The 144,179-nt window shown below is 44.5% G+C and overlaps 5 protein-coding genes, 1 non-coding gene and 1 pseudogene across 6 annotated transcripts; 4 read left to right on the top strand and 3 right to left on the bottom strand.

Annotated features, from left to right (window-relative positions):
- Positions 1-13,323: 13,323 nt before the first annotated feature.
- On the bottom strand, positions 13,324-18,605 carry LOC133117033 (omega-amidase NIT2-like; annotated as a pseudogene).
- Positions 18,606-33,606: 15,001 nt separating this feature from the next.
- Positions 33,607-59,953, bottom strand: wdr62 (WD repeat domain 62). The gene is given in 33 exon segments (XM_061226332.1): positions 33,607-35,068; positions 35,648-35,742; positions 35,922-36,701; positions 37,015-37,137; positions 37,867-37,927; positions 38,242-38,326; positions 38,441-38,552; positions 38,673-38,804; positions 39,368-39,489; positions 40,314-40,471; positions 41,633-41,935; positions 43,012-43,073; positions 43,728-43,867; positions 44,149-44,233; positions 44,236-44,255; positions 44,870-44,933; positions 45,045-45,156; positions 45,479-45,554; positions 45,930-46,051; positions 46,271-46,341; positions 46,833-46,958; positions 47,128-47,219; positions 47,781-47,944; positions 48,989-49,138; positions 50,064-50,256; positions 50,510-50,670; positions 51,385-51,567; positions 52,102-52,239; positions 53,417-53,587; positions 55,126-55,183; positions 56,408-56,470; positions 57,839-57,930; positions 59,467-59,953. Coding segments are annotated over 33 exon segments (4,692 nt in total). The 5' UTR covers positions 59,608-59,953; the 3' UTR covers positions 33,607-34,831.
- Positions 59,954-64,533: 4,580 nt separating this feature from the next.
- Positions 64,534-70,791, top strand: LOC133116726 (omega-amidase NIT2). Its single transcript, XM_061226623.1, has 10 exons — positions 64,534-64,711; positions 65,545-65,663; positions 66,070-66,190; positions 66,866-66,954; positions 67,569-67,662; positions 67,783-67,857; positions 68,656-68,734; positions 68,939-69,037; positions 69,229-69,284; positions 69,504-70,791. Exons 1-10 carry the CDS (start codon positions 64,684-64,686, stop codon positions 69,596-69,598), a joined length of 855 nt encoding a protein of 284 aa, XP_061082607.1. The 5' UTR covers positions 64,534-64,683; the 3' UTR covers positions 69,599-70,791.
- A 1,054-nt stretch (positions 70,792-71,845) lies between these two features.
- On the bottom strand, positions 71,846-88,173 carry chmp2ba (charged multivesicular body protein 2Ba). The gene is made up of 6 exons (XM_061226696.1): positions 87,969-88,173; positions 82,778-82,869; positions 77,750-77,944; positions 75,026-75,128; positions 74,453-74,559; positions 71,846-73,449 (listed from the first exon to the last, which is right to left on the bottom strand). Exons 1-6 carry the CDS (start codon positions 88,000-88,002, stop codon positions 73,336-73,338), a joined length of 645 nt encoding a protein of 214 aa, XP_061082680.1. The 5' UTR covers positions 88,003-88,173; the 3' UTR covers positions 71,846-73,335.
- Positions 88,174-105,601: 17,428 nt separating this feature from the next.
- Positions 105,602-110,315, top strand: vgll3 (vestigial-like family member 3). The gene is made up of 4 exons (XM_061227131.1): positions 105,602-106,060; positions 107,026-107,305; positions 108,447-108,890; positions 109,518-110,315. Exons 1-4 carry the CDS (start codon positions 105,935-105,937, stop codon positions 109,556-109,558), a joined length of 891 nt encoding a protein of 296 aa, XP_061083115.1. The 5' UTR covers positions 105,602-105,934; the 3' UTR covers positions 109,559-110,315.
- A 27,468-nt stretch (positions 110,316-137,783) lies between these two features.
- On the top strand, positions 137,784-140,889 carry LOC133116585 (translationally-controlled tumor protein homolog). The gene is made up of 6 exons (XM_061226308.1): positions 137,784-137,938; positions 138,553-138,626; positions 139,199-139,383; positions 139,787-139,895; positions 139,991-140,107; positions 140,425-140,889. The coding sequence occupies exons 1-6, from the start codon at positions 137,911-137,913 to the stop codon at positions 140,425-140,427; spliced, it is 516 nt and encodes a 171-aa protein (XP_061082292.1). The 5' UTR covers positions 137,784-137,910; the 3' UTR covers positions 140,428-140,889.
- LOC133117300 (small nucleolar RNA SNORA31) lies at positions 139,426-139,554 on the top strand. The gene has a single exon (XR_009706081.1). It is a non-coding gene; the product is annotated as a small nucleolar RNA SNORA31 (small nucleolar RNA).
- Positions 140,890-144,179: the final 3,290 nt, after the last annotated feature.

Genomic DNA, 144,179 nt, shown 5'->3' with positions numbered 1-144,179 from the left:
ATGGCGTCTGACTAAATTCCCAGGCTTAGGCTCGCTCATAACATTACATTACATTACAGTCATTTAGCAGATTCTCTTATCCAGAATGATGTACAATAAGGTGCAAATCAGAACCAGGGACAAGCGCGCTGAAGACCCTAGAGGAAAGTATCGTTGTTAGTACGAGTCTGTCTGTTAATTTGTTTCATTCTTGTAATTTATTATTTTTCATTATTATATCTGCTTTTCTGTTTATCATCCATTACTGTTAATTGCATTTTGTCATCCCGTTATGTCTGTGTCAGGATGTTTTCGAGCCATAGTCACTCCCTTGTCTGTGTGCTGCACCATTCGGGTGGTTACGCAGATTTCCGGGTTTTTTGACGATTCCTTAGTTCCTGCTTTTCTCGCTAGTAAAGGTTGTATAGCACTATACGTACTAATAGCTACTAATATAGATTTTGTACAGTGCTATTTATATTAACACATTTACTGTCTGTCTAACTAATCAACTAACAGTCACTTATTTTGAGAAATTTTGATTTATATACGTTACTAATTTACTAACGTTATCTCCCGTAAGTCTGCTCTGTAACTCCACCCCTCTGTTCTATCACTGATTACTTGCTTAGTGTCAGCGAAGTGTTTGCACCTGTCTCTCATTATCACTATGTCTCCTAACTCTATGCAAATGTCTATTCCCTAATCTGGAGCCGCCTGTATTACGTGTTGATCTCTGTGCTTCCAGTCCGTGTTTGTTTCCCCCTTGTTACTGTTTCATTACCCTATCATGCTCTTCACCAGTTTATTTGTTCAGCCCTCCTCACTCCCGTGCCCCGACTATATGTCACTTCCCTCATGTATTTAAACCCCAGTCTGCTTGATACTTTGTCAGAACATTTATCAATTTTCAGTTGCCAATTCCTTGTAAACCTGATTATTTGAGATTCATGAACGACACCCTTTGCCATTGACTCCGAGTTTGCTTTACCATCTCGATTCTGGCATTGTTTGAACTCTGATTACCTGGAAATTGGACTGAATAAAGACAACGTTTTTTCATACTCCCTGGTCTGCATCTGGGTCCTCTGAATGGTACTTCACAACCGTCCTGTCACAGAGTAACAGAGAGGGGGACCGGCAGAGTCACAACTGTTACCAAGTAGGCACAGCGGTTTGCATGATGGGATATGCTAATAATATTGGCCAGGACACTCCAACTTCACTGAATTGTAGGAAAAATGACTAGGCCACCAGGCAGGAGGGACTCTAACCAAATTTTCATGTCCCACAAGGTTTATGTGAAGCTGTCCGGTCATCTCATTATACTGCAATCATTCGCTATGCCTTTTCCATCCAAAAGTGAAAAGTGTTTGCGCAAGCACTTCAGTCCTTATGTTTCATTAAAACCCAAGGCGAGCTGATTGGCTAGGAGAAGGATTGAAACAGAAAGCTTTTTTTTTTTTGCTGTTGGAGGTAATAATGTAAGATGTGCTGCTTGGCTTCTTATGACAATAAGAGGATATTTACTGCTATAATTTATACTTGTGAATAATATTTGGCAAAGGAGAATGATAATATTGTTCTTCCTTTCAATTGTATTCATAGAAATCAATCACAGCTGCAGTGAATTCTGTCAAAGAAATTACATGGTTATTTTCATAAACCAATAAGTATCACTATGACCCAAAAGTAAATCTCCTCAACAAATGCGCAGCAGTTTCTGAATAATCACAGGAGCGTAATTTGTATGAATTTGGCCCAATTTCACAGTCAAGCTGCAACTGTCAAACCGAGGCGCTCAGTGCTGGGACGAATTGAGGCGCGTCCAAAGCAATTTCATCTTTTCAAGGACACAAAATGGCGGTGCACCTGCAGCACAGTGTACATGTAGCTTTTTTAAGAGGAAACAGTGAGCGTTTTAATTTCCCTGCAGAACCACTGCATAAGCGCCTAAGGGAACCGGCGTTTCCATCTGTCTGGGAAATTAAGTTACATTTCAATGGTATAGTACTTTTTCCAGCATCAAAGTGCTTTTACAATGAATGCCTCTTATTTACCCATTCACACATCCACACACACTTACAGGGCAGTAAAGGGCTACCAGCTTGTCGGGATTTTGGGTTTCGGGGACAGAGACACTCGTGTAGAAGTGCTACCCCCAATTCACCGTTTAACTTCTGGTTGGCACTGTAGAATAATGGTGGCTTGCCCTGCAATTGACCCTTATATTCCCCAGTGGGCCCTTTTACGGCAGAGCTGAAGGTACTTTTCATTACATTACATTACAGTCATTTAGCTGACGCTCTTATCCAGAGCAACGTACAATAAAGTGCTAATCAGAACCAGGGACAAGTGCGTTGAAGACCCTAGAGGAACGTACAGTTCCATTTCCTAGAGTCGCTTAACTTGCACTGCTTCAGGAAATGCAGCTGTATAAAGGGATTATATGGAAAATCAATGCAAGATTGGGATAAGCGCAGCTCCTAAAACAATTACCTTCCGTATTGTCATCTCTTCATTTACTACATTCACATTTTAGTCATTTAGCAGACACTTCTAATCCAAAGCAATTTACATACGTTTCTCAATAAGTAAAACACAGAAGTGAAAGTCTAAGGTGCAGTCTGAAATGGCACGTCTTCAGTCTGCAACAAAATATGGAGGGATTCTGCCATTCTGACAGTGGTAGGAAGGTCATTCCACCACTAAGGAACCAGGACAGAGACCAGGTGTGACTGTGCAGCCAGGATATAAGTTTGATATGGATATGGATATATGGAAATATGGATATAAGACTTTCCCTGCTTCCCCGATCTGAATGAAGTGTAAAATACATATGGAGGGAAGGCATGCTAAAAAAGTATCAACCACTTATGAAACAGCCCTCCAGCCTCCAGGGAATGAGAAGAACCCTGTGGTTTAAGAGTTTCTTTGAGTCTCTATCGTGGAGGCCATTATACATTATGGGCCAAAGCTAACTATTAAAGGGTAAGCACCAGAAATGTTCAAAAATACTACACCCACCAAATGGAAGAAATTTTGTGCATCCCATTTTATGATTCACATCGCAATTAAATTATATATCTCTCCTGGCCAGGGAACGCCTCGGGATCCCCCAGGAGGAGCTAGAATGCGTTGCTGGGGAGAGGGACGCCTGGAATACCCGGCTTTGCCTACTGCCCCCGCGACCCGACTCCGGATAAGCGGGTGATGATGGATGGATGGATGGATCGCAATTAAAATAATTATTTCACTGACATCAAGGCAAGAAATAAGCCCTTATGTTACCATTTTCACCCCGCCTCCTATTTTCAGCAAACTTCAGAATGAGCACAATACATAATTTTCCTGACAAAATATAAAGAGGGAATGGTTAATTTTAGGGAAAAAAGCCACTGTGTCTCAGTTTCAAATATATACGTTTCAAATACAGCAGCCAGCGAGACAGTCCATTGTCCTCAACACCTAAACATAATGATATCCGTGACATCATCTGCTGCTGATTGTCAGAGCAGGAATAATTGTAGGTAATCAAAAAAGGATCTGTACAATTTTTAAAGCAATGTTTTTTGGGGGGTTTTTTACCCAGAAAATCCGCTCCCTATTATCCGAAAGCTTTCCCATCCACCTTCCTTTCCCAGTTCATGAGCAGAATGAGATTAGTTTTCTGATAACGAGGCTCAATGACACATCCACCATTTCTGATCTGATAAAGGTGTTATGAAAGAGTGGTTTTCCCAGTGAATAAAGTTAAATACATGCACCAGTTCATATTAGCATATTGAAACAATCAGATCAGAGAGCTAGGTTAATTTGCATAATTCTGCATAAACAATGTCCTTCTGAAACGAATGAAACCATTATTACATTTGCAAAGCCTTTTCTAATATTGACTTCACCTATAATAGACTCCCTTATACAGTCACAGACAGATGATTATGTTATTTTTGTGCAGTGGCATTCAGGCTGTGGAAACAGATCTGGACAAAGTGACTGTAACGTCAGCCGTTGACTTTCCCTGGGCTTGCAAAAAGCGTTTTGAAACCGCGGAAGAGCAGTTTCCTTGCAGCCATGCGGTGAATTTGGAGCCAGAGACTGCGCAGTATTGAAAAGGAGGGGACCCTTATATGGTCATGATGGTCCGGGCACAGTGTGATTGACAGTCCAGAGCCATTACTAAGTGCTTGAGATAGTTCCCCTGAGATACCTCCCCTGCACATACCTGCAATTTGACCTTGACTTTCATCTCCTTGGCCGTCTCTCCCTGTTGTGCAGCCAGATGCCTAATTCTGCACAGCTAGCTGTAGTCTAAAATTAGCCTTTATCAAGCACACACACACACACACACACCCATGAACATAACATTATAAACACTTCACTGACCTAAAAGAGCAGCTTGGACATCCGCAGAACCCGGTGCAATGTCCATCTTTCCAACATGGCTTTGCTTCATGGCTGGGTTCTGCCAAACGCCCTTCCATCGAGCAGACATCCAGAGATCCACATCGGTCCTGCCCTGCCATTCTCAGGCATGTCTGTACACGCATCCAATAAAAAGTACAGCTGCTTTAATCAGAAATGAGATCACTGATGCATTTGGCACATGAGCCCAAGGGCCCCAGTGTCATCCCCTCATCACAGTGCAGCCATGACAGATCAGTTTCATTCAATTTTATTTGTAGAGCACCTTTCACACAAGACTGTCACAAAGACACTTTATAGAGTACCAGAAGAGCAAAAAGGGGGGGGACCACCCTGGGGGGGATTCCACAGTTTAGGAGCAGAAACACTAAAAGCAGCATCACCCATGTTTTTAGGCCAGGGCGGCCCGTAGCATAGTGGTTAAGGTGAATGACTGGGACACGCAAGGTCGGTGGTTCTAATCCCGGTGTAGCCACAATAAGATCCACAATAAGATCCGCACAGCCCTTGGGTTGGGCCCTTGAGCAAGGCCCTTAATCCTGCATTGCTCCAGGGGAGGATTGTCTCCTGCTTAGTCTAATCAACTGTTCATCGCTCTGGATAAGAGCGTCTGCCAAAAGCCAATAATGTAATAATGTAGTGGTAGCCCCTGGAACATCGAGGAGACTGTGGGGAACCGAAGAGTATGTGCTGGAATTTAGCGGGAGACACAACCAGTAATATAGGGGTGCTTTAATAAACTTTTAAAAACCATAGCATAGCTGTGCCGCTGCTGCCTCCATGTAGGGGAAACCCTGTAGGTTACTGAACATATCTTTTACCTGGTGAAATAGAAAGTAAGTACATTCAGTCTCTGGGTTCATTTGTCTAATGTGTATAGTTATAAACTTAAACATTCCAATTACCATGTAGACCCATACTGTGAACTACTTTACTATCCTGGGATGGAAATATTACCGTGTCAATTGCACTCCTATAAATTAAAAACTGCTACTGACCTCTAAAATACATGGAACTTGGCATCTTTCCCTGTGGAAATATGTCAACGGCCAAATCAGCCGTTTTCCCAGTAAAGTCACCCAGACAATACACAACTCAAGCAACCTTAAACAGAAACGAAGAGACAATGCCAAGTTCTAACGGTCCTAAACAGAACATACCTTATTTTCACCTTGAGGAGATACAGGCTTGTAGCTACTGCAAATGACGCGTTATATTCCCATGCATTGTCAAAGTCGCACTAAATGTCACCCGTGAATGATCAGTTATAAACCTCTGCTGTCAAAGTCAGAGTTCAGCACTGTGCCTTGTAATCGTCAAAATCTCCATCACTGTAGAACCAGTATGATTTATGATCAGCCCTGACTGTGATATTTGCATAGCTGGGTCGCTGGCCGAGATGTAATCACTTTGTCAGTAATGTATGCGACTGCGTAGGGCTGCTGGTTATCGTGACTTTGCGATCTTTACCTGAGGAAAATGCCGCAGATCATGAGCCCGACTCACTCACCTGACATTTTTATTTTATCAAAACTGCCAAACTTCCATCGCGTCCACAGTCTCCTGGGTGCCTACTGTCGGCACGGTGTGGAGAAAACAATGACAAATAAACATTTTGTCTCTCCTCCTGCACAATGATTTAGCGATTTTACACTCTGAAAGGTTCGTTTACGGCATAAATCCAATACAATCAGGCATTCATTAGGCACGCCGTGTGTACATATATAATGCATGCTCCCCTAGGTATTCTCTCAAAAACCTTTTAGCTGATGAAATTTTGTTTCATTGCCGCAGTGAAAACCCAATCACCAGCCCCATTGAACATGTATTTTTGAAAAAAAATAAAGAGCCCTTTGTATTCATTAGTACACTGCAGTCTGGTACTTCGTGTTTGCATAATGAATGGAGATATTAAACCTGGACACAGAAAATGACTTCCACATTCAAGTGCCAAGCCCCTTATTTGATTTTCATATCAGCCCGTAAGGATATGAAGCATTCCATCAAGCATTTTGTTTTTTCTGTTGTTGTTATTGTTGTTTTGTCATCTGTAAACCATTTAATCTCATGAAACAAAATATGTTGATGCTTTGAAGATCCCTGTAGCAGGATTTCACTGGACTGCTGCCAATGAAAAATTACACAATGGTTCCAAGCATTTCCCAAATTTGTTGGCAGTCTTACAATATGAAAACCAGATTCAATTGTCTCATTAAAAAAGTTAAAATAGGCAGTATCAACACAAATAATACAAGTAAGAGTTTGATAGGCCTACCCGATTTGACTCCATGACACACACAAACAGGTGTCCATTTTCCCTCCCAACACACCCACCAAAAATGTGGTGGTGATCAAAGCAACAGGAAAGGAGAAAAATGTGATGACCAAATATAAAGATATATTTCTGTACACATACCTGTATGTTACCTGCAGATGTCAGAGGTAGCGGGCAGAGTCAAGCTCAGGTGTGAGAGGTGAGTTTCCAGGGGAGCCAACTGTAACCCGGCTGCCAGTCATTTACCCGCAAAGACACCACCCTGTGGAAATTATCCTTGCCCTGTTTGTTTTGTTAAAATCTTTAGATGCAGTCGTTGGCCATGGAGTGCAGTACTACCTTACTGCATGATGAATTTCAGGGGAATTTTTGAAGGGCTGGGTGAGTGGATTTGAAACAAGGAGCCGCTGTGTGAAATGGATAATGATCGGAAGAGGTGGAATTGAAAATTGATTGAGTGACATTTGTTCGACACATATGCCCACTGCTGGATGTCAAATCTCGTAAAATCTTGTATCCTAGAAAGTGGAAGGAAAAAGATTCCGGTGTGAAAATACATTACATATTACAATTTAATAATTTTTTTGGAATAATGCACCCACTGTTTGCATTGGTTGGTACTTCCATTCAAAATAGCAGATTTTGAACCTCAATATCTCACCCGTTTCAAAACCAATCTCGATGCCATTTTGCAGGTCTACTACAATGGCAACAGGACTGAAAACTCAGATACCCTTAAAGAAATTGCATAAATCATTGACTTTTTGTGAAAAAAGTAATTCCAGACGGATCCAACACAAGACCACTGTGTGGGTAATTCAGAAATATATGTGCTTTTTCATGACAGTACCTTTTATAAAATTTAAATTAGACCACAAAATTCTTAATTTCATAGATTTAACATGGCGAGACACAATGGCAAGCACTCAAATTTGAGAAAACATGTTGAATACAGTAAAGAGAGTGTACGCCTGCTCGTACAAGGTATCAGCACAGATCTTTGACAACATGCTACAGCCCTGTAGTATGTATTCAGTTTGTGCAGAACAAGACTCATGTTTATGCCCAATTATTTGCATAGCATTAACAGGGCAGCATATTACTATTATTTTGATACATTCAATGGATACAACATTAATTGAATATATTACAAACATTATACCACAGTTGAAAGTGATTTGTGGGTGAAACTATCATTGAGTGACTGTGAATGCACAGTCGTTAGCCATGACTTTAATTGGTCAATTACTTTTTGACAAATATTAATAATTATGTATATGCTTCTACGATTTTATTGAGAACAACATACAGTCAATGTAGCTAGACCGGAGCACAGTTAACAAGCAATCTTACTGGTCTTTGGGTCAGTGCAGAATAGGGACAGGCATGTTACGTTATGCTTACATTTGGAATCGTGCACCTGGAATGCTTGGAGGTGAGAAATTTTATCTGGGAAATTTTTACTTTCTACATTGAACGGAACGCAACAGTGTTCCTCTACCGGGGGATGTTTTTTTAATGAGTATTTTATTTTTGTTTGTTTCAGATTTTTCCCTTTTTTCTCCCAATTTGGTAGGCAATTATACCCTTTCTATTCTATTCACCCGCAAAGGCCCCATTGGCAAGAAGATTCAGGATATTAGAGATTGATACAACTTCTACAAGCCGCATCTTCTCAAATTCCCACGACCGTGGCTCCGAAGCGAGTGATCCTACAGCCACTGCCAAGTCCCTCCCCCCTCCCTTGGAGCGGCGAGCCAATTATGCAGCTCCATGTGAGCCGGCCAAACGGCTTTGGCAGTGTGCCACTGCCACGAACTGATGCCTGCATCAAGGTCTGTCACTTTAGCCTTGCGCCTCCGCGGCGCACACCGGGGGGCGCTTTTAGTCTACCTCCCACACATCGCTGTGGAAAATTCTCACATTCCCTCAGAGCCCCGAGCGATCACAGTCTGTACATTAAATCTCATCACATTCACTGGTCTCCATTGATCTGAACAGTATCAGACCCAAGCCCTTCAGCTAGAAGCCCTTCAGCTGTGGGGTTGTTGTATAGGCCCTGCTGAAATCTGCACCAGAGGCAGAAGTAAAGTTTAGAAATGCGCATTTAGCACAGTTAGCATGCCGCACTGAACCAGTTAGCATGCCGCACTGAACCAGTTAGTGTGCCGCACTGAAGCACAATTAGCATGCAGCACTGAAGCAGAGTTAACAGGCTGCACTGAACCACAGTTAGCCCTGAAGCACAAAGTCCCCAGTAAATATAACCAGCCATAGTCCTGCTGATGATGCAGGCATGTTACCCCTTTCATGTTCGTCCCATTTCCATTCTTTCAGCTTGAAGGTCAAAGCATTGCAGAAGTTGTAAATAATTTAAAGTTTGCAAATGGGGAACAGACTTTTCCAGCAGCACATTATCTGGTGACCGACAGCGTTTCTCATGGAAAACACGCGCTTGGCCAGTGCTCACAGAACGGCAGCAGTGAGAGGAACACAGGCGAGTGAGTGGAGAGCTGGGAAGTGCACTGAACCGCCATCAGCTCTCATCCCCAGAGTTACAACAGAAACGGGAGTTAATAATAATTTGTTATTTAGCTGATGCTTTTATCCAAACCTACTTACAATTGCTTAGACTAAGCAGGGGACCATGCCCCCTGGAGCAGCTATGAGGATCTTATTGAGGTTACACCAGGGCTTGAACCACCGACCTTCCAGGCCCTAGTCATGTACCAGCCACAAGGCTACAGGCAGCCCAAATTGTGACAGGATGTGGAAGGAGTCACCGGTTAATTGACACATCTATCATCAGCTATAGACACACAAGGGAAAAGCTGAAACTCTGTGATCAGAGAAAGATACTTGTTAAAGGCAGCCAGACAGAAGGCTGCAGTGAAAACTGATTATTTTCTCATCCATTAGAAAACATGAGAAGGAGAACTTTTCCCAGCAGGAGCACACAGGAGCTGGAAACCTTCTCATAGCGAACGCAGACTCAACAACATTCAGGACAGACTCAGAGAAGGAACACTGTCTCTTAGCGAACGCAGACTCAACAACATTCAGGAAAGACTCAGAGAAGGACTGGGCTGTGGGCTATGACCACATGTCTCTCAAAGGCCCTAAAATGACAAAAATGGACAAAAGGTCTGCTGTGGGTAGAAGTAGAGGGCATTTATACTAAATCCTACACAAGCCAACTTTCTCTACAGATCCTTCAATGATGAACATCTGAAATATTTGCGCCCACGGTGGCTATATTGGTAACTGCAATCGGACTCGATAATAGGGGTATTACAGGTATGTAAATATTCATGAAGTTAGGATAGTCGGAAGTTCTTTCTTGAAAAGTTGATTAAGGATGCTTCAACATATCCAAAGTAAAGGGTTGGGTTAAGTTATCAAACACAACAACCAGCTACTTTTCTGGGTGGGTCTAAATGCGGCAAAATGACAAAATTGAATTGGGTCATAAATCAGCTACTGTTATTTGTAAGTATCAATTACTGTGTTTATCTTTACACTATGGGAAAGTGATTTCAGTTGACTCATTTACAAATAAAATCACGCTAAAACTGTTTTTATTTTTGGAGATATGACCGCCCAAATTTACAACGATTTACAGCTTTTCTTTAGAAGGTTATGGATCTCCAAATATCAATTTTTTGGCACAATCCATTTTTCATTGCGACACCCAGCAAACAAAAAAATGGCTCTACCGGGAAAACAAATGTATGCAGCTCAAGTTTTCAGGAATTCGATAGCTCATAATTGTCTACGCACAGAAAAATAAAAATCCTAAATGTGCTGTGGTGCAACTTCCTGGAGTCAGTGGGTCTCAGTGGGAAAAATCAAGAAAGATTTCACATTATTTTATCAAGAATGTTCAGACATAATTTAGTTGCCATCGGCTTTTAGATATGAGATGAGAAAGGGCATCTACAAAACCAGATTACTTTCAAAATTCCCACTGCGCAAATAAACAGTCTTCTGCAACACAGCGGATGGATTAGATGGTTTGTTATTAGTCCATTAGTTTTAGAGAGAATTGTTTATTCCCATTTATTTAACACACACACACACACACACACACACACCACAGTTTCATAACAGAACGTGGAACTGACAGGTATTTGGCTCAGGAAATATGTACAGATGAACATAAACCTCTTTGTTTGAGGTCTACTGATATAATAAAACTGGTTAAGTAAGCTCAATTGACCATGAATGAGGAATATCAATTTCCTTTAAATGTGTGAAATTCTCCAATTAACACCATTTGCTTTTGAGGTTCCACTATAAATTCAGGAAATTATGACCACAGTGTGAGAGAAGAAAGCTGTGGGAAATTTAACACATTATTAAACACTAGACACCTGAAGTACAATAATCTTGGCCACTCCGAACTGGGGGAATCTCTTCATTGGACTAGGGGACAGGAAATCAAAAGGTCCTTGGCCTAAAACCCCAACCTCCTGAAGCCTGGAGCATTCCAAAACATCTTACTTGTCGACTATTAAGTATATACAGTAACTTGAGTACACCGGGTGATGCAAATTTAAGTAGGTGAAATTCTGTCAAAATGTGGGGTACTTAAATTCCCTGGATGATATGCTTATTTCTGGGATGTCTTCTGAAGCAGACTTTTCAGTAAGCAAACCATAGTTTTTAGGAGGTCCCATTAATCAGAGATTAAGAGGCGGGGCCTTTTTACTACAAGAGCGGGACATCTTGTGACACTTCTGAAGTACCTTTGAAAAATAATATGGATTACATACACTCAATGAGCACTTTATTAGATATTTGACTTTTTTTAGACTTGATGTGTTGTGTGTTCAGAAATGCTCTTCTCCATACCACTGTTGTAATGTGTGGTTATTTGTGGTTACTGTCACCTTCCTGTCAGCTTCGACCAGTCTGGCTCGGCTCCTCTGACCTCTCTCATCAACAAGGTGTTTCTGCCGGCAGAACTGCTGCTCACTGGATGTTTTTGGTTCTTCAAACCATTCTCTGCAAACTCAAGAGACTGTTGTGTGTGAAAATCAGAGGTAATCAGCAGTTTCTGAGATACTCAAACCACCCTGTCTAGCTCCAACAATCATTCCATGGTCAAAGTCACTTTGATCTAACATTTCTACCCCATTCTGACATTTGGTCTGAAAAACAGCTGAACCTCTTGACCACATCTGCATTCCTTTATGTATTTAGGTGCTGCCATATGATTGGCTAATTAAATATTTGCATTGACCAGCTTTACAGATTTACAAGTCTACCTAATAAAGTGGTCAGTGTATAACTGCCCAAACACATATTTAAATGCACTAAATAGTAGGCAGTATGTTTAGTAGACATTGCACACTTTGAGAACACTGAGTAGTTAAGAGGCCATTTCAGACACGACCCTGCAGTCAAATGCCTCAGTTTCTTTGCCTGCAGTGAAGTCCAAGGTGTTGTCCATTGGCTGTACAAAGCAGGTACTGTTCATGTTGCAATGCTTCCACCTAGTGTTAATTATGAGTACTACATCTGCACTGCATTTCATTAGGAACACTAAACTAATGCTGGGCAGGACCTCCCTTTGCCCACAAAACAGCCTCAATTCTTCGCAGTGTATATTCCAGTGTTCAGCCACAGCCTCATTACAAATGCAGTTTTATCTGTCCACCCACAGCTGGCTCTGCTCCAGGTTGAGTAATGAGGGTCGAACACAAACCTAGTCAGCTGTGTCTAAGCCCTGGTTCCCAGGATCTCCCACAGAGCCCCATGTGTTTAATGGGGTGTGCGGTGCATGCTGGGAGAGATCACCTGTTCCCATGGTAGGGGGTAAACGCAGCCGAAGCCGTTGGAGTGTGCAAGTAAGCAGAAATCGCCACACTACTGGTGCGGGTCTCACTGCTCCGAGGTGAATAACTGGACGTTCCCATCGCATCCAGTACTCAGTGTTTACCCATCTACAATCTCCCCATGCTCAGCAATGTCACTCTCCAACTCATCTCCTTCCACTGGCTGCCCATATCAGCTCATATCAAAACCTTTGCCTATAGGGCAGCTAAAATGACAGCTCAGTCATCCCTTCAAAAAACTATCAAAAATTATCAAACCCAACAACCCAACAACAGGCACAGGACTGATCTGGTCCTGGCCTAAAACCAAAAAGCCAGACCAATAATAAAGATAGAATCTACAGCTAGACCCTAACATGGTGTAGCCTATGCTGTGTAGGTGCAGAAGTGTGTATAAATGCTACACTACCTAGACAGCATCCCTCTGACCGTAGACTTGTATCATACAGGATCAGCGAACATTGCCTCCAGGCCTCCTGCCTGCCTCCCACTGTTTTTTATTCTTCGTTTAATTATTCGTTTTGGTGGTAAAGGGCGAGTACAAGAAATTGAAAAGAAAAAAACATCAACCGAAGAAAACAATAGGAAAAACACGTTCCACGCGACAGCGAGATGACACAACATCGATTAAGTCCAGAGGTGGAGCAGGTTGGCAGAAAGGTGTTCCCAAAGCCATTCGTGCAAACCGTATCACGAAAAAAATATCTGTACTAAGAGACAGAGGCGTGTTTGTTCAACACAGCAGGACACATGCAAACTGAGTATTTTTTTGGACACAGTGGTTTTCAAACAGATCTCTTCAGAAATGTATCCATTCTGTTTTTATTTTTGTGCAAGCATTGCAAATGCGATCACACACCAGCTTCAGACAGTTTGATTTAGACAAGGAAACAATTCTGTTCAGACCTAATGCAGATTCATCACCTTTGGGCCGAGTGTGCTATTAGTTGAAATTAAAGTTTTCCATTCAGCACACAACAATTTTCAGGAGAATTATCCTAAAATTGGAGCAGGGTAGAGCCATGTGACCAGTTGCAGATTTAACACCATTAACAAACAAACAAAGAAACCTGCCCCCTGTCAGGGGGCAGTCCAGGAGACCCAGTCCTGCAGGAGAAGTGCATTCTGGGAATATTTTTGATGGCCTTCCCCTCCGAGCCACACCTGTTGCTCAGGTACGCTCGGGTGCGGCTCTACCCCTCCTGCGTTGCGTTCACAGAGTACAGGTCACTGCGTCGCTGCGAGGAGATGGGGAACTGCTGACGCATGTCCGACAGGTACTGCAGGTCTGGCACACAGGAACATTCCAGAAACGCGGTTACAACACAATCATCTGCAGTGACATTCCCACACAAGATGATTTATACACAATCTGTGCAGTGACTGTCTTTCATTATAAGTGGTCAAAAGTGTGTACTTTGTCAAAAGTGGTCAAACGTGTGTACTTTGTCAAAAGTGGTCAAACGTGTGTACTTTGTCAAAAGTGGTCAAATATTTGTACTCGGACAGTGCGGAGCATGAACTGCTGTACTCACCGATATCAGCATACACGACTGTCTCCTCTGAGCCAGCCTGGGAGACCACTTCCCCCCTGCCAATACAGACCAGTTACACACACTACGGCGTTACACACTCAGAGGAGCAAAGTAAATTGTATAATGATCATGTGTCATAGAGCAACATTGCTATTATAGGCCAGTGTGCAGTGTATAAAGCATTATCTACACATGGGACCTGCTAATTTCCTTGAGTGACAGATTGACGGACAGATGGACGGACACTGACCAGGGACTGACCACACTACTGTGTCCCCAGGCCACGTAAGAGGCTGTTTCGTCTCGAGCTGGACAAGCCGTGGCCACATACACCTGGTTATCCACTGCCCTGCAGGAGAGAGAGAGAAAGAGAGAGAGGGCACGTCATTCTCACACACATCTGAGACCAGATCACATGCTCATTTTCTATTGACCTGCATACACAAATACTCATTTTAATCATATCAACAGAACATACAGCGTTGTACATTATATACAGTATTTGATGCTGTTTCTGTGTTTGTGAAATGAATAGTAGGACACTGACCTCCCCCTCTGCAGCAGCTCCCAGAAGATCGGTCCTGTGGTCATGTTGAAGATTCCGGGATAAACCAACAGCTGACACCCTGAAGAAGAGGGGGGTGAGAATAAAGAAGAATACCCGGCTTAAATCATTCTATACGGATGTCTACTTACCTCTTCAAAATTTATAAATGGGAAAATTATAAACTGTCCTTTTGATGCAATACACCGGCAGTATAAGAACCTACTTTCAGGATGACAAATCTAATTGTACCATATTTTCACTGGACTAGAACTGCCATCATCAACATTGACTTGCCGTGTCAATTTACTCCATAAAGGCTATGTCCTGTTTACTGTTGGCTGTGTGCTTGATATGCCGTTTCTCTGTTGAATCGATTTTCTGTCCTCGGTGGTGGTTTATTGGTCCCGAATAAGGAGCTCACCTTTCCTTGCGTAGATCTGTGCCAGCTCAGAAAAACAAATGTCATAGCAGATCCCTACTCCCACTTTACAGAAAGCTGCAGAGAACCAGATTGAAATCAAGCCATTATTCATCAATAATGCCACACTGTCATTTGACTAATCTATCACTGTCCCTTACTCTGCCTATGCAAATTTACAACAATGTTACTACAAATCTACCACACTGTTACTTTACAAATTTACTGTTTTTTGCCCCAGAACTGCTGCTGACTGGAAGTTTTTGTTTATCGCAACATTCTCTGCAAACTCAGAGAACTCAGAAAATCACTGGAGATCAGCAATTTCAGAGATATTCAAACCACCCTGTCTAGCACAAAAAATACTGTCATTACTCTACATATATGCAGCCAATTTTACATAATGAACTGCATTTAATGACTGATACCCAACTACTGAATTCCATAGACTGTAGACTGAAAGACGGACAGACAGAGCGAAGGATGCTCACGTGTGTCAAACACAGAAAAGTTGCTTCCTGGGCTGAGTGTCTCTGACTCCTGGGTGCAGATTTTTCCGGGAATGTCGATGTCATACAGATGGATCTGCACACGAATGCAAGGGGACAAAACCAAGCCATGACTGTATGGTATGAATATTAAACATTGCTGTCCATATGCACTGTATAGTAATAAATATTACACTGTTGTATGTTTCTGCCATATGTTCATACAGGTACAGCCTATTTGAAATGTAAATTGTACTCGTGCAAAATTTGAGAGCTAATTTTCAGAGTGAGGTTCGGCGCTAACATTCCTGTGTTTCAGAAGCAGAGTGCCGTCTGGTCCAAACACTGGACACGTGCTATACAGCTTCTCTCCGTCCCTCTCTCCCATGGTCCCTACCACACACATGCACACACACACATACGCACACCACACACACACAGACACGCAGAGATGTTTGCACAGAGAATGACACACATTGTGTATATTTCACATGGGACCCAATGTCAGAGCTCCTGAAACACAACACCATAAGCTTGCAGTTTCACCTCTGAGTCATACCGTGGTGTCATGGCGATGTGCTGTAACATACAGGTACACACTCAGGTGTCTCACCTCCCACCAGGTACACTGCGCTCTCCTTGGCTGCTTCAGACAGGACCTGGGAGGACTCCCCCGGGATCTTCTCTACATCCTCTGGGTAAGAGCTTGGCCCCTACGGGGGAGTTGAAACACTCCTGTAGTCACGATCGAGCACAAACTTCCTCCTGTCTCGCCACTGATGCACAGGTGTACTTGAAAGGGGGATCTAACTGTTAATCCCTTTCATGAATTTCTAATCCTTAAAGTGAACGAGAGAGATAGAGAGTGGTCACTGTGTGGAATAGCTTGCCAGGATTTGTAGTGGAGGCACTATGCTAAGCTGTGTTATGTTATAAGGTTCATTACTCAACACACTGGACACGCTGGATAACATTGGATGATATTCCCATTTTCTTGTAGACACAAGATGTTATATTTTTAGCAGTCACACAGTAATGTGGCATGATGGTGTGCAGTTCCTTGAGTGTAGATAAGAACTGTGACAGTGACTTTAAGGCAACAGGTTCCTCCCTGAACCTCATGAGGACACCTATAAGTGAATATCGGGTCCCTGTAGCAAGTGGCAGTTCAGCGATATTCCTTTGCAGACTGCTCCACAGTCAAACATTTTCTGGGATGAAATATGCCATGATGTGAAAGATACCACTCCTTGCCGTCACAGCAATTGAGTTGGTCAGGTGCCACCACTTCACCATAGCATTTGCCTTTTATATCAGCTAAATATTACGTGTATTCCTCCTGATACTCTTTGTTCTTTTGAAACTTCCTTTTCAGGCTCCAGATATGTTGTTCAACAATGTTGCCTTGTTGGGCATAATGATGTCACTCGTCTTTCAGGGTAGGTCCATACAGTAGTGACCTTCCAGAAGTTTAACTGAACTAGGGCTGAGCGATATAGCCATCGTGGTACATATAATTTTTTTTTTTGCGCAATTGGGAGGTGGCAGTATGTTTTGTTCTTTCTTTAATCCTTCTTCTTCTCGTCTTTATTCATACTTGATACGGTAACACATCTCCAAACTTCAGTGTATCTACCACATGGAAACAACATGGCCCTGTTGCTGTCATATCAACATTAAAAAGTGATTCCCCCCACCCCCCCCAGAAATTATGGTTATACTGGGCAACAAACAGATATCCTGTTAGTGGTGATGATTCCCTCCAGGCTCCGTTCACGACCCACCCCATCAAGGGCCTCACAGTGTAAGTTCCATCGCCTTGGCTGCCTAACCTCCGAGGTCTCCATGAACTTTGAGGTGTTCAGGCTGATCATCGACATCGACATTTTTGTTAAAAACCTCTAGCAATTCCCAGAGGTCTTCATTCAATCTGGACGCCTCGAGGCCTGTGACAATGTGGCTACTGACTGACTTCTCCTGGCCCACAGTCCGCAGCAGTATACAAATCCATGTTCCTCTTAGGTTCAGGGACTTCATGAGATGTTGAGTGCAGAAGGTGGCTGAACTTCCAGGGTCCAAGAAGGCATATGTCTGCAATACTTTTTGTCTTCAGTTTGAATATGAAGGACCGTCCGGGGGTTTGTCTACACACATTGCAGGATAGCCAACTCCTGCAGTTGCTTTCTTTAAGCTTCCAAAACAGATCCCCTTATCCCTTAGAAAACGAATCTTCTCCCTGTGGTCCTTTTCCTTCAGAAGTGAACAGATGTGAACAAGTAAAATGATCCTCCCTGCAAAATATGCAGGTGACTGGTGTTTTGTCAACAGGTAAGTGTGTGGTTTTACCTTTTAAGCCTGCTGAAATTTAAGCTTCTTTTCTTCCGGGGTGTTGACTGCTGAAACTGTAGTCATGAAGCTCTATCCTATGCTCTTCATGTGCCTTCCTTGATGTTGCTCCTTGATAGCTCCTTTTCCAGTGGTACCACTCATATTAGACATAAGATTCAGCTCCTCCAAATTTTCCATCACTGTGCAGCACACTTAGGAAAAGAGAATAGGACTGCAGGCCAGTCTAATGTCTTTCTAATGTCTAATGTCTAATGCCTCTCTATGTAAGCTTCAGCAATTCCTTGAGTGTAGGTAAGAACTGTGTGCTCTCATTCCCGTGCATTCCAACTTCCTGTTACCGTGAGTATTTCTAAGCACCTGTGAATGTGTGACTGCCCCCTAGAGCACAAGATAGGTAACACCAAACATATACAAAAACATATTTACAACAAAAACAAATGGCTCTTACATTCCTGTAAGGGTGTAACAATGAGCTCTGCATCCTAAAACCACGAAATGCTAATACACCCAGGGAAAGTGTTTGTTTGTGCATGGCAGTACCCCCTCGCACAGTTATCCCTGCTTGTGTGTGTGACTGCAGGTGTAGACGGAGAGGTTACTCTGTTGGGAGAGAAGTTACACGCAGGCAGAACCACCATTTTGGCTCCCTGACCGGCTGCCTCCTTCACTAGTTTCCACACTCTGCTGAAGTTGTCCATCTTGACCTTCGATACGTCCATCTGAACCACAGCCAGGCGGAACTCCTGCATCACAAAGCAGGACAGTCACCATGGCAACTCTATCACAAAGAGGGCGACATGCCTCAGGAAGTAAGAGCAGTCGTCTGGCAGTCGGAGGGTTGCCGGTTCGATCCCCCGCCCGGACGGTGTCGAAGTGTCCCTGAGCAAGACACCGAACCCCCAAATGCTCCTGACGAGCTGGTCGGGGCCTTGCATGGCAGCCAATCGCCGTCGGTATGTGAGTGTGTGTATGAATGGGTGAATGGAGAAGCATCAATTGTACAGCGCTTTGGATAAAGGCACTATATAAATGCCTGCCATTTACCATTTACAAAGCAGGACAGTCACCATGGCAATTCTATCATAAAGCAGGACAGTCACCATGGTGAAAGAATCTGCACACACCAGCCTCATTCCCTTCCAAACATGATGCAGTTTTAGGACAGTGATGCCAAACCAGTTCAGGCTCAGTGTGATGTTCTAGATGAGACTGATGTGTTCAGGTTGCCATTTAAAGTTGCCCAGACAATCTGTCTCTGTCACAAATCATAAGATTTTGTCTGTCGCTCCAGTAACAGAAAAGGCCGAAACCACCATTTTGGCTCCCTGACCGGCTGCCTCCTTCACTAGTTTCCACACTCTGCTGAAGTTGTCCATCTTGACCTTCGATACGTCCATCTGAACCACAGCCAGGCGGAACTCCTGCATCACAAAGCAGGACAGTCACCATGGCAACTCTATCACAAAGAGGGCGACATGCCTCAGGAAGTAAGAGCAGTCGTCTGGCAGTCGGAGGGTTGCCGGTTCGATCCCCCGCCCGGACGGTGTCGAAGTGTCCCTGAGCAAGACACCGAACCCCCAAATGCTCCTGACGAGCTGGTCGGGGCCTTGCATGGCAGCCAATCGCCGTCGGTATGTGAGTGTGTGTATGAATGGGTGAATGGAGAAGCATCAATTGTACAGCGCTTTGGATAAAGGCACTATATAAATGCCTGCCATTTACCATTTACAAAGCAGGACAGTCACCATGGCAATTCTATCATAAAGCAGGACAGTCACCATGGTGAAAGAATCTGCACACACCAGCCTCATTCCCTTCCAAACATGATGCAGTTTTAGGACAGTGATGCCAAACCAGTTCAGGCTCAGTGTGATGTTCTAGATGAGACTGATGTGTTCAGGTTGCCATTTAAAGTTGCCCAGACAATCTGTCTCTGTCACAAATCATAAGATTTTGTCTGTCGCTCCAGTAACAGAAAAGGCCGAAAATACTGTAGCTCTTTAAAGGCGATGGACGATGGTGAAATATGAAGGGAGGAACTGATTTATAAATGGGTGTGATTTTAATGTTAATGTATGCTAGAGTGAGGGATTGCACAATCCTGTCTCAGGGTCAGTGCCCAGGTTAAACAGTGACCACCACAAACGTATGAGTCCATAAGAACTGTAGGACTGCTTCTGGAACGCTAAACGCTATTTTGTTTTCATTAACAGTTGACCGTGCCGTACTCTGACCATACTGTTAATTTGTGCAAGTGAACAATTCTCAGATAATTGCTAGAGTCCCAGAACACACAAGAAGTCAGCTAGGTTCATTACCCACAATCTGTGGCGTCTCGTGAGCCAAATTGGTGGGGCACCGAACTTTCTGAGCTCGCCCTGTATTCTTTAAGTCATTTATTATTTGATTCTGTCCTTGGACTCCAGAGAGAGCAGACGTGTCTCTGTGTGCTCCAGCACTTTTTATGCACCGACTGCCTCTGCATGGCTCGGAAAATTTAAGAACTGGAATGCAGGATCTCAACACTTAACAAAATAAAGGAAAGTGAAGAGCTTATTGACTCTTTGTTACAAATAACAAATGCTGAGGTAGCCTCTTCCACACAGTTGGCCAATGCCACTGTTCCATCAGCTCCAGCAGACCCATGGCTCAAACTTGGTGCTAAACCCAAGACCATGGTCTGCTCCAGTCCCAGGACCTCCAACATGGAACCATGGACTGATGTCCAGGGGAAAAAGCTGAGGAATCAGCATCCTTCTCCCCCCAGAACCCTACCGGCACAGCCTCTCCAGCTGAATAACACATTTTCGGCGGTAACAAACTTTCCCCCTCTCCTGCAACCATGCCCAGAGTGGGATCAACAAACATTCCTCTGCCCCTCCAGTCTCCCCTCTCCCCATTGCCCACCTCCCGCTCATCTGATCCAGTCCCTGGCCTGGAGAGACCATCACTGTCCCAGTGGACCCCACGCACCCAGACCAACCCCATCTCTCCTGTCCCTCAGGTGGCTGACAGCCTCAAGTCAAAACTTCCGGAGATTAATGTTTTACTAGAAGCTTGGCCATCTCCCATCTGGGTGGCCCATCATACCAGCGCATCATCCACGAGGACTGCAATCTGATATCCTCAGGGTCCCTGCCGTGACACTGGCACCCCACCCTACATATCCTCTACCAGGCATGGACCCCAATCCAGGAACAACTGTCTCCCTCCACCCTCTCTCTCCCCCTCTGGCTTCAATGTCAGTGCCTGTTGTTATCACATGCACAATACACAGAACAGCACATCCCACACGCACTGCTAATCTCTCCAACCTGAGACCTTTCTCTCCACGGTCTGTTTCAGGCCATATTAGTGTGGCATCATTTAATGTAAGGTCACAGATAAGAGTTTTTTCATGAATAATATTATCTCTGATAAGAATTTGTATTGTATCTTGTTGAGACCTGGCTTAACAATGACAGTGTGGCAACACTCATCAAAGCTTGTCCCACAAACTATAACTTCTTCCAGTAGGTAAGACAAGGTAGAAGAGGGGGTGGACTAGCTGCTATTTTCTCCCATCAGTTTAGCTGTACTGAGATTGATTTAGGTACATTTTCACGTTTTGAATATCTTGCCTTTGTGCTCAAGGCTGACCCAGTCGTGCTTATTTTAACATTATATAGGCCACCTAAGCAATCCTCAGCATTTCTTCCTGAGTTCCTGAGCTTATGTCCATTGTGCTCACTAATTATGAGTGAATCATTTTAAATGGGGACATGAATATTCATATTAATAATAGTGCTGACTCCAAGGCTATGGAATTTATGAATCTATTAGACAATTTATAACTAATTCAACATGTCACCGAAGCCACCCATCAGCATGGTAATATACTTGATTTGGTAGTTTCACAAGTAATATGCGTCAACAATGTTTCAGTGTCCGACATTACTGTTTCTGAAAAATAAATAACAATTAAAAAGTGATATTTCTCTTACCTATATCCGGAGAACTGCTTGATAAATGAATTGGTTGATGCCTTGAATAGCAATTTAAGTAACATGTTGAACAAAGTCGCCCACGTCAGGGCTAAAAAGAAGCTCAGTGATATAGTGACACCATGGAGAAATAACACAATCCGTGAGCTGAAGCGATTATGTAGATGAGCTGAAAGAAAATGGAGAACAACCAAACTAGATATTCATCGCAGCATCCTCAAGGAATGCATTACTAACTTTAATAATGGTGTATGCACTGAAAGAAGAGCCCATTTTTCAAGGATCATTGCAGAGAATGGCAGCAACTCTAGGGTACTGCTTTCAAATATTGATTGAATATAGATTTCTTAAAATAATAAAGTAACAACAATTAGAGCTGGTATTGTTAGAAACACTGCCCTGTAACAAGTTTGCCACGATTAGAAGCTTTACAAGTATTTCTGAGGCAGAGCTCTGAAATTGTAGCACAGAGTAAACCTTCAACATGTCATCTTCCTACCACATTTAAAAAAAAACTGTTCTTAAGATAGTCAAAACATCTCTGGAGACTGGAAATTTTCCCAAGGCTTTTAAAACTGTAGTTGTGAAACCTCTTTTGAAGAAATCAAATTTAGATTATAGTGTCCTAAGCAATTACAGACCTATAACCAACTTACTGTTCATGGGCAAGATACTTGAAAAGGTAGTTTTTAATCAACTTACCATCTCTCTGAATGAAAACAGTACATTTGAGAAGTTCCAGTCAGGTTTTAGATCTAATCACAGTACAGAGACTGCTCTAAGATAATTTTAATGATTAATGATCTTAGTGCTGATGCTAACAAGGTTTCAGTTCTAATTCTTTTAGATTTGAGTGCAGCTTTCGACACAATTGACGACAATATTCTAATCAATAACCTTGAAAACTGGGTTGGTCTCTCCAGATGCGCTCTTAACTGGTTCAAAACATATATTACAGGGAGACAATTTTATATTAATCTTGGAAATCACATGTCAGACAAATATGTTCCCTGACTACCGGTCTGTCTACAATTAATCAATGGATGAACAACAATTTAAATGAAGTTAAATGAAGATAAGACAGAAATACTTGTAGTTGGCCCCAACACCAGAAGTAACAAGCCTATGTGTAATCTTAGACACTGATCTAGGCTTTAAACCACACAACCTTTTAACAAGGTGACCAAGACTGCTTTCTTCCACCTGAGAAACATTGCCAAGGTACGGCCATCTACATTTTTTTTTTTTTACATTTTAGTCAATTGGCAGACGCTTTTAATCCAAAGCAATTTACAAGTGCATAGGTTCTTCCACAAGTTAAAGCAACACATCCATAACTAGTAAAATACACATGAAGTGCTGTTCTAAACATACAGTCATCATAAGTGCAATTCTATTTTTTTTTTTGGGTTAGACAAGAGGGATAGGGATAGGGATATCGGAAAGGGGGGTGGGGGGATCAGGAGGTAGGACTAAGGTACAGTTTGAAAATGTGTGTTTTTAGTCTGCGTCAAAATATGGGGAGGGATTCTGCTGTCCTGACAGTGGTAGGCAAGTCATTCCACCACTGAGGAACCAGAATGGAAAACAGGTGTGAACGTGCAGCTCGACCACCAGGTGCTCGTAATGAGGGAACCATAAGGCAACCAGAGCTGGCAGAGTGGTCTAGCTGGGGAGTAGGGAATGATTAAGGATTGGATGAATCGGATGAATCGGATGAATCGGATGCGTGCAGCAATAGGAAGCCAGTGGAGGCCAATACGGAGTGGGGTGACATGGGTATTGGGGGGAAGGAAAGAAAGAGTTGGGTGTCATCGGCGTAAGAATGGTAGGAAAAGCCATGGAAGAGATAACAGAACCAAGAGACATGGTGTATAGAGAGAAGAGGAGAGGACCAAGAACTGAGCCCTGCAGGACTCCAGTCTGTAGGGGGTGAGGGTCAGAGACTGAGCCCCTCAAAATCACCTGGTAGGAACAACCAGAGAGGTAGGAGGAAAACCATGCCAGTGCAGATCCTGTGACACCCATACCAGACAGCGATGAGAGCAGAATCTCATGGTTGACTGTATCAAAGGCGGCCTACAGCTCGCGGAAGATGAGGACAGAGGAGAGGGATTTGGCTTTAGCAGTGTGGAGTGCCTCAGTGACCGCGAGCGGGGCGGTCTCAGTAGAGTGGCCACTCTTGAAGCCAGACTGGTTGGGATCGTGGAGATTGTTCTGGAGAAGATAACTGGACAGTTGGGAGCAGACCGCCCGTTTTAGCGAGAAAGGGAAGAAGAGAGACCGGTAGTTGTTCAGAGCAGAGGGGTCAAGAGTAGGTTCTTTGAGCAGGGGAGTGACTCTGGCCCTCTTCAGGGAAGAGGGCATGGTGCCGGAAGAGAGGGAGGTGTTGATTAGGAGAGAAAAGGGAAAATGTCATTAGAGATAGATTGTAGAAGGGGAGAGGGGATGGGGTCATGAGGACAGGTGGTCGGGCGGTGGGATGTAAGGAGTTTCAAAGTGTCACAGTCAGAGAGGGGAGAAAAGGAGCATAGGGATTTGGGGAAGGTAGGAGGGTCAGCCGGGGGAGAGGGTGGGGAGAAGAAATTGCGAATGGCATCGACCTTCTTTTCAAAAAAGGAGACAAATTCATCAGGTGTGAGTGATGAGGGAGGTGGGGGGGGGGCGGAACCAGAAGAGAGGAGAAGATTGAAAACAGTTTGCAGGGATTAGAGGCGGCCGCGTAAATTTTAGAGTGAAAGAAGGAAGATTTTGCTAGAGAGACAGAGGAATAGAAAGATGATAGGAGGGCATGGAAGGAAGCTATATCACTGGGGAGACAGGACCTGTTCCATTTTCTCTGTGCTGCCTGCAGTTTGGTTTGGACAGCTCGTAGAGCATCAGAAAGCCAAGGACTGGGGGAGGAGGCCCGGGCTAATTTGGTGGTGAGGGGACACAGAGAGTCAAAGGAAGATGAGAGGGAGGACATGAGGGATGTAGCAGCATTGTCGGGAGACAGTCGAGAGAAAGACTCCGCAGATGGTAGGGAGGAGAGGATTGTAGACGAGAGGGCGGAGGTAGACAGGTGGCGTAGGTTCCGCCGACAGGTGACAGTGGATGGTGGGAGAGATGGATGGGTGTTAGAGGAGAGTGGAAGAGAAAAAGAGATAAAGGAGTGGTCAGATATATGGAATGGTGAGCTCCTTGTGAAGATCAGGTCAAGAAGGTTGCCTGCTTTGTGGGTGAGAGGGGAAGGTGTGAGGGTAAGGTCAAAAAAAGAAAGGAGGGAGAGAAAGGTAGACTGTGTGGACTCTGAGTTGAGGTTGAAGTCACCCAGGAGGATCAGGGGAGTGCCATTTACTGGTGAGGAGCTAAGGAGGATGTCCATCTCATCCAAGAAGCTCCCCAGAGGACCCAGGGCGCGATAAACAACAATAATAAAGAGTTTGCATGGGAAAGTAACAGAAACCGCATGAAATTCAAAAGTGGAGAAGGAGAAGGATGAGGAGAAAACACTAGATCTCCATGAGGATGAGATTAGGTCAGGATTCTGAGAAGTTAGTCCATGCTTTTAATTCAAGTAGGCCGGACTTATTCTAATGCTCTTTTCACTGGTCTTCCAAAAAAATAAATTGAAAGACTATAATTAATTCAAAACTGCTTAACAAAAACAAGGAAGCGAGAGCATATTACTCCTGTTTTGGCAGTACTGCACTGAGTTTTAATGGCATTTGGCAGATGCTCTTATCCAGAGCGACAATTTCAACTGCTACCTGCACAGCAAAGATAAGGACCAGGGCCTATTTTTTTATTTATTTTAAATTTAACAAACAAACAACCCAAAAGTGTGAACAAACCCCTTAACTAGCCAAACACTGCTTACCTAGCCAAACTAACGAATACTGATACACAGAAAGTAAATCACAGAAAGACAACAATTAAGGTTCACAGGGAGGTAGGGAGGGACGGGGAGAGATGCTGCTTGAAGAGGTGCGTCTTCAGTTTGCGGTTGAAGATGGGAAGAGATTCTACAGCTCTGACCTCAACGGGGAGTTTGTTCCACCACCGTGGAGCCAGAACAGACAGTAGTCGTGAGCGTGAGGTGGAGGTTCGGAGAGGGGGAGGTGCCAAGCGGCCGGTGGAGGCTGAACGAAGAGGTCTGGCAGGGGTGTAGGGTCTGATGATTTTTTGTATATTTGTATATTTGTACAGTGTTTATTATTTTAACCACAGTTGTTTAAAAGTTATTTGTGTTGTCTCTGTAATTCTTTTTAATTGTAATTGTAAATGTGCGTAACAAGCGTAATCAATCGGAAATTAACACCCAGCTTCTTCACATCGTGTTATATGATACATTTAGAATTACAATTTAGAAAAATAAATTTGAATCACTAAGCAGTGGTGGAGACCCACCCCAAATCCCCTAATTTTCCTTGAGTATCAATACAACGATTAATTCACAATACAGTTTAGTAGCATGTTCCTTATGTATATGAACATTTAATCAACAACAGAAAATTGCCTGCAATGCGTAGATTGTAAACACAGGTTTTCATATTGCGGATTATTATGAAAGCTAACGCGGTAGATAATAGATTGGCGTATCACGTGTAGGCTAGGCTACTTTGTCATTTTAACGGACAAATTGAATGAATTGATACATTTAATTTATGATGTCATACCAAGTAGATGTGTGTTACTTGACAATTGATCAGTCCTATCCTATCGTGACGCCACTGAACAGCTATTCTATTGCCATTTCAGAAAGGACCACTACATCCTCGAGATGCGTGGAACACTTATTTTAAGCCATGCGTTTCAAAGCAAACGGTCCGTTATAATTTTCAGAATTTCCCTATTACTTCGCTATGCAGTAGTGTATCGGTTTAGCTACATTGCTGGACATTTTTATGTAATCGAAAGTCTGAACTGTAGATATCGACCTAGAAGTGTAGCATGGTACGGACGCAACATCCATTATTTGAACAAAAGTTATCTAAAATTATAAGATTGTTTTATTAGGAGTTTGACCAATAGAAATGATAAATATGATTTGAATAAAATGATATTCACTTACTCGACATTGCTTTCGCTAAAGTGGCCACCGCACTTGCAGTCGTACGAATCAAATTGCAGTGCAATTACTCCCGTCAACTCCAGTCAGGCTACTGGAAGACTCAAATGCACTGAAAGACTAATGAAAACAATTTACAGAAAGAAGGGCGTAGTTTAAATTCCCTAAGTGATAGGATAAGGTCTGAAGGTCCCAGGCATTTGGCACCTATAATAGAATCCAAGCTGTTTTCCTGCTGCATTACTTTCCCATTAAAACAAATTGGGCCTCATTTGGTAGATAGTAGTTACAGTGATTTGGTAGAGCGCAGACTCTTATGAAAGGGTGTTTTTATGCAATTGGTTTCACCGTGTAGTAATTACAGCACTTTGTATATGTAGTCCCCCATTTCAATGTTTGAGACAAATTAACATAATGTAAAATAAGAGTCATGTTTTGTATTTGGTTGCATATCCTTTGCATGCCATGACTTCCAGATGTCTTATTTTTATGTCCTACAAGCAATCCTAAACCTCTTTGCATTTGAATGGATCTCTATTGGAATTGGGGGGTGGGACTAGATTCAGCTGTAAATTATGCTGATACAGTATGGAACACATTTGTAGGCTAAATGGTTTTAAGTCCTCAAGGGTCCAAGGTATCAATTAACCACTGTGCAGTCAGCCACCAAAGTTAGGGTTTGAAACATATTTATAGAAATACTGAATGCACTATTATTAATGTGAAACTTAAATTTATAAACTTATATGTGAATGGAAACATTTTTCCATCTTTTCAGAAAGTTTTTTCATTGCAATATCTGGATTATGTGTAAAAGCTATCAATATCCAAATGCAATGTAGGTCCACGTGTCTTTTTCAAAGATGTCTTTAAATTGTAGCTTAGGCAATTGACAAGATAAGCTATTTCACCCATGTTACTCATGCACATGTTTTTACAGCATATTGCTTTGTTTGAACCCCAAGATGAGAGTGTATGACAGTAGGCTATTGTACACTGTTGCTGCAGTTTTATTGTGATCCATGACCCACTCAGCAAAAATATAAGGCCGTGTTATCTCATAAAAGATATAGCCTCTCACTGATCGTCGATGACTTTGTAGTATCCTCCTCCCATACGGCCAATAATCTTAGGGTGACCCTTAATAATCACCTCACCCTCGCTCCACATACAGTTGTGTTCAAGAAAATAGCAGCACAACATCAGTAACCTGATGAACCACTGTTATTAGTAGTAGTGACATTTCTGCATGGCAAATACTTTACTTGTAGTGTAATAGAAAAGCAACAGATCCAACTGTCATGACATGCACGCAGCTTGTTCTGAGTAATTGACTCATTAATTGAAAGGGGTGTGTTCAAAATAATAGCAGTGTGGAGTTTAATTAGAGAATTCATTCATTCTGTGAAAAAACAGGTGTCCCAGTCATGTAGTGTAGTGGTTAAGGTACATGACTGGAACACGCAAGGTCGGTGGTTTGACCCCCGGGGTAGCCACAAGATCCAGACAGCTGTATGGCCCTTCAGCAAGGCCCTTAACCCTGCATTGCTCCAGGGGAGGATTGTCTGCTTAGTCTAATCAACTGTACGTTGCTCTGGATAAGAGCGTCTGCCAAATGGCATCAATGTAATGTAATGTAACGTAAAGAAAAATGGGCTCTTCCAAACATTGTTCGGAGGAACGCCATTTTATTCAAAAGTTGATTGGAGAGGGGAAAACATATAAAGAAGTGCAGCAAATTATAGGATACTCAGCTAAAATGATCTCAAATGCTTTAAAATGGCAACAAAAAACCCGGAAAAAGCAGAAGAAAATGAAGAAAACAACTGTTAAAACAAATCGAAGAATAGTCAGAATGGCAAAGATTCAGCCATTCATCAGCTCCAGAAAGATCAAAGATGATCTACAATTACCTGTAAGTGCTGTTACAGTCAGAAGACATTTGATCAAAGCTAAGCTATCAGCAAGAACCCCCTGTAAGGCACCATTGTTGAAAAAATGGCATGTGCAGAATCGGTTAAAATTTGCGAAGATTGGCCCAAAGAAAAATGGCGTAACATTCTGTGGACTGATGAGAGTAAAATTGTTATTTTCAGGTCTAGTGGTCATCGACAGTATGTCAGATGACCCCCGGGTACTGAATTCAAGCCACAGTGCACTGTGAAGACAGTGAAGCATGGTGGCGCAAAAATCATGGATTGGGGATGTTTTTCATACTACAGTGTTGGGTTTGTATACCAGGGATTATGGATCAGTTTGAATACATCAAAATACATGAAGAGATTATGTTGCCGTATGCCGAAGAGGAAATGCCCCTGAAAAGGGTGTTTCAACAAGACAACGACCCCCAAGACAACGACCCCAAACATATGAGTAAGCAAGCAACATCTTGGTTCCAGACAAAAAGGATTGTGGTAATGGGGTGGCCAGTTCAATCCCTCGACCTCCACCCCATTGAAAACTTGTGGGGTGACATTAAAAATGCAATTTCTGAAGCAAAACCCAAAAATTCGCTGGAACTGTGGAAGGTAGTTCATTCATCCAGGGCTGTTTCTACATGCCAGAAGTCGGTTGACTTGATGCAACGCAGATGTGCAGCAGTTATGCAACAATGGTTATGCAACTAAATATTAGTTCAGTAATTTAAATGAGGTTAAATCTTGAACAATTTCTTCAGTTCATACAATTTGAAGAGTTTGAAGAGAAACATGTCAACACTGTTTCCACTACATTTGAAATATTGAACTAAAAGCTATTTGCACTTTATTCACTTTTTTAACACACTGCTATTTATTTGAACACAACTGTATATCCTCCAATGCCAAAACCTGTAGGTTCTTCCTCTATAATATACGGCGTATCCGTCATCTCCTGACGGAGAGAGGCACCCAGCTCCTAGTCCAGGTGCTTGTTATCTCCCATCTGGATTACTGTAACTTCCTCCTGGCCGGTCTCCCAGCTTGTGCCATCAAGCCCTCCAGCTGGTCTAGAATGCTGCAGTCTGCCTGACCACCAGGTCAGCTCATGTCACCCCACTCCTCATTATCCTCCACTGGCTGCCTATTGCCCCATGTATCTGCTTAAATGTGCTAGTGTTGGCATTCCAGGCTACTAAGGGGACTGCCCCACTTTACATCCCATCTTTAATTGCTCCATACACCCCAGCAAGACCACTCTGCCAGCTCTGGTTGCCTTGTGGTTCCCTCATTACGAACACCAGGTGGTCAAGCTGCACGTTCACGCCTGTTTTCCATTCTGGTTCCTCAGTGGTGGAATGACTTGCCTACCACTGTCAGGACAGCAGAATCCCTCCCCATATTTCAATGCAGACTAAAAACACCTTTTCCTTGGACAGCCTGTTCCTTCTCTGAGTCTGTCCTGAATCTTGTTGAGTCTGCGTTAGCTAAGAAGGTTGGTGGTAAGATCCGCACAGCTGCTGGTCCCTTGAGCAAGGCCCTTAACACCGCATTGCTCTGGGGGGATTATCAACAGTAAATCGATTTGGATGTGTCAGCTAAATAACACATTATTATTAACTCCAGTTTCTGTCATATGTAAGGGTAATTTTCTTAATTGATTCTTAATTGACAATGTGTGTTAACATAAAGACAATCATATGATTACAAATAACCTTTAAGTGATAACCCTTATTACTATGAGACCAATTTCTGAATTAAGTGCTCACTAGGAGTCTTTCTCTGTCTCTCTCCCAGCAGACAGACAGCCTCCCAGCCTTTGACCTTAATGTCTCTGCTTCTCAGCTAGCACATACTGGTCTTACAGCAAGGTCAACAAGGGGTATTCAGAAGACAAAATACTGATAAATGTTCATGGCCAGCTTCATGTCTTTTTGTTTTGGTAAAGCCCCCCCTTCTGGAAGTGTGTATGAGAGTCTTACTATGTCTGATTCAAATCAGAAAGCCGGTAAGCTTTCTCACTTTCTGTCATTTCTTTGCAAATAAATACAAAAGTTAATTATTATTAATTGTTCCCCATTTGCATACTTTAAATTATTTTGACTTCCGCAACGTCTTTGCCCTTCAAGCTGAAAGAATGGAAATGGGATGAACATGAAAGGGGTAACATAGCTGCATCGTCAGCAGGACAATGGCTGGTTATATTTACTGGGGACTTTGTGCTTCAGGGCAGCATGCTAACTCTGCTTCAGTGCGCCAGGTTAGCTGTGGTCCAGTGCTGCATGCTAACTGTGCTTCAGTGCAGTGTGCTAACTGTGGTTCATTGTGGCTTTATTACCTCATTAGGAGAGCTCCCTTCCTCACCCAAAGTGCATATCACCCCAGTGTAATCTCCCAGGGACAGAGCGATGGGAATCCAGTGCAAACAGGGCTATCAGAGCCACAGTCCACACTTGGGTATGATTGTGTGATGCCATTAAAAGCTCCCAGTGTGATATACAAGAGGAGTTCTGGATACCACTCCCCAAACCATTATTCGTTCTCCATGGCAACACTACGTGTGTTTATGTGTGAGCGTATTTGAAATGCTGAGAGCAGTATCAGTGCAGCAGGTTTCAATGGCTGAGCGTGTACATTGCCACTAATTTTGAGCTCACGAGACACCACTGAGCATTCTATTGGCTCTTCAGAAACAAGCAGTGGCCTACATCCTCAAGGTAGATGGAACTTATTTTAAATCATGCGTTTTAATTCAAATTAACTCAATGCGGAAAGAAGGGTGTGGTGTGAGAAGTGATAGGGACATTTATAGCAGAAGGTCTGGAGGTCGTCCTCTAGGAAAAAAAACTTGATCCATGCATTTCCTGCATTTTTACGATATTTGGCATAAATTGAGTTGTGGCACCTCTAATATTTGAAGCTTATAGCAGTCCAAGTAGTTTTCCTGCTGCATTATTTCCCCACTAAAACAAATTGGGCCTTGTAGCAAAAATTAATTTGCTACGATAACTTGACCTTTGACCTTAGAGTCGAACAAAAAGTTGGGGTTTGAAACGTATACAAACATTGAATACACTCTTAACTTGAAACTTAAATTGATAAACAGGAAAGATCTTCATTGCATACCACTGTATATGTGAATGAAAACATTTTCAGAAAGTGTTTTTAATGCAATATATGGATTATGTTGAAAAACTATCCATATCTAGATCCAAATGTCTGCTTAACCCTCCTGTTGTGTTCCGATCGAATATGACCAATTTAAACGCTTTCTCTCGGTAAAATGTAGTTAGTTAATAAAATAAAATAAAATGTGATAATTTTCATATATTTATTTAACTTTTGTACACCTGTGGTGTAATAACCAATAACCAATGTTATTTTGTGCAACTATTACATTAAAAAAAAGAAAAAAGTTTCAAAAAATGTTTTTCAACAATGTCCTTAAACGTTACACAGAGTAGTCACATATACACAGTGTGATATATAGCATAATATATTTCATCTGAATATTTGTTAATAGTCAAAATAATCCATATATTGTATGGGTCAGGTCAATGAGGCCTACAGGTCATAAATAGCAAATAGAAGTTAAAAACTTGTAGAGTTCACTAGAAATGAAGTTGATAAAAAGATCTAATGCAACATTAGGTGATAATATATGTACTATTATGGATTTATAATCAGCTATAATTGGTTTGTGATTTTTGACCAAATGAATGAACATGAAACAAACACAACAATAAATAAATTGAAAAATAATTAAATGAATAAAACTAGTCTACTTAGGTACACCTCCCACACAAACGTCCCCCTCCATGGCTCTGGTTTGAACAGGACACAGCAGTCAGCAACCAAAGTCTGACAGTCAGTTCAATGTTCTTATTAACTTATATTAAAACTCACACAGGATTTTTATTTGTTTATTTTATTATTTGTCTTCCATTCTGGGTCCGGTATTTATCTTTGTACGTCCATCTCAAGGAGCCTCGTTTTTCCATTGAACACCTAAAGGGCTGGGCCAGTGAGGCTATTTTTATTTTATTATTTTACTCTTGGAAAACAAACCCCAAAGGGTTGCCTTTTAGAAGAGACCAGGATTATGCCTGTAGTCAAAAGGGTTCAAGAATAGTAATAATTTTATTTTGGGTATGTCATTTTTAAGTTTGTGTCAAGAAAAGGGCCAATACTTAAGGGGGTCAATGAAAAACAGGGAATTGATATGCAAATTTAATTGGTCACCTTTCAGTGGTATTTTTTTATTTATTTTCTTCTATGTTCAGTTTTTAAATGTAGTACTATGCAGTTACAAACACAGCCACGGATTGAAATTGGCAACTACAATGTGACAGATCACCGTCACATTTCCCAAGATGAGAATATTTTTGCATGAGAAGCCTATTAATGTCTGATGGCAGAGCCGAGACAGGACAGACATCGTTCAAAAGTAAAACTCTTGCACGTGCGGCCTAGTTTGATGGAACAGCGACGCTGCTCACCTTTGAAAGTATGGGCAAAAATTTAAGCACATATTCTCTGCCCTAAACGCACATTGTCAAGGTGATGGGAATGCTTAAATTCGGAAAATACGTGTCAAATTTAACAAGTTCTGAAAAGAAGTCAAAGCTGGAAAGGTCTGAAAATCTTTGGCATCATTTGCCAGTACACCACAGCTGTTGAAGGACAGTAAATGATAAGCCTAAAGTCTGGAAGAACAACTGCAAAAGCAGGACATCTGCCCTTTTCAAATAAATCATTGTGGACGTTTCGATTATTATTGAACTTAAACAGACATACATTGTGGTGCATATAAAATCATTTATTACAAAGAGAAATGTTTAAGAACACTGAAAAAAGAACAGACAATATGCATGTGTGTCTACCACAGGGCATGTGCAAATTATTGCCAAAATAAAAATATTTACAATAAATGTACAACTGCATTGGAACAGAATGACAAAAACGGAAAAGCAACAGACATTTTTAAACAAAAACAAGTGAGCAATCGCATGACCACCTGTCAGAACAGCCAGCGTGAAGGGAGAAAGGCTCTGTACAAGCAAGGCAAATTAAACACAAAAACATCTGAATTCATTCTGCACCTACCTTGGGCCAGCGATCTAGTCTGTCAAAACTCAAAACGCGAATTCAGAACTCATGCTTTTTTTTTTTTTTTCTCTCCGCTTGAAGATTTCCTGCCTGATCGGGGCTGAGAACACTAACCAACCCCACTATGGGCATCAGCTTTCGAGCCAGACGTACAACTGCTCTGCTACACACTCAGAAACGCTTCTGCATTTCTCTACCGGATCTCACACAATCCATACCCACACACAAAACAAAAAAACAAAAGTGCCTAAATAGGTAAACACTGATATAAAATAAAGCCACATGGTGATAGTTTGATGGGCGCCATGATAAAATGCAAAATTTGCACTGCACTTCGCATAGATAGATGCTTAATTTTCACACTGAATAAAATAAAGAAAAAATATAAACACTGAAGCCGGTCCACTCCTCATGCATGTGGCCTGATGCACTTAAGACTCCATGTAAGAGCGCTGTGCTGGAGAGGTCAGCTAGCAGTGATTCCCAACAAGGTTGTAGGCAGTTTCGCAACAGCTGGTAAGATCAGAATACATTCATTTTTAAAAATAAATTCTGTATTATAAAAGCATATAGTGTAAACAAACCTTAAAATGAGAATAAATTAAATTTAAAAAACAAACAGAAGGTGCATAAAATGGCTGACACAGGAGACCAACCGCAGTAAGAATCACAAATAGAACATGGTAGTGTGGGGCAAAGGAGCATGGGAAATGGCGCTGCTACAAACTGACCAGTCCTGACCAGTGCCCGAACACACAAAGCCCGAGAGTAGGAGTGCTGATCTAGGACCAGCATTAATCTTTCTGCTTAAAATGGACTCCATTTCACAAATACAGGCTCCTGGTTCCCCTAAACACAAGGTGGAAAGGGGGGGTTGTCAGTCAGGCGAACACAGCACATACAACGTCCGGGTCTCAGTTGCAGTCCAGCTTCTTTTCAGCGATGCGCAGCAGCATCTCGGAGTACTTCTCCAGCAGGGCCACGGTACGGTTGTCTTTGAGCTGCCGGCCGGGGGACTCCTCCGCGGATGGACAGGAAGTCCTCAGGGCAGAGGGGAGGGGGGGCAGGTCCCTCTTCACCGCTGCGAAGGCCTCGGTCAGGATGCTCCTCATCTGCAGCTGCTGCTCCGAGCTGTCCTCCGCTGAGCACAGCTGTTGCCAGGGAGACACAACCAGCCCCTTTAGTGCATTCAGGGAAATAGAGTTCTCTTTTGGAAATGCCAATGCAGGCCTCCCATCAAAAGACTAAGGCGGGGGGTTTTAAACTCCAGGCCAGGACAGCCACGGTGTCCACGGATTTTTGGTGCGTTTCAGCACGAGAGATTAATTCAAGTCTTTCATTGGGTCCACACACTTTGTTCTCAAGGTCTTATTTGGCTGCTGAAAGGGAACAATATACCCGCAGACACTGTGGCCCTCTGAGACTGGAGTTAAACCCTCTGCTCCAAGACTTGTTCCATACTCTACACAAGGACCACAAATGTGAACACAGAATCACAGAACCATGTTGTGCTGCCCATTGGAAAAGTAGATTGCAAGACAAAAAGGTGTGGCCCTCCTCCGCCACATTAACCATAACTCTGATACACACTAGATTACTGTAGACTCTTTATTACTGTAGGCGGTCACCACTGATTCACACTGTCTGTCAGACCCCCCCCAACAGGCTGCTCGTCCAATCAGACTGTGGGGATGAGCACTCCAGTAAGAGGGGGCGGGGCCGGGGCTCACCTGGTTGTACAGACCCACCGCGCGATGCAGGGAGTGCTGCATCTCATTAACCACACGCTTACACGCCTGCAGGGTCAGCGCCTCCGCCCCTGCGTCTGAGAGAGAGAGAGAGAGAGAGAGAGAGACAGAGAGAAGAAGAGAGAGAGAGAAGAGGAAGAGAGAGAGAGAGACAGAGAGAGAGAAGCATTAGACAACATGTATGTGGTAGGGCGTAGTCTGTGTTGTGGTGTCAGTAGGGCGTAGGCCGTGTTGCGGTGTCAGAAGGGGGCAGTACCTGTGTTGGGAGATGCTAGGCCGTGTGTTGAGATGTCTGTGCAGGGCAGCGTTGCTCCAGAGACGGGGTTCAGAGACTGCTCCTCAGAGGGCGGATCCCCGCTCCTGGAGACCTGGCCCGGGGCAGCTGCAGGGGACTGGGCCCCTCCCCCACCGGACTGGACGGGGCTCTGCGACCTCACCCTGGACGCCAGGCTCTCCTCCACGCCTCTGATGTAGCTCCGCCCCTCCTTGCCCAGTGACCTCATCTCGGTGGGCGTGGCCAGGGCGGGCGGGCGGAGCCCAGCCACGGTGCGACGGCGCGGACGCAGGGGCGAGGGGACGGGGCCTGGGGAGAGAGGAGGCGGGGCTCGGGCGTGGCCGTGTCCCAGTAGGTCCAGGTGGAGGGCCGCGCGGGCGCCGTGGTTACCAGGGGGCAGGGCCTGGCTGACAGACACCTGGGAAGTGGAGGAGGTGGGGTTTGAGGAGGCGGGTGGGGGGAGGTTCTCCTTGCAGTCCTGTTCCGGGTCGGAGGCGGGTTTGGCGAGCGCAGGGGTGCTGGGGTCCTCTGAGACTGACACGCTGTGGGACGTGTTGGCGCTGGGGTTCTCGCTGTGGGACGTGTTGACGCTGGAGTTCTCGCCGTGGGACGTGTTGGCGCTGGGGTTCTCGCCGTGGGACATTTTGGCGCGAGAGCTGGCCGTGGTGCCCATGTAGCTCTGGCGGGACGGCCGGGCCGGTTTTTGGACAGAGACGGAGGCGCAGGACTGAGAGTTCAACGGCTGAGCCCTGTCTGCCACTTCTGGGGAGAGAAGTTTGAGAACCAAATGACTGCACTGAACGAAATATCAGCCAGTCTTTAGAGCTCAAAGATCAGCACCCAGCTCAGTGACCGTCGTGCACAACAGCCTGATAAAACATTACGACTGAGCTGAAACTGAAAGGCCCAGCCCCAGAGCAGATCTGCTCCAGTGAGATTTACACAGAGGGGGGAGGGGGTGGGAGAAATGGTGAAATGATTAGAGCCCCAGGAGTGCCCGACGTCCTGCCAGGGAAATTTGCCGTTTGTGTCACCAGTGCTCTTGACGCGTCCACCATGCCCCAAGAACACACACCTCCCAGAATGCCTTTCAGCTGGATGTGGGCGATGGTGTTGCGGCTCTTCAGCGGCCGCTTGCGCTGGTGGGACAGGGCCGAGGAGCTCCTCCGCACCGGCGCACGAGATCTGGAGTCTCGCGCTGCGTCGCCCAAAGACAAGCCCCACCCCCTGTGAGGTCACTCCTGCTACACTGCAAGCCCCCCAGGTCAACTGACAACTCAATGCTCTTCAACAGTGACCGCCTGGACAGCCAGAGTGGGAGGGGAACAGAAGGGACTACGTAGCCGACCAGATGGAGGATGGAGAGAGGCAGTTATTGTGGGAATTTGACCAGACCACCAGTTAACAATGAGTCCGGACCGGGGCTTAACCGCACCTTTGACAGAAGTGTCCTTACCACAGTGGTGTCCCCCCAGGTCTCCCACCCAAACATTAACCAAGCCCAGCCCTGCCCTGCTTAACCTCTCCAGTCTGCCATGGGAAAGGTCCAGGTCTGGTGGCAGCAGCCTAACAGAGTTTAGGTGAGATTCTGCAGAAACATCTCTGGCCACCTGTGAGTTCTATCATCTCAGCTGCATATGTGCTCACTGTTCACTAACATACAACATGCAGGCAGGAGATACTCCAGTGGCACTAGAAGTTACCCTGGTGTCTGACCCCTCCTTAATCGTTCTGGGGAAAAGTGACAACAGGAAAGGCAACCATCCTGGTTTCAGATCAGATTTTAAAATAACCGATACGGTAGATTACGGTAGATACTTCTGTAGGATGTTAAAATCAGGCATAACCGTTGCACAGTTGCACGTTGTAAACAGTGTCCACAGTTACCCACAATGCTCCAGTGCTTTTTTGGGGGGGAGGAACTTACCAATGTCAGCGCTGTCTTCCTGAGGATCCACAGAACCGTCAGGTGGGGGTCGGGCACCCACCTGCAAAGGAGGACACGCCCCCCCCCGGTCAGCAGACCCTATTTCTCCCCAATCACTGGAATAAACTCAGCCTGCACACGATCCACAGTCATATTCAATTTAATTACATTTGTACAGCACTTTTTCTTTTTGTTTAATTTTTTTTATTTTTTTTACAAAGACTCACAATGATGCTTTACAGAGCAACAGAAAACAGGGTAAACCCCAAGCGTGAACCCCCAAGTACATGAGTTAAAACGGGGCCCAAGGCAGTGTGTTTTTGGGCCTGTGGAGGGCGCAGTGTGTTTTTGAGGGGGACTGTGTTGCGATGGTACCTCTGTCTGGGTGGTGTCAGGGCTGGACTCCTCGGAGATGCAGAGGGGCAAAGCAGAGGGCAGGGAGGCCAGTCCAATCCCCGCTCTGGAGGGGAGAAGAGAACGGGGGTTAAAGCAGGCCTTCATAAACCCAGGCCCAACCCAGAGAAACAGGAACAATGAGGACAGGATCCTGACAAACAGGAAGTGATGTAGAGACCTGTGGCGGGGCTGGAAGCGGGACAGGAAGCGGGTGGAGATGCTGAGGCGGGGGTTGAGGAAGAGGCTCTCGGCAGCCGGCTGCAGATTCCGCAAATCTGTGTCAAATGTCTCTGGAGAGGAAGAGGAGGAGGAGGGGGGAGAGGATGAACGCATGATTTCCAGGTGTTCTTACGCTGCAATAGTCAGGGCTAACTGGTGACGGTTCGGGCGGGGCACCAGACGGGGCGTACCGTTGCTGGCCAGGCAGTCGGCCAGCGTGTCGAAATGCTGGCGCAGGAGCGTCTCCGGATCTTCCTCATCCTCCTCTTCCTCCTCCAGTCCCGTGCTGCCAGTGGAGCTCACCTGGCTGAGGGAGTCCGTGTCTGTGGGGGGCAGCACAGCCAGTTACACCCATTACACAGGAGCCCCAAAGCCTCACCCTGTCCTCACCCGAACCAGAACACAAGCACTCACTCACTAACCCACACATCTATCAGTATCAAGAGATTTAGTGCGTATCACTGGGGAGAACACATTTGCTTACAGGAAACTACAGACACTATGACAAGAGCACAGCTCCCAGCTTATCCAGAGTGACTTAAGAGTATATAAATACTGTTGTGTAGCACACTAAAGTCAACATTTCATGAAGTCACCTGTTCGGCGAATATTGTTTTGTAGAACACTACGAAAATATGGCAGGCTCTTTCACGTTTGTCACTGTCAGCTTTCCAAAACAGTGTACGAGAAGATGGAACAGTATAACAACGCTTTATATTAAGGATTAACAGTGTTGTGGCTTGAGGGTGTTTGTTGTTGAAATTCCTCTTGACCGTTAGGAGTCTGAAATTACCTATTGTACCTTTAAAATAGAGTTAAAAGGCCAAGACCCCCACAGACGACTGGCTGGACCCCTACCAGAGGTAGAGGGCAGGGGAGGGCTTACCTTCCTGGGACTGGTCCGGATTGGATGCGTGGCTGTCAGCAGAGCCCACACAGAAGGCACTGTCAGGGCTAAGCTCCTCCTCTAGCCCTGCCTCACATAGCTCCTTCACATCAAACTCACTGCTGAGAGATCATCATAATAACAATCACAATCACCATTACAATCATCATTGTCACTATCACAATCAGTCATCCTCACAATCGTCATCATCACAATCATCAGTCACCATCAACACAATCACATCATCACATCACAATCATCATCCTCCTCACAATCACCACAATCGTCATCAACAGCACCATCACAATAATCATCACACAGTTCCAAACTCACTGCTGAGAAATCATAACCATCACAATCACCATTACAATCATCACTGTCACCATGACAATCAGTCATTCTCATAATCGTCATCACAATCAGCCACCATCAAGACAATCACCATCGTCACATCACAATCATCATCCTCAAAATAGTCATCAACAGCACCATCACAATCATCAACAGCACAATCATTAACACAATTAAAATCACCATCACAATCACCATAATAATCAACACAATCTTCACAGATTGTTCACATCAAACTCACTGCTGAGAGATCATCTTCATCACCACAATCACCATCATTATCCTCATTATCCTCGTCATTACCACCATCACCATCATGAATAATTTTGCAGATTATTCATCCATGTTACCATTTCACTCAATTTCCATAGACATTAGACAACCATCTCTAGGCAATCTCTAAATATAGTCCCCGGCAATAAAACAATCTAGATTAATTTGGAGCAAGAAGGAGATCGAAACATTACTGGAAAGAGATAAGAGAAAAAGGAGGGGGATAGAGAAAGATGACAGGAGAGGAGAGAATAGCAAAGAGGAGAGGCAAGAGAATGAAGAGAAAGGAGAGGTCACTACACATGCACGGGTGATGCCTTACCACTCCACTCCTGCAGAGGGCGCTGTGCTGTTGGAGGGGTACAGGATGTAGTCTCCGGTCTCTGGGGAGTTAAGCGGCGCAGGGAACAGCTCTTCAGTGTGGGGCAGGGGCAGGAAGGCTGGCCTGGAGCAGGCTGTGGCGAACGGGCCCTGAGAGTCCTAAACCAGAGGACCACCATGAGAACAGAGGACAACACACCAAAAACACTGCACGCGCACACACACTCACACACATACCAAACACTCAGCGCACACACACACACACACATACCAAACACTCAGCGCACAGACTCACACACACACATACCAAACACTCAGCGCGCGCGCGCACACACACACACACACACACACACACACACACACACACACACACCAAACACTGCATGCGCACAGACTCACACACATATCAAACACTCAGCGCACACACACTGAACACAGCAGCTGAAAAACAGGCAGGATTCTCTTACAGCAGTGTGTCCTCATCTTCCCCTCTTCACTGACTGTCCCTCTCCCTCTCCCTCTCTCCCTCCCTCCCATTATTAAGATGTGTGCAGGCGGTACGGCTGCAGTAAAAGAGCTCAGCTCCCACAGCCAGTAACAGACACACACACACACACACACACACACACACACACACACACACACACAATCTCTCTCTCTCTCTCTCTCTCACATCACTGCCCAGTCATACTCCCAGAGCTGATGTCACAGGAGGCCGCAGCTCAGAGGACTGCAGGCTGACTGCAGGACTGACTGATGTCCTGGTGCAATAAGCAGTAATGGGGAGCCACAGTTGACATCACGTTGCTGCTCCAAAATGACACTAGAGGAAGAGACCTTGGAAGTCTGACGTAACCCAGAGCAAAACCGTTGCCCATATATGGATTTCCGGATCAAAGCGCAACAGTCTGTGATTTAAGATGTCATTCAATACTTGGACCCTTTTTATCCAGATTTGTCGCTTAAGCGGCACTGGGTCCACTGAATTCTGATGCCGCTTTCCAACTGAAATAACCATTTCATTAGCCAAATGCTAATACTACAACACATCTTTAATGCGTCACAGCTAGTGGTTCCGAGAGAAGGGTTTCACAGACCCGTCAACACAACACGACTTCTGAGGCGTGTTAAACAAACCGAAACAGAGCCATTCAGTGTTTTTAACCCCATCAGCCGGACCCAGCAGTGAAGCCAGTTAACTGCACAGTTCTCCATGGTCTGAGGAGCCTAGAGCACCATGGGAAGGCTGGGGCAAAGCATCATGGGAGAAAGCAGCTGACCGACCTCAGGAAGTAATTAAGTCCAGCAGTGCACACTCACCCGCTTCCCCGCCACTTCCTCCTGCTCCTCTTCCTCATCCTCGCCCAGCAGGCTGTCCAGACTCTGCTGGGGGAAGGGAGGGTCCTCCTCTTCCTCCTCCTCCTCCTCCTGGTCGTCCAGGTCCTCCTGCCCCTCCCCGCCCTGGCTCCGGCGGGGGCTGGGGGACAGGGGCAGCTGCAGGCTGCGGGTCTCCAGGGCCGCGCGGATGGCCTGGGGGTCCGACTTCTCGGCCCAGCGGCCCCGGGGCTGGTAGGGGCTGGGACCCTGCGACTCTGAGGGGTTAGAGGGGGCTCCAGCAGCCCCCTGCAGCACAGAGACACACCCGTCACACAGGAGCCCAAAACCTTACCCTACTGTCAGCTACAAGAAGACAAAATCACACACAAGCACCATGACACAGGTAGTACAGAGCAGAAAATCCAGCGATGGCAATTAAAATAATTTGACTGCAAAATTTTAACACATGCAACGTAAAGGTTGCGATACTAAAGCAGTTACACAATTGACAGTTAGATATGCCAATGTAAAGCAACAGCATAGGTTTATAGGGTGGCCTGTAGCATAGTGGTTAAGGTAAATGACTGGGACCCGCAAGGTCGCTGGTTCGATCCCTGGTGTAGCAACAATAAGATCTGCACAGGCCCTTAACCATGCATTGCTCCGGGGGAGGATTGTCTCCTGCTTAGTCTAATCAACTGTACGTCTCTCTGGATAGGAGCGTCTGCCAAATACCATTAATGTAATGTAATGTAATGCTTGTCTGCCAAAGACAAAATATTGTGGAGCATGTGGTAGAAAGACTAAATTGATTTGAAGAGAATTGTGAACTTTATATTCTGTGGCATACTCTTAACATTGATGCTTATTCAGCTATAATTCTGCTGCAGTGTCCTGGACTGATAAATGAACTATAAATGCACATGTTTAGGCTACAGAAATACAATCAAATTGTACTCGATAGTGTGGTGCCTCAAACTGAGATTTATGATGCATGTCCTTGGTAATTCCATTTCCAAGGTGTTATATCCTTACAGAGTTAAGACAAATTATATGCAAAATACAATTCGGAATAAAATGTTCCGGACCCCTGTACCATCTATTCAAATATAAACAATGTGAAAAAAGAAATCATAATCAACTTACAAGCACGACTGAATTAGCCTACACACCCATTTATCTCTTCCACACCAATCAGTTTGGGTGTGAAATAGATTAAATGTCCAGGACAAATAGAGACACTTTGTGTGTCGAACAAATCATCTTAAAGGAAGTCTCTCCTACAAACTGTAAACTGCCCTTCCTGACGGTAGAGAGAACGTGAGTGAGACAGGTCTGCATGGGTTGTGTTGGGGTAGGGGGTGGTTTCAGTGGACACTCACCAGTCTCCTGGCCCACATCGGCATCTTGCCATTGGTCTGCAGCAAGGGGGGGTCCAGCGTTTCTGGAGGAGGAGGGCGCAGGGTTAGACAGGCGGGGTTGCAGACAGGCGGAGGGGGGTTACAGACAGACGGAGGGGGGGGTTACAGACAGACAGAGGGGGGGGGGGGTTACAGACAGACAGAGGGGGGGGGGGTTACAGACAGGCGGAGGGGGGGGGGGTTACAGACAGGCGGAGGGTTACAGACAGGCGGGGGGGGGGTTACAGACAGGCGGAGGGGGGGGTTACAGACAGGCAGAGGAGGGGGTTACAGACAGGTGGAGGGGGGTTACAGACAGGTGGATGGGGGTTACAGACAGGTGGATGGGGGGGGGGGTTGTAGACAGGCGGAGGGGGGGGGGTTGCAGACAGGCGGAGGGGGGGGGGGTTGCAGACAGGCGCAGACAGGCGGAGGGGGGGGGGTTGCAGACAGGCGGAGGGGGGGGGGTTGCAGACAGGCGGAGGGGGGGGGGGTTGCAGACAGGCGGAGGGGGGGGGGTTGCAGACAGGCGGAGGGGGGGGGGGGGTTGCAGACAGGCGGAGGGGGGGTTACAGACAGGCGGAGGGGGGGTTACAGACAGGCGGAGGGGGGGGTTACAGACAGGCGGAGGGGGGTAACAGACTGGTGGAGGGGGCCAGAGTGCAGAACGGATTCACACAGTAAACCCCGCCGCTCACCCTCTGCGGAGTCGTCTCGGGACGGAGTTTTGGGGTTCTCCTCCTGGCCCTCCAGGCTCACGCCAGTCTCCTCTGCCTCCTCCTCTTCCGCCCCTGTCAGTGGAAGGGCTGGGTGCGGCACCGTGATGTACGTCTGCCTCCTGGAGTAACGCAATGCAAGGATGTTTAAAAGCCATGCAGTGGTGTGTGTGTGTGTGTGTGTGTGTGGTGTGTGCGCGTGGTGTGTGCGCGCGTGGTGTGTGAGCGTGGTGTGTGTGAGCGTGGTGTGTGTGCGCGTGGTGTGTGTGTGCGTGTGTGTGCATGGTGTGTGTGTGGTGTGCGCGTGGTGTGTGCGCGTGGTGTGTGCGCGTGGTGTGTGCGCGTGGTGTGTGCGCGTGGTGTGTGTGCGCGTGGTGTGTGTGTGTGCATGGTGTGTGTGTACCGTATCTGAGGGGTGGGGTCCTGGAGCACGGTTCTCCTCCTGATCTGAGCCAGATGCTTCCTCATGGAGTTGGTCATCTGGAGTCCAGCCTCCACACAAACACACAGCTGGGCCAAACACAGCAAACAAAGATTAAACACACCACTCACCTACCATCTCTCACCACACACCCACCCACACACACACCCACACACACCCACACCCACACCCACACCCACACCCACACACACCCACACACACCCACACACACACCCACACACGCATGCCAAATGGGAGAGTTTCTTTTAACAAACATTACATACTGCTGATAGACTTCCAGTAAAAAAACACGATGTCATCCCTGGCAAAGGTACTTCTGCTGCTCACACCTCTGACCAGTAGGTGGCAGCACTTTTGTTTGAAATTTTCTAGCACTTCAGGACACAGTTAAAAGTAATAAAATACCACCAACAATAATGCGATCCAAAAGATGTTCAACCACATTTCTGTACTGCCATGTCGAGCTGCATTCAGGCCTTTGCAATGCTCAGAATAAGGCACAAAGCTTGTTGCGACACAAACTGCTTCTTACTTCATAAAAGTACAGCCGTATTGGAAGCTTGGCTACCAACGGCAGATCTGTGCGGTTTTAATCATTATTTGCAGGTGAAAATACTGCCATCTGAGGGTTCAGGACAGGTTCCCATGGCAGTCAGATGTCCAGGGTGTGCTCGCCTCGTACCTGTCTCCGGACACGGTGATGAGGTTACGGCAGTCCTGGCTGAACTTCATCCCAGTCACGATTTCTGTGGTGCAGAAAAGAAACAAAATGGCGAAACGTAAGCGGACTCCAATTCCCACTATTCCCCAGCGAAGCGGTGGTTTGTGCGAGTGGGAGTGTGAGAGCGAGAATTCACCGGAGTGCCCGAACAGAGTGGCCACACACTCTCCAGAATCGTAGTCAAAGATGGAGATGTTCTTATCGGAGCAGCTGGTGGCCAGGTACGTGCCCGAAGGGTCCATCTGAACCTGGAGTTTTACACAGCAGAGACAGCCCCTCAGTGCCTCTTCAGTCACTCTATTATTTAATCCATAATAAAAGCACGGTGATTCTCTCCACAGCAAATACAAGCATGTTCTTTTTAGTCCCAGGCTTAGTACACAAGTCAGTGAACCGTGTAAAGCTAGTGCGCCTTAGTGAGAAATAAATTAATATCGTGGAAACCCCACATTACAGACAAACACATTTAAAAAAGTACAGTGGGAACCCTGCGATTGGATGGATGGTAAGGCTGTTGGGTCTGAAGCAGCACTGACCCAGCTGTCTGTAGAGAAATAGAGCTCTCCTTACCTTCAGCAGTGTGCCTTCATCACTCAGAGCACCTTTAAAACTCCTTTTCATCTTCCCACTGCTCACATCGTACACCCTGCACAAACAGCGGCAGGAACAGGTCAGCCGCCTCACCCTCATGTTATCATCGGTGACTCACAACAGGCAGCTGTGTGTGTGTGTGTGTGTGTGTGTGTGTGTGTGTGTGTGTGTGCGTGTGTGTGTTTTTAAAGGGGTGAAATAAAAATGTTTGCATGGAATGATCTTAACCGAACATTCCATTCTAATGCTGATGTAACAGTCGCTGCTCAAAGGGTTAAACCCGAAAGCTTGTCTGGGTGCACTGATGTCATGACCAATACCCGCTGAAAGGTCTGTCTGTTGAGAAAAGTCATTTAAAAAAAAGCTGTGCTGGTGTCTGTGCTTTATAAAAAGCTTCTCTCGTAGCTGTGGTCTGAAGAGGGGGGGGTACCGGATGTTGCGGTCCTGGCAGGCGATGACGGTCTGAGTGCGCGTAGCGTCCAGATCCATGTCGTACAGTGTGGTTTTCTCCACCACGTGGTGGGACCGCGAGAAGGACAGCCCGTCTGGAGACTACACACACAGACACACAGTTATACAGCACCTGAACAAACGGATAGGACTGACTTTCCTGCCCGTTTTAATCCATGACCTTTCATTGGCAAAGTGTGTAACACGGACTCTGAGATAGGCGTGACAGCAAGCAGATTCCACGCTTCTCTACGCAGTGAAACTCGCAGCGTTTGATGGGACTGAGCAGAGCCCTACAGCCTTACGGACCTACAGACCCACCTTCTCAGCCGTGCGGAAGTAGATGCTCTTATCCGCACCACAGCTCACCATGCGAACATCAGGGCCCACACCTAGACAAACACACACAATTACCTCTACACACATTGATACAGCCGCAAACACAGGTAAGATTTCTCTCTAAACAAAACAAACAAAAAAAACAAGACTGTCTCTCCCTACACACTATGCCACAATGACACCATTCCACAGGGAGCAGGAGAAGGAGGAAGAGGAGGGGGAGTAGGAGGATGAGGATGAAGAGCAGGAGAAGGAGGAAGAGGAGGGGGAGCAGGAGGATGAGGAGGGGGAGCAGGAGGATGAGGAGGGGGAGCAGGAGGAAGATGAGGGTGAAGAGCAGGAGGAGGAGGAAGGGGAGCAGGAGGAAGATGAGGGTGAAGAGCAGGAGGAGGAGGAAGGGGAGCAGGCGGAAGATGAGGGTGAAGAGCAGGAGGAGGAGGAAGAGGAAGAGGAGAAGGAGCAGGAGGAAGAGGAGGATGAAGAGCAGGAGGAGGAGGAGCATGAGGAGGAGGAGGACGAAGAGCAGGAGGAGGGGCTGGCTGACCGGTGAACTTGATGGCGGTGATGGAGGCGGAGTGGTCGTACACGGTCTGCTCCAGGCTGTACTCTCTCTCCATGTTGAGGATGTGGATGAGCCGGTCGCGGCTGGCCGAGGCCAGCAGGCGCAGTCCTGGGGAACGCAGACACGCCGTCAGCACACAACCCTGTACACTCCACACTGTGTGTGTGTGTGCGTGTGTGTGCGTGTGTGTGCGTGTGTGTGCGTGTGTGTGCGTGTGTGTGCGTGTGTGTGCGTGTGTGTGCGCGTGTGTGCGCGTGTGCGTCATCTCCACTCTCACCCGTCTCTGGGGGGGAAAACTCCAGACACAACACCTCAGAGTCATGGGCCTCAATCTGCAGGAGCTCATCCATGAACTGCAGACCAAAGACACTGAGGGCAAAAAAGAGACAGCACGTCAGTGAATTTCATTATGCATACATCGCACTCATGCACAGAATGCATACATCTCACACACATTAACAAAATTCACAAATGACAAGCATGCACAAACTCAAAAAATGACTTTGGGTCATCTCTAAACGTACAAAACAAACGTGAAGTAAAATGCTGGTTTCGCGCACTTATTTTTTAAAATTTGAACCAGATTCAGTAGCATTAACTGGAAATCTGCCTGCCAATTTGCTAGGGACTGATTCTAAGAAGAAAAATTATAATAATGAGCAACAGGATACAGTGAATGAACCAGTCAAGAACAGCCGAATAACCAGCAAACAAACCTCTGCAAAACCATCTCAATCCACAGAAATGGACTGCTCCAAATGAATGAGTTTTATTAAAAGTAATAGTTACTGTGTGCAAATATTAGTCTGTGAGAATTCTATAAAACGACATGATGGGATGTTAAAAGGCGTGCGCTAAAAGCATCAGTGTGCCAGCGCTAAAAGCGTCAGTGTGCCAGCGCTAAAAGCATTAAATTTGTGGCGGTCTCACTGGAGATTTCCGTTGCGGTCTCCCGCTGCGAGGTGCTGTCCGTCCGGACTGATCCCCAGGACTCGGATCCCGGATTTCCTGTCTGTGCTGCTGCCCTCTCCTGGCTCACCCTCGCACTGCAGGTGCTGTGTGTCCTTACCCACATACACGATCCTCATCAGGTCCTGCTCCAGCAGAGAGACACACAGACACAGACCCGTCAGGAAAAGGACCATGCACAAAGTTGGCATTTTTTTAGATTACAATATTAGCACTACTTCAATGACGCCTTGCATTGACCATTTGAAAACAAAAACGTTTTCAAATGTGCATTTTTGTCTGACGGACAGATTAACTGTAGCTCTGTCAAGCTTGCCAAAGGACTCAATGTAGGATCCCGAGCTTACATTTATACAATGAGAATTTCACAGTAAATCACTCTTGTTAACATGCAGCAGCTTAAACATTCCTGGACTTTAAGCGCATTAATGATCTGTGGATGACAAACAGGCTGTGTTGTGCCGAGGTCCCTGCAATCGGGTGGATTACTGCAGTCCAGATCTCCTTCCAGAAAATAATGTGACGCAACAGCCACTGCTGCTAACTGCTAACAGAGGCAAATGTTTAACCCTCAGAGCGGAACGAGTTCTGAATCTTGCACTGGTTCTGGAGATGGCAATGGTAGGGATGGAATCACGTTGTTAAGAAACCACAATACCACGTGACTAATCACACAGCACAACACTGGAGGAAAATGTATTTTGAAATGTGTGTATATTTTAAAAAGCTCAGAACAGCAGCTGTCGAAGAACCCCATAAATAGATAAAGAACTCAACTGATTCATAAAAATGACCAGGCCTTGAAGAGTACATTTAAAGCAGCACTAGGTAACACCAGATATTAGGGAATGTTTCATTGGTAGCGGTCATAGAAACAGCGTGCTGAGAGTGGTATGCAGCACCATACACTGTCTAAACTGTCAAATTCTGCATCCAAAACAAGGGTCAGGGGTGTGGCTGTAGAGGTTAGGGTGGGAGGAGGGTTAGGAGTAAAGCATGGCTCTTACATGGCTGTAGAGGTTAGGGTGGGAGGAGGGTTAGGGGTAAAGCGTGGCTCTTACATGGCTGTAGAGGTTAGGGTGGGAGGAGGGTTAGGGGTAAAGCGTGGCTCTTACATGGCTGTAGAGGTTAGGGTGGGAGGAGGGTTAGGGGTAAAGCGTGGCTCTTACATGGCTGTAGAGGTTGTGCTGGAAGGCGGGGACGGGGCCCTGGTTCTGGGGGTCGCTGTGCCACAGCCGGATGGTGTTGTCGGAGGAGCAGGTGAGGAAGGAACCAGCGGGCAGGCAGGGGGTGTGCGGCTGCTCCAGATCAGGGTACGTCTGCAACAATGACATGTCATAGGACAGACAGGTTGACACGTTTAAAGTTCAATGTTGTTCTTCCCGCAAGACAGCGTTCACAATTTAAAGGCTAGTATAGGCTAAAAACGGAATGCGACAAGCATACTAGCAACTCTTCGCAAAAACTCACAATACATTTTTCATGCCTGGTGGCAAGCTAGGCAAGAGGAAATGATAAAGACAGCCTAACTTTTTTTTTATTTTTTTTTTAGATATTTTTTAGGCCTTTTTCAGCTTTATTGGACAGTATATAGTATAGAGAGACAGGAAGAATGGGAGCGAGAGAGAGGGGAAGACATGCGACAAATGTGAGACGGTCGGATTTGAACCGCCGACGTCGCGGTTCGCAATGAGCATGCGGTCAGTGCTCTACAGGCTGCGCCACCGAGACACACCCAAGACAGCCTAACTTTAGCTACAGCTTACAACAAATTGTTAGAACTTTAGAAGCTTTAAATTATGCTGCTACAATGAGTTTGTAGCCTACATTACAGACATGGCTACACATGAATTTGTTAACGGTGTTACAACAGTCACATCTTTTGCCTTGAGTAGCCTAGAGGTGTATACACTACTCAAGCGTTCGGTAACTAGCTACAAAGCAAAAATAAAATGTAGTAAAACCCTGCTCAACGAGCTCCATCTGCCTTTCTCGTTCTCGGTCTGACGGTTTCAAGATGCACTACATTCTCAAAGTTGGAGGCAGGACGGGGCGTGGCTTTGGACAGACTGTGCGCCAGGGAGAGTGAAACTCCACGCTCTACGCGATTTTTATGAGAAATGTAATCATGACGCACTTGCTTGCAGCAGGGGGCCGCATTACTTAAGGAATGCAGCGGAAACGGCGAACAGTGAGTGCAGCTGCTCTTCTAAAGGTGAAGTGCGTCGACTTGGAGCCCCTCACCTCCACGCTCCACACACAACCGCTGTGATACAGGGCGGAGTAAAGCTTCCCCACGCTCCTGATGTCACGCACGTCCCACACGTACACACTGTGGTCGTTGTACACGCAGGTCAGGCAGCAGGTCACGGGGTCAAAGGTCAGAGCCACCGTGTCCGGATACTCCCCCTCCTCAGGTGATGTGGAATACAGGTCACTGAAAGAGAAAAGGATTAAATATATACACATGAACACAAAAGGGCTGCATTTAAGCATTATGAACACCAACATTAATAACTTGATAATACCATTTATTTCGGGCTTGCTACCAAGCATTATAGTAACTATAATAAATTAACTATGTTCATTTGAAATATGTTGTTTTCATAAAATATTTTCAGAATGACGTATAAATCAGCCTTGAGGCTTCGCCCCGCTAAGTGTGAATGACAAGGTGAGGCCCCACCCACCTTGGCTGGACGCCCTGTGTAATATCCACTCCCAGCCTGTGGGGGCGGTGCAGGGTGGTGATGTAGTGCAGGTCTGTGGGGCTGAAGACGCGAATGGTGCCCCCAGCACAGCCGCAGAACACATAGTCCTTACTGATGGCCAGGCAGCGTGCTGACGAGGTCTGGGGAGAGACATTTACACATTTACATTTACTTTTACATTACATGACATTACGTGGCATTTAGCAGACGCTCTTATCCAGAGCGACGTACAACAAAGTGCAAAGTGCATTTACTTACCTTCAAATGCAGATTACATCAAAGCCATTTACACACACGCTTTTATATGCACACCAGACATGGGTCAAATAAGCAATACAGTCTGGATTCAAATACTTTTCTGTTCACCCATGCTTTATGCATACAACCTCTATAGCCCGACCCTTTTACTGGAGATCTACCATCCTGTACGTTTTAATCTCAACCCTAATCTGGCACACCTGATTCTACCAATTGCCAACTGAAGACCTCTAGCTGTTGAATGAGGTGTGCTTTGTTAGGGGTGGAGTGAAAACATACAGGATAGTAGGTCTCCAGGAACAGGGTTGGGAGCCACTGTTGCACTGCCTCTGCAATGGGGGCGGGGCCGACCCTGCAGAGACCGAAAGGGATGAAACACGAGCGATAGAAACGGTCGCCCTTAGCCCTGCTAATTGCACATTGGGCAGCCTGTCGTGGGTAAGGTAGATGACTGGGAACTGTAAGGTTGGTGGTTGAAGACCCACTGTGGCCAATAAGATCACTGCAGCTGTTGGGCCCTGTAGCAAGCCGCTAAACCCCACACTGTGACGGGGGGGATAAGAGCGTCTGCTAAATGACAGTAATGTGATGCGTACCTTGAGATGGACCCAGGCCTCCAGCTCCCTGCGGCTGTTGAACAGGCAGAGCAGGCCGGAGCTGGTGATGCTGTAGGTGCTGCCCGCCATGTTGCCCCTCCCACACGCCAGGCCGCAGAACAGGCTGTTCCGCTGTTCCCCCAGCAACCCCGACCGGCCAATCAGAGGCACCGTGCTGTTCACCTGGGGGAGGGGCCAAGGAGAAACACGCGTCCCGTTAAACATACGTGGCAGGTATTGTAGGCAGGGCAGGCAAATTTACAGTGAGAGTACAGCAGGAGCTCCACCAATCATAAACCTTGTTGGAAACACCCAAATGAACAACAGGAATGGGGATTGGTGGATATATTTTTGGGAACCCTGAGAGAACCTGGGAATTGCATCACAACGTTTCACTGGTTGTTGCATGCACATACCCTGTGATTGGTGGAGGTCCACTTGGTTTCCTACAAGTAGACCAGACCTGGGTCAATAATGCAATTTGTTCGGATTCAAAAACTTTTCGGTGCTCAATTGTTTTTGCCTGGTGCAACCGGGCCAACCAAGAGGACCAGAAGAGCATATCATAGGTTCCAACACACAAAGAAGTTCAGTAAAGCATAGATTTCTGATTAAAGTAATTAAAAGCATTTGAATCTGAAACAATTACGTAATGGACCCAGGTCTGAATGTGGCCCTTCGTTTAGTGGAAGGCCCGACTGTCTCTCTCGCACTCACCCGCCGCTCCTTAGAGGCGTCCAGGTACCAGAACTTGATGTGTCTGTTCCCCGCCGTGACAAAGTAGCTGTTGTCCTCCGAGAAGGACACGGCCAGCACCCGGCTGGACACTTTGTTGGAGGCAATGACCGTCCCCTTCTGCATGAGAGACACAGACCATCACACCCTGCAGGTTTAACTCCAGATCATGAGAGACACAGACCATCACACCCTGCAGGTTTAACTCCAGATCAATGAGACACAGACCTGTGAGACCATCACACCCTGGAGGTTTAACTCCAGATCATGAGAGAGCGACACAGACCTGTGAGACCATCACACCCTGGAGGTTTAACTCCAGATCCAGAGTCTTGTGATGTCCAGTACAGGAGAGCACTGATCTAATAAAACTGCAAGCTCACTTGCATTCTCAAAGAGCAGCACAGTACACTTGCATAACTCACTTAACATTTTTGATCCACTTAACATTTTTCAGTACAGCAAAACACTAGTAATTGTAGGTGCCTATTGCATTAAGGCTGTCCCAAAAAAGAAAAAGAAAAAGAAAAAAAAGCAGTGTCAAGAGCAAAATAAAAAATCCAATATCACTGAAAACCCAACTTGGTGTCAACTTTACCCAACAGAAAGTTCAGTCAGTGCGTGTCCATACTGTCATAGAAAAGCAGCAGTACATTCAGTGGAGTTCCCCTCAAAACCTTCCTGTCAAGTTAACTGACTGGATCAGCTAAATACAGATGATATGCTTCTCGGAAAAAGGGGACACCCCGGGGACCAGAGATGGGCAGATCAGTCCTGTAAGATGAGCTATGAGATAAAGACCTGTATTCGGTTTCAGCGTTTATTTCATACTTGCATGGTTAAAAAAAGACAGGGTACACCTGATTGCACATCAGTACTCCTACATATGAGACCATTGCCTTTGAAGAGGAGGCTTTTTTTGGAATGTTCATGTCAAAATTCCGAGTGAGTGTTCTAGAACTGCATTGATTTCAATTACCAGTAGTGGCTGTTAACATCAGCATTAGAACGTATAGTTAAGAACATTTTAAATCACATATAATCACGCATCTACCAGAACGATGCAGAATCAATTGCTTTGTGAGTCACTCTGCGATTCCCACCCCCTATTCCCCCTATCCCATATGTGACCTCACACCTTTGACAGGTTAAGCATTGTGCGGGCCCTGGCCGTGGCCATGGCCACACAGCCTCGGGGAGCAGGAATATGCTGATGTCAGGTCAGTTTGGCCTTTCAGGTCCAACAGGAGAAGGTGGGGATGTAAGAGGGGACCCCTGACCCCGGTCTGCCACTCACCCTCCACTCCCACACGCTGACGGTCATGTCGTGCTGGTAGCCCACGGAGACGATGTAGGTGCCGCTGGGGGAGAAGGCCACGCAGGCCACGCCATACTTATGACACTGGAGCTCCGCTGCCTGAGTCCTCTCTGCCACGTCCCAGACCCGCACACAGGGCATGTGACCGCTCTGCACAACAACACAACCCGGCCAATCACAAACACATAACCCAGCCAGTCAAGCACAAACACACAACTCATCCCAGACCCGCACACAGGGCATGTGACCGCTCTGCACAACATCACAGATGGACCAATCACAAACACACAACACGATCCAGCCAATCAAACACAAAGACACAACACGTCCCAGACCCGCACACAGGGCATGTGACCGCTCTGCACAACAGCATAGATGGACCAATCACAAACACACAACCCAGCCAGTCAGTCACAAACACACAACACATCCCAGACCCGCACACAGGGCATGTGACCGCTCTTTACAACAACACAGACAGGCAAATCACAAACACACAACACATACCAGACCCGCACACAGGGCATGTGACACACACCACACAAGTTACCTGTAGACAGGCCAATTGCCAACACACAGAACACAAATGGACCGATTACAAAAAGGCCAATCAAATACACACGGGGCAATCACAAACACATGCAAACACCACGACACAAACAAGCCACACACAAATGACCCGTGTCACAGACAGACCAATTGCAGACATCTAACCGTAGAGGACAGGTATACAGTTTTCTGGTTGTATTTCGACCAAATACAATAATGAGGAACCACTGGCAGTGGGGCTCGAGATGAACCACAGCAAAAGGCTTTCCTTGAAGCAGCTGAGACCGGAGAGGGTTACAGAAATGTAAACACCAGGAGCAGGACAGGAAAGTCTGGTCAGAAACCAGCCCATGATAGCCTCAAAAAAGCTCAAATAGATGGGGTGGGGTTCAGGTTCCGCACACAGATTTATTAATTTGAGCTTATTCACCTACTCAATTCTCAACCAAAGCCAAAATCCCTTGGAATTTGGGTGGAGCCACTTCATATTGGGCTTGTGACTGAAAGGTTTAACTTTAACCTACACAAACCTACACAAACTTTAACCTACACAAACAAGCATTTCACGGAGCCACTTCATATTGGGCTTGTGACTGAAAGGTTTAACTTTAACCTACACAAACCTACACAAACTTTAACCTACACAAACAAGCATTTCACGTTTTCTTGTTTTCGTAGCAGTGGGTGCACACTGCTACGAAAACAAGAAAACGCAATGTCAGCTGAGCTGGTGATGACCCATGACCCAAGGAGAAATACCACCTGATCCAGGTGAAGACCTGTGGGTTAGAGGGTTAAGGGCAAGCCAGCAGTGTGTTACAGGGACGGGACAGTGAGTTTGGACAACAACCATCCACCCTCTCCTCCCAAGCTAAATGGTTAAAAGCCAATAGGAACAGTGTGCTCAACACAAACAGAAGAGAGGAGGTCACATTCAATTATAGCACATCTTCCACATCCACTGGTATACACCACTCTCCCATACCCCCATAATCCACCCATCAACACGCACACACACGCACACGCACGCACACACGCACACACGCACAATCACTACAATAATCACAATAACTTGATGCAGATACGGTAAGGTGACTCATGGCTTTTTTCTTAACTCATGAACATTTCCAAGTGCTTACCTCACCAGTGACCAAGTATTTTCCATCTTGCGAGAATGCCAAGGCAGAGAAGGGTTTCCTGGGAAACGGACGGACAGCGGGGTTAATGCGACAGGCGTGCGGGCCGTACTGCTTTTGGAAAATTGTACTCAGCTGCTCAGAGAATCCCACACAGAGCACATTTAAACAAGCCCCCCGATTCACCCCAGCCTGACCTCAAATGTACACAACTTCTTTAAAGGGCTGACTAATTCAGCACAACTGCCCTCCCTCTGGTACTCATTACGGATATTAGACCCAAACAGAGCGTGTCCAGCATGGAGAGGGGACTCTTAGAGACTCTCTCAGAGGGGACTCTTATCCTCAGGACCCGTCAGCAGAGTGGGGAATCTTATTCTCAGGACCCCCCCCCCACTGAGTAAAACCTGGAACCTTCCCAAATGTGGAATATGGACTCAAATAAGAGAGCTGTTATGAGTTCCAGCACAGTTATGCAGCTACCTCCATAATCCTGCTTTGTGAAACACACTCCTCCTCCCTCTCCCCCCGTGAGAAAGTGTCACTCCACTGAACTCCCAGAACGTTCGTGAAAGTTCTATTGTCGCCCAACGTAGACCGTGGTCTTTCCATCCATCCATCCATTATCTGAACCTGCTTATCCTGATCAGGGTCGCAGGGGGGCTGGAGCCTATCCCAGCATACATTGGGCGAAAGGCAGGAATACACCCTGGACAGGTCGCCAGTCCATCGCAGGGCACACACACCATTCACTCACACACTCATACCTACGGGCAATTTAGACTCTCCAATCAGCCTAACGTGCATGTCTTTGGACTGTGGGAGGAAACCGGAGTACCCGGAGGAAACCCACGCAGACACGGGGAGAACATGCAAACTCCGCACAGAGAGGCCCCGGCCGACGGGGATTAGAACCCAGGACCTCCTTGCTGTGAGGTGGCAGTGCTACCCACTGCACCATCCGTGCCGCCCCCGTGGTCTTTCTCCTTAGCAAAAATATATAAAAGGACTTCAGCGGCCCAGAGTATAAACTGAATGTCATAGCGACCAGCGACAACCATTGCACGTTGTGGCCGCAACGACGTCCTGTCGCTGGCCTTAACACGGCGCAATTCTGAAGTGATCACTGGAACGCACTGGCTCATGCCAGGGTTTCTGTGGAAGAACCGGTGTCAGAGAAAGGGCACTCAGCAACCAGACATTCCACACAGCTGCATGTGTGTTTATGAAACAGTGTGCAGTTTACAGTAAGTCTCATCACAGGGGCGGGGTGGGGAGCTCGAACCTGCAGGTGTTGAGAATGTGCCCCTGCTTCACCTTCCTGGGGTGCAGGATGACCACAACACACCTGAAAAACAAAACATTACATTCATTCCAAGCCAAGGAAAATGAACACACAAGTGCATAAATTCAAAAGAACTTCCAAAACTTTATTTTTTATTTGTATACTTTGTTATGTTTCACTTTCATTTTTGATCACTCCATGTTGAAGGGGAGAGGAAAGGGGGGGGGGGTTATTTTTGCTCAGCTGCATGTGTGAATTACCCATTAAATGAATTGACCATTACATAAAGTATATAAAAACAGAAATTAACACCGCATCAGATAGACAGACACAGAGACGAGCCTCCCCTGGGATGTTTTGACAACTGCAACATAGCATAACGATAAAAATAAACCGTTTGCTTCCATTCTCTCTAGCCCAGGGAGAAAGAGCAAAGAGCTTCTGTGTGCCTGAGCTCAATAGTGGTCTGTGTTCACCCAATCCATCCAGCAGTCACACCCCAGTCCCTTTTACAGCCCCGTTCTCCCAGAGTAAGACCAGGGACACAGGCTGCATTTGTGTTCCCAGCGTTTAAGCACGAGAGGCGGTGGAGCATTAACACACATTATAGACCAACCAGACGGTTGAGTTCCAGTACATTTCACACAAAATCCATATGCATAAGCCATTTATACAGCAGGATCTTTAACTGAAGCAGTTCAGGTTAAGTATCCTGTTCAAGGATAAGTATGTATCCAGTTTAAGTATCCTGTTCAATGATACTAAACCTGCACCAGTATCCTGGTACAACAGCATCAGCCCACATGGGAATCGCAACCGGAGTCACAAGCCCAGTTCCCACCCACTATACACTATATCCGCTCTATACTGCTGCTCCATGATCCTCCTGTCCTCCGCTCTAACAAAACTAGATTTTATGTATTGATTTGTGACATTCGTGTCATTGCCTTCTAAGGCAACAGAATGCATCCCCTGCATTTAACAAATCCCAATTACTTGGGAGCAGTGGGCAACAGTAGTGCCTTACCCGGGGATCGACTCCAGTTCTGAAGCCAGTGCATTGGTCAAGGGCAAAGGCAGGAGCACGCCAGGGGGCAAATTTTCCAATTAACCTAATGTGCATGTCTTTGGACTGTGGGAGGAAACTGGAGTGCCCGGAGGAAACCCACAAGGATACAAGGAGAACATGCCAACTCCACACAGAAATGCCTGGGTGGGGCTCAAACACCAAGACATTCTACTGTGAGGCAATGGTGCTACCTCACCATGGAAGTGCTTCAAACATTCACAACCACCACTTAAATTGTACTTCACTTGGTAGCGCCCTAGAATGAGTTCTGAAGACGCATGACATTAAAATCGACAGCCATCGAACAAAAAATAGACATCACTTTCAATGTTAAGAATAAGGAGTTTGGGGGGGGGACTTACCCAGCTGGATAGGCCACCAGTCCTGTATTTGGGTCACAGGCTAAGCCACAGCTGCTTGAGGTGGTGAGCCCAAGAACTTTCTCCAGCACCACCTGGAACGTCAATCACAACGCTCACCATGTCAACAACCAGCTAACCAATCACAACTCCCATTTCTGATTAGCCGGACATTGACCGAAACGCCTGGCATCTTGCATTTAGCTGCATCAGAGACGGAAGAAACGAGAGGGCCATATTGTCGTGTCTGTGACAGATGATGATGGCACGCCGGTTTGGCATCGCAGAACGGTAGGCGGACGACGGAAGCAGACGCAAGCCAGAAATACACGGGGAAACCCGAGCCGTGTAGAGGCAGGAAGGGCCAAAGACTGACCGACCGTTACTATGCGACGTTACTGTAGAACATGGTGGTTTGGATCCATGGAAACCAGTGAGGCGTTATATGACGTTAATTTACCGTCACGTTAGAGATTACCAACAAAGTTGTAAATTATCTGTAACCAAACGGTCAGTTCCATTGCAAACATGTTTTTACGACAGATGACATCATGGCCAAGAGTTGGCTTTTTAAACTTACAAGTTACTGCAAAGTAGAACCTGTCAAATTAATTAGATTAGTTAGGCAGGTAACAATTAACAGTAAAAGCCCCCAGACTAAATGGCTAGTGGTAGCTAGCCAAGTTAACGTTAGGCCAAAGTTACTTTGTTAATACGGACTGCTTGTCGATCGAATAGGAAGGGAGGAATAATACAATTATTATATCAACTTTGGCCATAGTAGACAGGACAACAATCCAAGTTTGACAGCTAGCTAGCCTGTAGTGTCGGCTGTTTAACTGATTATCTAGCCAATATTAATGACAGCCACAAAGTCTTAAACACCTAGCTAGATAGCTAGCCAAGTTAACGTTAAATTATTCGAGGCTGCACACAGCAAATGTAAAACTCTTTGAAGTAGTGTTTCAACGTAGTGGTCTTTGTGATTTGGCCAGCTAACGTTAACGGTTTGTGGCCAGATGGCCAGGGTCGGACACTGACAGCTTGACAAGTTTTGAGTTCAAATGTCCAAAGTGCTTAAGAGTTGGCAGCAAACATGCAGCCGTCAAATCAATCCTCTCCCAGCACCGAAGCTAATCAGGCTAACTGGGAGTAGATAACGTTAGCGCTGGCATCGTACTGTATCCAATTTAGACAAATGACATCACGCGGAACTTGAAAACAAATAAGCTTGTTGTTTGGTCAAGGACTTAGCGAACACACAGTGAAAAATAGACATAGCAATAGCTAACATGTATGCAAGAAAATACGATTATTTAACTAACATTACCAACTTAACATAGGCTAAAGGGCACAAGGTGGATAAACTGGTCAGGTTAACTTAGGTTACGTTTGCAAACGCCATCACCCATGAAGCTTTAAGGTAACGTTAGCTTGTCAGGCATGCTAGTTAGCCATAGCTGTGCCGTTATGCTTTCTCGCGTCAGGACCATGCTAGCTACTTCTAACTAACAGAGACAAACTGGCAACTTATTAATAGCGGGGTAAAAGTGGAACGTTAACGAGCCAAACAAACTAAACTTGAAGTGGCGCCGTTAACTTGACCAAAGACGGTATGAAAAGCTCCTCACCCGATTGTGGATAGTCCGCCTCGGCTGACTCTGTCGAACTTTTTTCCGCAAATGCATGGCTGGAGGGACATTGATATTGAGAGTTTTTTTAATTCTTGAAAAGTTGGCATTTAAACCCCCAGAGCATGGCCCTTCTGCCATTTCGAGAATGGATTAATTAAAGTTTCGAACAGGGTGCTAACTTGGTTATCTAATGCTGACAAAGTCCAAACAGTCTTGTCTTCAATACTCGCAGGTATCTTGGTTGATATATCTGGTAATATTGCTTGCTAGCTGACGTTCGTCCCCATAATTGTCAAACTATGATTCACTACTCAACTACACGCTCAAGTTCAGTATGTTTACTTTTCAGTGTTTTCGTAAAACAGTGATCTGTTGCAATTTCCAGACCTTTTTAACTGGGTAACTTTTATAGTTTCGAGTCTCCTCGTCTCTTTCTTCTTGTACTCTTTGGTAAAGTCTCGCAAGTTCAGCGTAGCAACCGGAACTTATGACGCCCGTGTAACCGTTGGAGACGCGGCGGGAGACAGTTTTAAATTTATACCGCCTTCTCTGGTTGGCTCATTCTTGCACGGATAGAAACCAAGACCCTCCTACCTTGATCCGATTGGTTACTTCCCTGAGTGGCAGACAGTCAACGACTGTGCCTGAAATGGCTCACTATGGATCCAGTCGGCAAGAGCGGACACGCCCACAAAAACGTCCTAATCTCTCCAGGCTCACTGACTCCCCAAGAGGGAGTTTCCATAGGAAATGAACGAAGCGGTAGGATACAAGTCTTTAGTGACAACAAAATCTGGTCATACAAAGAGCTGCTGGCAATAGCTCTTGTCCGACAGTGGATAGAGGATAATGGCTTAGATCAGAGGTGGGCAACGAGGGCTATATCTGTTTCTGGTTTTCATGCCAACCACTGGCGTTAATTAGTTAACTGGCTCTAACATTTATGGCATCTGACATTTTAGCTACATTTCTTGATGAATGCATTAATGCCAGTCAAAGACTGTTCTTGTGTCCCTGTATGTTATGGGTTTACTGTGATCAGTGAACTAGTGTTGGTGTGTGCAGCCAATTAGCTCATTTAGCCAGAGTAATTGGTGGAACCAAAATCTGCATACACACCGGCCCTCCAGGACTGCAATTCAAGTGTCCAAAAAGCTCTCCGAAAAGGATTACTCACCCTAATGCTGTCAAACCAACCTGCATCACATTTAAAATGGAACTTAATTTAAAAATTAGGTTAACCAGAGCCCTGTTAGCCCCGTTAGCCAGCACAATTACAAGTTTATCTATAGGAGGTCCAAATCCTGTAATTACGCATGTCTGTATATTCATTCTGCTATGCAAATGCAGCGATATTCCTAAATTGTCCGTGACCTGAATATGACACATTATATTTTGTTGGAAAAGGTAGGAAACGTCATACAAGAAGACAGAAATGATCTAGCAATGCATTTACACAACAATAAGAAGTAGTTCAAGATGACAGTTGCTTAGGTATAACCCCGGCAAATAGTTTGTTTTCTCGAAAATGGCTGAACGGATTACAAGATAAACTGCGACGTTAGTCAGAAAACAGTCGTAGCTTCATAACCAGGTGGGATATTTATTACATATAAATATGTCTGTATCAAATAATTTGCAAAACAAACTTATATTTCTACCAAACCGGGAATATGTCAGCTGGACGTGCGATAAAACATTATTGATTGAATATTGTCTGATTCTGTGGCGAGGTGACAGTTGTAAACTGTGAGCATGACGAGGCTGGAGTTTTATTACCCTGCTTCCAAATAAGAGGCTGATAAGCATCTAAACCACAGTAGGGGGTTTCATATGGGACAATGTACCATTTCACTATGCCCGTGCCCTCACATAGTGCTTTGAAGCCCATCACTTTTCCTTCCACCTTACACCATTACCCCATAGAGGAATTATTTTCCTCATGGAGGTGGAAGGTACATATATGACCACCGTCCACATGATCAGATGTCCTTCCTGAATGCAATGAATGCTACATGACCAGACATATCTTTGGGAAATTCCGAGGAATGGATCAGGCATTCAAAGAGGTTTTTTCCCAGGTGGATGGCAGCAGAGAATCACTGAGCACATATTCTATATGTACAGTATGTGTGGGCTTTTTTTCCAAATACGGTATTTTAATTGCTGTTTCATTTTGTGTATTTTGTGTATCCATTTTGGAAAGAGTACGCTATTATTTCATATTGGAATCTTGGGTTTATGTATATAAAAAAAGATGCTTCAAAGAAAAACAATGCATCTTGTAATGCCACTGTTTTTAGGTAATTCTGTTATGAGTGACAAAGTGATCTTTTTGGGTGATACCTTTACCCAGTGTTATGGTCGAATGAATTGGGTTCTGGTAGTCTTAGTGTATTTTGTGTGCAAGATTAACTGTTGTGCCAAGATACGTGTTGGTAATGAGAGCTGTGTAAAAAAAAAAGTATACTCAGTATTGAGACATGAGTATAATCAATTGTAAAAAAAACTGTAAGAGGCTGTTTCAGACACAGCCCACACTGAAATCTAAGTTGTTGTCTGTTGGCTGTACAAAGCAAGTACTGTTCATGTTGCAATGCTTCCCTCTAGTGTTAACTAGGAGTACCGCATCTGTACCCAAGCTCTCCAACTCCACGGGATATATTTTCCAGTGTTCAGCCTCAGCCTCATTACAAATGCAAAGTTTTATCTGCTCCAGGTTGAGTAATGAGGAGCGAACACAAACCCAGTCAGCTGTGTCTAAGCCCTGGTCCCCAGGATCTCCCACAGAGCCCTGTGCGTTTAATGGGGTGTGCAGTGCATGCTGGGAGAGATCACCTGTTCCCACGGTAGGGGGTAAACGCTGCCGAAGCCATTGGAGTGTGTGCGTAAGCATAACTCGCCACACTACTGATGTGGGTCTCACTGCTCCGAGGTGAATAACTGGATTGAAAAAACGTTCCCATCGCATCCAGTACTCAGTGTTTACCCGTCTACAACCTCCCCAGGCTCAGTATTGTCACTCTCCTACTCATCTCCCTTCACTGGCGGCCCATATCTGCCCGTATCAAAACCTTGCTTTGCCTACAGGGCAGCTAAAAGGATAGTTCAGTCATATCTTCAAATAATTATCATATCCTACAACACCAGCTAGACCTCTCCATTTGGCGACCTTGAGACAGAGCTTGTTCCACAGTCACCAATCTACAGAGCAAACCTGGCCTACAACCGAAAAGCTAGACCTACTGTATAATTCAGTCAGAATCTACAGCTAAAAATTTGCTCTAAAAGGACAAGAAACAAAATATGGCACTACCAAGGCAGCATTACCGAGGCCTTGTAACGTACAGAATCGGCCAACACTGCCTCCAGGCCTCCTGCCTAATATTAGTTTTGATTTTGGGGGTAAAGGACGAGTACAAGAAGACAAACAGAAAAAAACAGTAGCCAGTTTCCATTTATGCCCCCTCGTTCTGTTAACCAAACTTACTCTGAATAATTGCCTCTAGTTCACTTTGTTAATCCCTTTAATTAATTTGAAAGCTTCAATCAAATCCCCCTTAATTCATTTTACAAAGCTATCATAAACCCTGCTAACATCAAAACACATGGTAGCTTCCTCAAAGAATGCCAAAAGGGTAGGCATGACCTACCCTTATGAAAACAATGTTGGCTGCCCCTTAGAATATTCAAGAAATTGCAGTTCGCTGCAGTTGCACACCGGGGACCGGGGTTCGATTCTCGGTCCTGCCAAAAGCCAAGTTTGGCCGGCTCACGTGGAGCAGCAATAATTGGCTCGCTGCTCCAGAGGGAGGGACTTGGCATGGTTAGTAGATCGCCGGACAAAACAAGCTCCTCGGGTGCCTCGGAATCACGGTTACAGCTTGGGAGGCGAGACGGCCTGAAGAAGGCGTGCCGCTCTCCCGTTGGCCGCCGAGGGACGGGGTGTGGGCGGTGTATCTAATACTAGCTCTAATTGAATCAGACGGGGTCCAATTGGCTACCAAATTGGGAGAAAAAGGGCAAAAAATCGGATAAAAATTATTTAAAAAAAAAAAAAAAATGTTCAAGAAATAATTCCAGTTTGTCTTTAATGATAGATTCCAATATTTTACATGTGATACAAGTGCAAACTGACAGGCCTGTAATTTCCTGAATCAATGGGGACTGTTCCCCTTTCTTATATATTACCTTGTTTCCAGTAATCCAGTATTTCTCCAGTTTCTAATGACTGTCTAAAAAAAGATTATCTCACTTAACTCTTTGAGGACCCTTGGGAATTTGCCATCAGGGCCTGCTGCCTCATTTGTCTTTAGATTATGTAATTTATCTGGTACCTCTTTATCCTTTCTAGTACTTCTTGATAAGACATTCTGAGTCTTGAATATGCCCTCCTGGTAAAACTCTCAACAAATTGGCCATTTAAAGCATCAGCAATATCTTTATACAACAGCTCCTTTGTTATTCTTAATGCGCTCAACCTCCTCTTTAACTTTTCCTACTACAGTATTGAAAGAAACGCTTAGGATTCTTTAAAAAAAGAAAACGTTTTGTAGTGTCCACCATTTGCCCTGTCCTCTATGAAAATGTTAAGCCATTTAATTTGAACTGACTATGCTGTGTCCAAGCGAATGGATGTCTTTCTACATCCACTATAATCCAGTCTTACTGGTCAGCAGCTCACTTATCCACAGGAACTTCAGTGTAATTACAGGGAAATTTCGACATTTTCCCATTGTCCACAGAAATGTTATCTTGGTAACTGAGGGAATATTTTATACGTCCGAATTCATGTTAGAAAATACGATTTACACATGTCTCAGATTTAGGTAGGCTACTATTGACCAATCAACATCACAGATAGATGGTTTGCCTGGCGTGGTGTCTCTTTATCCTCTGGAAAGAAAACAGACAGTGAAGTATTCTGACCACCAAGCAACAATACTGACTTTATAACACAAGCTCAACGGGCTTTTGTATTGAATTTTTTCCCCCACATGAAAACGGAAGGACACCACGACGGTTTGCGATTCGTGGGCGTCATGCTCTGGTGGTTCCGGTATATTCCTCGCAGAATAACTACTGCTTAGATCGGATCATTTGATGATGCAAGGAAACCGATTCTCCGTCCGTTTGGTATCCGGAGCGGTGGATCTGCGCGAATACTCTACAGTATAAATTGCACTAGAATATCTTCGTTCCACTGAGAGTGCGATGGCCACTTTAGCGAAAGCAATGTCCAGTAAGTGAATATCATTTTATTCAAGAACATCGATCAAACATGTTGTAAAGCAACCTTATAATTTTGCATAACTTTTATTCAAATACTGGCATGTTATGTACGTAGCTTGCTTCACGAGATATATATCTACAGTTCAGTCTTACGATTACATCTCGATAATATCCAACAGGGTAGCTATATAGGTAAGGAAATGACATGTAAATCACAACAGACCGCTTACTTTGAAACGTATGATTTAAAATCAGATTGATAAATAAAATAAGATATTGGGAATGTAGTGCTTGTTTCTGAACTTAGAGCCAATAGATTGTTGTTGACGAACTTACACCTAGCTGATTTGTATGTTCAGCGATTCTAGCAATTCTCTGCAATTGCTCGCTCGCTCACTGTTTAACCTGGACAGTGACCCCTGGACAGGATTGTCCTCGCTCTAGTGTACATTAACATTAAAATCACACCCAGTTTACAAATAATTTTCCACCCTTCATATTTCTGTTAAAGAAATATGCAGTATACACCACAATAAATGAAGCAAGCAAACTACGACTTCACTGTAATAACACCATCTTCCATTGCCTTTGAATTTGAGTATTTTAGGCCTTCTTGTGTTTTCTGTTACTGGAACGATAGACACAAACTCATGATTTGTGACTGAGACAGATTACCTGGGCAACTTTAAGTGGCAACCTGAACACATCAGTCTCATTGAGAATATCACGCAGAGCCTGAACTGGTTTGGCATCACTGTCCTGAAACTGCATCATGTTTGGAAGGGACTGAGGCTGATGAGCAGATTTTTTCCGCCATGGTGACTGTCCTGCTTTGTGATGCAGAGTTCCGTCTGGCTGTGGTTCAGATGCACGTGTCAAAGGTCAAGGCGGACAACCTCAGCAGAGCACGGGAACTAGTGAAGGAGGCAGCCGGCCAGGGAGCGAAAATGGTGGTTCTGCCTGTGCGTAACCTCTCTTTTGACAGAGTAACCTCTCTGTCTATAAGAGCACCCCATCTGCAGTCACACACAAATTGAATAACTGGAATTAACAATTATTGCCAAAGTAGGTTGAACACAATTTCTTTCTTTCTTTGCATTACATGTGCAGAAAATACTGAATTGGATCTGTGATATTTTCTGTATTTGTAAAATGAACTATTGTGAAAGTGGTTGGTGGGATATTTCCAACCAACAAACAGGGACTGTACTGCTGTTCAAACTAACACTTTCCCTGGGTGTATTAGCATTATGTACACTTTCCTTGAGTATATTAGCCATACTGCTGTGTCCAAACAAACAATTTCCCTGGGTGTATTAGCAGTACCAGTGGTTTTAGGATGCAGAGCTCTTTGTTACACCCTTACAGGAGTGTTTCAACTGCCCGTATGGGACAAGCTTTTTTCCGGAGTACGCAGAGAAGATCCCGGGGGAGTCCTCCCAGGTCCTGTCTGAAGCAGCCAAGGAGAGCGCAGTGTACCTGGTGGGAGGTGAGACACCTGAGTGTGTACCTCTATGTTACAGCACATCGCCATGACAACACAGTACGACTCAAAGGTGAAACTGCAAGCTTATGGTGGTGTGTTTCAGGAACTCTGACATTGGGTCCCATGTGAAATATACACAACGTGTGTCATTCTCAGTGCATACACTACCATTAAAAAGTTTGGGGTCACCTTATCTTTTTCTGTTTAACTATTTTATTTTCTGAGTTTGTAATCAAACAATTCATACATGGTCAAGTGCAGGCTCCAAGCTTTTATTTAAGGGTATTTTTATGCATTCTGGTTTCACCGTGTAGTAATTACAGCACTTTCTATTTGTAGTCCCCCATTTCAGTGTTTGACACAAATGAACATAATGTGATTTAAAAGAGTCATGTTTTGTATTTGGTTGCATATCCTTTGCAGACCATGACTTCCTGATGTCTGTGACCTGTCAACATCAGAGTCTGGATAGATGACCTCAAAATTTTGAATGGTAGTGTACTGTAAAAGCTTGAATTATTCACTTTTACAAGTGCAGTCAAGCATTGCGCTTTTTCCTCACAAACTGAGTTTGGGGAGTTAGTTATACGGATTTCTAAACTGCGGGTGTTTGTGTGTGTGTGTGTGTGTGCTATGTATGTGGTATGTGTGTATGGTGTATGTGCATTTGTGTGGTAGGGTCCATTCCTGAGGAAGACGGGGGAAAGCTGTATAACACCTGCTCAGTGTTTGGGCCCGACGGCACTTTGCTTCTCAAACACAGGAAGGTTAGTGCCAAACCTCACTCTGCAAATTGAATATACTTTTCTTGAAAATGGCTGAACGGATTAGAAATAAACTTCAACGTTAGTCAGATAACAGTCGTAGCTTCATAACCAGGTGGTGTATTTGGTTCCATAAATATGTCTGTATCGAATAATTTGCAAAACAATTTCAACTATATATTTCAATCAAACCGGGAATATGTCAGCCAGACGTGCAATAAAAGTCAGCTAAGAAAAAACCCCCCAAAAAAACCCACAATGTTCATTCATGCAACTTTTGAATTGCATATTTTTGTTCTTATATTGGAACATGATTTTTTGACATAGGGAAATGGTATCAAGGATCGTTAGAATATACCTTGTATTGTCTGTGGCAAGGTGAGGGTTGTAAACTGTCCATGTCGAGGGGGAGGCTGGAGTTTTATTGCCCTGCTTTGCAAATAAGGGACTGATAACCATCCAAACTACTGTTCTTGCTAGCAGAGAGTCTTTAACAATCTGGCATTGCGGTTTTGTGATTTTATTATGTCTCAGCTTTTTGTATTCTACAAATATGAATGCAAAAATTCATACCATACAGTCCTGGCTTGGTTTTGTCCCCTTGCTTTCCTGTGCAGATCCATCTGTTTGACATCGACATTCCCGGGAAAATCCGCTTCCAGGAGTCAGAGACACTCAACCCAGGAAGCAACTTTTCTGTGTTTGACACACGTGAGCATCCTCTCTGTCCGTCTCTGCATACAGGAAGTATGTATATGTAGAGTAAGTGGCAGTGGTATATTCGGTGAATAATCGTTGAGACTGGTTTAATTTCTGTCTGGTTCTCTGCAGCTTTCTGTAAGGTGGGAGTAGGGATCTGCTATGACATGCGCTTTGCTGAGCTGGCACAGATCTACACAAGGAGAGGTAAGCTCCTCATTTGGGACCAATAAACAACACATCCACCACCGAGGACAGAAAACTGTCAACAGCAAAACGGCATATCAAGCACACAGCGGTCAATGTTGATGATGCCACTTCTAATCCAGTGAAAATGTGTTACAGTTTACTGGGCATGTATGGACTTTTACATTACATTATTGGCATTTGGCAGACGCTCTTATCCAGAGCAATGTACAACAAAGTGCATACCTATAACCAGGGCTAAGTGCGCTGAAAGACCCTAGAGGGAAGTACAATTTCAATTGCTACCCGTACAACAAAGACCAGGGCCTATTATTTTATTATTATTATTATTTTTTTAATCAATAAATAAACAAACAAACAACAAAGCAAAAGTGACCAAACTTAACTATCCAATTACTGCTTACCTAGCCAACTAAAAATACCGAAACACTACGTAAATCACAAAGACAACAATTAAGGTTCACAGGGAGGTAGGGAGGGATGGGGAGAGGTGCTGCATGAAGAGGTGCGTCTTCAGTTTGCGCTTGAAGGTGGGGAGAGATTCTATAGTTCTGACCTCAACGGGGAGTTCGTTCCACCACCGTAGAGCCAGAACAGACAGTAGTCGTGAGCGTGAGGTGGAGGTTCGGAGATCATTTGAATTGTTATATTTTACTGATAGAACATTGAGTTTTTCACCCTGAAAGCAGGTTTTAATGCTGCCGGTGTATTTGCATCAAAAGGACAGTTTAAATTAAGTTAAGTAGACATTAAAGCCAGGTCTTTTTAAAAGAAAAATTCTCACCCCCTCTCCTTCAGGGTGTCAGCTGTTGGTTTATCCTGGAGCCTTCAACATGACCACAGGGCCAGCCCACTGGGAACTGCTGCAGAGGGGGAGGTCAGTGTCCTGCTGTTCATTTCACAAACACAGAAACAGCATCAAATACTGTATTTAATGTACAACGCTGTATGTTCTGTTGATATGATTGAAATTTGTATTTGTGTATGCCGGTCAATAGAAAGTGAGCGTGTGATCTGGTCTCAGATGTGTGTGAGAATGACGTGCCCTCTCTCTCTCTCTCTCTCTCTCTCTCTCCTGCAGGGCAGTGGATAACCAGGTGTATGTGGCCACAGCTTCTCCAGCTCGAGACGAAACGGCCTCTTATGTGGCCTGGGGACACAGTAGTGTGGTCAGTCCCTGGTCAGTGTCCGCCCATCTGTCCATCAATCTGTCACTCAGCAAAATGAGCAGGTCCCATGTGTAGATAATGCTTTATACACTGCACACTGGCCTATAATAGCAATGTTGCTCTATGACACATCATTGTACAATTTACTTTGCTCCTCTGAGTGTGTAACGCCGTAGTGTGTGTAACTGGTCTGTATTGGCAGGGGGGAGGTGGTCTCCCAGGCTGGCTCAGAGGAGACAGTCGTGTATGCTGATATCGGTGAGTATAGCAGTTCATACTCCGCACTGTCCAAGTACAAATATTTCACCACTTTTGACAAAGTACACACGTTTGACCACTTTTGACAAAGTACACACTTTTGACCACTTATAATGAAAGACAGTCACTGCACAGATTGTGTATAAATCATATTGTGTGGGAATGTCACTGCAGATTATTGTGTTGTAACCGCGTTTCTGGAATGTTCCTGTGTGCCAGACCTGCAGTACCTGTCGGACGTGCGTCAGCAGGTCCCCATCTCCTTGCAGCGACGCAGTGACCTGTACTCTGTGAATGCAACGCAGGAGGGGTAGAGCCGCACCCGAGCGTACCTGAGCAACAGGTGTGGCTCGGAGGGGAAGGCCATCAAAAATATTCCCAGAATGCACTTCTCCTGCAGGACTGGGTCACTTGGACTGCTAAAACAGGACTGGGTGGTGCCGGAGGGAGAGTGGGGGGGGAGGTTTGTTTAAATCTGCAACTGGTCACAGGGCTCCACGCTGCTCCCATTTTAGGAATGTTGAAAATTGTGCTGACTGGGAAAAATATTTTCATTTAGAGCTCAAGCTCTTTTTTTTGGTGTAATTTTAGAGTAGAGCACTTGGTCCTAAGATGATGAATCTGCACTGGGTCTGAACAGAATCGACGTGCCTTTGGTGCCTTCTATTTGTTTCCTTGTCTAAATGAAACTGCCTGAAGCTGGTGTACGATCTCATTTGCAATGCTTGCACAAAAAAAACAAAAAAAACAATCGATACATTTCTGATGAGATCTGTTTGAAAACCACTGTGTGCTAAAAATGAAGAGTTTTATTTCTCAGTTTACATGTCTGCTGCTGTGCTGAACAAACCGGCCTCTCTTAGTAGATCTTTCTGATTAATGTTCTGACTATATGGAGGCACTCTCAGCCTTTAAAACCTGCTGTTCTGATACTGCTCTCAGCATTTCAAATGCACTCACACACGTAGTGTTGCCATGGAGAAGGAGGGATGATTTGGGGAGGGGTATCCAGAACATCTCCTCTTGTATATCACACAGGGAGCTTTGAATGACATCACACAATCATACCTCAGGCAGGAGTGTGGACTGTGGCTCTGACAGCCCCAGTGTGAATCTGCTGTCCTTCAGTTTGCACTGGATTCCCATCGCCTTGTCCCTGGGAGATTACACTGTGGTGATATGCTCTGGGCGAGGAAGGGGGCTCTTCTAATGAGGTAATAAACTCCCCATGAGTGGATATTCTGTGTAGATGTATGGTGTGCTGTCACCTATCCCCAGGTAAGACTTTGCGTCAGAAAAGCTCACTGTCTCCATACATATGTGATCAATTCATCAACTATGTTTATGAATGGTGGTTGGAGCCCCTTTTCTGCAATATTCATGTACAAAGTATGACACAAAACCAATATTTAAAAAAATCACTCAAGATCAAAGCAATTGTTTATACAGTAGTGGAGCATAAACATGCTAGTTTCGGTGATATTGGTTAAACGGAATCAGACATGCAGCATTTTTGGGTTTTTGTGGATTACTTCATCAGTAATTATCCTCATAATTCTTTTTTCCATAACATCACACACGGTAGTCTACATCACAGCAGTCGCTCCGCAATCTCATTACCTACCTCGTAAAAAATACCTCGTAAAAACAAAACAGATTCACCACCATTTCCATTCCTGAAACAAGTATGACATTTTGGCAACAGTCAAATTGCCACAGGAAACTTGCATCTAGGGAAATATAATACGGTTGGTGTGGAATTGAGCTATTTTCGGGGTGGAACAGTATGGACCTATTGTTTACCCCCAGTTGTTCATTATCGTACATGCGCAGTGTCTTGAAAGTAAATGCTTTCTCTGGCTTTTCTCAGAGAGGAACAGTAGACTTAAGTAACTGCATGCTCATGGCACTTCCCAGCCTCATATAGCTAGGCTAAAGCGGAAGAGAAGCTGATAGTTGGGGCATTCCATGAAAATGTTGAGGTGTGGGAGTTGTAAATTCTTTATATATTCAATAAATAACATCCAAAACATTAGCCTAATTGGATTTGTCGTTCTCAAGATATTGGCTCTTAAAGAAGGGGTCATAATCTGAAAGTAATCAGACACCACTTTCTGTTTACACATTTTCAGGTGTTTCCCCGCTTTAATACCAAAGATATGGTGCTCCAAAATCCCAAATTTCCACTTGTGACATTTTAGGTACCACCCACCATTTATGAGCTAATATCTTTAGAACAACAAATCCAATGAGACTAATGTTTTGGATGTTCTTTATTGAATATATAAAGAACATTTACACAAAGTTTGAGCAAAATTGGAGTGGTCAACTCTTTTCACGTAATAACACAGTTGAGATTGCCCTCTTTCTCCTTCTAAACTCTCTGGTCATCCTGCTTTGTGTAAAGGCCTCTTCTAGACCAGGTAGACATGACAACGCAAAATTATCTCTATTAACGGAGGTGCCTTATGCTAATAACAATCTTCATATTGACTGTTAAGGCACTAATGGGTTATTCACTTATGTCACTGAGAAAATATTCAAAACCACACATCAGCAGGTTGCAGTTGAAAAGGGATTTTATTCATGGAAATTACCAAAAAAAAAAACAAAAAAAAAAAGAAAGCTGTACATTTCATTAAAAAAAACATTAAAAAATTTCCAGTAACAAAATCAAAGACCACACGATCAAGCAAAAAAAAAAACTCAAATCAAACCTGGGTTCCTTATTTACACTTGTTAGCAATCACACGGTGAGGTGAACTCATATCTACAGAAAACTGAATAATGGTGCCTGTGATGTGTCGCCAATGTCAGCACAGTTCACCTGCGCTCCAGGGAAACCAGTCACCATGGAGACACCAGTACGGTAGAATCGTCCAAAAGTAATTTACATTAAAGGATTAGCACTTACTGTATTTACACCCTGAAGAGAAAAATAGCCTCCTGTTTATACCCTTTAGGAAAGAGAAAATGGAAGACAAAATAATTGTTCATGTAGTAAGTAAAAAATACTAATTCATGGCAAAAATTTCAGGGCAGCTCAGCAATGCGAAGAAATGACCTGAAATCAATATGCATACAATGTATATTATCTACATTGTGTTCTACATTGGCAATTTAAACCATTTTGCACCCCAGTTATTTATACAGAATTGCTTGTGGGTGACACGTTAAGGTTAGGCAGATTTTCATGCAAAACCTTTTTTTGAGGTTCAGTGTTATTGTATCAGTGCCTATATCCACAGTACTGCATTGCAAAAAGCAAAAAAATACGTCAATGTTTTTTTTAATTATGTTACACGTAAAATCTTATTTCTTTTACTTTTTTTTGCTAAAGATGACAAAATATTGCCAATGAGGGAAGACAAACTCATTTCAAAATTTGCCAATGGAATAAGAAGATTTCACTTGTCAAGCAAACACTAACTTTGAACCAGCATTTATTTCTACTTGAGAAAAAGAAATGAGACTAAAACGCTTGTTAAGATGGTAATTTTTTGCACTGCGGGACCCCAGCACAGTCAGGTAAGAGATGATGGGTTGACTGCTAGCATGGAGACCCTCAGGCACATAGCATCACACTAATAGCTGTATGCTTGCGCTAAACTGGCTGTATGTGGAAGAAGTCACAGTGGACTGTTTGTGCATTTAACGCAGATCCTTCATTAGCTGTGGAAGTGCTGTCTACAGGCTTCCTTCCACAGATTATAAATTATACACCTACTTCCCCCAACCCCAATAAATGATGTCACTTCCTCCTGTGATGTCCATTCAGAGCCACTCTGTCCCCTGACCCCCCCCCTTTTAAAAATACCCCCATCACATGAGGAAAAAACAAACTGACATTCTTCCTTCATGTACCTTCAAACTACCATTCGTCATGTACCTTCAAACTACCATTCATCATGTACCTTCAAACTACCATTCATCCTTCAAGCTCAACTACCCCCCCACCCCCCTCATTACACGCTCTGCCCATGTTGAGAAGACGGGCACCGCTGCCCTGGTTACGGCGTGGCGTTAGCGGGAATGGCGGGACGCTCCAGGTTTAGTCCACCCCCAGGGCACGGAGCTGTCTCTCGATCTCCTCGTCTGAGATGGCGGCTGCTTTGGCGGGTGATGCGCTGGGCAGGCCTTTTCCCGCTGCCGGGGCTCTCACCATCTGCAGAAGATCAGCGGCAAGCTTGGGTTCCCCTTCTCTGCTGGCACATAAACCCCCCCGACCCCTACCCCCCTCACACTCCCCAAATGTCCAGACCTTCTGATTAGTTCTAAGTGACATTTCTGACAAAAATGAGTGTCAGAAATATGTTGTTTCTAGGGCAATTTGATAGGATTTTCATATTGTACATTCAGAGTACTTTTAGGGCGTCTGTCATTTTGATCCGTGAAGAACTGCCCTGCATTTCAGTTTTGCTGTGTTAGCATGTGAAAGCTTTGAAGCTTATTTTTCAATATCTGAGAACCTTATAATGCTAAGGTCACTATGTCCTCACAGCCTGGATACAGTATGGAGCCCCGTGGGGGGTGAGTGGAGGGTTTAACCAGCGTGTGTTACAGCGAACACAGTCCCGTGGGAGGGATTGGAACCCATGACCCTGCGGTTTGATTGGCTGCGATGCGCTACAGTGCCCCTAATGAGAGCCGCAGGAACAGAGACCAGATTTACCGCTGCTGTCGCCATGGAGACGGGAAACATCTAGAGGCCTGGCCCAGGGACACAGCACATCTCATACAACCAAACGAGGAAATGGCTCCAGCCATTACCATGTAAGAAACATGATGGTCCTTAAAATAAATTACTGTATATTTTAGTCCCTCAGTCATGAGCTCATAAAACTGACGAAGGGGGTTTCACCCTTTTATAATCCAGTGACCCCCACCCAGGTTTAAAGACATCTAGGGGACCCCCAGCTATAAGTTAAATCATTTACAAAATGCTGTATATGAAGAATGTGGCCTGGAGGTGGGGTTGAGAAAGCGATCTTGGGGAGGGGGCGGGGGGATTCTACTTCTATATGCACCAGCTGACCAGAACCCCCCCCCCCCCCCCACACGTCCCTGGTTTTGGGGTACATAGACCCTGGTTTTTGGGTACACAGAGCCTGGTTTTGAGGTATACAAACCCTGGTTTTGGGGTAGACAGAGCTCGTATTCTCACGCACCTTTCCCGAGATTTCGATGCCGATCTCGTCCAGAACCTGGTTCACAATATCCTGAGATTCCTCCTCGTCTCCAGAATCGTCGAAAATCTCGTCCAAGGTGTCATTGACTGGAGAGGGAACAGTAAAATCGACGTAAGTGATCAACAAAAACATCCAACAAGGAAATACAGTTGGGGCAGTCAGCATTCTCACTTCACTCTTAATCACCCTTACAACACCAAATAGAATCCAAGCTGTGATGATGATTAATCATTACTTTACAGTGAAGATATACTGAATATACCACACAGGGAGATTTAATAAACCGTATCAGACACCAGAGATGGAAGGCCCTCTGGAACTGTTCCAGAACTATTTTAACAGTCATTAACGCAAATATACATTCAAGCACCCAGTTTAGGTGCAATATTGGTTAGTATCCCAAGTTTAGGAGCAGTAGAGGTAAGTATCTCCAGTGTAGGAGCAGTAGAGGTAATTATCTCCATGGTAGAAGCAGTAGAGGTAAGTATCTCCAGTGTAGGAGCAGTAGAGGTAAGTATCTCCAGTTTAGGAGCAGTAGAGGTAAGTTCTTACTCATGTCCTCGGTCATTCCCATCTTCATGTTCTCCTTCTGGAAGTCCTGCATGGTCTGCAGCGTCTTCTGTGGATCCATCTTCTTATTGACGGCCTGCATGGTCTGGGGGGAGAGGTTAAAGGCACATCAACACAGGGACCAAACACAGGGCCCCCTCAGGGACCAAACAGAGTCCATGAGGCTTCAGAAGGGCAGGGTACAGACCTCCAACACGCTACAAAACAATAAAAGACACTGCGTCCAGGATGCATCTCTCTGCAACGCATTCTGCAATAAATCAAAATGCGTGTCTCTTCGGGAATAACTGGGGCAAAAAAAAACTGGCCCAGAAAAAAATAATAAACTTTTACAGGCCTGCAGGGCATACCCAGAGAGAAAGGCACACCAGGCAGAAATAAAGACATCACACTGAACACCGAGAATAATTTACAGGCTCCACAAAACCAGGATTTAGACATACCAACTGTCAGAACCCCCTCCCCTTTATTTACTGTTCAAGCTCCTTCCATTCACCAAGACGGACTACAACTCCCACAGTGCTTCACCACAGCAAAATGCAACAAACAGCCATAACTGCCAGTCATTTTAAAGTGAAGCCAAGTTGCAATGTAATGCAAATGTGACCCGTATAAGGACTAAGGAAGAAATACCTCAGTTTGGGCAACAGACTGTTTCCAATCTGCCTGGCTTAGCACAAGACCTAGAAAACCTCAAAGCTATTTTACTTCTTGGATGGTTTCCAAGTCTTCTGCTAAGCCTGGCAAATTGGAAAATGTGCAAGGAAAATGTACCAGAAGCAATTTCAACACACACTTACTATGAATACTTACAGTTCTATATATAATATAGGACATATGACCCCATTATAGCGGGAGAGCATCTGGTACTACCATACTGCCATCGCTCCCTGCTGCTAATGGAGCACAGTGGATGGAGCTTAGTCTGAAGTCACTTTGAATAAAAGCGTCAGCTAAATGACTGTATTGTATTGTATTGTAATTTCAGGATGCAATATGGAGCAGTGGGGAGAACTGGATGTAACCGGACTAAACCCCCGTCACATCCCTGGGCAAGACACCTCCTCTGAGCCTCAACAAACACTCAGCTCTATAGATGAGCACAAATGAAGGCTATACAAGAAATTTGTGTCTAATAAGCAAATTAAGACAAAGAAGATATAGCCCATAATTTAGCAACAAGACAGATTTCTCATCATAAATCAAATAAATAATTCCTTAAAAAAAACAAGGTCACGTTCAAAACGCAATGTTCCTTTCTTCACTGAATATGTAATTTAAACGGAAACTGACAAATAATGAAATAGCAATTTTTCAATGCATAATTTAAAGGAAAATTGGCCAATTATATACTTGCTGAAGCAGAACACGAATCTAACGTTGGCTTCATGTTTTATTTCCATCCTTCAGTAGTGAACACAGTGGAAAGTACTGCAGTAAACACGAATGGATTAGCCCACATCAAAAGGAAATTTATAGCAGTTAAAAAAAAACTAAACACAGTGACAGAGAGAAGCTTTCTAACAAACATAAGGAATATGTTATTAAATTTTCATTGAATCCCCTTTAATAATGTTCTGCTGACAGCTGACGCTTAATTATGTAAACCTGTAGAAAAGGAAACAAACCTCCCCTTCTAGGTATTGGCTTAACTAGTGAGCTGCAGTACACTGAGGAAGAGTCTGCCATCACATTGTAGTGAGTGAGAAACATGACCTACACAGACTGCACCACCCATCTCACACCCATCCTCCCAGTGGGCAGAAAGCAGCGGGAATATGGGGATTTCACTAGGGCAGGGGTAACCAGCCCAATTCCTAGAGATATACCACCCTGTAGGCTTAAGAAAGTGCACCTCATTCAACAGCTAGAGGTCTCATTGAGCTGTTAATTTTTTTTTTTTTTATGGAAATATGGAATATCTACATAAAACAACATAAAACAACATCTCTATCTCACTCTATTTGGTAGAATCAGGTACAAATTAGGTACAAATTAGGGAAAATATGTCAACCTCCAGGACGGTCGATCTCCAGGAACAGGGTTGGTTACTACAGCAATAGGGGTGTGTAAGATTGATGACAAAACAGCTTTTGCATCACTGCAGTCCTTCACAATCTGAATGTTCACTTCACAGTGAAGGGTGTGGGTCTGAAGGGGGTAAGTCTTCCCTCACAATCTGCCTGCCCCCACCTGGGCGATGACAGGTCTCTATGCGCTCGCGTCTAGAGACGGGTGCCGCATGCGTCTGCTCCGGAGAGAAGAGCCAGGAAAGCGAGACTGACTGCGGAGAGAACCCCCTCCCAACGCACGGAAACAAAGAGCGTTTACGCACCGACGCTCCCACAACACCATAATTACCATCCCTGCTTAAATATTCCTTTCAAGTCCACTGTTTGAATCAGGATTCATTCTTTCCTCCTTTCCTTCTTTCTTTCAGGGGGGCCAACTTCAGTCCCATTAGACAAAATGAAACAAAAACATAAGTGCTGTGACCCAGATTTAGCTGAAAAATAGGCTTTGTTCTTAGTAACTTAATCAGATATTCCATTCTTTGCTCATCACTTCAACGACTCCCAAATAATATAGAGCAAGAAACCAAAAAGTGCAACAGCGTCTTAATTTGTTGATTACAGCTGATGAAATGCTGACAGACTGAATGTGGGTCAGAGGGAAACTGCTGAACTCTGAACTTTGACCCCTTACTTTGGCCGTGGTGGACATGGCTCCTGCCATCTTCATCTGGGAGTTCATGACCTTTGTCTGGGTGGACATGGAGGTGACCTTTGAACTGACGGCGTAGGTGCGGTTCTTCTGCTTCCTCAGCTGGACCAGCTGCTTGGCCAGGATCTTACACGCCTCCCTGTTCCCCGTCTTTGCCATCTTCTTTATCTCCATCTCCTGTGGGAAGAAAACGAGAGTGATCCTCACAGGTCAGTCAAGTGGATGTGTGTGTGTGATACTAAGAGACAGTCAGTAATGCTGGTATGTGTGTGTATGTGTGTGTCTGTGTGTGTTTGTGCATGTGTATGTGTGTGTGTGTGTGTGTGTCAGACACTGGTTGTGTAGTGTAATGGTAAAGGGTTGCAGGCTGAAGCCCTTTGTGTGGCACAGGGGGGCCCTGTAAGCAGTGTGAACCTGTCTGGGCGAAGGGCGTTTGCTAAACAAACAGACTCTCTGTACACACACTACTGCAGACCTCAGCAGCAGCACATCCATGGCCCGGCTCTGCTTCATACACACATTGAGAGAACGATGACAGGCACACGACTTGTCGAGCGGGTGGAGTGCGTAGAAATTAAACACGAGCCTGGAGGTCTGACCGAGTTTACACTAAATAAAAAGAAAACCTCCACAGGGACCTGCAGCGTAAACAGCCAGTGTGTTTACAGAGTGTAGTTTTCATTACACACGTGCACAAACAGATTCTCCCCGGGGCACTAGGGGCGTCACTTTCTCTGGCTCTCTGTGGCTATGTGTTAGCGCTAGCATCGTCTGCACTGCAGAGTACAGCGTTCATCTTTTTACCCATAACCCAACAGTGACAGGACCAGCCATAAAGCTAAAGATTACAATGCACTGAGACATTGAGACTCATTTGTGGGGAAGCCTCTATTACCGAATCTCCAATACATAGCGCCAACAAAGGCACAGGCACCCCTTTGATAAGTTAACACTGAGTTTTAAAGAGTAACAGCACTCAGCCTGGCTCCGCCTTCTACACAAATTTTAAAAAATGCGTTCTGGGGTGGGTAGAGTAGGTGAGTCCATATCATTTGCATAAAGTATCCTCCAACCAATCAGGTTCCGGCAGTGTTCCGCTATTGATCCGTAACAGACTTTGAAAATGAGCCGTTAAAACTAAACTACATTTTTGAGCGTCAACAATTTTCCGACTGGATGTCTGATTGACATCTAGATGACATAGATACACCCTGAAAAGTACACTGACATCACGATAGGGGCGGGGCCAGAACAGACTGCAGAGAGCATTTTTCAAACTCAATAGGGCAGCAGAACAGGTTTTTCTGCCAGTTTTTTTAAATGCCAAAGTGATATTATTTCATGAATGTTGAAATAATGGCATTGATTACAATGTTTTGTGATACAGTAGGCATACAAACATATTTACAGCTAAAGAAATTTGACCGAGAATGTACTCTTTAAAGGCCAGCAGTATATTCTTGGAACTTTTTTAGACCATTATCATTTATTAACCTTCTTGTTGGAGGTTTTCAAGGTCAATAAGATGAGGTGGAAGGAACCCACACAGAATGTAGCAGCATATACTGTGGGGTCCAAAAGTCTGAGACCACAGTGAAAATCTGGGATGTTTTTTTCCAAAGCTCAAAGCTTGGCAAGAATAACTTGAAGAGTAAGGAGAGCTGGACTATCCACAACCACCTGACCTCAACCCCATTGAACATTTATGGGGGCACTTGAAGACAGACAAAAGCCAAGCATTCAGCAACATCGCAAGATGCTCTTTGGAACATTGTCAAATAATGTACTAATTTGTGGAGTCCATGCCAGCTTGAGTGCACATTACCATTAGAATAAAAGGTGGACATACCAAATACTAAGAAATTCTGAAATGAATGTAAGATTCAACTCAAATAGTTACGCTTATACTATAATTAGTAATGAAAACATTTGTATTAAATTTAACAAAATAAAAGCATTTTCACTAGTGGTCTCAGACCCCACTGTATAAATAATGAAAGTCCAGAGAAATATTAAGAGGATTCAGAGTGAATATTGCCTTCAATAACCCACAGCTTCATTTAAACCATATTACTCCACACTAAAAAAAAAAATAATGAGATAAATTATTTACCACACTTTGAGCCGGTTGAAGAATTGTTTTAACTGGAAACTGACTGAATTTTCTTTTCTTTTCTTTTATGTTGATAAAAATACATTAAAACCCAGGAAATGTATTTGTTTGGCCTTACCAAGCACATGCTAATTGACACAGTCTAACAATAAGTGCTTAGTTTGTGCAACTGCCATTGCTGCTCCTTGGAGCTGATCTCTGTGCACTTTAAATAATGGTTTGTGCAGCACATCCAAGAGATAGTCGATGTTTTTTGGACTGCGTCAGCAATAATAATCTCCCAACTCACCTTCAGCAACATTAACAACAGAATGGAGAACATAGGCTGTGTCCCAACCCCCACCCCCCCTCCCCCCCCCACCCCCCCCTCCCCCCCCACCCCCAGTATGTAGGTTAAACTGCCATTAGCGCAGCACGTGTGCTACCACACAGCAAAAAGATGCTAATAAAACACTCAGCAGAAAGTGACAGAGCCTCCTCGTAAACCCTGCTTAAGTGGAGGTAGAGAGCAGTGGAGAGGCTGATCGCACTAATTACCCACAGTGGGGATGATAATGTCAGGCTCATCTAGCAGGTGCTACTGTACAGACGGCCGTAGCATTAGCCTGAGAAACGCAACGGTGAACAGGAAATTCACAAGAAATAATGGCGATTCTGCTCAGAGACCAACTTCCAGGTGAACGCTCCTCTGAAGGATGAAAGCTAATCTGCTGACTGGGTCATAATTTTTTTTCTTCTTCTTCTCCACAACACAAGAATGTACAGAACATGAATCCTGCATTCAGCAAGATTTTTCATGGTTAATTTCATAAAATGCAAAATTAATATTTAAGAATTATTTATAAGTGAGCGATGGAATGGAATTGCATATTAAATTCAGCTTATTAATGACGCTGTACTCCACAAGCATGCTCTGCACTGTACAGGAAAAGTCACAGACTAAATGTGAGGCCCTTAAGGTAGTGTGTGTGTGTCTGTCTGTGTGTGTGTGTGTGTCCGTGCGTGTGCGTCTGTGCGTGCAGTGTGTGTGTGTGTACGGCTGTGTTTGTGTGTCTGCGAGTGCGTATCTGTGTGTGCGTGTGTGTATGCGTGTGTGTTTGTGTGTGTCTGTTTGTGCGTATCTGTGTGTGCGTGTCTGTGTGAGTGTGCATGTGTGTGTGCGTGTGTGTGTGTCTCTGTGTCTGTGTGTCTGTCTGTGTGTGTGTGTGTCTGTGTGCATGTGGTGTGTGTGGAGGGGCCAGTTTAATACGCAGCGGCCCTGCAGACAGGGTACAGGGGCCCTGCAGACAGGGTACAGGGGCCCTGCAGACAGGGTACAGGGGCCCTGCAGACAGGGTACAGGGGCCCTGCAGACAGGGTACAGGGGCCCTGCAGACAGGGTACAGGGGCCCTGTAGACAGGGTACAGCGGCCCTGCAGACAGGGTACTGCGGCCCTGCAGACAGGGTACAGGGGCCCTGTAGACAGGGTACAGCGGCCCTGCAGACAGGGTACAGCGGCCCTGCAGACAGGGTACAGTGGCCCTGCAGACAGGGTACAGGCTGATGGGGCTTGGCGAGCCAGCCGGAGTGCAACAGAGTGTATCCGTCTGCATTCTCACACCATCATCACAAAAATGAGAGATGTGTCCAACTGATCATCATTCATCGTTCACATGTTCTTCAAATGACCTTAGTTCCCCTTCAAATTATACAGGCTTCATATTTAAAAAAATAATTTCATCACATCTCAAATTAACACAAATACATACAGACATACATACATACATACATCACGTATGGTGATGGTTTTCAACAGTTAAAAAATGAAACCATTGCGGAGACAGAAATTAAATTTAATTCTGAGGCCTGAAGCAGACAAACTATTAAAATGGAAGGTAAGCTACTGAAACAAACTGAACAAAAGAAAATTAAGAGAAAAGGCTGCATGGCACAGACAAATTTATGCTAAACTGCTCCGAAATAGGTCACTCCTGTTTTTCCGATTTTTTTTTCTAAATCCACAACAAAGACATATGTGACATAATGAGAAGAAAGATTAATGAAGAAAAAATTAGGCTCCCCAAGAGGGGTAATTATATGCAGACAACGATATTTACTTTTAAAAAGCACTGTGCTGCAAATCTGTGCTTTTAATGATTAGAGTGTAGAATATGGGGGAATGTTCTGGATTTCTGTTCATACAGCCGTGAACCCTGAACTCACAAGCCCATGACTGCAGTCTTTCCCTTTAGAGAAAGAAGAGGGGTCAGACTTCAGTCTGTAAGCTGCCTTCTGAAAAACTACTGAAGCGTTCAACTTCATCTTCAATCTTCAGTGCGAGGTCACAAAAAATATGTAAAGATGTTTAAGCCTTTCCTTTAATTCTTAAGTTCACAAACTGCAACACACAGCAACAGAACAGAACTTGCGGACTTTCAAACCTCAGGGCCACGCCTGGGGAGGGTTTGGATGAGGTTGGGGGGGGTTTGGGTGCGGTTGGTGAGGGTTAGGGTGCAGTTTGGCAGCGGTTGGTGAGGGTTAGGGTGCAGTTTGGCTGCGGTTGGTGAGGGTTAGGGTGCAGTTGGGGTGCGGTTGAGGGAGGTTAGGGTGCGGCTGAGGGGGGTTAGGGTGTGGTTGGTGAGGGTTAGGGCATGGTTGGGGGGGTTAGGGTGCGGTTGGGGGAGGTTAGGGTGCGGTTGAGGGAGGTTAGGGTGCGGTTGAGGGAGGTTAGGGTGCGGTTGGTGGGTTAGGGTGCAGTTGGGGTGCGGTTGGGGGGGTTAGGGTGCAGTTGGGGTGCGGTTGAGGGAGGTTAGGGTGTGGTTGAGGGAGGTTAGGGTGTGGTTGGGGGGGTTAGGGTGTGGTTGAAGGAGGTTAGGGTGCGGTTGGGGGGGTTAGGGTTTGGGGGATCTCCACTCACCATCTGCTTCTCCTGTCTCTCCAGCGCAGTTCTGTCTCTGGTGATCTGCCTCTGCGTCCCCCGGAGCTCCTTATTCTGCTCCTTTATGATGTCTGTGAGGGGGGGAGTGGGGTTAAAACGCTAACATACACCTCCTGTTCCCTCTCCATCTCCAAAAACACACCTCCTGTTCCCTCTCCATCTCCAAAAATACACCTCCTGTTCCCTCTCCTACTCCAAAAACACACCTCCTGTTCCCTCTCCACCCCCAAAAACACACCTCCTGTTCCCTCCAACTCCAAAAATACACCTCCTGTTCCCTCTCCACCCCCAAAAAACACACCTCCTGTTCCCTCTCCATCCCCACACAAAAATACACCTCCGGTTCCCTCTCCAACTCCAAAAATACACCACCTGGTCCCTCTCCATCCCCAAAAATACACCTCCTGGTCCCTCTCCATCCCCAAAAATACACCTCCTGGTCCCTCTCTCCCCTGCAAAAATACACCTCCAGTTCCCTCTCCATCCCCACACATAAATATACCTCCTGTTCCCTCTCCATCCCCACACATAAATACACCTCCTGTTCCCTCTCCATCCCCACACATAAATACACCTCCTGTTCCCTCTCCATCCCCACACATAAATACACCTCCTGTTCCCTCTCCATCCCCAAAAAACACACCTGCTGTTCCCTCTCCACCCCCAAAAACACACCTCCTGTTCCCTCTCCACCCCCAAAAACACACCTCCTGTTCCCTCTCCACCCTCAAAAACACACCTCCTGTTCCCTCTCCACCTCCAAAAACACACCCCCTGTTCCCTCTCCACCCCCAAAAAACACACCTGCTGTTCCCTCCCCACCCCCAAAAAACACACCTGTTCCCTCTCCATCTCCAAAAAACACACGTCCTGTTCCCTCTCCACCTCCAAAAACACACCTCCTGTTCCCTCTCCACCCCCAAAAAACACACCTGCTGTTCCCTCCCCACCCCCAAAAAACACACCTGTTCCCTCCCCACCCCCAAAAAACACACCTCCTGTTCCATCTCCAAAAACACACCTCCTGTTCCCTCCCCACCCCCAAGAAATACACGTCCTGTTCCCTCTAAACCCCCCCATCCCCACCCGGTACACATGTCTAAGGGGCTGTCATGCCTTCAGAATAAATTATGAGGGAACAGCTCATTTTGTGTGTGACAGGGATCTGCTGCGGCAATAATCATAATCATATACATAATCACCTCCTTGTTTGACAACTGAACGAGCGCAGGCTTCAACAAGAGCGTGACGGCTAGAATTCCTGTATGCTTCAGAACCTGTACAGAGCACTTATCACAGACTGAATCAGCAATTCTGACCTGGCCATTCGCAAATGACAATGATGCCCTCTCGCCTCTTCTCTCCTCTAGGATGGCTGTATACTCATCTGACCCTGTACTATGGCTGTTAATGGCTTGCCAGATAAATACTAATATTGCTAAGTTTCTAAAGTGGGAATATCCCTGTCATGTAAAATTCTCCTTTTCCAGTTTGCAAAGGACATCATGTCAGGAGGTCCAGTGGCAAACAGTTCTCATCTCTTCACTGCTATTGGATCATCTCCATTGTTTTATTCATTTTTTTTTTTTTTACTGCATTCAGCATCAGTAAGCACGCATGTATTTTAATGGCACTAATGTCACCCTGCATAATTGCTTTATAATAGTTATCTTTTAGACGGGGATTGAATGGGTAAAACCCTGCATTTAAATGTTTCATTACTTGAGTGTTAACAGACCTGGCCCTCATATTGCCTTCGCCCCACATACAGTTCTGAACCCATCGCTGAGGCGATTGAAATGAGGCACAGGAATTAGTCACAGGCTAAAGAACAACACGCTTATTTCCACACGGTCGGGGCTACATTCTCGCTCTCAGTATATTGAAAATTCTTTACAGGGAGCACCGGTTACAACTCCAGCCCCCCAAGCTACGAAATTCATTTTCTGTCCTGGCTAATTATGAGCCGGATGGGACATCTCTCGGTTCAGTAGTGACCTTGTGCAATATCTACTGCATAGCTAAGAAAAACACAGATTTCCAATAACAGTGAATTTCACGGAAAATTACTTACACACCTTTCAGCACAAACTCACAGAGGCCGCTAAATAATAGCACTCACAGGGCAGGCATGTTTGTGTAAATGCTGGGAGTAATAGAACAGGGCAGTTAGGGTAAATGCTGGGAGTAATAGAACAGGGCAGTTTGGGTAAATGCTGCTGCTCTAAACAGGCACAGACAGTAACACAGACGCTCGACTACAGACAGAAACGGCCCAGCCCCACACACACACACACACACACACACACACACACACACAGCTCTCCCCATCCTCACACACAACTCTCCATCCATCCTCTTTCGCACACACACACACAAACACAACTCTCTCTCGCCATCCTCACACACACACAGCTCCCTCTCCACCCATACTCTAACACAGACACACACACAGCTCTCTGTCTCCCTGCCAGACACCCTGTCTGTGTTCATTTGTTAATGTAATCTCTCTGGCAGTCTGAGTGAGCCTGACAAACACTCCAATCTTCCACAAGAGTCTCAGACATTGGGGGGGGGGGGGGGCCGGTACAGAATGGGGGGGTTTGAACATGCCTCTAGAGATACATTTGGCCTTAATAAAACTGAAGTCTCTGATACACACAGAAATAACATTAGTGCCAGCTCAGAAACCCACTGGCTGTCCTCACATCACATCACAAAACTCACAGAAACTCTACTCCAGGAACAGCACAGAAACTCTACTCCAGGAACAGCACAGAAACTCTACTCCAGGAACAGCACAGAATCCCTACTCCAGAAACAGCACAGAAACCCTACTCCAGGAACAGCACAGAAACCCTACTCCAGGAACAGCTCTAAACACATAAACCCTACTCCAGTAACAGCTCTAAACACAGAAACCTTACTCCATTCTAACAGTGGATTCAACACACTTGTTGTTTAAAAACTGCAAAAAATGGACCAAAACCCCAAATACTGTCTTTCAAAACCACAGACCAAAACTCCAGCTGTCTTCATAATTAGCCCCTTGCAGGAAAATGAGAAAATAGAGCAAAGTTGGTTACGTTCCCTGATGATGTAATCTGGCAGCGAATAAAGGTGATGCAATATTTTGAAAGGGAAACCGAGGAAAAAGATCAAAACCTAATCCCTAATCTCAGGGCAGGTTCCCTGAGCCAACTGGCCAGTCAGACTGGTCGAACTGCAGACCTGCAGGGGAAGGCGTTTCAACTCAAAAGAAAACAAAACTCATTTTCAGCTGATGGAGTGTACAAATACAAAATATGAATGTGGGACCCAAGTTGCAATAATGTGGGACTACTGAAAATATTCAAAGTTTGAGAAAACTTTAAATGATGCGAAACCCCCACCCCACACCCCTGCCCCCCCATTGGATATGCGATTCCTAACACCCCGTTGTGTGAGCAACACGTAGCCTACACGCGTACACCATGACGTGTTGAGCGACGCGTTAAAGAGGGAGGGATATCCTCAACAAAATTCCAGGAGCAAACCCCACTCCGCCTTCACACGGAATACCACGGGATACTTCGGAATACCGACTCCCAGAACACCCCTGCAACCAACATCGGAATACTGCACAACTGACCAACTCCAAGCACTCCCAACAACCAGCACACCAACTCCATGGGATAAAGGTAACATCTGCCCACACAAAGTGGCTCTTCAGAACACTAATCTTTTTATTCCCTCATTTATTAATGAGCCTAGGGACATATTTTTATGTATTTTATGGGAGGAAGATGGTGGTGGTGGTGGTGGGGGTTCTATTTCAAATGAACTATTTACTTAATTTAAAATATTTTATGATTTAATTATTTTAATTAATTTTTTAAAATAAATTTACTCTGTTCATTTTTAATCCTAATTTGTCATTACTATTTATTTTACTTCCAAATTTTACAACTAACTTTATTTGTGTGTTGGGAAAACCCTCTGGTAGGGATGTCATTGAAAATGGAAAAACAGAAATCTAGCTAATTTTGTTACCATCACTTGACATATATACTGTATGCATAGGGGCTCAATTGATAATTGAATGCTTATTTATGTGGTTTCATTGAGAATATTAATACAAATATATAATACCAGACCAGCCTGAACAAGACTGATACAAAGTGAAAATAATAAAGGCATTGGATTTGAAAGTTGAATTTTATGTGATTTACTGAATTTAGAGAGCATGTTTTAGATTATATTAGATATCTTTATTGCCTGTTTCCACATAATTTCTCTTTGCGTACAGAAAAGTGCATTGTTAAGAAAAGAGGGACAAAACATAAGACGTATATAAAGTATTTACAAGAACATGAGTGATAAATTGCATATGAGTGATCCATAGATTCTATCACTAAATCTGATTTATCGCAGAAAATCAGATAAGCGTGGACTCTGGGTAGGGTGGGGAGGAGCAGGGGAAAGAATGACAAAGCAAAGCACGTTTCAATAGCCAGCGCATCATGCTAACCACTTGTTCTTTGTTTCCTGTCCAGGCATTCTGTACGGGACCGGTTAACGAAACAAAACTTTTCCTTACCAATGTCATTTTTGCGTTAGTATATCACCTTATTATTCAAGTTGTTCATACAAATAGTAGGGGTTCAAGAGTGTATATTCCCTTGCCAATTCCAAAAATGCATAGAAGTGGACTTTTCCTCTCGTATGGTGTACGAGATTTAAGCCGCTTGAGTTATAGTTATATTTAAACCAACCTCCCTGTTTGACGAGGTTTTAGTGTGTGTGTGTGTGTGTGTGTGTGTGTGTCGATGTTATTATTAGCATATATACGCATTTTTGTTTGGTAAGTTACATTTTATAGCTAATTGGCATTTAGTAAACTAGTAAGCCGCCTATTTAAAACAAATCCATATCACTATTTAACACCGAATATATAGCTATTTATTGGTAGTTAAATGTCAGCTTTATTTTAATTATTACTCGTCAGTAAACGTTTGTGTAGCAAGCCGTTAACTATTGCTCACTTACAAAACACCACTATTAATTGTACCGCAAGTGCATTGCGGCTCCACTGTATTCAAGAGAAACGGGTAAAACCGGCGTCGGCAACAAATGTCAACAATAAAATTTCAGCACGTTTAAAAGTAATAAACCGGCAAAACGAACTCACCGTCTACCGTCTTCTTCTTGAATAGAGATGCCATGACTAAGCTTTATGTAGCCGCTAATATAACTATAAACTTTCTAATTAAGGTAACTTTTTATAATAAAAAAAACTTTGGTACGCCTACGTCTCCCTGCTACGAGCAGCGTTCTAGCCTGCCTTTCTAAGTTGCATTAGCCAGCTTGATTTCCTGGTCTGTTACCGAACTGGCGCTCCTACCTCACACTTGACAGTACAGAGTCATTTTGGATTTGACGTCATTATAGATCGCAATCGCTGCTTTTTCATGTTCCCCTAGGGGGCACTAAAAATCCTATTTCCAGTGTGTGTGTTGATTTCCCTGTACTGACCGCGGATAATTGTACAAGTAATAATCCGCAGCTGTTTAATTCCCGTACCTTCAATGGGCGAGATCATATGGACACCATATTATGGATTATTACATGCGGTTTATTACAAGTACAACTACTAGTACAATGGCCTTGCAATATAGGCCACATTGTGGTATAGACCTTATGTGGAATAAGCCCTTTTAAAACTTCGATACAAAGTGATCGCGCAAAATAAAATCATTATCTACTACAAGTAAGATTGCTTTTGGTGAAGAATACTATCACCAAAAGCAAAACAAAACAGTGTATCCAACAAGCAATTTTGATTATTTTATATATTTAAAAAATAATAATCATCATTACAACTCAATTTAACTGAACACTGAAAGGAAAATTAATCCTTCAACAGATTAGGATGCTCTTCCCCAGTGTTCCCATTTTAAATGTATATTTCCCTCCAGGGTGAAAAAGTAAACTCAGGGGTGAAAATGTACAGACTTTTACTGTATGCCATTAAAGTGTGTTTGGCTAAAATATTCTATTTTATACACTTTATTTATATTGTTGTGTTTTGATAAGTATCTGTAACTTTGTTGTTTATGGATCATTGGACACCACTGTATTGCATTATAGGAACAGCAGGAGGTGCATAATATAAAATAATTTAAGCCTAGATTTAAACCAAAAACAATCCTCTGTATTTTCTTTCCTCTTAGTAATGACAATAATAGTGGCTAATTTACATAATTTAAATGTAACATTGGACTGATCAAACCTTTAGTTTCACATGTTGCTATAGGTAGGACAAATTATTCTTGTCCCCAAACATTTCATGATAATGGATATATATATATATATGGACCCATATATATATATATATATATATATATATATATATATATATATATATATATATATATATATGGGTCCCCTCAAGTGACTGAATAAGTAAAGAACTGATTCTTCATTTGGAGAGGCATACACACTTATGTCTGACAGGAAAAGTCTCAGCCTTAACCAGGGAACAAATTCTAACCATACCTATTTCAACATTATTGCACCTACTCGCAGATCCAGTCCTCTGTGCCAAAAACAAAACTGCAGATATTTTGTGCCCATGATAAATTGGCTTCCTGTTGATTCATGTGTAGCAGATGTACTTGCGCATCAAATGGTTTTGATGCAAGACAAATTGGAATGATCTCGAACCACATGAGCCATCCATGCTGGAAAAGTTATTCTATTTAGTCCAGAGCCATCTAACCAGACAAAGAACCGGCAGCCATATCTATCTGTACAAGCTGACATGTTCCACCCTGGGCTAACAGGAGGGAAATGCCCAGACGCTGTGAAAATGCCATCTGAATTCTCTCCATTGAACCTTTTTTTCTGGCAGCATGAAACAATTACTGCTCTATGTTCGGAAGATAAGCCCCTGCAGATGTTGCATAATTTTACAGTTTATCCAACAAATCTGACCTACAAAATGAAGACAGACAGAGAGAGAGAGATAGAGAGAGAGAGAGAGAGAGAGAGAAAGAGAGAGAGAGAAAGAGAGAGAGAGAGAGAGAGAGAGAGAGACTATTAGTAGTTCATAATAGAACTACTGTTTCATTATGTAGATTTATTTTAATTGTTTTACTTTTTTACTGTTACTTATTGTCACTTTTTATTGTTACTTACATAAAATAAAAAAAATACATTGCCATGTATCTAACAAGCTTTACCAATACAAATATACAAATTTGTCATGCCAATGAAGCAAATTTAATTGAGACAGACAAAGAGAGAGCGAGATAGAGAGAGAGGCAGATAGAGAGAGACACAGACAGAGAGACAGACAGAGAGAGAGAGGCAGACAGAGAGAGAGACAGACAGAGAGATAAAAATGGCCCAACAGTGAGTGGTGGCAGAGAGAGGAGGGGAAGAGGAGGTGACTTTGGGAGGTCTGGAGGATGCCACTGACAGCACACGGAGGCCTTCCTGGGAGGACTCGGTGGAACATCCTGGGGCATTATTCTTGTTAAGGTTATTAGGGAGATGTTTTGGTATAATCAGCAGGCTGGCGTCGGGGACCAGCGCTAAGTGTTGCTGTAATGATAATAACCCCACTGGTGATAAATCTTGCCCCAAGCACAGGGGGGCGTTTTCACAGCACCATAATGAGAGAAAACCATGTTTTATTTGCAATAGAGGATGTCTTCAAAGTATATTAAAAATCTACATCTTATAATGGAGCAAATCTGTTCAGCCAATTGGGAGAATTCCCACTGCGGCATTTTTAAAACATTTATCTCCTTCTCTCCGTACACGTTCTTGCCTCCAGCTAACAGATGTTTACTGTTAACTCGCTAACTATGCAACAACCCCGTCGAATACAGAGCAGGAATCTAGAGCACTGCATGGATTCGCACAGAGCAACTTTTATATCCCAATACCCACTGATATGCACCTGTGCCTGAAATTCATTTCTTTTTTTAATTGATGGAACATTTTGTCTTTTTTTTTCATAGAAGTAATATGGGCTACATTTTACATTTGCATTTTAGTCATTTGGCAGACGCTTTTAATCCAAAGCGACTTACAAGTGCATAGGTTCTTCCACAAGTCAAAGCATCACATCCATAACTAGGAAAATACACATGGAATGCTGTTCTAACATATAGTCATCATAAGTGCAATTCTTTTTGTTTTGGGTTAGACAAGGAGGATAGGGATATCAGAAAGGCTATGCCAAATGAAGGTATTTTCATTATTATTTATTTTAATTAATAATTGAATGACTGCTGAAAATTTCATTTTCATAGTATTTGCTGATAATTCAATGAAGACAAATGAAATTATACACTGCAATTTGTATTACATGTATATTGTATGTATCTAAGGTATGTGACACATGCTCAGTGTCAAAGGTTGCTTGGACTTATGTTCTTTCCCTATTTTTTTCCAGCAGAGGGGACCTGAAACAGTTAATAACATGATTTGGTTCATTTGCCTTTTTATCTTTGATAAGATATGGCCCTGCATTCAAATCTGAAATTGCTTCTTTTTTTTTTTTTTTGCTATAAGCACTAGGGCACAGCCATCTTGGAACAAGCTAGGTTGTGACATCACTAGGCTGGTTCGTCTCAGCTGCTCAAGATAATCCAATTACTAGACTACTGGCTTTCGATGAGCTCAACAATTAATTGTGAAAGAGAAAAAACTAAAACAGAGAACCCAAGGAGGCTCCTCTGCTTGCCCTGGGATGGTGAAATGAGTATTACCGCAGAAAACATATTAATTTTGAGGAACTGCCTCTGACGAGACCATAAGTGTGGTTGCTCTAAGGGCGAGAGGTCTACAGTGACCACTTTATTAAATCAGATTACATGGAGGAGGAGGCCCAGCTGCAGATCCACATGGGATTGAAACATTGTTTAAGCATTAATAAACATTGCATAATGTTTTATTATCGACTTCCAGTGTGTGGGCTCTACTGAATTCTTCCTGTGGTACTCACCCATTCCAGCACCGGGTTCGATGTGCCTGCAACCATGATTCCCTGAACAGTAGATTGCTATTTCTGACATAATGTGGTTCAAGTGAGTAATAATCTCACAAAACATGTGAAGCATCAAATTAATAAGCTCTTAGCATATAGGTAATTGATGATGTATTGTTTTATTCACTGTGTACAGTTTGAGTTGCTGACACACATGCACGCACACTCACACACACGCACACACAAACTCAGGGCCAGGGACACCTGCAGAGCCTGGGGGCAGGTGGCTGGTCGACTGCCACTCTCCCCAATAAACATGACTGGTTCCCTGCTCTAGCTCCCAGTCTGGCTGTTTAAGAGTTATGCTGCCTCCACCAGACCCTGACTGGATAAGCCTCTCTGTCAGCAGGGCTCTGAGATGTGGAGGGCAGCTCTTCCGCACTGCCTGCACTGCACTGCACTGGCTGTCCCACTCCTTCCTATGAATGGATGTCACATCACCAATGTTTAGTTGTTTTCAGGTCCTCTACAAGGAACGTGTGTGTGTGTGTGCATGTGTGCAAGCACATACTGTATGTGTTTGCAGATGATAATTATGCACGAGACAAACCTGTCCATTCTGAAATCATGATTTGTATGTCTCTAGAAAAGGTACTCCATTGTTTATTCCTTTCATACGTTATGAAATATAACATGTAAAAATGTGTAAAAAAGAAAATACATATCATGATAAACGATCGCAGCAGTGTTCGGCGTTGCAGTGAACTCTCAGGAGGCCAGAATTAGGGATGCGTTATTATTATGCAATAAGGCTGAGTTATTGCCATACGTGGCTATAAAGAAGACGGAGACGCATCGCGCCGAACTGCGGAGAGCCGGGACTCCCTTCCCAGTGAGATAAATATGTTCTCCATGGCTGCTCCGACGGCCGAGCGACGAGGAGGTAATATATCGAGTGAGTGCCTCCACTTCTACTGCCCCTGGGAAGAATCAAACGCAGGATCATCACACACCGCGCGCGATGGGGCCATCAGGGGATTGTGGGTAATGAGAGATTATCACCCCTGTTGAGTTCCAGCATGTCTCTTCCCATTCCGTCCATCTCGCAACGCGACTGTCGTGCCAGACAATATCGTCTGCATTTCCTTCGGTACTAAATACATACACTGTTAGAGACCTGATTCATCCGTAATGAATCACACACTTCTAATTATTCACCAGTGAAATAACCAATTTGCTGCTGAGAGCATACGCCAATTACATTATTCCATTAGAGACGCAGCACAAAAGGACATTAAATTAGATCAATCAGCGATTTCGCTTGTCCCTGCTCTGTTTAATTTGATATTAATTCGATATTTCATTTTCTATTTGACTACTTAAGACATCTCACCCTGTTTATTTGTTTACGCAATGACATCGCGATTAATGGGCTTGATCTGAAACAAGCTCATATAAAATGCTCGCGTTTAGTATGTTTTAAAATGCATTCGCCCACAGAAAACAGTGGCTTCTGGCTTGTAAATATAGGCAAAGGCAGACGGAAGAATAGATGATAGTCTGGTTCGCGCAGGGGATCTTTGTCCAGCGACGGCTGTATCGGCAAGGTATTTTTCCCACACAACCATCGAGTCCATAGCCCTTCTCCTGAGTCTCAGGAACTGCAGCCCCAGGGTTAAACAGGAGCTAGCATTATTCAACCGTGGCAAATGAATTTTATTTGCATGGGGAATTGGAATTATTAAAGTGAAAAGGACATTTGGAGGACGAGTCCTTCAGCTGGACACCAGGGACGTTCTGAAGAGATATAATTTGGGCCGGTGCCCTGCTACTACCCCAAACGGGACAAGTGCGCACGGTGTGCACATCTTTGAAGTCCTCCTCACTGTAGAGACAGTGTTTGATGTCTGGAACTCTTCTTCATTTAAACTGCTGGCTTGTAGCGAATAGAAAAAGCTGCGTATTTGGTCTGCGTATTTACCAAGCAGTCAGACGCAGTCATTCAGTTGATTGTTTTAGAATGCTACCGATTCAGAAATGCCTTTAGAAACATGGAAACTATAGGAGGAACATGGAGTTTTCATGTTTCATCAGCTGGCAATGCACTACTATGTACATGAAAGAGAAATACATATCGCAGATCTTATTTGAATGTTTCCATGGTAAAGATGGGGGATCATACTTTCATGGTATGAATAGCAGTTCTGAACACAACATGCTTATTTGTCAGAAGCACAAAATGAGAAAACTACTATGAATGACAATGACTACACGCATTTATTCACCCAGGCTATATCTAACATATTGCAATTACTTTCCCACTCTTTAAAATGACATATTTGCCACCAATTATATGCCTGTATTGAAGTGCACAAATTCCAGAAAAGGTTGCCCATCTGCATAAATAAAAAGAAAGAGTCCTTGAAATTAAATCCTACGATTCATTTAGCCATCTTTCAGTCCAGTATAATCGCAAATTCAGTCAAATTAGGTCTTTAGAAGGAAGATACACAATTAGCCAGTGTTCAAGACCGGGGCTGATCAGTCTCTGTAGATGGTTCTGATAGCGTGGTCAGTTCTTTAAAATGGACAGCAAAAGAGACGGCCAATTAACATGAGTAATACTGAGGGCTGAACCAGCAGCGAGGGGCTCAGAAGAGACGGAATTAGTTTTCTTTCGTGGTTTGGATGCAATTAAATGTCAAATTTATATGGATGATTGGTGTAACAGTAAAAGGAATTGTTGAATTAAAAACGCGATTAAACTGAACACTCCTGTGACATGATACACTTACTGAAAGGGAGAACGTTACATAAAACACAAGGAGAAATGGTTATGGAAATCAGATAATCCAACAAAAGGAAATAATTATTTTTCCCTATTCAGCAATTTGCATGGAACTCAAGGAATTCAGATTAAACTGCGTTTGAAGGAATGCCACTCCACGCGCCATTATAATCGCTGTTATTTAAGGGTTAAAGCATTGCAGGCACACGTGTGAACGTTGTTAAATGTAGATGCAGATGTACAATATTTGCCTAGGAAAATAATATTTTCTCCATTACATTTCTTGGCATCTGCGGAAAAGGAGTTAAACGCGAGCTAAACCAATTAAGGCGCTGGTTAATTAACTGGAACAAAAGCCAGAATGCATTGTGTCCCTGAAGGAACCGCCGCCTTCATTGTCCAAATTCTCATGTTGTACAAGAACACAGAGCCATTAAACGTCACCCAGGGTGTTTCTTCAAGAAATTTAAACACATGGAGTGTTGTTGGGTGTGTGAAGTATTTATAAATCACTTGTCCTCCGACTTGCTGCGTGCTCGATATGCCTAATTAAACATTTTCCCTGGAGTTTAATTTAATACACACTTGAACTTCCAGGAAACAAAACAACAAATTGATTTTCAAGATCAAGTTCGATATCAGCAAAACTGATCTTTCATGAATGAAGTCCTACGCAGTTTTACCCCTTCTACTTATCATAAAACAATGTTTTTGACGAAGTCAGCTTTCCGTCAAACAGAGTTAAATAAATCCTAGGCAATCCATTAAGTATTTCTATTGTAGAGGACTAAATATTAAATACCGTTTAATATACTAGTATGCTGTAGAAAGTAAAATGCTATATGGTGCTTAGCTATCACACACTCTCTTGACGGTTGTCATGGTACTCTGCCCATAGAAACAGTCAGTTGCCACTGCCTGCACAGAATACCGAGGGCCTTGGTTTACCCTGAATCTCATTGTGTTTTTGTGTCCCTGAAACAAACGTTTTCACTCTGTTGAAAGTCTGTTGAAAGTCACTCTGCAGAAGAGTCTGCAATGAGATTATTATGAAACATAACATGTCAGACCTTGATTTTGGTGGGGAAAAAAAGCACTAAAATCAATACAAATTTGGATTTTTAATTTCACCATAGTTCGCATTCTTTTTCATATTTTTCATTCACCATCCTTCTAGGGGCAGCCTGTAGTCTAGTGGTAGGACCTGGGAGGTTGGTGGTTCAAGCTCCGGCGTAGCCACAATAAGATCCGCACAGCTGTTGGGCCCTCGACCAAGGCCCTTAACCACGCATTACTCCAGGGGGATTGTCCCCTGCTTAGTCTAATCAACTGTAAGTCGCTTTGGATAAAAGTATCAGCTAAATAACAAATTTAGTATTTGACATTCCTGCTGAAATCGAGGCTGGTGCAGCAGGAGCAGGTGATGAGAGACAGGCTCGGGCTGAGTCTCTGCACCGCTTGTTTAATTGCCCCAGTAATGAAGAGCAGATCCTGATAAACACTCCCTACCCCGGTGTCCTGAGCAGGCATCATCCGCACACACCTGCAGAGTCTCCGCGCTCCAGAGACCGAGCGGCTCTCTCACTGGTGATTAATGAGAAGAGCGAGTCCATTAGGCCTTCTCTCATTAACATCTCCTCTCTAAGAGAGTCCTCCTTTCAACTGCGTCCCCTTCTCTTACTGCGTGGCTTTCCCTGCGCTCGGCTCTCTCCATTTTGTCCCTTACTGCAGCTCCGGTTCCCCCGCAAATTGCACTTTCATCTTCCCATCAAAATGAGCCACACAAGGACCCAGTCTGGAACAAAACAGACTGTCCCGCAACTCTCAAAAAAGCGCATTTATTTCTGTTGCAGTCACGCCACAAAGCGCAGTCCTTGAGCGAAGATCGCCATTGTTTTCTCTCTCTCTGTCACTCTCTCACACACACACACACACACACACACACACACACACACTTGAACCCACATTATAAAAGCAGGCGATGTATTCAGTCTTTCCGAGGCGAACACATTGCCCAATAAATTCATGAGCAAACTGCCCTCTACCCTGACAGAAATGGTTAGTTCCCACACACACATTGTAAATCAGTGTAACATATAAGGGACATATTGTGCGTTTGTGGCTCTCGGGTGTGTGAGTGCATACAGTCATGTCCCCCAGCGAATGCCCCCATTGTCAGCCAGTGCCCCACTTCCACCCCCCCCCCCCCCCCCCCACTGCTCCACGTCAGGTTCTGACTCAATTATTCACGTCTCCATCTGCAGCAAGCCAACATGAAAGCGAACAAACGCGTCAGCGGGACGAAGATTTGTGACTTCCAGCAACCTGAGCGCGCGCCCTCCGAAATGTGACAGAAACAGGGGAGGGGGCATGATGGGAAAATTAATAATGAAATTGATGAATTAAATAAGCCATATGTTCTTTTCAAAGCATCTCACTGCCAGAATTCATTGAGCCTACACTCTCAGAAATAAAGTTATAGTGGAGGTACGTATTATCCTCGAAGATAAAATTTCACAAATGCACTCTCAGTAATGTTTTCTTTGGGTACAAATGAGTACGTTTTCCAAGCAAAAAAGGTACAAATGCATTATACAGTGAATAAGGGGTACAATCGTATGTACCTCTCGGGTACCGCTCCAACGACAAGCATTTGCACCTTTTTGGGCATTTTTTGTACCTTTATTTAGGTAACTGTAACCGTTCTAACACGACGGTTGTGTGTGAAAGCCATCACTTGAGTTGAAATGAGATGCCTTGCAATCATTCCCCAGGGAAAGGAGCTGGATCTGTGAGATTTCTTCCCAGAGTACTGGAGCAGTGCTGATAGTGTTCTTGGGTTTAAGGTTTTAAATGAATGATTAAAATGTAAAGTGTAAAGGTAAACTCCAGAGATTTAACCTTGCCAGCATTTCTCAAATCATTGGCGAGTAATAGGAATACCCTCACCTGAGTTTATTTAATTCTGTTGGTTACTGCTGGGTTGTTGGAAATGGCTTAGTTGATTTTCACTGCCGCTTGACAGACTGGAAACACTGCAAAAGGCTGCACATAGGGTTAAAAACTCCATATACACAATAAAGGTAGGAAAAGTGCCTAAAAGGTACAAATATTTGTTGCTGGGGCGGTAGCCTATAGGTACATAAAATTGCACCACTCGCCAGCAATATACATACAATTGGAAAACATGCTCATTTGTACCCAAAGAGAACAGTACTGTACTTTCATGGTAAATTTTGGAAATCTGACCTTGAAGAACAAAAATGTACCTCCACTGTCACTTTATTTCTGAGAGTGTAATATAAGCCTTTCCAAAAAAAGGGTACATGATTATAAAAGAGAGGGTAATACTGTAAACTGCCATGGTGCATGTGCCAACACCAATGAACAGATATTAAAACAGGGTGTGTGGTGCTGTTGATACGTTGTCTAGAGCCTTTCAATCCCCAATGCATGATTTCTTTGTATTGATTGTTTATTTATTCATTATATATTTGTTCTTTTCACATGTACATGTATTTTTGTACTCCTAATATCTATTCTTACAGTATGCTTCACTTTTACTGTATTCTCCTTTCTCTCACTTTACAGTTTTCTTAGTTCAGCACCTAGTGCTCATTGCTAGAAGGCTGCTCTAAATAAAAATGTATTATTATTGTGTATAACCACCCATCCCCAGAAAAGCTCAAATGGAGGACATGGCCTTCAAACGTGGTTCGGAAATGCTTGCCTGCAGAATTCCTTTCCAGTCATATTTTCTCTTAAAATCACACAAATGCCTTTACACAGATACAGTTGTTGCATATGTCACAAACAAATCAGCGAGAGGGGCTTCAATTCTTGCAGTAAAATTTTTATGTCTTCGACTCAATATATGAAACAACATTAAAATGGAGACAGGGACATGTCTAATGAATGAGGACTGCTAACTGCAGACTCAGCCCTCAGACTACTGTAACCTCCAGCAACATCACACACACTGGGGTCCCTCGCATCAATCTACAGAGGCTGATCACAAACAGCAGAATAACTACCCATAAACATCAGGGCCTCCAGCAAATATGATTTAATTTTGCTCTGTGCGTGGCACTTGAATTATTTCTTGCCGTACAACAAATGCATTCATAAGGATACTTATGTACACATGTATGCACACCTACCCCTCCGGTCACTGTTGTGCATATATTGCCAATTTAAATTGGGGCATTTCTTGAATCACCTTTTGGAAATAAAATGAAAGTGAAGCCTGCTCAGTGTTTGTATTATGGTTAATATGTTCACTCATTTTGTTTATTTTATATCACAAAGGCCAAGAAACAGAAAAATAGAAATGTTCCCTAAACACGTGCATATGTATGTCGCGTTGAGACATGAACTAGGTTATAAATTAGGGATATGAATTTGGTTAATGGTGACAAACGGTATCTCAGAGAATGATGGCTCTCGTACACGATATAACAGTGGCTGGGGACACTAAGGCCTTATTCGTAGTGTCAGATCATTTCTGCCCAGCCTGAACGGCTAAATTCTGAAAAGCTAATTTGATGAAACGCCAAGCCAGGCGACAGAGGAGACACGAGTGTTAGCTCTATGGCTTTCCCGCATCAGCGATCAGCCACCTGCAGCCCATGGTAGATTCCTTCCCTCAGTGACGCCTGGAAGGCAGCTGCTATCTCCAAGACTGCAAACAGCAGGTCGGCCAGCAGGTTCAGATGATGTGCGCATTCATATTGGCAGGCCATTTTTTTCTTTTGATTAAATCTAACTGTATCTATGTTACTGAGTGAGCTAGTTTGCCAATCTGTCGCTGTTAGTTCTGTAGTTCTACAATCTGGGCCCACCTGCACAGCTATGACAGGCAGCCTTCTTGCTCTCGCGGTCTTGTGGTTGTAAGACTGGGCCTAATGAGTGCTGGAAGAACATACGGCAGGCTGCTCCGCCCCATCTGCCCATCTGCCCCAATCCGTCAGCCTGGGGCTCCCACACTGAGAGCGCTGCCGCCCACAGCCCTGACAACCACACTGAGAGCGCTGCTGCCCACAGCCCTGACAACCACACTGAGAGCGCTGCTGCCCACAGCCCTGACAACCACACTGAGAGCCCTGACGCCCACAGCCCTGACAACCACACTGAGAGCGCTGCTGCCCACAGCCCTGACAACCACACTGAGAGCGCTGCTGCCCACAGCCCTGACAACCACACTGAGAGCCCTGACGCCCACAGCCCTGACAACCACACTGAGAGCGCTGCTGCCCACAGCCCTGACAACCACACTGAGAACGCTGCTGCCCACAGCCCTGACAACCACACTGAGAGCCCTGACGCCCACAGCCCTGACAACCACACTGAGAGCGCTGCTGCCCACAGCCCTGACAACCACACTGAGAGCGCTGCTGCCCACAGCCCTGACAACCACACTGAGAGCGCTGCTGCCCACAGCCCTGACAACCACACTGAGAGCCCTGACGCCCACAGCCCTGACAACCACACTGAGAGCGCTGCTGCCCACAGCCCTGACAACCACACTGAGAGCGCTGCTGCCCACAGCCCTGACAACCACACTGAGAGCCCTGACGCCCACAGCCCTGACAACCACACTGAGAGCGCTGCTGCCCACAGCCCTGACAACCACACTGAGAGCGCTGCGGCCCACAGCCCTGACAACCACACTGAGAGCCCTGACGCCCACAGCCCTGACAACCACACTGAGAGCGCTGCTGCCCACAGCCCTGACAACCACACTGAGAGCGCTGCTGCCCACAGCCCTGACAACCACACTGAGAGCGCTGCTGCCCACAGCCCTGACAACCACACTGAGAGCGCTGCTGCCCACAGCCCTGACAACCACACTGAGAGCCCTGACGCCCACAGCCCTGACACCCACAGGCCTGACAATCACATCCTGCGAGAAACCAGCACACTGAGAAAAACAAACACCCCAGGAGAAACCAGCATACCTAGAGAAACAAGCACCCCCAAAGAAACCAACACCCCTAGAGAAACCAGCACACCCAGAGAAACCAACACCCCCAGAGAAACCAACACCCCCAGAGAAACCAGCACACCCAGAGAAACCAGCACCCCCAGAGAAACCAGCACACCCAGAGAAACCAACACCCCCAGAGAAACCAGCACACCTAGAGAAACAAGCACCCCCAGACAAACCAGCACACTGAGAGAAACCAACACCCCCAGAGAAACCAGCACACCCAGAGAACCCAGCACACTGAGAGAAACCAGCACCCCAGAGAAACCAGCATCCTCAGAAAAACAAAGCGAACACTGATAATCAGGTCCAAATGCAGACCAAATGCAGGTCTATACAGCTCTCCTCTCTTCTGTAATTAGCGCTGCGTCTTAGAATGGTACAGGAAATAGAGAAGTCATTAACGCTTTCTTAACGCATCAGTGGCCAACACTGCGATTCCCTTTCAGCAAGTTTAACCCAAGTAAAATAACTGCCTGTTAATGACACAGAAAGCTGTTCTGCACCCAGTATCAGACAAAGACCTCTTTAAGCAAATAAGCAAATAGCATATCCGCCAATCTCCAAACCAAATAACATGGAGATTGCAGGAGACTGAGGCACTTAATTGAACATCTGTAAATTCTATTCCTCAGATCTATTAAGTTTGTCCTTCCTTCTCTGAGTCTGTAATCCCGAGAGATGTCCTCTTGGTTATAAAGCTGCAGCTTTGCCATGAACACACTGACCTCAAGCTGCAGATTTAGATCCTGCATGGAAATCTCACATCACTCCTTATTTTATTCACAGGGATTATGGGATATGTGTTGTGGTCTGCCACAGGCTTACTTTCATTCGATTGTGCATTTCTTGGCTTTGGCTTCAGACGCACTCTGTCTTCAGGTTCTGTCTTTAAGTGTAGGCCCAAAACGTGCCTCTTCAATCAGTCCCTTTGGGAAAGGTGTCTGGGAGAGGTCATTCAGGACCATAGAGCTGTGATGTCAGCGGAGATGTGCCACTGCATGTGAGCCCTCAGGTTTGTTGGTCTGTGGCGTTTTGCCGTGCTGTCAGTCCAGAATTACTCTCACGGCGGTGTATACACCCTTTCTCTACCTCTTCTAGATATGCTTCCATAAGATAGCACACTGGAGCTTTTCATATCACCCAGTTCCAGACCACTCCAGCCTTGTCTCTCTCCTGGTTCAAGCCCCCAGCACGGTGCCACCCAGAGGCCAAGATGCATCACCCCACCCCTCTGCACAGCGTATTACTGCACATCTTTCTGAGCGGACTGTTTCTAGCCCATCCCATTGCTCTATTAGATTCCTCACTACAATTTCTGTTACCGTTTGTTTTATCTTAGCAAATACACCAGGCCGGCCAGCAGAGGATGGGATCCCCCTCTCAGCAGCTTTCCCCCTGAGATTCCCTTTTTTCTTACCACTGGTTGTTTGTTTTTCTTCCCACTGGGGAGTTTTTTTTTACTTCAAGTGCTGGCTTTTGGAGGAAAAAACGTTTTGCCTAATTTTCTAGGATTTCCACTGTAATCGGCCAGTAGGCCAATATAAATAAAATTGCATTTAATTGAACAGAATTGAATAATTATTCTAAGCCTTTTTTCAACACATCACTTAATCTCTCAAATTATTACATTCAATTATTTATGAGGTTCATTAGCAGTCATTCAAACACTGGCAGACATTGCTAGCATAACCAGTGAGCCGAATCCAAACACGGATTTACGGTAATGGGCAGGTCCTGTATGAACTGCAGTGAAAATGCTGAGGTCTTTGACGTGAGGCATTTAAAAGGCATACCTGATTCCCACCACTGGGAGCTGTGCTGTTTCACCGATTGTGAAAACGGGGGCTTTCTGTAAGCACAAAGACATCCAACTGCACCATTTCAAATATTACTTTTCACATCAACAGGGCAAACATCGAGGCCTGAAATACAACACATCTTACAGCACGTAACAAACGATCGCACTGAAACCGCAATGTTTATACGAGCAGAACGCGGAGACTCTGGCACACGGTCTTTCACGGTGTCACCTTAAAAACCTCATTAATAAGATGCTAAATAATACTTCTCACCAGCCCTCGTAGGCTCAGCGGGGATTAAACACTACATCGTAACAGCCATCAGCACAGCGCGCTGATATTTTAGAGGGCGCTGAAGGGCCGCTTTTAAGCACAGCTTCAAAGAGCCGTGGGCCTTACAATATGTAAACAAAGCCATCTGCAGTATGTTGTCATCATCCCACATTATGCAACTGCTGTTTTTAAATAAGATGCCCACGCTCGCTACGCCTGTACTTAAGCATTTTAAAAGTCATGTAAGTACCACCATTACAACTTGTATGAGCCTCTTTAGGAAGACCTGTCCTTTTTAGACTGAGGCTCGGATTTTAATGGTGGAAAATAATGAAGCTGAGCTTCAGAGTGCTCCAGAAATAACAGCAACATTAAATAGCCAAATATGGAAGTTTTATGAAATTTTCAAACAAAGGCAAAGCACTTGGATGAACCAAGCATTTATCAATCTATCGTGTAAAGGGCCATTTACCTGTAGTGTGCTTCATATGTCAAAGAACACTTCACCTGAGGTCCATATAAGAAGAATTCTCATTTATATGGATATTGAGTATTATATTTGTCTGGAGTAGAGGTTATGAAAGTAGGCTTGAAAAGTTCAACCACCAGATTGGACATGATTAAAACATTGAACAAGATACTTAATCTTCATTTGACAGTACCTATTATGTAAATAACAGGGATATAGGCTATGTGCATCCTAGATAGCATGTCCACAGATGATAATAAAAAAACTACTACTACTACTTAATAATAATAATAATAATAATAATAATAATAATAATAATAATACCCTTCAGGACTGCAGTTAAACCAGCCAACACAGCAGCCCTCCAAGACTGGAGTTAAACATGCAGGCACTGCGGCCCTCCTGGACTGGAGTTTAAACAGCAGACACTGTGGCCCTCCAAGACTGGACTTAAATCTGCAGGCACTGCGGCCCTCCAGGACTGGAGTTAAAACAGCAGACACTGCAGCCCTCCAGGACTGGAATTACACCTGCAGGCACTGTGGCCCTTCAGCACTGGAGTTAAACCTGAAGACACTGCAGAGGAGCTGACATCAAAACATTTCCATCGCAACATAAAATCTCTCCTCTGATGAAGTCATTGGCCAAGAATGAGCAGTTTTGCCTCTAACCTTTACTCTCTGCCCTTTTAACAGTAGGGGGCAGCAGAATCCCTTACCAGCTGATACCAAATGCCAATGTGTCTGTTCTGTTTGACATCATCAATAGCCCAAATTCACAGTGTATTGATCTGTTGCCATGAGCTGGCTGAGATAAAATACTTTTCTTGGTTTTGTTTTCTTATTGAGTTTACAGAGATCCCAGTGTAGCTGAAGGGAGAAGTAACTTTCTAATGCTGTTGCTGGGGCCACTTTCACTGATAATAAAATAAAGATAAATATACGTGTCTGTGTTAGTGTTTTCACTGAGCTGTTCTCTTGGCCAAAGATGGGCCTAAGTCACTTGTGCATTTACAATTACAACAATACAACATGAAACCACAACTATTCATTCAGTTCAATAATTCAATTATTGGGGCGACATTGGCTCAGGCGGTAAGAGCAGTTGTCTGGCAGTCGGATGTTTGCCGGTTTGATCCCTGCCCTGGGTGTGTTGAGGTGTCCCTGAGCAAGACACCTAACCCCCAAATGCTCCTGACAAACTGGTCGGGGCCTTGCATGGCAGTCAATCGTCCTTGGTGTGTGAGTGTGTGTATGAATGGATAAATGAGAAACATCAATTGTACAACACTTTGGATAAAGGCGCGATATAAATGCCAACCATGTAATGTAATTTAAAAGGTTTGTTGACATGATGTGTGCTGGTAATATATCTGACAGCAAAATAAATAAATAAATAAATAAATAAATAAATAAATAAACACTCTGTGAAATGAACAGTGTTGGTTCATTTTTGGTTTTCATAGGCATGGTCAGAACGTTTTTAGGGATGGTCTAAAAACTTTCAAAGAGCAAATACAATGTTTAGGTTCAGAAACTCAAAAATATATTGAAAGCTCTTTTATATGCATCATTAAATGCAATAAAGCCAGGGGTTAGGATCCTTCTTACCTACACATTTTTTACATGAGTTATTGCAAGGACTTATAAAGGAGTTGCATGGACTTATAAAAAATAAACTAGAGAGCAACAATACATATGAATTAACATCCTCATCAGAGTAATATTTCCCGTCTATAACTTCTAGGTCTAGCTCATATCAGCGAATGCCCATTTATTTATTTATTTATTTACTTACTTACTTACCTAGTTACTTACTTACTTACTTACTTACTTATTTGCACATATACAAATACTCAATGTATTCCAAGAACCATACAACTTCTCTACAGCAAGTGAAAGAAACTACAAATATAGTTCACTTATTTTTTGTTGAAGGCGTATGAATGTGTTCCGTTTGTAATACTGCGAGTCCCTGTTTGGAAGGCGACCTGCATTAGAGAGCAAATATTCATGTTTAAGAAAGAATAGGATCGAACGAACAGTATGGGGACGTGTGAAGATGAAACCCACTTTTTTTCAGATCCAAGCTCTTGCTATTTCAGCCTTTTGGTAACAGAAGGTAGTAGCTATATGGCCTTAAGGAAAGAGAAAGTCCACATTGGCCAGAATGGTTGGAAATAACATTTACATTCAATATGATAATTATTCTGCGAGGCAGGGAAAAGCTGTTTACGCTAATAGGGCTATAGACTAGAGATATGGTCATATTGTTTTAACGGCAATTCTGTAAATAGGCTACCTTCCCATATGCGCTCGTGTGAACACGAATGTCACAAATGTGTCTTGGTCACAAAATATATTTTACAGTTAAAGCACTTAAAACATCTTCATTTTGCGTTTTCTAACATTCCCTCCTTCGTCTCGGAAATATTTCATGTATGACAATTTACCACCCACAATACTGGCAAGTTATTTCGCTTGAAACATCCGACAGAGCGTACATCTCCGCCGCTCGAAGTGTATAGAAAGAGAGGGTGGTGGGCGTAAGGCTGCTCGCGTAAGCTCTCCAATTGGTATTTACTGCAAAGGCAAACTTCCCTCCAATCAGAGGGGCAACGGAAACTTTGAGGTTTCGGGTAGTCGTCGCCCTCGTTCGTTTTCTATTTTTGATGCTTGGTCTGAGAAAAATCCGATGTACTCGCTTTTGTTTGTATGCTAATAATTTCTTTTTCACGCGGCGATGCTTTTGTTCATAGTCGGGGTTATATAGCGAGGATGCTGCTTACCCGGGGCTATCTCAGTTTGCAGAGACCCGAGGAGATATAACTGCAGTGCAATGAGTCGTCTGGATGTAATTTATCATCAGGGTTATGGAGCCCATCCTTATCTACCGGCGACATCAGCCGCTGCGGCAGCGGTAGCGTACAAAGCCGCGTATTTCCACCGCCAACAGCAACAGCAGGTGGGTACTTACCTCTCTTCACGCTCTTCTTAAATTAATAAACTACATTTAAGGATAATAAATAATTTGAAAGCATTAGTCCGTTTGGGGAGTTTTTGTCTCCCACTTTATGGCATCTGGTATAGATTAGTTCAACAGGTGATGAATTATATTCGGCAGTTTCGATTGTTCCCTGAAACAGATTGTCCAAGTTTCTTCATGGGCAGAATGTTGGCATTACGGTAGTAATCCGTTTGATTGAGAAAGCCTATTGTCTTTGAATCACTTTATTCTGTATTCATGTAAGCACTAGGCCAAGCGATACCACTTTTGATGCGATTTCCTGGAGGACAGTTGGATTTGACAAACATCTATCTTAAGCGAACTATTTGTAGTATTACTGTAACTCTCCAAAACCACACATGGTCAATGAAAAGATCCGTTTCTGGAGATTTATTTTTGATAAATTGGCATGTTCCCCCAGGACCAAACTATTCATATTTGTAAAGGGAAGGGGGGGGTGCACCCCCTTTGGAACAGGTGTCCCCACCGAATGGCAACTGTAAAAGGCAGACAGATTGCTATGGTGGTGGCCTGGGATATTATACCCCCTGGAGGAAACAGGTGTGAGTTTTTTCAGGAGGGGGGTCTCTGAGCTGAGTCCCTAACTTTGAAAGACGGGTGACTCTCTGTACCCCTTAGTGGCACTCAGACCTTCTCTCCCTCCTTCACTCTCTCCCTCTCTCTGCCTCTCATGCTCTCAATCTCTCCCATTCTCTCTCTCCCATTCTCTCTCTCTCTCTCTCTCTCTCTCTCTCTCTCTCTCTCTCTCTCTCTCTCTCTCCCCCCCCCCTCTGTGCCTCTGGAGCTCTTTCTGGGTTTGTTTCTTTTTTGTCATTGTTTGCCTTTTTTTCTATAATCTCTGTTGCTGGAAAATGTCCCAATGAAGGTGGTTTTAATCTCTCTCTCCCTCTCTGTCTGCGCAGAGGAAGCTGTGCTCCTACAGCAGGATGCAGGACTCTGTGGACGGGGGTGTGCAGGCCAGGCAGACGCAGACCCTGCCTAGGGAGCAGGAGGAGAGGAGGGGCGGGGAGGAGGGCCCCCAGCCCAAGGAGACGCACCCTGCCGAGGCGGAGTACCTGAGCTCCAGGTGTGTCCTCTTCACCTACTTCCAGGGGGACATCGGGGATGTGGTGGACGAGCACTTCTCCCGAGCACTGAGCCAGACCAGCGCGACCCGAGGCCCAGCCAGAGGGCTGTGGAGAGGTGAGAGATGCCATTTTACACTCGCAGATGGGGTTTAGTGTGTTAGATTAGACACAGGGTTTAGTGGGTTAGACACTGGGTTTAGTGGGTTAGATTAGACACTGGGTTTAGTGTGTTAGACACAGGATTTAGTGGGTTAGATTAGACACTGGGTTTAATGTGTTAGACACAGGATTTAGTGGGTTAGATTAGACACTGGCTTTCGTGTGTTAGACACAGGATTTAGTGGGTTAGATTAGACACTGGGTTTAATGTGTTAGACACAGGATTTAGTGGGTTTGATTAGACACTGGGTTTAGTGTGTTAGACACAGGATTTAGTGGGTTAGATTAGACACTGGGTTTAATGTGTTAGACACAGGATTTAGTGGGTTTGATTAGACACTGGGTTTAGTGTGTTAGACACAGGATTTAGTGGGTTAGATTAGACACTGGGTTTAGTGGGTATTGACTGCTAGCAGTGTGCTTTTCTGTCTTTGTACACACTCAGAAAAAAGGGTTCTGAAAGGGTTCATTGACTCCTTAGGGGAACCCTTTTTCGTTCTTTATGGAACCCTCTACCATAGGTGTTAAGTGTGAAAGCTCCCAGACAAAGAACCATTTTGCCCAGCAAGGAACACTTTACCTAGATTGGGTTCTTCTATAGAATCACAGGATTCCTATTTTTTGAGTGCATGGGAGTGAGGCTAGGTACCTATCACCACAGATGCACATTAACTGTCATATAACTCACTGGTCTGGAGATTGCCATGATGAATGGTGCAGTTATCTGAGTGTTGGAATAGTTTTCAATCGCCAAAGTGGATTATGGAGTGGTGGCTCATCAAGCTAAAGGGCTAGTCTCTAGAGCAGTGAGATATGCAGCTAGCCTTAGCATTGGCCAGTGAATGTAGTTGCAGTTAGCCTTAGCATCACACAGTGAATGTAGTTGCAGTTAGCTTTAGCATCACACAGTGAATGTAGTTTCAGTTAGCCTTAGCATCACACAGTGAATGTAGTCTCAGTTAGCTGTTGTATCACAGATGCAGGTTGTGTGCAGGTTGTTTGGAGGTTGTGTGGGGGTTATATGCAGGTTGGAGGTTGTGCGGGGGTTGTGTGGAGGTTCGTGTCTCAGTGTCTTACTCTCTGTCTCTGTGTCTCAGATGGAGGAGCTCTAGCCTCAGGACAGTGCAGCGGTTTCCCATCAGCCCTCTGGGGTGGCGGATACCCCTCCCAGGCCAGCCCTCGCCTCTCCTCGCTGCACCCCGAATTCTCCCCCAGCGCGGCGGCCTTTCAGGCCTCAGACCCTGCAGCCTGGGCCCCCGAACCCTGGCCCTACCCCCTGGGGTCTCAGAGCGCCGGGGGTTACGCTCACGTGCACGAGCTCTACCCCCACGTGCACGCCCGCCACGCCCACCATCACATGCTCCACCACGCTCACACCCACAGCCCTGCCCTGGACGCTCGGTTTGGCTCGCTGCTCCTGCCCGGCATGCGCCCGTCCGGAAGCCCCGCCCCCCAAGGCGAGGGGGGGCGGAGCGAGCCAGATACCGCCACGCACGGCTGGCCCGCCTCCTTTCATGGGTCAGTGGATGTTTACGAGTCGGGTGAGTGCTGGATCAGAACCCTGGGGCTGCACTACCTTATCCTATATTATACACCAGTGTCATACGGACTATGCTATATCATACACCACTGTCATACTAACAATCCTATATCATACACCAGTGTCATACGGACTATGCTATATCATACACCACTGTCATACTAACAATCCTATATCATACACCAGTGTCATATTGTTGTCATAATGCACACTGACAATTCCACGATTTAAACTCTTCAAACTGAAGAGAAAAAAAGCACATTCAAACCTTGTTAAGCTTATAGGTTAGGCTGTTGTTAGTCTTATAGGTATGAATGGGCTCATTCAGTGTATTTAAAGAAATATGAATGAAGCCACGAGCAAAATGCAGGGGTGCCGTATGGGGGGATGATTTGAAAGGCCCTTACTGGCAGGGGCTTTCAAAAAAGAATGCAATTGCGATGGTCTGGGATTATGGGGCCCAAAATCCCTGGCTGCACCCCTGAGTAAAGAACTTTGGTTCAATAACTGGTATGTTAGTATGGAATGGTATTCACCCTGCCTGGTACATATTGGTATGTTAGTGTGTTAGTATAGTATGCTTTTCATCCTGCCTGCGTGTAAATGCCATACTTTCTTTCCCCGCTAGCTCTGGATCAGGAGAAAGGGAAGACACCTGTCTGGTTCTGAGCAGAAAGTGAAGGCACCTGTCTGGTTCTGGAAGGTTCTGGACTTGCTGCATCGTTATGGACAAGTTCTTGTGTGGAGAAGACCCACGATCCACTGTGTGGAGTTCGCTCCGGGAAAAAAAGCTGCCGCTTTCCTGGTAATTCACTCAGGAAGGGGGGGAAACTCGGAGCACTGGCAGTGCGATGTCTTTGGGCAGCAGCAGTGTTTCGCTAAAGCAAACAGGGCTGTCTAAGCCTCAGTTCCCCAGCCTGTCCTCCGGAGCGGCACAGTTAATGGAAATCAGGGGGGAGTGACCGCCATTTTGTGCCAAGGAGAAAGCTCTCACAAGAGGAATGCCTAAACTGTAAATATATTATGTATATTTAAAATGTTTACCTTTGTGTTCTTGAGGTCCATCTTGACTGAATGTGAGTCTGTTGTTCTCTGTTCTTAAATAGTTCTGTTTAAAGAACTGTTCAAGTCTGTATGTCACAGTGTGGTCCCTGTGCTTTTATTTTGCATGCAAATAAAGATTTTTGTTGTTTATCTTACGCTGTGGTTTCAACCAATAGTTTATATTTTTCTGATTATAATTTGTCCTGTTTGTTTCTGGGCTTCAGTGAACTGGGAAAGCTTTTGTTTATGTGATGTTCATTTTACTCTTATGGGTGGAAGCAATGCGACTTTAAATTGCTAAGTTCTGTTGGCAAGTATTATAATGTAAATTGCATTTAGAGCTGATGGAATCTGGATATTAAACATGCTGACTTTAGTCAAATCCGTTATGTGTAATATGTTTTATTTCTCCAGGAGTCCCTTGAACTGAAACTGTCCCATTACTTTTATAGTTATGTTGTTCTCATTTAGTATACATCTCTGTTAAAATAATTAATTAGTTCCTAAAATGTCTGTTCAATCTATGTTTCCACCTTCCAATTAAAAATAAAACATTACACAAGCATTAGATTCCATGCACTAAAGTGTGATAAATCACACTCACTGCTCACGAATACTTATAAACACCAAGGATGCAGTGTTTAAAGAGGCAGCAGGAATTTGTCATCCCAAACAATAAAAAAGTTTCTATGACAAGATTTCTGCTTTATATCCTCTTAACAAAACGTGTGGAAATGCTGCCTCGGCCATGTCTGGCACAGATAAATAATTTGTTGAACGAGTGCAGATGCTTGAAATATTTTCCGTTATATAATATCTTTCACTTAAATATTTCCAAACTAATGGAAAACGGGGGGCTGAGAAGTCAGGGCAGGAATGCGTGTCCTGACTAAGCAGGAAGTGGACCAATTACGGGCAGTAAACACGCTCAGCAGCGCCTGCGGACAGTATTAATCACCTCCTCGTCCTGATGAAGGTGGAGAGCTGAAGGAGTCCAACACAGGACCTCGCTTTCTGAACCGAAGGTTCTGCCTCCCGGTCTAAAACATTGCATTACACTAGTTATGTAGCCGATTTTTTTATCCAATGCAATTTACAGTTGATTAGACTAAGCGAGGACCAATCCTCCCCTGGAGTAATGTGGGGTTAAGAGCCTTGCTCAAGGACCCAACAGCTGCGCTGATCTTACTGGGGCTACATCGGGGCTTGAACCACCAGCCTTCCGGGTCCGTCATTTACCTTGGCTGCAGGCTGCCCAAAAATCATACAGCGTGCCTGCAATATGCTCTGGTGTGAATCCTACACTGTGACATATAGAATAACAAGTTTGCGCTTGTGGGTTTGACACTCAGGTAGAATGCTACTGTTACTTTTATAAGCTTGTTTTGAAGTGCACCAGCAGATCATCCAGTAGTGGATTGTATTTAAGATGAATGCAAGGCATGCAGGTTGCTTTGGATAAGTCTCTGATGAATGAAAATGAAAACATCATTCTCACACACACATTTACATACCAACAGGATGATAGGCTGTCATGCAAGGTGCTAATCTATATTAGGGTGGGGGATTGAACTGGCAACCAACCGACTGCCAGACGACCGCTCTTACCTCCTGATCTAATATCAGACCAAAAAAACTGTCTTGGTTTATTGTGGTGCAGGATTGGTGTGAGGAACTGCCCATCTTTTAGCCATAGCTGTGTTGTCAGTGTGCAATGTGTTAGGCAACTGCTTTGTCTGCAGTTGACCTCTTGGAGTTCTGTAAGGTTGCAACTGCCCTACTGCGCTACGCTAAGCTATGCTACACTATGCTAAGCTACAGCCTACTCAGCGCACAGAATCTGCCTGCTGTGCTTCCAGCATCATGGGAATTTCACACGAGACCATTCATGATGGATGGAGGACTTCCAGCACGTCTCTCTCCTGTAAAAAAAAATATTTTACACCAGAGCATTCTTGGAATATGCACAGCTGTTCATTGTCACTGGTAGCACTGTCAATGGTTCATATCACCGAAAGTCAAAGAATGGATTCTTAATTAAGACGCCTTTTTTGGAAAGCATATGCATAGCTTAGTATAATAAGCAGAGCTTATCCTTTCTGCCCTGACAGCATAGTTAAAAGCATATTTCTGCAAAAATACAATAAAATAATTGATTTACAGTGACTAGATGATCACGTTAAACAACTGAAACTTAATCATATGTTTGATGTAATTCACAAAAGGGCCCCAGAATATATTAACTGTCAAATTGATATGATTGCAAGCCAAAATCATTGCTACACAAGAGCAAGCATGATGTCATGCAGTCTTCCTCATGTTAAAGGTAATTTTTCTATACTGGGATCTCCTTATGGAAAAACCTGCCTCTGCATATTAAACGAAGCCAAACAAAGCCAAACAAACATTTTTAAAACAAAAGTTATGGTGGCTTTGTGGAGAGTGTTAATGGTTCACATTTAAGAGAGAGACTTTAACCATGGGCATGGTGTTGACTACACTGCAAAAATCTAAATGTTTTTCTTATATTTAGATTTAAGCTCGTACTTTTTTGCTAAATGGGACAAAAAAACTGCCAATGAGGTGAGAAGAATTCACGTGTCAAGCAAACAGTAACTCAAAACAAGCTAATATTTTCTACTTGAGAGAAAAAAATAAGATCTTAAGTCTTATGACTAGACGAAAAACACTTGTGAAGACAGACATTGACATGCAGTGTTTATCTTGTAATTTGTTAGTTTCCATTGATTTGTTTGTTTCCATGTATCGTGTTTGTTTGTTTCCATCGAGGAGCACTTCGGAGATAAGTGTGTTCAGTAATGCTTTTAAGTGCTATCCTTTGGGATTTTGTGTCATGATACTCCTTTGAGTTGTTGTGCTTTTAAATTCCTGTTAAAAACCGAATCTAATCTAACTGCATCTAACTGTGATACAATGACCCTGCAGAATCTCCAGGCTCAGTCTTCACCAAATCATTGCTCTGTGATACAATGACAGTGCAGAATCTCCAGGCTCAGTCTTCACCCAATCACTGCTCTGTGATGCGATGACGCTGCAGAATCTCCAGGCTTGGCGTTCAGCGATACGATGACGCTGCAGCGGGGGCTCTTTGATCTAAAAGAGGAAACACTTCTGTGGTGGGCTGACCAGACGCAGGAGAGCTCCAGGTACAGCACAACTAGCAGTGATTTACAGGGGCCTGGCTCCTTAAGCACTGTTGTCTGCTGGACTCCTCTCCTGTGTAGATGATTGACAGCTGGCAGGTCTGATGGTCGTTCCCGTCTCTCGGTGCTGTAAATAGCTGGGCTGCCGGGTGGTCCTGCAGGCTGGGTGGTGGTAGGCACTGGTAACACTGGTACAGGACCCAGCCATATCACACAGAGCAGAGCAGGCAAAGCTCCTTGCCAGCCTAGGGGCAGCCTACTGTATAGCCTAGTGGCTAAGGTACATGACTGGGACCTGGAAGGTTGGTGGTCCAACCCCCGGTGTAGCCACAATAAGATCAACGCAGCTGCTGGGTCCTTGAGCAAGGCCCTTAAGTCCACATTGCTCCAGGGGGAATTTCATGTCTTTACCTGAAAGAACATGGTCATTGTTTTTAATCTTGCAGGGAAAAATAAATATTAGAAAATTAAACCCAGTGAAAGCTTTCAGTTGGACATGCTCAATATATTCTCAAAATTCAACAAATTCTCTGGGTTGTACTCTGTGATTGTATCTCTCCATCTGTGTGTATGTGTGTGTGTGAGGGGGTGGGGGGTGGGGGGTGGTTAAATGCCTCCTGGTTCTGGCAGGGTTTGTGGGATGATGTCCCATTTTTCACTCCCCCCTGCAATCTCAGCACTCAGAAGGCGGCTGTGACAGCCATCACCGCCCCCCCCCCCCACACACACACACATACCCTCCCACACACACCCCCTCTCCCCAGGCTCCGGTCCGCCTTCAGGAACCCACCCAGTGGAAAAGTGGAGCTCCTGCCTGGAGCAGAGAATCAAAGGGCCTGGCTCGTTCCCCCAGCATTAGCCTGTATTGCTCTCATATGCTAATGTGAGCCCCCAGCTCCTGCTGCCCCACTTACACACACAGCTACACCCTTCCCCTTCCCCAGCACCTGCCCCATAACTGCCCCATCCCCAGTAGCTGCCCCACCTACTGCCCCTACTCCAGCACTGGCCCCATCCCCTTCCCCATCTGCCTCATCTACTGCCCCATAACTGCCCCTTCTCCAGCACCTGCCCCATAACTGCCCCTTCCTCTTCCCTATCTGCCCCATCTACTGCTCCATAACTGCCCATTCTCCAGCACCCGGCCTATCATATTCCCCTACTAGAGTATCTGTCCCATCCCCTTCCCTATCTGCCCCATCCTCCTCCCTATTAATAATGCGTTCACACACCTAACGTTCAGGATTTGACATTTTCTGCAGAAGGCAAATCAGAGGAGAGTGCTGAACTACCAAAACAAAACGTTTCCCCCCTGGTCTCTCTTCAGAACATTCCAGAATAATTGGGGCGGTTGATTAGCCTAACAATCGCCACAGCAGTGCCAGCTGTTTGAAAGTGAAACTGCGTAAACAGTCCTGGCCCGTTCAGGAGTCTCAGGTGCCTGAATCTGTGGGAGGTACTGGAGTGTGAGGGGATGGTAATCCCAGTTTAGTCTCCGAACAGATCCCAGTTCTAACCCTAACCCTAACCTAATTTAATGTGAACTAAGATTATTCTGGCAATACCAATATAGTGATGCAGTCAGTTACTAGTGTAAAATGGACCTCTTTGTTATGAATGTCCACATATGGTACTCCTCTGCCAGGAGTGTAATGGGATCTTTAATGAGCACTGTCAGGACCTTGGTTTAACGTCTCGAAAGGTGGCATCTCCTACAGCACAGTGTCCCCATCACTGCACTGGGGAATTGGGGGAAATTTGACCAGAGGTAAGATCACCCCCTACTGGCCGACCAAAAGCACTTCCAGCAGCAACTTAGTTTTCCAAGGTCCCCAATCCCAGCACTAACCAACCCCACACCTGCGTAGCTTCAGCTATTCAGCAGGAGCAGAGCGCATGGTGGTATGCCTGCTGGCTGGTAAAAAACAGAGCTAGCAATACTTCCAATCACATCCCAGTCCTTCAACATCCACATACCGCCTGTCCTCCTCCTGCCTGCCCCAACAGTTTCCGCTCCTTTACCATGCGTTGTGTAAACGAGACGTTGGATTTGACAGACAGGGCCGTTTCGTCCAGCCGTTACTTGTCCACACGTTTATGTACAGGTCTAATGAAGCTTGACATTCCTGCACGCGCTCCGTGATTTCTGAGTTTTCTGCGTTTTGTCCAAACGCGCTTTGACGAGCTGCTTTGTCGTCAAACTCCAAAGTCAAAAGCAACAAAGAACATTTTGGGGCGTTAGTACCATGGATCCACAACAGGAGCAAAGATACTGAGATATCAGTCTTTTTTAACTGATTACATTTGACGGGTTCTGCACCCACCGACTGAGTTAATCAGAGGAGCCTCTGAGCTGCATTTGCATCTGCACTTTGGATAATATAAGTTGCATGCACTTGTAATATAAATTTAGTGAGGCAGTCAGATACTTGTGTAAAATGGACCGCTTTGGTATGAATGTCCACATATGGTACACATACTGTATCTCCAGCACTTCAGTTCGATATCTGAACCCTCGCCCACCCCAACCGCCCACATAGTATAGTATATCCATAATCAACCTCTCACTCATAAATCCATAACACCATATTAAACAGAGCCAGAAATACTTTCCTTACAGAACTAATCATTATGAGCATGCTAATCCCTGTTTTGCATTTTAAAACGTATCCAATAAAAAATCTGAAACCGCTCCAAAGTAAGATGAATTTAATAAGCCCTGGAATGGTCAGCAATAAAATCTGCCTTTCCAACAGCCCAACTGCCACAGATAGCAGGCTGGTCTGCTGCATATCTGCAAGGCACTCAATTATAGTGGCATGCAACTTGCAGTGCAGTGTATCTTAATTTTCTTAGCTTATGCTTGTATCCAGAGCTATTTACAGTTGATTAGACAAAGCAGGGGCCAATCCCCCTAGGAGCAATGTGGGGTTAAGGGCCTTGATCAAGGGCCCAACAGCTGCACTGCTCTTATTGCAACTATACTTCCAGGTCCTAGTCATGCACCTTAGCCAATAGGCTTTAGGGTGCCACTGTAAATGGGCATTACATATACAATTAAAAATGTATATGGGGTTTATGATCTGCTGAAGTTCTTAGATGGATTGAAAATGGACCTGACCATGTCTAGTCTCTGAAGCCAGATTCTGATCAGGAAGACCGACTGACTCCCCCTCCTCGCCCCCACTCTGATTCTTCCTGGGGTTTTTTTCTTGCATTCCATTGAGGGAATTGTTCCCTAGCAAAATGCTCTATATACGTACGTACATAAACATTTATTTGATTCGATCTGATTAATATAATCCTCTTGAAGCTGCCGCTAAGTAGGCCCGCGCAGTAATGAAAACGCATACTTCTCGCTGACAGCTTTAATTGCAGCGAAGTGTTAATAACATTATGAAATATTAATTGCAGGATTTACTTCCTTTGTATGGAGAGAGTACCATAGACGTGGCATCGTGTGTAGATATAAACCTAGAGGAGGCCGGAGCCACATTACTCCCAGGAGGCGATAAAGCGGGACATTTATGGGGATATATGTGTGTGTGTGGAGGGGTGTAGCAGGTTACTGCATCACAGCACTGTGTGTGGCTGTATGTGCGTGAGTCAGGGGAGTAGGGCACAGAGGAGCTACTACTGTGAGTTACACTGAGCAGTGTGTGGCAGGCAGGCAGGGAGGGAGAGAGGGAGAGTACTGGAGAGAGAGAGAGAGTGAGAGAGTGAGAGAGCAAGTGAGAGAGGGAGAGAGAGAGACAGGGAGAGTGAGAGAGCAAGTGAGAGAGGGAGAGAGAGGGAGAGAGAGAGAGAGAGAGAGAGAGGGGGGGAGAGAGGGAGAGAAAGGGAGAGAGTGACCTGCATACTGCCAGTCTTTTCCTTGTTCTCCTTATCTCTCCTGCACTGTGCCTCATATACCTGTCTGTATGAACGTTCCTGTGGCACTAATGTTCTTCAGCAGCACGTTAAAAAAGAATTTGCATACTTCCTCATTACAGTTAGGGGATGTCGAGAGACGTGTTGGGGGATAGGGGATGTCCGTCTCAATTTGTGCAGTTCTGCTGGGGGCGAATTCAAGGACCGTTAATATGAGTCCTCAGAGTCCTGTCCCAGACTTACCTGGAGGGGGGTCTCCCAGGAGCCGAAATCCTGGGGGTGGGGGGAGCATTGGGACTCCGCCCTTCTGAAATTTAATGATGTGCCTCCTTAGTTCGGGTCCATCTCCGCCCCAGGAATTCCCGGCGACCTTGGGAGATGACGTTCTCTGCCGAGAAGAGACAGAAGTTCCCGCTTCTTCAGAAAGGCGGTTTGTCCAAACAGATTTGCTCCCTCGCTCTGCTATTATAAATTGGAACCAAGACAAAAGTGGCAACTCCAACTCTCTTTATTTAGACTCCCCCAGCAGGAACGACTAATTGTGACAATTATTTATCTCTGGAAGTTACTGACATTCTACCCATGGGCTATGGTGAAAAAAGGGGCCATGGTTTTCATCTAACCAGGGTGCAGAAAATGAAAAATGAAATTCACAACTTCGAAAGAGCCCCAGAGAAAGACATTAAGGGGAATTTTTATATTTTGAAACAGTTTGTGAAACCTAGATTTAGAGAAAGGCACATTGCTCAACAGATGTTATTACTGTCCTCAGAAATGTTTAGCTTTGAAAGCTTGGACTTTTTACTTCTACTTTATTTCTATGCCGCACTGGAGCAAGCATAACCCTGAATATTCTCGCATACTGGTGGGTGGCCTTGGACAACAACTTAAAGATAAATCTCACCTGGAATCTGACTGTAATGTCATGTAATGTCATCATGTCAGATAGGAGGCCTTGGGGGCATTTATGAGAAAAATATTCACATCTGTAATAGTACCTTTATCAATGATTTTTTGTTAGCATTATTTTTCTTTATACCTTAAGATTTTACAGCAATTTCTTAAATCCTTCTATTCATTTTTTCATCCATTTTACTTGCCTACCCCCTCATGTGTTGGGTAGGTGTCGACTCCCCTTCTTCTGTGCTGATTAAGACAGATCCACACCTGTGCTGATTAAGACCGATCCAACACCTGTGCTGAAAGAGGAGCACTCTCATTGGCCTTCCAGCGTGTATAGACCCATCCCCCTGTCCTCAAATCAGTCTGAGTCAGCCAATCTCCTCATTAAGATGCTGCTCAGTAAGACCTATAGGTCTCAGTGGGTTTGCTCTGGAGAACACTGGTGTATTTAGTTGTTTTTCGGGACTTTCTCTGTTTTTCAGTGTTGTTTATTGGGTGGAAGTGAGGGTTATGGGGCAAGGCTAAAACAGATCAGTACATTCTTATAGCAAGCACTGCTATAGAATAGAGCTAGCACTGCTATTGGATAAAGCTAGCAGTGATGTATGATAGAGCTAGCATTGCTATAGGATAAAACTAGCACTGCTACTGGATAGAGCTAGCACTATTATATATGCTCATCTTCTATGAAGCAAAGTTACTTGGAAGGCCAGTATGCTTGAAAGCCTCCAGAGATATATTAGCCTGGACATTTCAAGCTTTACAGAGTAGATCCAGACCTCAGAAAAGGGTTGTTTATTCCAAAGACTGGCATCCTGTTTTTGCATTGAACACATTCCTTTTGAGAACGCCGTCCGCTAAGAAACTGGCACTAGACAGATGTTCTAGGGTGTCAGAGGACCACTTCAGGAAGTCTTGGTTATAGAGAAGCAGCCTTACATGAGCAGCCAAGAAGGAAGGTAGTTGGCTAGGCACCAGGGAGACAGATTTGGGTGGGGGTGGGGGCCCTCTTCAGACCCCATTGTCATTCCTTCCCTGGGGTCTACTTCCTCACCAACTGTGACTGTGATGTCACTGTTCAGCATTTAAACGACGTCTCTGTGTCTACAGAATCTAAAGACTATGCCAGGACTCATATGATGAGCGAGTTGATGCCTAAACTCAACCCACAGGTACAAAGACAGACAGCTCAGAGAGAATCAAACAGCAGACCTCCCAGCTCTATAGACTGGCAAACTCGGATGCCATAAGCATAATCGCATCGCAACCATGCAAGATCTAGTCTTTAACAGTCATATTTTCCTTGGGATATTCCACTTCAATAAAGCATTAAATCAAATATTCTGCTCCCTCCAACAAGAGTATCATGAACCTTTGTCAAAAGGTCATTCCTAAATGACCACCCAGTATTTGACCACCCAGGCCACCCTATTTATGACAGCAGAAGACTTATAAGGCAGAGTACACTAAGGAACATGAGACATAGTGTACTGTGTTTCATGTTCCTCAGTGCACTAAGGAACATGAAACACAGTACTCGAAGGAACATGAAACACAGTACACTAACAGTACTATTGAGAGACATTTCTGGAAAAGCAGTGTCTGATCTCTTGGCAGGAGAAGGGGCTCCTTTCTCGGGTAGAGCTGCAGTTTCCCATTGAGAAGAGGTACTGAGAATGTGATTCAGCCACTCTGTCTGTCTGGCAGCTGCCAAGAGGGGGGCTCTGGATTCAGTCAGAGGTGCTGGAGAAGCACTCAGACGAGCCCCTCCTCGCTCCTTAATGCAAGCCCAAATATTTTCATTAGAGCCTGTAATCACTGCCCCGTTTGGTTATTTGATGAGGGGAAGAGATTAATTAGGAGGCCCTTCATCCTGCCAGCCCCGGCACCTCTCCTTCCGCTGTGTGTCTGAACACACTTAGACTCGCTGACGGACGGGTCGCAACAGGCTCTGGGGTGTGAGGCCATGTGACCAGCTTTCTTCCACATAACGCACAGCACACTGCTGATATACTGGCGCCTCCACACTCCTACAGTCTCCACACAGCTCACAACAGCACCAGCACAACATGGTGTGACAGTGTGTTTGCACAGTCTCTTTTAAAATCACAGGTAAGGGCTTCACAAACTGAGCTGGACATTTGTCAGAGGCTCAGTTACTGTTTCCCAGCATGCCTCTCTCCACAGTGTGCCAGCCCTGCACACTCCTGCTAATAATGAGAGCCCAACGCAAGGGTAGAATAACCCAGCAGTGCAAGAATAACACAGTGGCAGTAGAATAACCCAGGCGCACTAGAATAACCCAGAAGCACTAGAATAACCCAGGCGCACTAGAATAATTCAGCTGCACTAGAATAACCCAGAAGCACTAGAATAACCCAGCAGCACAAGAATAACACAGTGGCAGTAGAATAATTCAGCTGCACTAGAATAACCCAGAAGCACTAGAATAACCCAGCAGCACAAGAATAACACAGTGGCAGTAGAATAAACGAGCAGTAGAATAACCCAGCAGCACTAGAATAACCCAGCAGCAGTAGAATAACCCAGCAGCAGTATAATAACTTAGCAGCACTAGAATAACCCAGCAGCACTAGAGTAACCCAGCAGCAGTATCATAACCCAGCGTCATCGCGCATCGCTGAAATGCTTCTCCACTCTAACGGTAGATTAGCGGGCCCTGCTCCACCTGTTCCCAGAGCCTCAGCGCTGGCAGCGGGCACCGTTCCTCCGCTCCAGAGGGCAGACTGCAGCCGCCACATCTGTTTGGCACATTGCGCTTCTCAATCACGTCTCCCCTGCCGCAAAACTTCCTGACTGCACAATGAGATCACTGTGCCCTGGCTGGGCAGGCAGGCCTGGGGAGAGAGACGCAGGAATGCCACACTCTACAACATGAATGCCATCATTTACATCACTCTTGCTCGCCCTTTATTTTGTGAAGTACTTTCATGCTTTACTGCTGGAATGGAACTGTACACATAAAGTATAACTGCACACATAATCATATATTTACATGATTAACAACATGCTAATAATTATTATTATGGGTCATAGAGCTTCATCAAGCTGATCAAGGAAAAGTTGGACATACTGGATGCTAAAATATTGCCTAATTATCTCATCTACTGGGCAGATTAGATAATTTGAGATTTGTGACATAAGCAAAGCCCTTAACCCTGCATTGCTTCAGGGGAGGATTGTCTCCTGCTTGGTCTAATCAACTGTACGCGCTGGATAAGAGTGTCTGCCAAATGGCAATAATGTAAAACATAAATTTAGAGAAAATGGTTAATCTTTTAACTGCAATAGCCACAAAAAACAGCAAAAAACTATACTTTTCTTCTATTGGTGAACAGTTTGTTGTTAAAAAATAAAGAATAAAAGCAGACTCATCGGCCTGTGTTTCAGCAGCCAGCGGGTGTGATTGACGCACAGGAGCACCTGTTCCTGGCCCCTCCGGCCTGCAGGGCTTCAGCGGAAGCACAGCTGTCCTCCAGAGAGACGGGTCTGCCTGTTAGGAAGGGGGGGAGCTCAGGAGCATGCTGGGGAGACTCAGGAGGTCAAAATGTACCCGTGACCCGGGCGCATTAACTCATAATTATAAAACGGGTAGGGCAAATCCCGCACTCTGATTGGTTAATAGCGGCGATAAAATAAGGACATACCACGGCTGTGACTTCTAATGCTCGCTGACGGTTCTATATCAACTATCGCTCCGCAGCTAAGCAGTCATTCAAGTGGAAATGAACAAGCGTTCAGCTTGCAAGAGTGTTGCCCAGTATTTGCAAGCGAGCATGGACACAGAGCTCAATGTCCCAGCTAGAGACACGGGGCAGAGGCTTCAACGTCCAGCAGTGACTAGCACACTGGACTCAACATGAGTGTCTTCATATACCTGTAATGTCACGAAAATTAATCTCAAATAAAACAATTGGGATACTATGGAAAAGGCAGGTTGAGCATTTTATAGGCAGCTGTTAGTGGGGAGCTTGTGACTTTGAGGTTGTGGGTTTGATTCCCAGGGGATTTAACACTGAAACCCCCACATCTCTCACCCCCATAAGGCCTGAGTATGAGGATAATATACACTTCTGCTGGGAGCTGCAGCAAAGAGCAGCATGTCCCACGCTGACTGACCCCTACAACCAAGACATTTTACTCCAAAGTAATGCAAAAGAATTTCAAATCAGTTCCCAGTCAACTAAATGCAGATCTCCTGCCTGTCAGTGGAGTGGATCAATGAGGAATCTCTGCTCCCTACAGGAGTCCCAGAGAGGAATACTGTAGGTATCCGCAGTTCCGAGCTCACGCCACAGGGAATGCACCTCTGTCCCCTGCTCCGGGCTGGCCCTGAAAAGCCCGGTCCAGCCCGACTGTCCGCTGGAATGCCAGGAATGCCGCATCCTGTACAGGGGCATTCCCGAGTGCACTGGACCTGATCCCTGTGGGGTTTGGAATGGGCTTTTCCATGCCCTGTCCCAGACCTGCTCCCTGCCCCAGGAATCACAATGAGCTCTGTGGGAGGGGGGGGGACGTGACAGCGGGGCGGGCCTCCCATATGTAAAATGTCTTCCTGTCAGCCTCCCCCCCGAACCACCTGTCAATCAGTCACAGCCTCTATGTCCTGGAGAAGAGGGGGGGCGGAGTGAGTGTGTGTGTGGGTGTGTGTGTGTACAGTATGTGTGTGTGTGGGTGTGTGTGTATGTGGGCATGTGCACTGCAATAACAAAAAAAGAAGTAAATCTCAACAATATTTTAGTTCTTAGTATATTTACTCTTTTGCTAAATAAGACAAAATATTGCCAATGAGGTAAGAATCATTCAATCATTTGACAATAGGATAAGAAAATTTCACTTGTCAAACAATGACTTAAAACAAGCTAATATCTTCTACCTAAATATCTAAAGTCTTATTGCAAGACTGAAAACTCTTGTGAAGACTTTTTGCAGTGTGTATGTGTATACAGTATGTATGTGTGTGTATATGTGTGTGTGTACAGTATGTATATGTGTGTGTGTATATGTCTCTGTGTACAGTAGGTATGTGTGTGTGTCTATGTACATGGGGTGGGGAGCAAATTCGGCCTGGGATTCCTGTCAATCTTTCTCCTCGGGGGGGTGGGGGCAGTGTGATTCTGGCAGCAGCCCCACGTTGCCTGTCCCAGGCCCAGCCAGGACATCCTCTCCACAGGTACACCTCCACCAAAACAAACAGCCCCACGGAAGGCCCCGAAAAGAAGCCCCCCGCTGCTAAAAATCAAACTGGACAGCGAGACAATGGTGGCTCAGGCCGACAGACAATGGAATTAGCCGCCAATTAGTCCGGTTTCTCCTCAGGACCGAGGTGCGTTATCCTGTTAGCCTCTTTCTCTGCTGGGGCGGGAGGCTTGTGATCCAGAGATTACGCCCACAGCTGCCCGCTCGGGGCGGGGAGGGGGGCCGTCGCTGTGTCAGGGGTGAGTGACGGGTCCTGGGGAACGCGTCACTCATGCTGGAGCTCTCCGGGGGGGGAGGAGGGATGACGTGTCGGCTGTCCCAATCCGAACCGCCTCTTTCCTGTCCCGCTCCTTCAGCGGGCTCCAGAACCTTCCGCAGACCAATGAAGTGATGGGCGGGCCTGGGAGGGGTGAGATGAAGGGAGGATAAAGGAGAGGGAGAGGGTGAAAGTGAGATACAGTGAGGATGAATGGAAAGGAACTACATTAGCCCTGGGGGGGGCAGCGTGCGCAGATAATGGGACTTGGCGGGTCGGGCCTGCTCGCCCGATGCCACAATGGTGGCTTTGACAGCGGGGAGAAGAGGGGCATTGTGGGGCGCTGTCAGCGACACCATGCAGTGTTGTGAATGCTCAACATCGCTGGCATTCCAGCTCCTGCCCCCTCTCCGGACTCCCGGCCTGACCGGAATTCCTCTCGCATTCCCGCTCTGCCCCTTTGGGACCAGCGGGCATTGTGTTGGCCGGCTCACACTCACACTGCAACCACTGAATTTGCGAGAACGGTTTACCTAAAAATACAAGCTCCCGCTCCGGCTATCCAGTTTCACTGAACAAAAACATATTGGTAATTTAACCCTTACTGTAGTTTTGTAAGATTGTTTTTTTTTGCATTCAGAGCCAGTAAGAATTTAAAGCAAGACGGCCTTTGGAGTTAATGAGGGACATTAACAAGGATGCAGGTGCTAACAGGGGTAGTAGTCTGTAATCTTCCTTCACAAGAGTACATGCTATACTAAACCTGTCAAAATGAAACAATATTTTACAAAAATACTATGTAGTGTGGCAGTATGATAATGGTTAGGGAACTACAACTGCGATTCCAGGGTTGTGCAATTTCATTACAACATTGCCAGTTAGCTCTGCTCTCAGTCAGATTGACTCACAAAACGTTGATCAAACGTACATTATATTTTCTTTTCACTTTTGCACAGTGCCCTCTTATACTGGAGGATATATACTGGAGCTGTTTATGTAAGGTACATTACCTGAATTACTGGAGTAAATATCCAGTATAAATGTACTTTTTGTCAAGAATGTAAGGATAAATGGCCAATCTCAAATGATCCTACTATACTACTCCCAAATTATCCATTACTATCTAGTACTATTCATCAGGCTACATAAAATGTATTGCTGTTATTTGTTCATTTTCTCAATGCTGTTTGTCAATGCCCAGAAAGGCTTATAACAGGAAATGTATGTTCGAGTCCTTTTGGATAGTTTTATTTTGGAAGGTATTCGACCTGTACCATCCTTTATGAGGATAACTGAATATCCTTTTCATAGAGAGAAGTGTACTTCAAAATTCTGATTATGTTTATAGCAGCGTAGCTGAAATTAGATCAGACAAAGCTCTCGAGAAGAAACCGATGATAGCTGAAAGGACCCAGGCAGCAGATTGGCTGTGCTGAAGATACAGGGACAACATGGTCCACTGCTGCAGTACTTCAGTCTAGTGGCTGTCCTTCAAGTACAGCCTGCTTCTAAAAAAGTTTCAAATCTGGCACAATGGTTTTTGTTTCATACAAAATATCAAGGTTTCTGGAAGGTTTCTCAAGGTCGGATATGTCTTAATTTCATTGACCAGGATATGCGACACAGAAGACAAGTTAAAACATTATACGCAATAAATAATAATAAATAATAACGGGTAGCATAGCGTTTCTTGCTGCTGAAACGAAAATAGCAGTTCCGACAGAAACCATTACTGGTTGGCCAGGTCCTGCTCTAAATGCTGTGTGTGTGCATGTGTGTGTCTGTCCGTGTGTGTCTGTGTGCGTGTGCATCCATGTATGTGTGTGATTGTGATTGTGTGTGTGTGTGTGTGTGTGTGCGCGCGCATGTCTGTCCATGTCTGTGTACGGAGATTGTGTGTGTGTTCATATGTGTGTGTCATTGTGTGTGTGTGTGTGTGCTTTGTGTCAGCTCGTCTGTATAGTCTAGAGGTGAAAAGTATCCTTCCTCCACTTCCTGTCCTTCTCTCATTCCTAATGTCACCTTCCTGAGAGGAATGCTGGGCCATGTAGTCCACTGCATGCTTCCTCTACCTCAGGGACCTTAAACAGAGCCCCAAAGTGACTGCTGATTTTGGTGCGTTCCTGTACTTAGTTGCGTAATTTAAAGCACTGATTGGCCAAAGGGCCCAATCACCTTGTTTCTGGGGCCTAAATCGACAGCTGACTGAAACCACAAAAACCTTCATTACATTACAAGGCATTTAGCAGATGCTCTTATCCAGAGCGACATACAACAAAGTGCAGATCAAACACAAGTACAAGTGCGAAGAGGACCTGAGAGGACAGTACAGTTCCGAGTCCTAGTGTAACCATACAGATAATCGGAACCCTTCCAAATACATCAACTTCCAAACTAGCATACCACAGTTGGCAGCTAGAATACCCCGAGTACAACAATACAATAGCTAATACAAAAAACAACAATATCTATACAACTATATAAGTGCCATTACAGTCTATGGCATATATAAGGCTAATCATGGTGGTGAGTTAGGGAAAGGTGAAAGCCTGAAGAGATGAGTCTTCAGTCTGCGCTTGAAAGAGGTCAGAGACTCTGCCGTTCTGACATCCATCGGGAGGTCATTCCACCACCGTGGGACCAGAACAGACAGCAGTCCTGAGCGAGAAGTGCAGGTGTGGCGAGGGGGAGGCGCCAGACGGCACGAAGTGGCAGAACGAAGAGGTCTTGCTGGTGTATAGGTCTTGATAAGTGATTGAATATATACAGGGGCTGATCCCTTAACTGCCTGGTATGCAAGCACCAAAGTTTTAAATTTGATGCGAGCCATAACAGGCAGCCAGTGGAGGTTGCTGAGCAGGGGGGTGACATGTGAATGTCTGGGAACATTAAATACCAGACGGGCTGCAGCATTCTGGATCAGTTGTAGGGGTCTGATGGCAGATGCTGGAAGGCCAGCCAGCAGAGAATTGCAATAGTCCAGGCGGGACAGAACCATTGCTTGGACAAGGAGCGGAGTGGAGTAGGTGGTGAGAAAGGGTTGGATTCTCTGGATGTTGTACAGGAAGAACCTTCACGCCCGGGTCACCGTAGCGATGTTCTCAGAGAACGACAGCCTGTTGTCCATCACCACTCCAAGGTTTCTTGCACTAGGGGATGAGGTCACTGTGGTATCCCCTAGTGAGATGGAAAAATTGGAGAAGGGAGAGGTTAGAGCAGGGATGAAGATTACCTCTGTCTTACCTGGGTTGAGCTTTAGATGGTGGTTGCCCATCCAGCTCTGGGTGTCTCTCAGGCAGGTGGAGATACAGGTAGAGACCTGTGTGTCTGATGGGGGAAAGGAGAGAAAGATTTGGGTGTCATCGGCATAACAATGATATTAGATGCCATGAGCAGAGATAACAGGGCCAATGGATCTTGTGTAAATGGAGAAGAGGAGGAGTCCGAGGACTGAGCCTTGGGGGACTCCTGTAACAAGGGGGCGAGGGGTTGACACTCTTCCAGCCCAGGACACCTGGGAGGACCGGCCAGAGAGATAAGATTTAATCCAGTCTAAGGCTGTGCCACAGATCCCTGTAGATGCCAGGGAGGCTAAGAGGATGGAGTGGTTGACCGTGTTGAACGCCGCAGAGAGGTCAAGAAGGATCAGGACAGAGGAGAGGGAGGTTGCTTGTGCAGCCTGAAGGGACTCATTGACGGAGAGGAGTGCGGTCTCCGTCGAATGGCCAGGTCTGAAGCTGGACTGGTGGGGGTCCAGCAGGTTATTCTGTGAGAGGAAGGAAGAGAGTTGGTTGGAGGCAGCTCGTTCAATGGATTTGGAACCCTCTGCTTCAGACCTCCATGAGTGGAGCTTGAGCCCCTCGATATATCCCATCACTCCATCCTAGTCACTTTGCTGTCCAGAGAGCAGAGAGGTCCACTGTCCCCCCTCCTCTCCCCCCCCCCCACCAGCCCAGAAAACAGTAGCTGGAACAGAACTAGCATCTGCAATATGATGCAGACACAAGATTCTGAAGGGGGAGGAGTCGATTTGACTGACATTAAGCATGGATCCCAAATTGACTTTTTCCCAGAATGCCCTATCAGACAGAAGCACTGCTACACCAACATGATCTTTTTGCTCCTTTCTTATGACGTCAGAAGCAGGTACTCATTGGACATGCATACTGTAAAGTGCAGATTCAGTTTAACCAGTCAAACATGCATATCCCAGTAATACTTTGTTTGTTCCATATATGATGTACTTTATAATTTTGTGTTGTGTGCTTGAGCTCTTTGTGTTTCTGTTTTTATTTTGTATTGCGTGTTGGAGCCAATTTCCCCACTGTGGGATAATAAAGTTGACTTGACTTTTCTCCAACCATCTGGATATTGAGCATTCACCAGCACCTGAGGTAAGAGTCAGGCTTGTAGTGGAGACAGGGAATGCACTGCCCTGCTGAATAAATCAGCTCAAGCTAGGTTTTGAAACAGCTGGTAGCTGGTTGACCGGTTCACACCAGCTCCATACACAACATGGTTTGACTAGCTCAAGCTATGTTTTGAAACAGCCGGCAGCTGGCAATTTATAGCTGGTCATGGCTGGATTTTACACTAGGGTGATAATCGAGAACTAACAATCTGGAGAACAGAGACAGGGAAAACAAACATATCACCAGCCCCAAAGCTACAGTTTTACCATCGAGAAGCCTCAGAGCCAGCCTTCTGCTCTTCACTAACATTCGCAGAGTGTTACCTAGAGACAAACCCATCTCAAACTGTGCAGGAGGTATCCTGCGCTTACATAAACACGTGGCCCACAGCAAGAAATTATCTTTATGGCATCGCCTCATTGTATGGTTTCATCTGCAATTTGCAATTACTGCGAACAACAAACTTACAGGGTATTGCCAACCGCCTCACACTCTCTCTCTCTCTCTCTCCCTCTCTCTCTCTCTCTCCCGCTGCCACCAGTACTGTACACTAATGCAGAAGGATATGAACATTCACAGCCCATTAAATCTTAGGAGACCCAAGGGGAGCTCTGGGAACTGGTTAACTCCATCCAATCAAATGTATCAGCTATTGCCGAGGGAACGCTATTAAAAAAAGGAATTAGCAGTTCCTCTTTTTCGGGGGGAATCCGCTCGGGAATTGATCCGTCGTGCACCTTGTGGGTGTGCGAGTGCGTAAGTGAGTTTTTATTTGCAGTGATGCTGATGGAAATGAAATCAGTGTGGGTGACGCAGTGAAGGGTGGAGATGAGATAAAGACTCCATGCTGGGAACTCCACACAGGACATTAGCGAACGAGAGGTGGGGGGGGGGGTGGTGGTGGGTGGAATTTGGTGAGGTCATTCAGCTTGCTTCCATTACCAGTGTGAACCCTCTGCTTCACTGGCACTGACACGTTCACAGCATACACGTCTAATACAGAGACATGGCTTCATTTCCCAGTTCAAGATTTAGAGCCCTCTAGATGTCTAGATCGGTCTAGATTCCGACTTTTGCTCACTGGGTCACTATATTTCTAAAAACATGTCCAGGATCTTTAAGATTACACCTATCTTTTCAGGAACAGAGACAGTATGTGGTTTGTGTTTATGAGCATTTGCTGTATGCCAGAACTGAGGTCAATTACATTTCGAGTCAGTGAAATCTTGAGGAATTTTGGAAACAAGAAAAGATAAACAAATGGCATATATATTTTCAAATTAAATCACATATACTCTTACAAACTGCTATTTCAACAGGAGAAAAGCAGAAGCTCAACCTCATACCCAAAAGTATGAATGAGTACATATGACCAGATGGGAGTATGCTAACCTCTGCTCTACTTTTAATTATTGTGACACCTCTCTCATTCTCCATTTGATATTTGTAAATTTTGTCAACTGTCTTGCTGGGCAACTTTTTGTTTCCTGTCAGGTCCCTCTTGTAAAAGTAACTTTGATAACAATGGGGTTTTTTTTTTCCTGTATTCTCAGAAATAAAGTCACATTGGAGGTACATTTTTGTTCTTCAAGGCTCAAATTTCCCAAATGTATCCTCAAAGTACAGACATGTTCTCTTGGGTACAAATTAGTTTGAATGATATTTTCCAAGCAAAAAATTTACAAATTCATTATATATTGATGGCTATGAGTACAGTTTTGTGTACCGAGAGGGTACTGTCCCAGCTTCAAGCATCTGTACCTTTATTTCTGAAAGTGTGGTTACATGAGAAATAAATGTGAAAGAGTAATAAGCGCAGGTCTGCTGTGCAGAGCAGATCATGTAAAGAGACCCTGAGTGGATTGAGCTTCCCGGGACCGCCGACGCTCCCTGGCACAGTGCCCGCTGCTGCGAATTCCACAACTTCCAGACAACTTGGACTTGGTTTTCCAAGGGGAAACAGCTCCGGACCACTCACACGGCATTCCCAAATAAGGCTCCGGGGAACGCCGAGGCCCTGGTCTTCCAAATGACTCAACGATCAAGGAATTATACCGGCGTGAGCCGCACCAGCGCCTGCACACTGCGGAACCCAAACAATAACAAGTCTTTTACTCTTATAGTGAGACTTAAAATCATATTTCTTTTACTTTCTTTTCTTATTAAGATGAAAATATTGCCAATGAGGCAAGACAGTTGGATTTCAAGATGCTATATTATACATATACATGACATATACATTATATATTACATTACATTTGGCAGATGCTCGTAACCAGAGAGACGTACAACAAAGATATTAATATTAATATGTGATGTCCATATCAATATAGCTGATATATATTCATGCTGTTGAATTTATAGATCCATACACAGGTTTACAGGTTTATAAGCACAGGTTGATAAGCACATGAATTAAATTATGTTAGTATTTACATAAGCATAAGCTTTATGTGTGGGGCCGTTCTGATAAATCAAGTTGGCCTACTGTAGTGTTATGCATATTGCAGCTAAACTCCAGCTCGTAGCTAATTAAGGCCATACATTTCACCCACTTGTTAACTCTTTATTAAAACAGATGTCCTTCTACGACAGTGTCTGTATGAAACAGGCACTGGTGTTAGCGGATAAGTGATATTAATTAGCAATATTTCAGAGGAGACACACTGGGCTCATCGCAGATCTCAGGAACCCCAGAGGAGCCCTAATCCAGGGGGAAGGCATGTTTTTGGGCCAACGTTACCGTGGACACTGCGCCATTTTGTGCACCCCAACTGCCTACGCCGCACACACTGCAATTTCCTGTCCACCACCAGGGGTCAGTCTTGACAGCCCTCTCCAAACTGAGCACAGCAAAACGAAGGGAACAATCAGCCCAACCCTGAAATAATGTCAAAATGGTGCTGGTAAATCATGCGGGAATCTATGTTTTCATTTAATTCTATGTTTGGGTCTTTCTCACTATGGTTATCCCTGTGAGATAAAAACAAAAGGCAGAGAAACAGGCGATTGGAGGACTGTGTGGTATAGATCAGGGGTGCCCAATCGTGTGCCATGGAGGATTTCATTCCAACCAATCGCTACACCAGCTGATTTCACTAAACTAGGTCCCTCCTCTCTGGTTGAAGGTGTGTTAATAAATGAAACCAGCGGGTGTTGTAATTGGATACTTTTGGTCCTCCGTGGCACATGATTGGGCACCCCTGGTATAGATGAGTGCATTTTTATTGTTCTTCATGAAGACGTTTCAGCAGCGAACTGCGCCTTGCTCACCTGTCCCCGGTCAGTGTATTAGACTGCTCTGTGTTAAGACCTCCCACAGAGAGCGAGACCACGTGTTCCACAGTCTCAGCCAAAGAACTGTCCCGTGTGCGTCACTACATTGCCCCCTAAAGCCTCCACCCAACCAGACTCAAAACATGGCTACTACAGTACACACTCTAAGCTAACAACCGGAAGTACTTCAGTGAGCCCAGTGTTGTGTGAGTGTTTCAGGTGCTACAGAACCCTGCGCTGGACACAGAGCTAGGCTGGAAAAGCCCACTTTCCTCAGTCATTTTGGACGTGTTTAGAGTCGGTCAAGGTTCTCACCGCAAAGACAGACTGGACCTGGTAGTTACAGTGGGACCCCAGTGTCCACAGTGAAACACAATCAATTCATCCTGCCAGAGGTATGGAGGGTTTATATCGATAGGGTTCCTTAGGGGGGGCCACACACTGCGTGAGGCTCACAGAGACCACACACACTGGGCAAGGCTCACAGAGACCACACACACTGGGCAAGGCTCACACACACACATACACACTGGGCAAGGCTCTTTCTCACACACACACACACACACACATACACACTGGGCAAGGCTCTCTCTCACACACACACTGCATGAGGCTCACACAGGCCACACACATACACAACACACACTGGGCAAGGCTCTCTCTCTCACACACACACACACACACACACACAATGAGGCTCACATAGGCCACACACATACACAACACACACTGGGCAAGGCTCTCTCTCTCTCTCTCACACACACACACACACACACACAACACACACTGGGCAAGGCTCTCTCTCTCTCACACACACACACACATACACACTGGGCAAGGCTCTCTCTCACACACACACACAAACACACACAACACATGATGGGTGAGGCTCACACACACACCATACATGCTGGGTAAGGCTCACACACACAACACACACTGAGTGAGGCTCACACACACACCATACATGTTGGGTAAGACTCACACACGTCCCGTTTCCGTGGTAGTGGAACCCGAACTGGCCCTCATTAATTTCCAGTGACAACTTTGTGAAAACAGTGAAATTTAATCTTATAGGGCTGCTCTCCTGTATGTGTTCCAATTATTCTCAACTTCAGGAAGGCTGGGCTAGGGTAAAATGCTTTTTAGATGATTTGCTTTTTAGATGATTTCCTCGACAACCACAATGCAATAGTAATTTCTGAAACTAAAACTGCATGTTTTCGTCCACTGTTAAACGCTGAATCTACAATAGCAAAACATGGGAATTAAATTCTTATGCCATATTGCATGCGGCAGAAAACGGGCACTTTGAGAGACAGATAATCTTATTAATTCTTAATTTTTACAGTACCTGTCTGCTGAAATTTGGTTCTTTCACAATGGCATTTTGATGATAACATGACACACATAAGCTGGAAGGGGAACCTGTAAGAAATTAGCTATCAACTCACATAAATGTATTTTTATCTGGAAATAATAGTCTGTCTACTTCAGTTTCTAGTTTCCTTTCCCCTCCAAGAATACATGGTCTTTTCCCATTTTAATCAGCAGAAGATTTTTCTGAAACATTAATTAGATTTACATTTATAATAACCCCCAGGCCCACAAGGTGCAACATAAACCGTAAAATATTCATATTTCAATTAAATCTGCTCAAATGAATGTAATAAATATCATCTGGCAATATTATTACCGCTTGATATAATGCCCAAACTGTTCATTCATCTTAAGTGCTCCAGAGTTTATTTTCCGATTTCAAAGTTAATAACGTAAGCGTTCACCGACCCTTGTCAATGAAATTGAGGCAATTCCGCAGCAACTAACAGAAAAATATTTAGAATGGAAAATGTCTGCGTATATCACAAGCCAATCCAGTGTCCAATTAGTCAGATTTCAGGTTAATCCGGACAGATTTAAGCGCTTTGGAAAACACGGTCACTGGGATGTCAACTACTGAGCAGTGTTCATTCTGCTACAGAACACAGCTGAGTGTGTTATCTGGACTGGACAGCTAGCCATCTCTAGTCTAGACATAAAACTGTTGCACATTTATCCAATTGTGAGTATTGTAATCATTGTAAAAGCCAGGGTGGGTTATGGGTCTTTTCATCTGTCATGTTTCTAGTTTGATTGCTCTGACCATTGACAAGAGACTTTCTGTGCCCCCCTCAGTTAGTCATTTGCATGTAAAATATGCCAATGAAGAGATATGAACAAACTCCAGTGAAAACACAGTCATTTCCACAAACCTGAGCACCAAGAGGATACGCAGGATAATTACATCAGCATTAGGAAGCGCAGGGATGCTGGTGATTCAGAGATTTGATTGCTTTTATTATTATCTCCTCCAGCCCTGCGGATGTGCTACATGGGAACATCTGCAGGATCATGGATAACCACCTCCCCCTTATTTTGTTTCTCGTTTAATGGGGGAGAGAGGGAGAAAGAGAAAGGGAGAGAAAGATAGTGAGGGGTGAAAGAGAAAGGGAGAGAGAAAGAGACAGGGGGAAGAGGGAAAACAGGGAAAAAGAGAGTGAGATGAAGAAAGGGAGAGAAAGAGGTGAGAGTGGGGTTGAGAGAGAGAGAGAAAGAGAGAGGATTTCTGTAGCCTACTCTAATGCTGAAAGTGTTATGAACATTAAAGACCGTCTCTGTCAAAAAGATTTTGAGACTTTCAAGAGAGGGCAGTGTTTCCACAGAATTAACAACAAAGGCAATCGATTCCAACAAGGAAAATAAAAAACCCAAAAAAAGGCACTTGTTTTTCCTGAAATTTTGGAGACACAACGCGTGAAATGGACATAATATTGAGAAATAATTGCTGAGGTGTGTTTAATTGCCTCCTAGTTTCCCTCCAGTCTTTTTATCACCTTTGGAAACTATTATTGCTGTTTATCAACATGAGGACCAAAGGTGTGCCCATGAAGGTCATAGAAGCCATGATGAGACCTTAGGCTTACCAAAATCAACTGTTTGGAACATAATTGAAAAGAAAGAGGGCACTGGTGAGCTTACTAATCGCAAAGGGACTGGCGATTCAGGTGTGGACTTGTCAGTGACCACTGTCCACAGAAGACTTCATTAACAGAAATACAGAGGCTATACTGCAAGATGCAAACCACTGGTTAGCCACAAAAACAGAATGGCCAAGTTACAGTTAGCAAAGAAGTACTTAAAAGGGCAACCAAAGGTCTCGAAAAAGGTCTTGTGGACAGATGAAACAAAGATTAACTTATATCAGAGTGATGGCAAGAGCAAAGTATGGAGGAGAGAAGGAACTGCCCAAGATGCAAAGAATACCACCTCATCTGTGAAACATGGTGGTGGGGGATTTGCACTTTGTTGCACGTCGCTCTGGATAAGAGCGTCTGCTAAATGCCACGTAATGTAATGTAATGTAATGGGTGTCATGGCCAGGGCATGTGTAGCTGCCGAAGGTACTGGCTCACTTATCTTCATTGATGATATAAGTGCAGATGGTAATAACGAAACTGAATTATAAAGTGTACAGACAAATCCTATCTGCTCAGGTTCAAGCGAATGATTCAAAACTCATTGGCCAGCTGTTCATTCTACAGCAAGACAATGATCCCAAACATACTGCTAAAGCAACAAATTGAGCATGCCTTTCATATGCTTAAGAGAAAACTTAAAAGGGTAACAAACAAGCATGAGCTAAATATGGCTGCAAGAACATCACCAGAGGAGACACCCAGCAACTGGTGATGTCAATGAATCACAGACTTCAAGCATTTCAACATGGTGTGACCAGAAAATATATAAAAATGCCCTTTATTAAAATCTGACAGTGTGCAATTTAACCGTGTGTAATTTTCAAAATGAGAAATCTCAAATTGTGGTGTACATGATTTGTCCCAAACATTATGGAGGGCACTGTATATATATATACACTTATTTTAACACATTTCTTTTATATTTCAAGTCTCAAAGGCACCCTGGGGTCGAGCTCAGATTTCACCAGCAGGGAAAGTGTAATAATTGTAATAATTAAATAAAAGGAAATTCAGTTAGGCATAACAGCATATTGTACGGTACAAACATGCCGTTGTACAGTGTCACTTTGGAGGGACAACAGAAGAAATATAATCGGACAAGAGGGAGGAGGCATTGACATGGAAAAACAAGGCAGCAGGAGCAGCCCTGATTCTCTGCAGGCCTCTCAGAAAGACCACCAGAGAAAGCGGCCTCCTTACTGTAGACTCCTGTTCCACACTGCCACCTGCTGGCACAGATCCACAACTGCAATCTAGCTGGAGGGTGACGGTGCAAACTATCAATCACAGGGACCCACTGAACAATTATTCACTGTGTTAAAAAACATTTTTTAGAATGAAATTGGAAATGGGTAAAGTTAGCAGTCATTACTGTTACTCTCCCCTAAGCTAGAGGTTCTAAATTATCTGAACAATAAAGCCCCACATCCAAACATCAAACATTTCCTTTGACAAAAAGTCATTAGTATCAGGATAGCCTTGAAGTGTTCTGCAGAACGTACAACAATGAATGAATACATATTAAAATAGCAAGAACTCTTGGAGAAACATCTGAATAATCTTGACCACACAGATGACAAAATGATCGGGGTAATGTGGACATGGTTGGCTATGGTCATATTCTGGTCATTAGCTTTCTGCCCTGTTTTCTCTCAGCCACACGAGAACCCAGGTCAGGGGTCAGAAGCCCTGGTCCTGAAGAGCTGCAGGGTGTACTGCCTTTTGTTTTCACTTTAAAATAGGTGTAATCAACTGGTTTTATTGTCAATTAAGTGCTAAGTAACAACAGAACTCCATGCAGCTCTCCAGGACCAGGGTTGCCGACCCCTGACCCAGGTGTAGTACAGTCCACTTCCAACCCCCCAGCCTAGGGTAATAGCCCAGTGTCATGGTGAGTTCTTCTAAACAAGTGTCACAATTGTTTTCATTATTTTAAGTTCCAAATGTATGTACTATTGCTCTTTCAGTGAGATTTTTGCTGATGAAATGACTTTCTGACTAAGCAATATAAAATCACTATGTAGATTAATATTCAGTAGACAATATATATCAACATATTTTTTGTTCGGGCCATACTGACAACAAACAAATTTAGTGTTTTTTTTTTTCATGAACCCAAGAAAAGAAGACAATTATTTAATAATACATTTTATATTGATGCAAAAATTTTCATTCATAAATGTTAATTTTGTCATAAAAAACCTTGCTTTATTGTTTTCATGAAAGACGTTGAACAATATGTTTCTAATTCAACAAACGGTTGATCAAAACAGTTAATATTTGTACACTTTATAATATTTTTGTCTAGTGTGATATACCCCTGGCTCTTTTTTTGTTCCGTTTGTGTACTATCCCCTGTATACTGAATTCTTACTGCATTCCTTTGTTAATTTTTTTTTTTTTTTTAAGGAATTAGAGGGAGAAATACCCTGTGTCTGCGTGGGTTTCCTCCTACAGCCCAAAGACATGCAGGTTAGGCTGATTGGAGAGTCTAAATTGCCCGTAGGTATGAGTGTGTGAGTGAATGGTTTTTTTGCGCCCTGCGATGGACTGGCGACCTGTCCAGGGTGTATTCCTGCCTTTCACCCAATGTATGCTGGGATAGGCTCCAGCAGCCCTGCGACCCTGTTCAGGATAAGCGGGTTAAGATAATGGATGGATGGATGGAGGGAGAAATAGGGTAATGCCACAACTTTTTGCTCTTTGTGTCTGGAGCCTTCTCTACAGCTTCTCTACTATGGGGCCTACACCGCTGGCTTTATAGAGGCGAGTTAAACCAGGAAGGCAGCCATCTTGTTCAAGCAGTAGATCACGTAACTTGTGCTTGTCTCGGTTTGCAATACGAGGTGGGAAGTGTTCTAGAAAATAGTGCACGTTCAATTGCCTCTGGTGAACCATAGCTTTCGTCTGGTCTTATCCATAATAGCTTCTCTATTTAGAGCATAACTTAACCAACACATGCCAGTAGCCAGCAGCCATTTTACATACAAATTACGAACTGAGGGGGGCACAGAAAGTCTCTTGTCAACCATAGCCAGTAAATAAATATAAAAAGTAGCCACTTTAACGGCAAGTAGTAATTAGCTAGTACCAGCAAAAAAAAAAAAATTTGAGGGCGAATTGCCCAAACTGATTAACTACCACTGCTTATATTAAACTCTTTGCCTCCACATCGTGCGTTAAAACAGTTTAACGACCATCTCGTCGTGGATTATTCCTAACGTATCTAGCCATTCTGCTTCTGCCCAATCCAGAACGAAAAGATTCGTCGGTGAATTTCTTACCGGAGACTGAGGAGAGTATTCTATATGTGTGTTGTTTTCCGCTCATGATTCAACAATTATGCGATCAATTTAATGCAGCACAGCGGTGTGTGGCAGATTGGGATTACAAGTTTGAATCATTGGGGTTTAAAGTGTCAATTTAGATGTTTTTTTGTTCATTTTTTTTTTTCTTATTAAAAATAGCGTTGCATACCTTCTCACGGGGGCATGTTTGTAGCAATACCGATTCAATGTGTTTGCGCTTTTAAGTGAGGCACATTCTCTTCGACTCAACTCATACCATCACATTTCAACACGACCGCAATCTCGGAGTACTACACCGGAAGTTAGATTCTGCTGCGCCAGAGAGCAACGTCTTTAACATCTTTGGCACAGAACTACAGTTCTGTGATCTTTGGCTGCGCTGTGTCGCAGCGAGAGGGCGGAGTAAGTTCAGCTGTCGAGTGACGCCACGTGTCTCCGAGTATCTAAATTCAGGCAGCGGCTCTTTATCTTTCCTTTTCTACCAAGTAAACCCACGGGGTTGGGAGCAGCAAGAATCATCGTGTCAACCACTTCATTACATTCCAGATAAAATGAAACTCTACAGGGATATTATCTCCGGTGAGAATGTGTTTCAGTTTCGCATTCAGATCTTATGACTGGGCAATGTTTAATCCTATGTAATACTGCTACATATAACGTTTGTAAACGATATTTGTAAGATTGCCATCGTTGATGTTCATTGAGGCCTAGCTGAAGAAAAACAGGTTTCACTGTGTTCCCATATGTTGCCGTTTGTATTCGATACAGTATTTTTTGGGGAAAACGCAGGAAACTCGAATTATTTGGCTAATAACTTTGAGTTGCGAAATGTGCAACTTTCGCGGTGTTAAGTTACTGAAATAGAATCTGATCGTTCAAACTCGGATGTTCGAACATGCTGGGACCGGTAACACGGGTAAGCTAACTAGCTAACGCTGGTAGCCTAATATAGTCTACCATTAATACGTGTCGGGAGGCCAGCTGTTGCTTTCTATACGTTACGTTAGACTATGGCTATCATTACGTGTAACGTTACATTGCTAAATTTTTAGTTGCCTTCCATTCATAACTAATTACCTTTTTGTTCATTTGCTACCTAACGTTAGATTGAATTCGGTTTCCTGGTTGAAGCACATTTTTCGGGATCTTGCGGCAACAACTTGCAACTTGAGCCATTTATTTTCTTCTTACAGGAGATGAAATGTTCTCGGACATCTATAAAATTACAGAATCACCGGATGGCGTATTCTACGAAGTTGAAGGAAAGGTAGGTTTCCGTCGGTTGAGTTGTTCAGGTGATTTTTTTCGCATGTGTGGCAATGGAAATTTTCTGGGTGGTGCAGTGCCGAGTTACGATTTAAATACCTTGATCTAACGTCAGTGTTAAAGCGGTGTAACTTGTTCAACCAGAACTTCAGTTAGAAACCAATAGTATAGAGAACGCAGCTTGATCATAAACCAGTAATTCGATTTAATGTTATTACAGGCATTTTGCAAACCTTTATCCTTAGCGAATAGCATGGTTTTGCACTTTTAAACGTAGTATCCATTTATATTGCGGGATATACTGAAGCCATACGGGACCATTTGTCTACCTTGCTGGAGGGAACAACGGCAGTGTCCCATTGGCGAATGAAACCTGCAACATTTTGGTTATAAAGGCCAGCTATGCTGTACTGCTGTCCAATTGCAATATGGTTACAAAATGCACAGAAGTTGCATTTCTTTAGCAAATGCTCTTATTCAAAGCCAACAGGTTACCTAATACTTGCATGTTCATTCTTGCCAAGTTGGCAATGTTGTGAGCGGTCTTAACTCTTTGTTGGTTTACTTCAACAGCTTGTCACCAGATCGGACAACATTGATGAGTCGGTCTTTGCAGGCAACCCATCGGCGGAAGGTTCGGAACAATGTGACGATGGCACCTCGGTCAGTGGAGTGGACATAGTCTTGAATCACAAACTGCAGTCGGTGGCGTACACAAAGGATGCCTACAAAGGCTGTATCAAAGGATACACTAAGATGTGAGTCATACCTTGGTCCCACATCTTGGGCCCCCTTCCCCCTTGCATCTTGACAAGCCTGAAGCTCTGACATGGGCTACCTGGGTTTTTAACGATGATGCAACATCAATATCTCCGCGCTTTCTGTGTGCTCTCTCCGTAGCAGCTCAGATTGAATAGGGGATAACATGGCCGCCACTCGTAGCAGCTCAGATTGAATATGGAATATAAAATGGCTGCCGTTCGTAGCGGCTCTGATTGCCAGTAATTCGATTGTTGAACCTGAAAGGGTGTGGGTGGGGGTGGGGGGGAATAAAAAAATTAGCATTGTGGTCATGAAGCTCGTTTTCCTTCAGCTGCAGATGGGTCTGGACCCTGTTGGCTGCCTCGGTGTTGTTTTATTGGCTCGAACATGTTCCTACAGGCTCAGGGACAGGCTGGCAGCGGACAACCCTGAAAAGGCAAAGGACTTTGTGGTGAAAGCTCAAAAGGAGTTCAAGAGCTACATCTTGCCCAAACTGAAAGAGTGTGAGGTGAGCGACCCTGGCTGCCAGCGGGCCGAGCAGAGGGGGGGGGGGGGGTTTGAGCGCTCCGATGGCAGATCTCCTGACCCTCCTCTCTCTGCCAGTATTTTTTAGGAGAGTCGATGAACCATGATGCCATGGTTGCCCTACTGGACTACCGTGAGGACGGCAACACCCCCTACATGATCTTCTTCAAGGACGGCCTGGAGATGGAGAAATGCGTGAGTCCCACAGCACGTTTCCGTGTTTCCGTGCGCTGAGAGGATTTTAGACCGCTTTGGGTTTGCATTCGGATTCAAAATCTAACTTCCCTGCATGATCCTTTCTGACTGAGTGGCAGGTTAGATCTACTTTAAGGGAAACGATTTCACATGAATATGGTATAGAATGCATTGTGTATAGGGTTTTTAAAAAAGATGTATAAATAAAATTTGTTGGGTCTTTGACATTTCAAGGTTGCCCTCAAAGCCATGAACGATATGTAATTGTATGGTAATATTGAATTCTATCTGATTTAGTTTATCATCTTTGTTTGCAGTAACACTTCCTACGTCTGACCGTTTTCGCTCGTTGCTGGTTGCCACTATCGGTATGGACCCCAAAGATCACCGGCTGGACCTCATTTGGAATGGAAGTGTTTTTAACTTTCACCAGCCTATGGACTGCATTTTCAAATTATTGATATTTTTGGAATGGTGGGTTATTTAAGCTTAATGGTGAACTGCAGTTTGAAGATTTATATATATTTTTTATTCCACCTCCCCCCTTCCTGCAAGTACACTACATTGCTACGGGTCAAATTCTTCTCTTCAGCTGCATCTGAACCTGCTGCTCCCCACCCAAAGCCCTGTTGAGGATTTCTGCACATTAAATTCTACTGAAAATGTGTCTTGTAGCATGTGGCTGCTTGACAGTTTCTGTTGAGCATCACAAGTGCAGAGTTTACTGGTTTCATTGTTACTGAGAATATAATTTATCAAATAAAGCCATTTATTATGTTTAACTGTCCCCGCCTGGTTTGTTGGGTCTGAACTGATTGCTGAAAATGAAAAACCCCCTCCTGTGATTTGTGGATTGGTCTTCACGGCATCCTCTTCAGAAATCATACTGTCCTTAATCCTTTTTCCACTTCATGTCCTCCGTCCTGCTGAAGTACTCATGGGGTGTAGTAAATCTAGCGCATGTGCACTGCTACTGCGTATAGTTCCCTACACTAGATGAGAAAGTAAAAGGCCCAAGATGAGGTTTTTGCTGAATACATTTGTCAGCATACTTTTCAGGAAGGCCATACTTTAGTACATCACTGGTTGTCATTGGGCTCTAAAAAGGTGCCTGCAGTTCTGGTATAGTAACATGTTGGCAAATGATTACTGGTACCTGAACAGTCAATTATTCAGTACTGTGTTAGCACAGTAGCTAAGGCACTGGGTGTACATGATTTAGTACTGTGTTAGGACCGTGGTTAAGGCACTGGGTGTCTGTTATTCAGTGTGCTGTTAGCACAGTAGCTAACGCACTGGGTATGTGCATTATTCAGTACTGTGTTACGGCAGTAGCTAAGGCATGTGTAACCTTAAAGAGTCTGATTCTAAACTAGAGCTCTGTCTTTCTGCCCTGTGAGTAAAGCTCTGAACCTGAACTATTTCAGTGAAACAATCTGTAGAAATAAAGTGTCTCCTAAAATTCTTTCAAATTATAAACAAAGCAATTGTCAGTTATTTTAATAACTGTTCATTTCCATGCAGTTGATTCTGTCCTTTGTTCTTATGAATAGATTTTGTATATCCTTGATGTACCTTCAGCACTGAAAACGTTTGGGAGCCTCAGGCACTACTGCTGGCATCTCTAGCACTGCCGTTCTTTGGTAGAGGCCAGAGGCACAGCTGGGTTGCTAGGCAGCATGTCTTGTGGAAAATTGATCATCACTCATGGTGTTGATATCAATATTAGCTGTATTCTCAATGTTTCTCTCTGACCGTTATTGTGTGTTTTTTGCTACATGCTTAGTTATGACTTGAGCCCACACTGATAGGGTAATTAAAAAATGTTACCTAAATACATCTTCTGTCTACCTACCAACACATTTCACTTCCTGTGATGCTTTAGTGGATAGTTAATTCAATAACTCAAAGATATTAGAAAGCATTGACAGTATTGCTCCACTAAAAACCAAGATTATTTCTGGTAAGCAAAAAGCTCCATAAATAAAAGGGACTGTCGAAAAGCGGAGAGAAAATGGAGAAAAAAAAGCTTTAAGTACACTTCTTTTTTTCAACTATTGATAGTCTGATAAACCCCCCCCCTTTGCAATCTCATGTGAACTTCTTTCCACTGCTAGGTGTAATGAATTCACTGGCTTTCTTTACTGCTAAGATTGTAGACATCAGAGTTAAAATCTGTAAAATAAGACCACATATGAATGTTGAGGTCCCATCTTGATTATGTGGCGGTGTTTCTCATGGTAGACACATTTTACCACAGTTGACTCAAATGCTTAGTGAAGTTTTAACTCAGTTGAGCTCTTCAATTCTTCCTTTGATCCCATTCCAACCACCTTTTTTAAAACAATTTTAATTATCAGAAGATGTGCTTGCTGTAGTAAATTGCTCTCTACATACTGGTACTTTTCCTAGCTCACTAAAAACGGCCATTGTTTGGCCTTTATTAAAGAAAAGTAATCTCGATTCTTCAGTAATTATTAATTATAGACCTATTTCCAACCTTTCTTTTCTCTGCAAAATACTTGAAAAAGTGGTGTTCAGGCAATTAAATGACTTTCTGAACCTACACTGCATTTATATATTAATGCACAGAAGCTGCATTGGTTAGGGTGGTTAGTGACTTAAGAATCAATACCAAATACCAGAATCAATACAAAATTGGCTTTCTATCTAAGTATTGATGGATTTAAGTGCCAATTTAAGAAGAAGATTGGCCTCTCAGGACCAGTTCTAAGTTGGTTTAGGTCATATCTGACTGGACAAAATTTGTATGTATGTCTCTCTGTGCAAGCACACATCTCGCAAGTTTGACATATTATGTGGGGTCCATTGGACCCTAGGATCCGTCCTTAGGCCACTACTGTTTACATTACATTACATTAATGGCATTTGGCAGATGCTCTTATCCAGAGCAACGTACAGTTGATTAGACTAAGCAGGAGACAATCCTCTCCTGGAGCAACACAGGGTTAAGGGCCATGCTCAAGGGCCCAACGGCTGTGCAAATCTTATTGTGGCTACACCAGGATTCGAACCACCAACCTTGTCATGTGCCTTAACCACTACGCTACAGGCTGCCCCCATAAATATGTTTAATTTCTATATGCTTTCTCTAGGGGATGTTATTAAGAAGCATTATATTACAATCATTTTCACCAGTACGCTGATGATACTTATCCCTTGATGACTTGGGTCCTCTGAGTTTCTTAATCAATTGTATTGCTGATATAACATTACGGATATCCAACAACCTTTCACAACTCAACAGGGATAAAATTGAAATTACAATTCTTGCAAAGGCTCAGAGAAAAACTTGGTGGGCACCTAGACTGTTTGTCCCTTAATAGCAAAATGCAAGTTTGAAATATAGGAGCAGTCCCTGACACTAAACTTAACATCTCATGTTAGAAATTTGAATAAAAAGACTGAATAAAAAACATTGAAGAAGGTAAGGAGTGAGTAGGGATATTTAAAATGGTGCCCTCGATGTGAAGTTGAACTTATTTTACCAAAACACCTCAATGGGGTCTTTCAGAAAAATCTCAGAAAAACAATTGAGCCATGGGAAATTGTCTGATTATATTTCATTTGGTAAATTCTGAACTACTGAAAGTTTTAGAAAATAATTATCTTGGTAAATGTTTCTGCACTACTCGTTTTTACTATATTTTATTTTTGATATGGTTTAACTCAGTGTCTTGTTTTTATGCTGTGTAACAAAGCACCTCTTCAAGAGTGTATGTTGAAGTGTGGAAGGGTATATATGACAGGAGAGTCAGGAGATGTGTTCAAAATCATAATTTAGTTTTCATCTTCACAGAACAGTGCAGGATCAGCTCTTCATGAAGTAAAAAAGAAACTAGTGTTTCACAAAAAAACCCTGCAAACACGGTTTAGTCAGCAAACTTTCCTTTTGAGCTTCCAAACACTCTTTTTCTTTAGGTTTTTAACACACAAATCTTTTTCATGCCGTTTTGGTCGTAGAGCTTTTCCTTCATTCCTTGTCTTTCAGTCGCTCCTCCCGCCCCTTCCTTTCTCAGACACAAAAAGAAAACCGGACCCCACCCTTCCT

This window comes from Conger conger, chromosome 17 (assembly GCF_963514075.1).
Source record: "Conger conger chromosome 17, fConCon1.1, whole genome shotgun sequence".
NCBI lineage: Eukaryota > Metazoa > Chordata > Actinopteri > Anguilliformes > Congridae > Conger > Conger conger.
Note: the sequence above shows the minus strand (reverse complement) of the source record. Positions and strands in the feature narration are given on the sequence as shown.

Bases quoted from the DNA above. Each gene is read 5' to 3' on its own strand.
- LOC133116726 (XM_061226623.1), top strand. From the start codon at position 64,684: ATGGCCACTTTAGCGAAAGCAATGTCCA. The intron at 66,191-66,865 runs GTGAGACACCTG...TTTGTGTGGTAG, and splicing joins CGCAGTGTACCTGGTGGGAG to GGTCCATTCCTGAGGAAGAC. The intron at 69,285-69,503 runs GTGAGTATAGCA...CCTGTGTGCCAG, and splicing joins AGTCGTGTATGCTGATATCG to ACCTGCAGTACCTGTCGGAC.
- LOC133116585 (XM_061226308.1), top strand. From the start codon at position 137,911: ATGAAACTCTACAGGGATATTATCTCCG. The intron at 137,939-138,552 runs GTGAGAATGTGT...TTCTTCTTACAG, and splicing joins CTACAGGGATATTATCTCCG to GAGATGAAATGTTCTCGGAC. The intron at 138,627-139,198 runs GTAGGTTTCCGT...TTACTTCAACAG, and splicing joins TCTACGAAGTTGAAGGAAAG to CTTGTCACCAGATCGGACAA.
- chmp2ba (XM_061226696.1), bottom strand. From the start codon at position 88,002: ATGGCATCTCTATTCAAGAAGAAGACGGTAGACG. The intron at 77,945-82,777 runs GTGAGTGGAGAT...TTCTTCCCACAG, and splicing joins AGAGACAGGAGAAGCAGATG to GAGATGGAGATAAAGAAGAT. The intron at 73,450-74,452 runs GTGCGTGAGAAT...GATCTTCTGCAG, and splicing joins GCATCGAAATCTCGGGAAAG to ATGGTGAGAGCCCCGGCAGC.
- vgll3 (XM_061227131.1), top strand. From the start codon at position 105,935: ATGAGTCGTCTGGATGTAATTTATCATCAGGGTTATGGAGCCCATCCT. The intron at 106,061-107,025 runs GTGGGTACTTAC...CTGTCTGCGCAG, and splicing joins ACCGCCAACAGCAACAGCAG to AGGAAGCTGTGCTCCTACAG. The intron at 108,891-109,517 runs GTGAGTGCTGGA...TTTCCCCGCTAG, and splicing joins AGTGGATGTTTACGAGTCGG to CTCTGGATCAGGAGAAAGGG.